Raw genomic sequence first — 106,105 nt, 5'->3', positions numbered from 1 at the left:
ACAGGGGGGACATTGGCTTGGCCGGTTGTGTTGGAGAGCTTCGAAGGAAAAGGGAGTTTTTACCTAACGAAACAAGTTAGGACCGAAAAAAATTAATTTGACCTAACAAAATTCTCCCTGGGAGGCCAAATCAGTGCTCGCAGGTGCCTCTCTCGCCCCAATCTGCCCCCCCCAAGCCCCACACACCAGACACTACTAAGCCCATCCAGCCTCCTCAGCCCCTCAGACAGATCGATCTTCCGACAGCAACAAGATAGCCTATACCTAACCCCATTAGGCAGCCACTGGGCTTGGCCACATCAACAGAGCCCTATCCCTGTCACGAATATGGCTTGGCACAAAAAATATTTTCACTTGATGTATAATTATGAGTCATAGGTATGTTATTGTTTTAAGCATATGACACATTTGAGTTATATGATTTGTTATGTTATGATTTGATATATTTCGTACATGACTCGAATATGAGTCATGGGATGGGTGCCTGGCGAGTATGCCTTGCAGGTATGTCTTGCAGGTATGCCTTGTGGGTATGATTTATATTTAGCACATGACCTCGTTATGAGGTCATGGGTTTTGCGCATGTGACTCATTGGTGTCAGATGACTTGTTTATTGTGTTATGATTGGTTTATGAGTTTTTGCACATGACTTTGCTACAAGGTCATGGGTTTTGAACATGTGACCACTTTGGTCATGTAATTAGTTTATTATGATTAAGTTTCGCACATGTGACCACTTTGGGTCACATGAGTATGAGCAAGAAGAACACTATATAAGGAGGCAGGTAGGGCCTAGGAGGATAGGTTCTTCATACTTTGTTCTAAGTACTTTTCCTTGCCCTTGCCATCGCTTCGCCCCAAGCATTGCTTTTGCATCCATGCTGGGCCTTAATGCCTTGAGTTCTGGGGGAGATATCTGAGTTCACTCAGTAGTTCCTGGGGTTCTTGGTGTTGAGGCCTGTTAGCATTGTGTGGCAGATTACCTGTTTGCTTCTCGTTTTGTTGCCTGCTGGTTATCTCACAATGCTTGCACTTTGAGCTATTCATCACTGTCACTTACAAGCCCCTTTCAGTAAAATGTCTTCAGCTTCCTGTCTATCATCTACTCGCAGGTTTCGTGTTCAATTAGGTGGAATTGAACTTTGCATTTGGGGGGATCACCCCTATTGTTCACTGGACCAGTGTATATTTCTTGTTAGGTTTTAACAGAGTCCTTAGTTCTCACAATACAAAACACCCTCAGGTTTGGTTGATGACTATCTCGCATCCTCAACTCGTCGTACCAGCTGCATCACTTGACAGGTAATAGGGCAGTACCTGCCCAGTCCAGCCTCATTACCTGATATTTCTTCTGTCAGAATCCTTCAATGTTGTTTATCGCTGTTCCTTTAGAGTTTTGTCCTGGCGGGATTTACTGTGGTTCAGTCAGGTGTCTCCTCCTTGCCTCAGTAGGGATAGCTTTAACCCTGAAAAATCTTACCCACAGGTGTGGTTTTTCATTACTGCCTGGAATGGTGTGGAACAATTAGCCGCCAGACACTCGCAATGTCTGTACGTTTAAGTGGTTCGGTTGTAGATTGTAGTTGGAGGCTTCACATATTGCAAGTAGTGCCTGCTTTCTGTTTATCTGCTTCTGTTCGCTCACCCACCCCGTTTAAGTCGGTTTAGTTAGGGGTACCTGTTGCCTGTAGTATGGTCTATGCCTGTTGCCTGACCTGCGGGGCTGGCTGTAGCTGGCTCTACCTACTCTTTCCCGACTTAGTTGGACTAGGTTGGACTAGGTCGGACAGTATAACTGATGCTGGTACCTTTGGGTATTGGGGCTACCTCCTTTGTAGCTCCTAGCTGTTGCTGGTGGGCTCCCCTCAGCTTCAAGATGCTGGGGATTGGGGCTCTGTTAGTGTGGCCAAGACCAGTGGCTTCCTGATGTGACTAGGTATGAGCTGTCCTGTGGCTATCAGATCGTTAATCTGTCTGAGGGGCTGGGGGACTAGATGGGTTCTGTAGCGTCTGGTATGTGGAGCTTGGAAGAAGCTGTAACAAGACTCCACAGAGTACTATTACAGTTAACCAAACCTATACCCATACTGGTATCAAGAGACTACCATGGTAGGAATGGTGGTAGACTGGAGTCTACCAGCTAGAGGTACTGTTGGTTAGGTACCTCGGTTGGGCATACTATATCATACTAAGAAGTATATGGGTACTAGGAAGGAGCAGTAGTTACCCTACTCAGTAGGGTAACCTAAGTAGTCAATTTGGGAGTTACCCTGAATTACTCAACGGTGAGTCCGGGTAGAGTTACCCTACTCTGTAGAGTAACTCAGCATGCTCTTACCCTACCTTTAGACTAAAGTTACCCTACCTTAGGCTATGGGTTACCCTATTATGGAGCCAAGTTACCCTACCTTCAAAGTAACTTGTTACGCAGGACTTCGGGGGAAGTTACTAGATTGTTTGTCACGTGAAACTAGATAGGGTATTCAAATCTCAGGCTATGTAGACCACTTCCTTCCCACAACCAGTTGAGCTCTGAACAAGCTGTAACTTGGATGTAACCAGTACGGGTACTCAGTGATTAGTTTTGTTTTGTATTATGTTTTAAGTATCACTTTGATACTTGGTTTGTTTTAAGTATCATTTGATACTTAGTTTTGTTTTGTGTTATGTTTTAAGTATTGCTTTGATACTTAGTTTTGTTTTATGTTTTGTTTTAAGTATTGCTTTGATACTTTATTAGTTTTACCAAAGTGTATCAATTGATACCTTTGATTAGTTTCATTCATGCCAGACATGAACAGATATGTGTATTTAAAGGCCGCCTGTTTCTACGATAGAAAAGGCAGACTTCAACAGACAGTATTTCAATATACTTGGTTTAATGGTTACTTCTTTGTTCCTCAGTACACCCTCGAAGCCTCTATTAGTTCTCAGCTCTCACCTCCTCTCTGGAAGAGCAGGCCACCTACCAACTATTGCATCTATTACCGATAACGTGATTAGCACCATGCGAACACGTTACATTAGGGGTGTGGTAGCTAGCACCCCCCTTTGGCCCCGCTGTATGTCCCTGGCATCCTAGGCTACAGCCTGGCGAGTTGCTGTAAGCCTAGTACATATCTCCAGGTAGAGATGCTCTTGTAACACTGTATACATTCCCGCCATCCATCTGACTGGAGGCTGTCAGTAGGATATATAAGGAGGTAGAGGTGAACCTGGAGAATGGTCTCCAGGTGGTTTCATGTAAAACAAACCAGAACTGACAGAGTAATACTACTTTGAAGTCTAAGGTAGTATGTGAAGTTACCAAAGGCTAGTAGGAGAGGTAACCGAAGTCAGTTGCCCTGAAAGTGTAATAGTACTGTAACGTGTTCGCAAGGTGCTAATCACGTTAACAGTAATAGGTACGATAGTTGGCAGGTGGCCTGCTCTTCCAGAGAGGAGGCGAGAGCTGAGAACTAAAGGAGGCTTCGAGGGTGTACTGAGGAACAAAGAAGTAACCGTTCAACCAAGTATATTGATATACTGTCTGTCGAAGTCTGCCCTTTCTATCGTCAAAACAGGCGGTCTTTAAATACACAAATCTGTTCATGTCTTAACATGAACGAAACTAATCAAAGGTATCAAAGCGATACTTAAAACAAAACATAAAACAAAACCAAGTATCAAACGATACTTAAAACTAACCAAGTATCAAAGCGATACTTAAAACAAAACATAAAACAAAACCAAGTATCAAACGATACTTAAAACTAACCAAGTATCAAAGCGATACTTAAAACAAAACATAAAACAAAACCAAGTATCAAACGATACTTAAAACTAACCAAGTATCAAAGCGATACTTAAAACAAAACATAAAACAAAACCAAGTATCAAACGATACTTAAAACTAACCAAGTATCAAAGTGATACTTAAAACAAAACATAAAACAAAACCAAGTATCAAACGATAGTTAAAACTAACCAAGTATCAAAGCGATACTTAAAACAAAACATAAAACAAAACCAATAACCAAGTACCCGTACCGGTTACAAGTACTGGAAAATCATTAGGGACTCTGAGACACTAGTGTAAGGTCACGATAAGACCTAGTTCTAGGAGGGTGGACTGTGGGTAGCGCCTATTGGTAGTCAACATCTAAAGGGGTCTATCGGGAGAGCTACGTGGCCATCATCCAGAATAATATAAAATAGAGTAGAATCGGATAGATATTCAGGGGCTGCAGATGCTTGTAGAAGACTAAGTATATATGGGTAGAGAGTTCTATAGTTGGTATCGCATCTACTCGGACATGACAGCTCACCACTGACATGTCTGCAATATGAAGAGTTATTACTCCTGTGATTTCATTGTAGATGCAGCAGCTAAAATACTTCTATTGGGTAGATGTTAGAAAACCACAAGAGTAGTCTAATTTCTCTATGGGGGATCTTTGGCCCGACCCGTGGAGGTTAGCTAGACAGCCCAAGGAAGATGGATGCTCGCGAATACAGAGTAGTGATGGGGAGCAACTGGCAGTATATGAAATCTACTTAAGTATATGCGAGTTCTCCTCTACTCTGGCAATCAACTGCCTCTCGAGATCAGGACTTAATTGAGTAAAAGCCGTGGCTTAACGATATTAAGTTTTACCGTTTTGTTTCTTCAAACTCTACTGTTGAGACTTTTGACATTTATTATATTTGTTCACTTTGCAGAAGAATTCATTTCAGTGCAGTCGCAACCTTGGGATCTATCTTCCCAGAGGGAGCCCCCATTACAGGAGATGATTGGGGGAGGAGAAGCACCTGCGAGTACCGGTTAGGCCTGCATCAGGTTGGACGAAGTATAATTAAGTATTTCCAGTCCAGCTTGGGCTGTTAGACAAAGCTGCTAAGTACTGCAAAGCTCAATGATAGACCGGCTGGTTGATGGCCACTTGTGCAGACATTGAGTTGCGACCACCTGATTGGACTTGTTTAGGTCTTATGCACTGGGTTTTGTGGTGTTTGTATTGTTTTTGTAGTTTGGCTACTGGTTTGGCAGGTGGAGGCATGGCACTACAGGTCGGAGATAGGCCCCACTGACTTTCCTAGTCTGTTACTACCTCTGTGTATTTCCTTTGTTGATATGATTTTATTTGGGGACAGGCAGCAGGTACAGGTTCTCCTCACTGGTACACTTTTCGGAGGAAACCAGCAAAGTGGGTTCATAGGGTCAATGGCTTGGCATGCGGGTATGAGAGGTTGACATGTTGGTTGCCTCCTCCCTGCTATTATGTTACCTGTAGATCAAGTTTGTGTTTATTGGTTTTTTACTGTAGTGTAGGTTTTGCGGGACAGTTTTCAGACCGGGGGATAGTGATTTTGTGTTTGTTGGACAAGGAACCTGGTTGGATTGGCCTTTTACTCGGCTTTAGCTACATTTAGTGCTGGTTGGCTCTGTACTAGAGGGGCTATAGACTTGGACCAGGCCGGGTGCTGGGTTGTTTGATGGTCTCGTAATTAGTTCTCGTGGGGGCATGACTCGGGGATCGTAGGTGCGGGGCCATAGACCTAGTTAGCTTAGAATTAGTGGTATACCGGTTAGCGGTATTTCTATGCTGGTGGGGACTCATCGTATGCCAGTATTGGCCGTACCAGTTTAAATAAAATTAGATTGAATTCTACGTTCTTTTCCTACTTATTACTATAAAGAATACCTTTACGTTTTTTATCATTATTACAACCTTTATTATTATTACACCAAGAATAATTCTTCACGAAAGGAGAGTTAGAGAAAGCTTATGATAGTCATTCCCAATAGAAGACAAAGGTCTTGTACTATCAGTAATGTAGGCATAGGCATAGAGCTATGGTAAGACTAAAAAGAAGATGAAAGAGAAATATCATTCCTCTTTGCCAAGAACTAAATATCCGAAGGAGGAGTGTTACAATCTCCTAATATTTCTTAGCCAAAAGGAATCCATCAGTCACAGCTGGGAGCAGCGAAGGAGGCAGCACCAATACCCGAAGGTACTGGTACCCGCTACTCTGTTCAACCTCGCTGAACTGAAATCCAACTAGGTCATGAAATAGTAAGTAGAACCAGTCAAAGCCAGCCCCACAGGTCCGGCAACAGGCACAGACCAAATGACAGGCAAGTGGCGTACCCAACTGGCATGATAGAAAGGGGGAGGGCGAGCAAACAGAAGCAGAAAATAGAAGGTAGGCCCCACCTGCAATTGATGAAGCCGCCAACCACAATCCACAACTGTACCACTCAAATGCACAGACAATGCTAGTGTCTGGCTGTTAATTGTCCCACACCACTCCAGGCAATAACAATAGCCGCCCAGAGTGTAAGACATTTCTGGGTCAAAGCCATCTCCACCGAAGCGAGGAGGTAACACTTAACTAAACTATGTAAATGCCACAACGACAAAAGCTCCAAGGGAATTGTACTAAACAACATCGTAGGATTCCGACTGTAAAAAGGAAAAGTAATGAGGAGGGACTGGGCAGGTACTGCCCTGTCATCTGAGGAATAATGCGGCTAGTACAACAAGATGAAACTTGGGAAGATCATCAGTCTAACCCAAGTGTGTTTTGTATCGTGAGAACTAAGGACTCAATTAACCTAACAAATATCAGCTGGTCCTAAGAACAACATGAGTGATCCCTCCAAATACAATGTTCCATCCCCCCAATCGAACTTGAAACCTGCGAGTAGACAATAGACAGGAAGCCATAGATATTTTACTAAAAGGGGCTTGTTAGCGACTGTGATGAAGAGCTCAAAGTGCCAGCATCATGAAATATTCAGCAAGCAACAAAACAGTGCAAACAAGTAATCCGCTACGCAATATAAATAGACCTCAACTCCAAGAACCCCAGCAACTACTGAGCGAACTCAGATATCTCTCCTGGAATCTCCAGTATTATAGCCAATCGTGGGTGCGAAAGAAACACTCTGTGGTGAAGTGACTGCAAGAATGAGGAAAAGTACTTAGAACAAAGCATGAAGAACCTATCCTCCTTGGCCATACCAGCCTCCTTATATATTGTTCTTCCCGTCCCAAGCCATGTGACCCAAAGTGGTTACATGTGTAAAGCCTAATCATAACAAATAAATCATATGACCAAAGTAGTCATATGCTCAAAACCCATGACCTCATAGTAAGATTATGTGTGAAAACTCATAAGCCAATCATAATGCAATAAACAAGTCATATGACTCCAAGTAGTCACATGTGCAAACATATGAGCTCATAACAAGGTCATGTACTAAACATAAATCATATGCGCAAGGTATTCCTACAAGGCACACTTGCAAGACACACTCGTTAGGCACATGTCCAGTGACTCATACTCAAGTCATGTGCAAAACATAACAAATGATAACATAACAAGTCATATGACCCGAATGAGTCATACATGCGAAACAATAACATACCTATGTTTCATAACCATGCATCACATGAAAACATTTTCCTTACCAAGCCACATTCATGCTATAGACAGGAATCTTTATTGACAATGTAAATTTCATATGGTCAAATTCTCAAAGTAAAGATTAAAAACATCCACTTAGAACAAGTGATAATCCACCTAATGCAAAGACAGGTCTGCTAGAGCGCCAATTGCAAACTTGAACCAACATGTTAGTAGACTTCCAGACAAGAATTACCAGGTGGATCAAGAGCATGTTTGAGAACAGAATTGTAAGAGATCAACCAATATGTGGTGAGAGCACTGTTAGATATGCAGACAATCTCAATCTGGTAAGCTGAGAGTTTAGAATTAATCAGTAGCTGGCTTGAACAATACCAACTAGTACCTACTACACACTTAACCGTAGAGAATGTAGTTGGAAAGAGTTACAACGAGTGGAGGCACAAGATTTGCTTGCACATATAAACGGCTCAGATCAGGTTAGCATGCCAGTTGATCCCCCTCCACAGGTAGATGAATGTAACATTGAGGAAGAGGACGAAGTTGAATTTCTTAGTAGTAGTATATAATCACGCATCTATAGCATATACTACAATGTACTAGTATCATGCTGATCAAAATAGTCTATAACAAGGTAAAACAAGTCTTGATCAGAGCAGGCATGTGAAATTCAGTACCAGTTGAGTGCTGTGGTAGTCTGGACCCTGACTGAAGCCAGAAACCAAGGTAATTCAAGAGCGCTAGCAGATACAATCCAGCGGACAATAGTAAGCTGCTAAGGAAGTTGAGGGTCTTCTAATGACAAACCATATTTGGAAACAGCCAATAAGCGATACGAAGAATCCCAGTGAACTATGAAAAGACATGTGGCAGATGCAAAAAAAGCTGAAGCGGCATCAGAGAATCATAGATGTCAGACGCCAGTTACTATCACCTCGGGAATGTATGAAAGGCATTCAGACAACAAGTCACAATGCTGGTACATTGCCAACTATATCGGACACTCTTCCATACACCTCCAATGTCATGGTAACCAGTACCTGACATCTACTCTCTTTTGATCCACCTTCAGCTTTTTTTACATCTGCGAGAAGTTATTGAAACATTGCATAGACAAAACTGATAGTCGCAAGTTGGCAATGGCAGTAGCGAGAAACCTTAAGAGGTCGTCCTAAGAAAGTGATAACAATTAAAATATATTAGGTGAGGGGTACCAGGGGTCTAGACGGATCTGGAGTAGTGCAGTGCAGGTAGTCCATACTCAACGGGAAGGTGGCTAATGGGGCATGTTAGAATATATCCCATCCATCTAGAAATATGGACCATGTCCGGACACAATAGGTCCACGCAGATTCATCTGGATTGGAAGTTTACATTAAAAATGTTTGGAGTATCTGAAGCACAGGATGCACCGGATACAGGTATTTATTTTTGCTGATGTGGTTCTCCTATTGATTAGGGTAACCCAAGTTGTCAATTTGGAAGATACCCTGAATTGCTCAATGGTGAGTCTGCATAGGGTTACCCTACCTTCAAACCAGAGTTATCCTGCCTTAGGCCCTGGGTTGCCCTACTATAAAGCCAAGTTACCATACCTTGAAAGTAACTTGTTCTGCAGGGCTTTGGGGGAAGTTACTAGATTGTTTGTCATGTGAAACTAGATTGGATATTAGAATCTCAGATTGTGCAGATTACTCTTGCACAACCAGTTGAACTCTGAGCAATCTGTAACTTGAAGGTATGGTGGCTAACACCCCCTCTGGCCCTGTTATACATCTCTAGCATCATGGGCCACAGCCCAGAGAGTTGCTGTCAGTCTAGTAAAAGTCTACTGGTGGAGATGCTCCTGTCACACCCTTGATCAAATGTTTATGCACAGTTACCCTACCGAGAGGTCTGTGCACTTCCATATGCATAATATATATAAAAACAGCTATTCTAGCATATTCATACAATAAAACAACACACACTATATAAATTAATATCATCACGTTCTACAAGATCGCTATAAACACAAGAGATTACTCTCGAGGATCGAGGGGGGGGGGGGAGGCGGACCCTAGTCTCCTATACGATCGTACCAGTCTCCGATCCCTTTCATTCATCCTACGAAATCCTTACCCTCTGAGAGATTTTCTGCTCTCTAGCAATCCTGACCGTCATTTTATCCCAAAGCCCCCTCTCACTAAGGGCACCAATCGAGCCAAAATCTTGTGTTACCCCGAATGAGTATCTATCTCGAAACTAGGCGAGGGGAGAGAATATCTACTACCATCATCATAGGTCCAGCCACCACTGAGGTCTTCCAACAGTGAGATTATTATAATAAATAAAGCTGGGTAGGTCCTTAATCCAGAAAGTAATGATGGTGGAGGCACTAAACATTCAATCCTCTGCCGCAAAGACACTGGCCAATTTACTGGTTGTTCACAAAAGCACCTATTCCCACATCGTACTGCAACTACAACAGGAACTAGGGACTTTTGCAGGGGTATAACATAGACAGAGTGAGAATGAGACCCAAGTTCCTATCCTCCATTTAACTAAGCCTAGCACCTATATATCTCCCCCAGTATGTTCCGATACAGACGCAACGGGTTCATTTAGTTTGAACGGGTCATGGATCGTTAAGTTGAGTTGGGTCGGACCCGCTCACTTTCGATCCTCACTAACCCCTTGGAAGGTTTGAACTGAACCAAGAGGCCCACAACTATCTATCTAGGTAGTTCCGACTCAATATTTGGTGCTCTGGGAAAGGGGCGCTTAAGGCCAGTCTGACATCGAATATCTTGGCCCATTTCCAACAGATATGGAGTTCGTGGCTGGAAGATAATGTTGACTCCTCTTTAGTGCTTGTGCCCTTCAATCAGTAGGCGAGCAAGCCCAGGTTGGTGAGACGGTTCACTACGACGAAATGGGAGGCTCGCCTGATCTGGGTCATAAGCGTACAGTACTCGGGCTTCAGGGTAGGCACACACGGTCACTTGTACACTGGACGCCGTGTACCTAAGGCTATGTCTTATACCTACGGCACCTCCCTCAAAAACTTCCAGGATCGTGTTCTCTACAGTGATTATGTGACTGGCCTTAGCTATTAAGTGGATTATAGACCGGGCAGAAAGCGAACCAGCACTTGCGCAAATGAATTTTAGACACTATCAGATGACAACGATATATAAATTCTTGCCTACTGGTAAAAAAACATAGGTTGTAGCCACAAAATTCTGGATCGCCCTGGTTCCAACTCCTCTAGCTAAGGTTTACGAGAGACCCAATAGCCTGAGAGTCCTGAGGGGCCCCTAAAGGTGAGTCACAGCTGCCTAGCGTTGATGCCGAAGGAGAGCCCCAACCAGTCACGGGAGCTAGGTGTGGCGAGAGAATTTATGCTTTGCGTTTTGGGTCTCAGAACGGGCCCCCATGCGTGGGAATAACAGGGCGGAAAGGCAAGTAATTGAAGACTGAATCAGCATTATCCAGACTCTAAAAAGGAATCTAGTCCTGGCCACAGGGCGTCAAGGAAGGGTGAAAACGGTGCACGGCCACAGAAGGAGGAACCAATACTTGAATAAAGCAGGCTTATCGTTTCTTTTCACTCACCGTTTGGATATTGTGGGCAGCTCATAGTATTAGGTGCCAGATACCGGCACCAGAAACCTACCTGGTTTATTCGAGGCGCCGATAACCCTCAAGGGCGTGAAACAGCAAAGAAGCATAAAACTAGACTGTCTTCTCTTTCTTAAACCTCGCCATATCTATAGACTGTAGTGTACAACCCTCCTCCAAACCTGAACACCGCTAAACAAAGACAAACTCTCGGGTGAAGACATAGTCAGGCGCGTCTATGAGATCTCCAAGACAGAAAAGAAATAAAGGATAACGACGAACCGGAAGGAATAAAAGTACAACGAACGCCCCAGCCGAAGAATTATTAGTACACAAGGGCCAGCTGGGCTGGCAGAAGAGAAGTAGCCAGAGGATGATTCTTCAAATTCCGTGCCAGGAGTTGAGGTAATATTAGAAATCGTGATAAGAAAACGAGTCTTTGCGGTCTATGGCGAGCCTGCTATTATATGAATAAGTTCCTTAGCTAGTATTTTGACGAAGGGTTGGTGAGCAAACCGGGTACCCATAAGCAGTACCTACAGGATCGAAATCAGCTGCCGCTCTGGACTTCTTGACAAATTTTACACCGCCAACCCTCTTGCATTCGTTCTGCATCGACGCAGGATCTATGGAACCATCGCGTGTCGCATTTCTAGGGAGCGTTAGCCTGTGGCAAGACTTGGCGGAGTTCAGAATGGTTAAATCTGCGGGTAGACAAGCAGAGATGAATATGGAGTGGTAGGAATATTAGGAAATACTCACGTTTCCATTGCAAAGCACCATCTCAGGCTTGTCGAACGGCTTCCCGCATGTGCAAAACCCCGAGATTATCTCTGGCGCCTGCAGGCAGTCTATAACGTCCGTATCCTCAACTTTAGTTGGGGCGGCTTCCTGGGTATCAAGTACAAGCGGCCCTGACAGTCCAATTCCCCACTTTGTCTGTCCAGCAGAGGACCATTGGCCTTCGCCTTTGATGACCCTCATACAGAAGGCTACACATTCGGTGTCTATTATTCCGTATTGGACAAGATTCAAACAATGTTTCCAAAATTCAACTAGAAGCTGAGAAGTTCTCATGTTTTCAGCTTGCTCACGGGCAAAGCGAATCAGAACTTGTGGGATGTGTGAATATCCAATCGGCCTACGCAAGATTAGCTGTGAGAGTAAAAGTTGAGGTGAATATGACCTACCGTTCTAAAAACAGATGTCTGTCCCAGAGCTGCATGAAGGTCATTTCATTCCGAGCCACATCAGTGAAGTCTTCGATGATCTACGGAAAATTGAATATCAGTTATCAGTACTGATACTGAAGCCTACAAGATCCCTACTTACTTCTTTGTGTTCCATCTGCAGCCAGCCCTCGTCGACATCATCGTCACTCTCACTCAGTTCCTCATCCGGGTATACAAATCTTTTCGATCTACTTCTTATAAACACCAGCCCTTGCAGCCCATTCATGGGTACGGGCACGCGGTATTTCCGTCTTTTGTTTACCGGCAAATCCCCAACCTCATTCAGATTGATTCTCTTCTTAGAAAATGGGACAAGTGTCCCTCCAGCCGTCGTATCCCTCCGATTCTGTAGGGATATGCCTCTCCTTTCGTTCAGCCAACTCCAGTCGCCATCAAGTATTCTATCGACATCAAGTATTTCTGAAGGTTTGACCCAGCGAAAAGTCCTGTGATCCGGAACATGGTCACTCGCTCTTCCAACCATAGCATCTCTTGCTAGGTCTACAAAGACCTCCACATAATTCTCATGCCTCTCGTTACCCCTCAGACCACTTTTTGCTTTGTTTGGCCTTACTTTGAACTGGAACAAATCGTGAGAGGTGATAAGGTGGAAATGTAAACTAGTTAGATTTGTGAGTTCTCTTCCATCACAAAAAGGGCATATATATCTGGGGACAGTGAACGCGTGCTGATGTTTGATAGTTGGTTGCTCAATACACGGATGAAAACGCTCCTCATCTACGGGGGAGCTGAAAACGTAACAGGTTAGTACAGAGTCTACGGGTGAGAAATCACGCCCTCTCTCAGACACCGGAGTTGGTAGTCTTGGAGACACGAGCTGGTAAGCTTCTCCACCGCGTGTGATGGTTCCTTGCTTATCCCATTTGCAGTCCAGCTCAAGTTCGATATCCGCCCGCTCGCCTGTTTCACCTAGTATACCTGTTCGGAATTCGAGTTCATGGGAAGCAGATGCGGGAGCCATAGGGAGAGAATGGAAAACTCCAACGAGTTGGACATTGGTCGGGTCGTCCCATCTCCCTGAGCTATTTGAATCTAGGGGAGGCCAAGGTTGGTCGGTACTGATTGGTTGTAAAGCGAATTCCGCTGTATAACTCTCTGCTAGGCCAAAACTCTGGATTGGTCCCCGATTGGTAAATACAAACAGCTCGCCAGCCCTGATATAAAACGGATCCTGCATTTCGATGGTCGCAAACTCTTCAGAATCATATGCGATTGTGCAAAATTGCCTGTATCGAACAAGTGGATTTGTGCTTGATTCCTCCCTGGACCTAGATCTGGTTCGCCGTACATTGGAGAGTTTTGCAGCCCTCAAGGGATCGAGCTTCTCGTAGATCGTGAGCTCACACCGGCAACGGATATTTATGGGTTTATCAAAGGAACGACGATCGCGACTAGTGCGAGAATTCCGGGTGCCTATGACAAGAAAAATTAGTTCCAACACAGCTCTATCTCCTCCTTGAACCCCGCTAAGCTTACCTGAACTTGGAGGATGAACCCGAGGTTTGGGTGCCCATTTGCGCCTCAAAGACTTCGCCTCAATTTTCAAAACAGGTTCCATCTTTCCACCGGTAGGAATAGGAGGCCTTAGTCTGTTAATAATTTGGTTCAACGATTCCTTGCGACGCGTGGGGAATCTTGCACTCGCTGAGGACCTCGACCATCGATCACTAAGAAGAGTCGAAGTCCCCGAAACAGGCGTGGATACCTCACTGTCTTCTTCTTCCAGCCTCTCTAGCTCGCATCGCCTTAGAACCGCTTCGATGTTGCGCTTGAGGAAGATGGGTGGCCGGTAACGCGTCATGAAGACATAAAAGGATGCGTTTCCTGTGAACTTAGTTGGCGCGCTCTCGCTTGTAGTCATTGCAGCTTAAATAAGGCAGCAAGCGCCTAGAAGCGAAGTTATCCGTTCAATACGGCAGTAATTCCTGTGATGAGGTTAGTGTGCGAGCAGACACTGTGAATATCCATACAGAGAGTGATCACGGTAAATGCCGATGAGTAACAATTGAGGCGAAGAAAGGGGCTTGTTTACATACGCGACTAGGCCGCAAGTGCGCAGAGGTGGCTTTTGGTCAAGAAATTGTCCGAATTGTTGACATAAAGAAGGATATGCGGTATTCGGAAGAAAAAGAGAGAAAGGGAGAAAAATATGGAGGGGAAAGAAGGTGTGGGGTGAGGGATGGGGTTGGGCTTGTGATGGTTTGGGTTCGTGCTCGTAGCTGAAGGTAAGGGTTCCAGTTAAGGCTTTTTCAAGGGCTGGGAAGACCGTTGCCAGAGATTAAACCGCATCATAAACTCCGAGTGCCACAGACACACACTCCCCCTCACTCAATCCATCAACAGCTCTCTTTCAATGAACCACTCCAACATATTCCCTACGATAGCTAACCCCGTCCACCAGCCTCGCCCCCTCCCCAACCTTTGACCTCCATTGAACCTGCAGGTATGATACTCACATCGGCGTCTCATCAGGAGCTAATATCCTGGCCGCACCCCGAGAGTTCAATGCTGCTAGAGATGCTACACTCTAGCCAGTGACGATGCTCAATCTACTTCTACGAGGGCCCTGTTAACTCAAAACTGTCCTGGTACCCAGAGCAATTGCATTGGCCCTTAACTCAGCTTCTCACAACCTATGAGCACACTGGCCCTCAGTGTATTTTTTGGCCAGTCAAGGACTTTTGGCCAGGAAAAACCTTTCGGGAGGCCAATCAAGCGTCTAGATTACCAGTACGAGTACATGTGTAAGGTGATAAGATGGGGAGACCCTCTCCGGGTCTCGCACATGTGATTGTCGAGAATCGCAGACTTGGAATCAAGGGGAGAGCAGCGGTAGGCTGTCAGGTAGCCTCAATTGGAACCTCCCCGGCGTGCCGAGCTGGGCTGGAATGTGCAAGTGTGTCTCTCAAGGTTCTACTTCCCTTGTCCCCTCAGGGAGCTTGATGTCTCATGCCACGTACCCAGCTACGTCCATTCCATCAGAGGTTAAAGTGAGCAGACCATCAAATGTGTGTATAAAGAATGGGGTCCTCACAGGATCTCTTCCCACAGCAAACCCCAGATCCACTGGAGGTGATCAAAGCATTATTTCAGGGCCCCTTCAGACTCAGGGCAGCCTGCTCCAATCACAATAATATACTCAGGCTATTATATGGGCCGTAGTGCACCAATGCCCTCAGCAAAGAAGCTTCGTATGGTAGCCATAGCTTTCCTACTGGTCAAGGTGTCTGCTGAAGGGAAACTGGTCAGGACTTCTGAGCGATCAATATAAACTGCATAGGTGCTACTCCACGGAGGTCAGACAGGGCATGCTACACCAAGCTTTAGTGCACTAAAGCTTACAATAGGGGATCTTGACTACCTCTATAGCCGGACGGCGCTGTGTTATGGCTGTATCATGCGCGAATCGCCCTCTACCACTCTATATATGATTGGGGCCGTGCCCCCAAGAGAAACCGGTAACTGGGACGGTTTTTCATCCGACCTAGGCCAAAGGTCCACTTGGTAAGATCCAACTACTTGAGGCCTGCTTCCGCAGCGGGGTAGCCAATATCATGGGGAGACCGTCTGGTACTGTACGAAACAGGTAAAAAGATAGAATGAGGGATTACGTATTCTCGACGTAGAGAGCGCCCGTGAAAGCCAGCGATATACAGGTTTGAGCAATACAATTGTTGAACTTCGGTCAAAATTGTAATAGTGGCTAGTATTTGGGCAGATGGATCGCTGTGGCGGGGCTGGTTATGCAGTGGATTACGTTTGCCCCGGGCTGCTCTCCACTATTGCAAACACAATGAGATGAGGTCGGATTTGGGCTAGAAATCATGCTCTATTTTGTGATGATCTCTCGTCAACTCTCCGCACCGCCTATTATCACGCGTGGCTCTACTCGAGTACGTGAGAAAGGATAGGTTACGAGTACATTTGGGAGCGAGAGCTCTGAGACAAGGATACGGTAGGGGAGCTTTGGAGCGATTGTTCCTATCTAGCATGGTACAGTACCCACCCGAGTCCGCACTCTTGCGGGGTACCAGGGCTCTACGCTTTCTGATCGTCCGGGTCTGAGGTGCCCCTTGTGTCAGGCAAGGATCTTTCTCAAATTGCACAAGCCCCCCCAGGCAGCTAGTGAAGTCAAAATTGTAGCGTGGGATACGAGCTGTATCGGAGATCAGGAGGGTGGAAGCACAAGTTGGCCGACTGAACAGATAGATGTCTTCCTCTCCTGTACTTAATATTCCAAATGAGAACGAGGCCCAACTGCTTTTATCGGCCAATATAGCGGTATAAAAGGCAGGTTTGTTTGTTTAATGAATAGTCCTCCATTACAGGAGCGGGTACAAGTTTCTGACCAAACGCCAAGTTGAAAGCTAGAAGGCGGAGGAGGACTAATGAAACATCTGAACGATCGGGTGACGATCCGTGAAGTTGGTCCTAGGATGGTTGGAGGTAACCTAAGGTTGCGCCCGGTTGGCGCCTCAAGGCCTGGTTTTCTGCCCGCCATAAAAGTGGCACTCGTTGCAAATAGGATATTGTAACGTTGCAATTTTGTTATCCTTGCTGAACTCGCAGACCTCCTACCGGAGTTTTGCTTTCATCGCTATTATCAGCGAAGTACTGTAAAGTCCACGTATGATAGAGCAGCTCAAAAATATATTTTTGATCAATCAACGACCTCCAGTAGCTCCTTTTATGTGTGAAAAACTCAAAAGTTGCGAAATCCACTTTTCACCATCTAAAATAATTTCAGCTCATTGCACATACCTTTAGGATAAACAATGATTTGGTGAATCATATATACCTTGCCTCCCCTTTGGAACCGCTTTTGTTATTCAGGTCGTGAGGCTAGGATTAGACTATTCTTGTAATAGTGAAAGGTTAAATAAAAAAAGAATTTGAAATCCACTGACATCGACTATCACTCACATTACCTCTGGATCTGACCACCCTCCCTGTTCCAGTCAGGTCCTGTGGGCCATAAAGTATTTTCCCACCCTTAACAAAAATTTCCAATTGTTATGATAGGTTTACTAACTAGTACAGCATCATAATATTATAATGGCAAAGGTAATATCTTGAAAATGAAATACTATAATACTATAATGAATAGGAATCTCATATTATGATATAAATCATATAGAGAAAAGAGAAAGAAAAAAAGTATAATTAAGAGTATTTTATCTAACTCTCGAATAATATTATATAATATTCTCCAATAGTCCTTTTCTTAACGCCGCCCGATTTTTTTACAACTTTCTTCTACGTTTCTATAAGACACTTAAGGTTTTATCCTATACGATACCTGTTACCTACATATGACACTATCACTGGTATCAGTACCAGTAATGCACAGGTCTAAAACTGAAAGTACAATATATGCCATATGATACTCAAAGAGAGAATGGAAAAAAAGAAAAAAAGCCAAGAAACAAATCAGGAAGCTTTTGGCTCTGTTTGGATGCGATGGCTCTGTTCCGTTGCCCCATACAAGTGGAAACAGTCGTTGTATCATATCCAAACAGGGCCTTTAATTGTGGGCCCACCCTCCTGGATGCACAGAGTTAGGTAAACCATCAATTTTAGTTGATAAATTCTATAGATCAGTTTTGCTTTAGGGCATCTAGTTATACCGCAAACTCTGAGCTCAATTGACAGTTATCGGTAATAGCTTTGAATAAAGTACCCATACCTTAGAGTGACTCAGGCGGAACACGGTTATGATACTGTGCCACCACTTCATGGCTGCAAAATCCGGGTAACCACCTCCAACCCGAAACGTGTACTGTACAGTACATAAACTTCCTCATAACACCAACCGCCCCCCCACCCCGCCTAACTCTAGCCAGCATGTTCTCCTCCCGCCCAAAACCCAAACGCCCATTAGCCATCAGCGACGCCGTACGCTCGGGTGCCGGCCTCCCAGACAGTAAACGTCCTAAATTTGACGTCCGAAACCCGAACGAACTTGCCCCCGACGCCCCAGACGAGGAAGACGTCTTCCTAGAAATCGACGAAGGCGCCATCGGCAAGCGCAAATCAAACCGTAACAAGGTTGACATTGAAGGCTACGAGAGTGATTCGTCAGAAGAAGGCTTCGATGCCACGCACAAGACATGGCGGAAAGACGAGCCAAAAACGGACAAGATGGCGGACGAAGGCGACGACATGTTTGCTGATTTCAAGAGCGATGAGGAAGACTACGATAATAAAGAGGGTGATTCGGGGAAAGGCCGGAAGAAGGATGTTAAGTTTATGGATCTGGGGCAAATTGAGGGGCAGGATTTCGAGAGTAAGAGGGAGTTTGTCGACATTATCGATGAGGATAAGGGCCGGGGTGAGGGTGAGGAGGACAGTGATGACCAGGACGAGCAGGAGATCGATCCCGAAATTGGGGCCGGCGGGAAGAAAAAGGGTGCTCCCAAAATTGATGCGTTCAATATGCAGAACGAAATGGACGAAGGACGATTCGACGAAGCGGGGAACTTTATCCGAAAGGCTGCAGAGAAGGATGCGGCGCATGATAGCTGGTTGGAGGGCGTGAGCAGAAAGGATATGCGGAGGGCGAAAGAAGCAATGGAAAAGCGCGAGGCCGAGAAACGGGTGAAGATGAAGGAAGACGATGCAGTGCCCACAAGCCAGGTCCTTGCAGACCTAATCCCCTGTTTGGAAAAAGGCGAGACGATCCTCGAAGCACTTGCGCGCCTCGGTACAGCGCGCAAAAGGAAAAAGAACCAAATCAACAAGAACTCATGGCGTCAAAAGAAGAAGGCCGCCGCAAACTCGGAAGAAATGGAGGTCGACAAAGGAAAAGATCCCATTGACCCAATTGAAGCCCGCCGGAAAGAAAGGGTCGAACAGATCACTGGCGCAGCCGATCGATTATTAACACGCGGACAACCCGAGATCTATGACGAGTCCCGTGAGTCACTAATGCGACAATACCGTCAAGAAACGGGAGAAGACTGGGCCGAGTCGAGAGCACCGGTTACAGAGGACACTACGGAGAAGCAATGGGAGTTTAGATGGACAGATGGGCGGGACGGTGGGGACACTCATGGGCCCTATGATAAGTCTGCTATGGCCAGTTGGAATCAGCATGGCTTCTTTGATCAAGGGGCGGAGTTTAGGGAAGTTGGTGGGAATTGGACACTTGTTTCCGACTTTGATTAACAGGAGTTGTATTAGTTTGTAGGATAGTAGCACAGAGTTGCCGGTAATTCTTTGTATTGACAACCTCCTGAATTAATTGGATTGGCGCTCTATTTTGGGAACTCTTTGCATTGTTCAACTTTATAATCAAACACGAAATATCGGGATAGAGACCCTCAAGGCGACAAAAACAACCCAGACGTCACAAGCTCACCGAATCCCTCCCAGGCCAATATCGGCTCCTTTAAAGTAGATTCGCCTTTCTGTCATATCTAGGACACCCCGTTGAAAATGGGTATATCATACCACTGAGGTGCTATCACTGGTCGATTATTCAGGATGTTAGAGATTGATCAGCAAGGATAAGGCCAGAAGACGCCATGGTTAAATACAGCATTAGCACAGGATCAACAGGAGAGCAAAGCAAATACAGCAATACACTTGTGGTTTTCAGAATGAGCCAGCCTCCTCCGTGGATCAAAAGAACTAGTATTCGAGTGACAAGAGATGATAGGTCACTAGTATTGTTCAGCTTTAACCCCGAAGCCCGACTATCTCCCCACACAACGCCTACGAAATTGAACTTACCATAAGCACGATCTCCCAGTACTTCTCCCCTCTAGTAGAACAGCCTTCACCCACAAAGTTAATGAAGAAGGTTCATGTCATGCCGCTTCTGGCCCAGTTGTATCATTAAAAACGAAAGAACCCCAGCTCTAACACCAGTAGACTCGAATGCAAATTTATAATGGATCACTTTCTCATGTACTATTTTTACCTCCTCTCCTCCTGCCTCTCGGTGATACCATCCTTAGCAAACGTCGCCGCAACAATCAGGGGAAATACGATAGTAGCCTCAGCATAAACCTTTTCATATCAGCCTCAAACGACTCAGTGAAGGGCTACGGAGCCTTACCTTCGCACTCTCTCCATCAGCCCTTATCTTTCCCCAACTGACCGCCTCATCCGGCCTTGCCCCGGCATCAGATCCATCGAACTCGCTAGCCGTGTTCACAAAGACAGCCCAATGAGCTCCATTCCTCATTAGGCACGCATTCGCAATGTGATGTTTTACGATACCGCCCCCAAGAATGATTGCCCCGAGCTTCTCAGCTCGCAGGCTCATTGAATTAATTTTCCTGATATCCCCCACGATATCACACACCAGCTGTTTTGGCGAAGACCTGTATGTGTGAAAGAATAGCATGTCACCGATGCTGCCGTCCGTAAGCGCAGGGCAAAATACCGGAATATCGTTTCTGTAAGCCCAATAGCACACTGACTCAGGGTGGTTGATTTCCTTCCCTAGCCTGTGAATGATTTTACTGGGCGTCCAAATTAGCTCGCCGTTCGATGCCTCCTGCTCTTCCAGCATTTTATCAAAAATCGGAATGATCCAGTCTTCAAATAGACAGTAATTGTTGTTCGGAACTAAAAGATTGCCAATCCTATTGAGGCCCTTTGCACGTAAGTCCCCTCCCGGCAGGCTGAATGCGCCGAGATATGTTGGTGCGAGGCACTTGATCAAGTCCTCTTCAATGCCACCGGCCGTGGTAACGATTGCTGAGACATGCTTGTGCTCCACAAGGTAGCGGAGGGTAGACCTAAGACCGGAGGAAATTAAGTTTGAAGTGTAACCGAGAAAAATGGTTGCTCTGCGGCCTTCCGAGGAGACATAAGTGCGCATACCATCGATTACCTCCACCGCTCGAGCGAGTTCGCTGCCCTGGAAGCCTATGTTTGCCATGCTATCAATTAAGGAGGAGACTGTGATCGGGGCATGATGCAGGGCATTGAATTCTGGCCCCGAGACAACGCGGGAGTTCCAGGTCGAAGGTATTGGGTCCGAAGGTTTGAGAACAGCATCGTTGGCTAGAATTGGTCTGTCGTCCTCCGTTGGATTCGTAAGTGAGGGTGGAGGAGAAGTGGTGGAGGGAGAGGGAGAAGGAATAGGTGGAAATGCGGTAAAAGTCTCAGTAGAAGTGCCCCCCGTTAAAGGGGCTGGGGCTGGTGGTGTTGACATGTTGAACAAGGAGATGAGATGTGGTTGGTGGGAGGTAAGAGCAGATGCGCCTCTACAGTATGACACTCGAGTAGAGTCTCCGTCTCGTCACCTCTTTTCTTGTTCTCCCGTTATCGATAAGAAAGCCCTAACCCTAGACCTTTGATAGGACCCAATCCTCCCTATTCTGCAACTTCCGGCGCATTCGGCAGTCCCGGCCGCAGAGATCAACCTCTTGGCGCCGACTGTGATACAAATGTATCATACTCGAGTCCCGGTAAGCTGCTTGCTGCATCAGCTCATCACTTCTTCTCGAGTATGATAATTAATTAATTACCCTACTGTAATTCAGTATCGGTCAGCCTAAACACTCGGGTCTTTGAAGCGCCTTCTTTTGAGTGGCAGGTCATTGGGGAGTGTGCTCCCGAGACACCCACCAGCGGATACACTGGCCCAATCCATCAACGGTGGAAACCACTCGTGCCACCGGGAATCACTCGCGGTTGGTCGGTTTTTTTGCCAAAAGAGCTTACATCCGCCTTTCTCCTAGGACGATAATATCCGAATGCACTATACTCGTACTCGTGCACGCGACCTTCATTCCAATCACTGACCTCCAGGTCCCAAAGAAAAACCACGCATATCGTCTGAAACCCCCACTATTGATCTCTCCCCTCACACTCCACAAATGGATGGCGATGGTTTACAGTCATTCGCCATCCACTGATTCCCTTCAATTGGGGCACCATGTGATGTAATAGGTTTTGTTCCAACTGGAGATGGCCCGCCATTCATTCTAGCAGATGAAACAGAAAAGCAAACCTAACCACTCCAGAGCTCCTATGGTACAGAAAAATACCCACAAACGCCCACCAACCAAAGAAGCGAGATATGATGGCTAAATGAAATACAGGAGAAGAAAATAAAGTTTAAAATCTGTCGCCCATCTTCATACCTTAGTGATCCCGTAATATCATCTAGCCATCGTGATCATCACCGGAACGCTGCCCAACCCCTCTAAACGCCGTGAATCCACAGAAACAAGACAAACGCCGACCCGAGGAAAACAAATGAAAATACACATCTGGCCCGACCAACTACCAGGCCATATTAAACCCTTCAAGCTTTCTCACGCAAAATTCGAGCAGAGTAGCTCCGTGCTCCATCATCCACGGGTTGTAGCAGCCACGGCCATCCCAGGGCCAACCCACATGCAAGTATACGTCGTCATCCTCCGCTTCGTCGGTTTCCCATCGCGATGACTGGAAACCATGGTGATGGTGGGTATACATGTCTTCTCCATCATCGGAATCAGAATCGCGGTATGCATGTCTTGAAACGTCTATCGGATAATTGGTAAATGAATCAATGGCTAATGTGTGTTTGGAAGAATGAAATCTTACTGGCTGGGTTGAACGGCAGCTGCCGTCTCCGCTTGGGATAAAGACCACTGCTCCTCCCTAACATCCACAAACTGGCATCCCTCTCGATTTCGGTTTTGAGCAGAGCCTTCTTCTTCTTACCGAAGCTGCTGAAACTTAGGGGAGATGAGGGGACTAGATCATGTTTGAAGAGTCGGGGTGAGCGAGGTGACTTTGGGGTCTTTGTGATGGAATAGTTGTAACGGAGAGAGGCTGCGCTGCTGGGTGTTTTGAGTGTAGAAACGGCTAGGAAATGTTAGATGGGGATAGTTGATGAGGATCGGCACAAGGCATACCTTCTGCCTCTTCGTGTTGGGAAGAGAGAGTGAGAGCCTTAACTCGCTTTGGCTTCCTGACCTCTTCGTCGGAGGTTTTGGAGTCAGTCTTGATGAGCGTGGATGGTTCCCCATTATCTTCATTGTCTGCCTCGTCTTCTGCATAGGCTGTTAGTCAATTAGGTTCTCATAAGCTAGAACGATAACAAGGTTATGCAAACCTTTCTCTTGTCTCTCCCCCCCGTCCTCTTTTTTCTCATCCGAATTGTCCCTCGAATCGCCCGAGTCGTCGCCATCCTCACTCATGGCCACATCCTCTTCCTCAGTGGTCTCGGTGGGAGCTTCGTCATCAGTGCTCATGTCTGTATCTTCCCCACTGCTCCCGGTACTCTCTGCATCTGCGTCTGCATCTTCTTCCATCTTGTCTGGATGAGTAGTTGCTTCCTCTCCCTCCTCCTCCCGTTTATCGCCGTCCTTCTCGGTATCCGAGGGATTGGAATCTTCGTACTCTGGCTTCGGTTGAGAAATCTCCTTTTCGGGGGCCTCTGGTCCCTTCTCCTTCTCTTCTTTCTCCACCTTCTCCACCTTCTCCACCTTTTCTTCCTTTTCTTCCTTCTCCTCGACCTCACTCTTTCTAACGCTAGATCTCGAGCTTCTTCGTCTGGGCTTCTCCTCTCTATCCTCTCTTTCTGAATCGGACGAATCATCCGCCTCTTCTCTCTTCTTTCGTAGACCAGAAGGCCTCGAATTCCGCTTCTTGGGCGACTCTAACTCTTTTTCTTCCTCATCTTCCTCCTCGAGAGTCGGTGGCAGGACAACCTTGACTTTCTTCTTTATAGGGCTTTTCCTCGCTGCTGTGCTTTCCTCTTCTCCAACTTTCTTTGTCTTAACATTAAGGCAAATCATGCCATCTTCCCCAAGCCGCTCCTTAACTCGGTCGCTTACAAGTTTGTCCATGGTTGATAGGGTTTCGGACGCCTCCTTCACGTCTTCCTTTTTCTCTTCAGCTTCGTCGTCCTTCATCAAAACCTCTTCCTCCGGCTCGGCTTCAGCATCTTTCATTGAGTCCTTCTCTTCCTCTTTTCTCTCCTCCGGCTTGGACCCAGGATCCCGGACCAATTCCTCGTCCGCATCCCCGCTCTTCTTGGTAGCCCCCTCCTCAGGTGCGTCCGTCTCAATCTTCTCTTCGACGAGCGACTCAGGGTCAGAAGCTGACTGAGAAGGACTATCAGAAGTGATGGTGGTAGCACCCGTTGGCTCCTCAATGTCCATATCCAAATCTGCGATCTCTACGCTGAAGCCTATCATACATCAATCAGAGGAGGATCTCGAGTGAGAGTCCGTGAGTCCAATACTTACTTGAGAAGGAAGCGGGACTGCGTGAGGTGAAAAGCTTGATGTTATCTGAGAGGCCTTCGGAGAAGTAATATACATTGTCGGAATCCATACGCTCCATCATACGCTCCAGTTTCTGTTTTCGTAAAAGGATAGCTCTACGTCGTGATAGTCTGGCAATTATAGCGTCCTTGACTGGGCTGCGAGGCTTGACCTTCCTCTGTAGTGCTGGCACTGGTACTGGCAATGACTTGCGTGAAGGTAAGAGGTAGAGGCATTCCCGGTTGTTTAGGATTCGGACTTTACTGCTTAGGCCTTGTTCAACATGTTCTTCGTCCAAGGTACGCTTAGCAGGGCTTGCTGAGGAAGGTTGGTATCTTGAAGCTCGGGGAATGGATCGACTGGCACCGGTAGGAGCCTTCACTCGCGGAGTGAAGAGGCCATCTGTTCGCAGTCGTTTGGAGGGAGTATGTGGGGCCCGCGGGTTGGACTTTCGTTTGAGGGATGGTGACATCTTTTCTTATTGAAAGCGTGTGAGAACGTTTGAGTGCGAGTGAATACGTATAATGAATTGAAAGGATAGGTACAGGAAGAAGAGTGGTAGGTACAAGTAATAAGTAATAAGTGTGAGAATGAGTAGGAAACAGAGCCTAGTCCGTCTCTCTCGCCGAGATGAATATGCAATGTGATATGGAGCGTTGCAGAAGAGGGGGACTGGAGAGAGGGGGGGGGGGTGAGGGCATGCACGGGTATTTGAGCTGTCCCCAGAGGAGCAAGACTGCTGTCCTGTTCCACTCAAAGGGCAGGGGAAAGACTCGGAACTCTCAATCGAGAGATTACCGAACCAGCTGCGACCACACGGGACAATGGGAAAGCAGTAAATGGTATTCGAATGGATAAGCGGCAATTGAGCCAAAGGGAAGCCAGGTTCTACAAGTACAAGCAGTGGAACAAGAAGGGTCATTTTCTTGTGTAAGGACGGTTTCCTGACCTGCCAAGTACCGTAGCACCAGGATAAGGTAAGTCTAAACCCGGCATGGGGTGTAAGGTAATGCGGGTAAGTATGGAACTTTGCAACAAGCTCAAGTGCAGTATTCAACATTCCCATGCGACAATTACTTGCAGTAACATACTCAAGTAATAAGGGCATGATACCCTTTACGAGTATAGAATCAGAAGGTAATGACGATGACGATTGAGGTGAAACCAGAGTTACAGTTTTCTTCGATATTTCCTCACACCCCAATTCCTCTCTCAATCGGAGCCCTATGAGTAGGTCAAAATTGTTGAGGGGACTCCCGAAGGCGGCGGCGGGGGGGGGACAGGCGTCAGGTTAGTTGGGAAAGTATCTCCTTCCAAACCCGACCCAAGCCTCGACGTGTCACCGAGTCCAGGGAAAAAAAAGGAAAGAAGAAAGAAAAAAAAAAAAGAAAAAAAAAGTAGGGATAACCCCCCCACCGAAACAAGTGACGTGGAGACTTGCCAGTTGTTGCTCTTTCCGCCCGCCTTTAAAAATCGATGGAGTGCAGGCTTGCAGCTGCCAGCACATGAATCCCCTCCAGAAATGGAAGAGAAGACCTTGGCGTACTTAATGGGTTTTTATTAATTTTTGTATATAGCAACTTAGTCAGCAATCCATAGCAATGTTGAATTTTGATTACTAAGCCTCTCTCTGTCACGTTGAATTGATACGGGGGCGAACCTCACGGGCTCCCCCGTCACGTCCTCACGTTTTTGTTTAGCTTGATCTCACCCCTAAACCAACCTTTGCACTCGTAGCTGGTCTCGCAACGAACAAACATGGCTACACAGTACAATCTTGAGCCCCAAACAGAGTAATAATCTTTCCCACCCCCCTTCGTCTCCGCAGTTGTACCCCACAAGGGCTGCACACAATGCTAATTGCGATTCGTCCAGCGCAAAAGTCATCCTAAAAACAAGCCACGGCGATCTCTCCCTGGAACTCTGGTCAAAGCAGACTCCACTAACCGTCCGCAATTTCTTGCAATTATGTATGGACGGTTACTACAACGATACAATCTTCCACCGTCTCGTACCCGGTTTCATTCTACAGGGCGGTGACCCCACCTCCTCGGGCCATGGAGGCGAGGCAATCTACCCCGGTGGTCTATTCGCGGACGAGTTCCACCCCCGCCTCAAATTCAATCGTAGGGGACTGGTTGGGATGGCGAATTCCGGGAGGAAGAATGATAACGGGAGTCAGTTTTTCTTTACGCTTGGAGAGTGCCGGGAGTTGACGGGTAGGAATACCATGTTTGGGAAGGTGGTTGGGGAGACGTTGTATAACCTTGTGAGGATTGGAGAGATGGAGGTTGTGCAGGGGAGCGAAAAGCCGGTTTACGATGTTAAGATAACCTCAGTGGAGGTTTTGGTCAATCCTTTTGAGGATATGGTCGCTAGGATTAAAGAGGAGAAGAGGCTCGAGGAAGAGCCCAAAAAGAAGAGTGGTGGAAAGAAAAAGAAGGCCAAGGCATTGCTGAGCTTCGGTGGGGATGAGGAAGGGGAGGAAGGGCTGGCGGTTGTCAGGAAGCCAAAATTCAATACCAAGCTAGTAGTCGAGGCGCCATTGGCGGGCGAGGATGATAGGGTCGTTCAGAAGGAAAAGGTCGCATCGGAGATATCAGAGACAGGCGATGAACAGCCTATAGGAGCTGTAGAAACAATCACTAAAACCGATTACAAAGACAAAGGAATATCAGACCCGACACTCTCCCCATCGCCATCACCCCCACCTCAAGCAATCCGAAGGGCTCCCTCACCAAAACTAACAAAACTACAGAAGACTAATGCCGAAATCGCAGCCGTCAAAGAAAGCCTAAAACGCCGAGCCAGCCCTCCCCCGGCGGAACCAAAAGCAAAGAAGAAGAGTCTTCTAAGCATCCAAAAGTCACTCTTACCTTCAACATCCGTCCAGGGGCGAAAACGGAGACGTGGAAAAGCCACAGCAGATGATGATGACGCCTACGCCGCCCTCCGACGCTTCAAATCAAAACTTGACTCTGCCCCTTCTCCCGCCACTGCTACTACCACTGCTACTACCACTGGCACTAGCGCAACCACAGAAGCAAAAGCGGCCACGGGTAGCGAGCCCACCGAGGTGCTTGACCACGACGACGAATCCAACCTTTGTGATCTCCACTTCATACCAAATTGTCTCTCCTGCAACGCACATGTCGAAGAGGAGGACGATGTTGACGGTGGTGCGGCAGGGCTGTGGACCCATGCACTAAGCTTTGAAAAGGACCGAATGGGCAAGGATCTAACTTGGAAGAAGAAGAATGAGGAGATGGTGGTTATTGATCCGAGGGAGAAGGGGAAGGAGATTCTGAGTAAGAGGAAGGGCAAGGGAAGTGAGTGGGGAAGGAGGAGGGATGGAGAGGGGCTGGGCACAGGTAGTAAAAGCGGTAACGGAGGGAGAGGTGGGGGCTGGATCGACCGAGGGGGGCCGAGTGGGAGCGGCAGTGTGGGGAAGTAGTGGTCATGTATTGTCACTCGATTAGAATGTACACTAGCTTTTTCCTTTTTTTAGTTCTCTTCTTTCAAGAAAATGGGATCGATAATTTGTGGGTTATTTCCGGCTCGGTGGCTACTGATGTGTCACTGCCACTCATAACTGACAAGGCCTCGCACAGTACTGATACCACAGTCACCCCATGAGCGCAATGCCCCTGCAAACCACAAAAGAATTTCATCCAATTTATACCCCATATCAGCCAACTCAGATCACGAATGCGTTGTCCCTGTCAAAACCCACGACCCTACAAAAACCTTCACTTGACCAGCGGGTCAATAGGGCACGCACTCCCATGTCCAGGCTGTCCAGTCCACCACGATCAACCCAATGTGATATCTATAAATAGTCGTCATCAGCCGCGACGCGTCCGATGGAATATCCCGTGTGTATATAGAAGCACTGTACTCGTACTGTGCCGTACCTGCGTTATCGCCTTCGTATGGTATCATAGGGTACACATTCCTGCGCCGCCGCCCGGATATCATACAATATATAAATACAACCTCCCGAAAAGTTTTATGGAACTGTTGTTCTCGGGGACCTCGCTGTGCCCGGTCCGATGTTACCCGACTGGTACAATATACGTTGGCTGGCTAGTGGTGTGGGATTGCATGGATTGGCTATGGGCGCTCGGGGAAGTACCGGTAAGTTACTGTACTTGGTTGGTCGGTCGGCTGGTTCATAGGGCGCGATTGACAGTTCCGAATGGGGAGAGGGTGATTCACCGCACCATGCTTGTCGTAAATCTATGGATGTGGGAGTACCGTTATGTATGTACGAGTACTTGTATGTATTAGGAATGTTCAGTCTTATCATGGCCATTGCGGAAGTGAATCCTTTATTTTTATTTTATTAAATTTTATTAAATTTTATTCATTGATGACTAACTAACCAAGTGGTAGGTGGATATGAGTTATCATGCTCGAGTATCATACTGCACTCGTACAGCAGTTGGCGGGAAGTCAGGGGTTGATATTGACATGTGTTTTGAGCTCAGGGAGCGGTATCATACCGTGGAAGGTTAGAGCTTTATCATATCTGATCACCCAACGGCTTCTTGGAGTTTACAGTTGTCGGTTCTCCCTTTTGTATTCTGGAAAGGGCATGTATAGTTCCCACTCTCGCCGTTTCAGGAGCACAGTACAGTACCTTTCATCGGTCAAGGTTTTACCGAGAAGGATTCCGTATAGTCAGTCCTCTTAAGAGTGTTGTGTAGGGGGGAAGGGGTGCCGGCGTACCGTATTGAAACCCACGACACGGCCACGGTAGAGATTCATATCCTCCATTCATTCATTCATATTATCATAGAATGCTACCACAGAAGCCACCAGATAGCTAAACCTACCCGTATGATACTCGGCCGGTTGATCATAACTCGAACGAATTACAGTATGATATCATATTCCCCACATAAAATCCAAAATTCCAACAAGTCCCCCACCCCTCCCCCTATAATGCCCGTATTTATGCAACTCGTAAGTCTCAAATTTAATGGTATGATAGACTCTCCCGAGTCTTTGAGATCTCCCTTTTTTTCATGACTCAACTAGGAAATAGGGCTCCTCCCACAAGACATTGTTTTCATATTATGATACGATACTTTGAGTATGATGATACCGTACCGGTATATATTTTGCTCTGAAGAATCGCCAAAAAGCGATTTCACTGCACAACATAGACTACCGAGACGTCAGATCACAGAACATCCGAGCCGGAACTTGATGGGGGCATCATCACAAAAGGTCACTCGAGTAGTATATCCTATCCCTCCCGATATATATGTCTGAGCGAAAGCGAGGCCACTCTACTGTAAAGCTACTGAGTATCCTTGAAAAGTACATCCCGTAGGGGAATTTGTCCACTACGGCGGCCACCGGCGATCTGCCCCCCCCCCCTCCCCCCATGGGGGAAAGGGGACGACGATAAGGATGAAAATAATCTTACCCCCTACCCATTCTCCAGGAATCACGCTTCGGTATGCACTATATATATCATAGAACCCGGCCAACAACCTACCCCCTGCGGATAAATGACGTCACTCGAATCCCTACCTCACCCTGTATTGCCAGAACTCGGTCATACCTCCCATTACTTCCACGAGGCAAGGTATGGTGCTACAACTTCTATATAGAGTGGTACTCCTCACCCGGAATACCTAACTATGAAACACGGTTCGTCGAGCATTGGGTGCCACAATTACGGACCATACTGCTTCTTCATTCCTTCTATTTCTTGATCCAACGGCCGGCTCATACTGTACATATCCCTCCATCTAGGGTACTGTGATTCCGGGGGTTTAGGGTGTGTGGCGGGTGTTAGTGATTGTCAAAAAAAGGGATATATATCATATATATATAACTTATATAAGGGTGTCACAGTTAGGTTATCCATGTTCGGGCATGTTTTATGGACTAGCGTGGACCGCAGCACCGACAGTTGTCTTTCTGAGAGAGAGTAGCGTGAATGGGCCAACAGTGTGCTGTGTCCGTGATCAAGATTGTTCTCCCTTGCACACCAGACTAGGTCCGTCGGGAATGCGTGAGGGGAATTTTTTTTTGTGAGATACTGTGCTGTTTCAATGTGCTGGTACTCGAGTATCGGAAGGGCTGTTTGATTGTGTATGACACAAGCACCACATACCGTACAGTACCCATTGCTCTCATTGGGTAGAGAGAAATAATCTGTAATCATGGAGCGATAACCACATCATGAATCACAACACAAGGGAAAGAGATAGATCATAGCTCTTAAGAAGATTCTGCAAGACTTAGCTACCATACATATCGTGGTCTACTGTGTATATGTATACATCCCACAAATGGCCCCCTTCCCTCAGTCACACAAGCAACTACATCGACCCCACTCCTACACCGCAAAAAAAAAAAAAAAAATGAAAGATGGAAAAGAAAAGAAAAAACCAGGCCACACCCAAAACCCGAAACCCAAACATTGTAAAGAGAGCTTATTCTAGACCACCGCCCACTGCGAAATACATCAGTATCAAAAGGAACGCCACACTACCACACGCCCGTCCTATCCTATCCCTAGTAGCAATGATTATGGGGATGACGATGAATCCCCCTCCCGAACAATTGTGCAAACATGAATAGCTCCATAAAACTCCTACCATCTAGCAAATAATACATTCACGCCTTCCCGAGGACTCACTCCCAGTGGCTGCAGCGCCTACACTACTCCTGCGGGCGGGTGGTGGACCCCCACTGCGGCCGCTGATCTCTTGTAGCATTCCACGTGCTTGCTCACCGCGTCGGACAACAGGGATAGAGCTTGAGCCGACGATGGGAGGGGCTGAAGGACCAGAATTCTGGGCTTGCTGTCGGTAGGGGAAGAGTTGTGGTGTGGGAATCGTTGCAGCAGCGGGCGTACTCGGAACACGTTCATATGGGGGTGGTGCTTCTTCGGAGCTTGATGCTGGTCTGTGTGTTTGGAAGGGGGCTGGTTGGGCCCGTAGAGGAGGGGCAGGGGCAGACATTCTTTGAGGAACAGCAGGTTGTGAGGGCGACACTGCAGGAATAGCGGAAGTAGAGTTCCTAGTACGGCTCTGGTGACGTCTGTGTCTCTCATCCTCCTCTTCTTGCAGTTGCATTGCGAGGGCTAGATCAGTGTCATAATCATAGTCTTGGTTACCCGAAGAACTAGATCTGGGTGGCGGTGGTGGGGGAGGCGCTCGCTCGATAGTGGTGGCTAGGCTTTGGCTATTATTTTGACTTCTCCTAGAACCAACGGTCTGCCATCCTTCGTCATCGTCAAGTAAGCTTCTAACCTCCTGTCGTGGCGCTGCTTGGTGCCTCGAACTACCGCCACTGTTATGAGTATCGGAACCTCCACCGCCGACAGGTCTAAAGTCTCCGCTGAGGAATTCATTTTGGCATCCTTGAACATCCGCTAATCTCTCGAAAACCACCTCTTCGTGGCTCGCGAACCCCATATCTGTAACTAGCCCAACCAAATCACCCCCAGTCCGTCCCCCACCGAGAATAGTCATGAAATGATCGTTTCTAAATAAGATAGCAACATGTCCTGCCTTTAAATCTCTCCTTAATACGTCCAACCCATGAATGGTTAACTGTGTCTTACTCTTTTCCATGAATTCTCTAATGATGCGGGCATCTTCACAAATTCTTTCTTCCTCGCTTGTTAATTCGAGTTGGGTTCCAGAGGTAACCTTCGTGATGATCTCCTCTTCAATCAGGAGCAATGTCTGTGCCTCTTCGTAACTCCCAGCGCCGCGCCGCCGCATTGCATCGAGGACAGGGTCCACAGGCTCGGGCAGCCACCCGTGCACAAGAGGTACTTTAAACGCCCCATAAAGTGCCATTTCCCTTGTATTCTCAAATCCGCCCGACGGACCTGAAGCCCGGCACTCGTCATCCAAGGGCAAGAAGCGAGGGTTAACGTTCATGCCAGTATGCAAGGTTAGCAAAAAAGAGAATAAGTCACCGACGTCCGGCAAGCCACCGGAGCCCCTGGACATCAGTTCCTCAAATACGGCGTCTAGAAGTAGCTCAAGCGAAACTTGCTCTCGAAGTCGGAGAACATCGCCAAGTGATGTCTTGACCCCATCAGGAGTAGAAAGCACTAGGGCATTAACCAGGGCAAGTAAAGGACATGGCCCGTTCGCATTTTGTAGTAATATAGGGGAACGCCTAAGCGCCGACCCGGGTTGAGAGGGATCGATCCAGTTAATGTGTTTGATCTGGTATATAGCAGTTGTGGTATTTGCTGAAGGTTGAGGAGGTGAGACCCTCGGGGCTGTAGGTGGTGGCGGGACTGGCCTGGAATTTGAGCTCGAACTCGGCCTCGGAGTTGTCTCTGGGGGCTTCTCCGCAGAAACTGGTTTCGGTGACTTGGGTGGTTTGGGTGGCCCTGGAATGTCGGAACGGGCACTAAGCACCCTCTCCTGCTCCTTCCTTTCCTCTTCCCAGAATTCAGCCTGCAAGCGCTCTTCTCTCTCACGTTTTACGGCCTCCTCAGTGCGTCGTTGAAGCTCAGCACCAGCCTTAGCCCTCTGCTCCAATTCCTCTTCCCAAGTTTTGGTCACAGGTTCCTCTGCAATGCTCTCGGCCCAACCACCCATACCGACAGTTGGCTGGCCTTGTTGACTAGGGTAAGCGCGGGTAGTCGACGCGTCAAAAGAAGATAAATCTGCTCCAGGGTCGAAGGAAGAAGAGGCAGTGGATTCAGCAATTGAGGGGTGTCTCTGTTTAATTTCGGAGCTTGAAGATGTGGTGGTAATTATTGTTGGCCGTTGGGGCGGTTGTTGGGAAGGGATTAGCGAATTTTGTGGGACATCTGGGAGTGGTGAATCCAGGGGGCTGTCGAATAGACCAAATTCAGTGAATGGCCTATCGGCCGAAGAGAGTGTAGCTGACATTTGCGGGGCCAGTGAGGCTGCAGGGGAGGAAGGATATTAGCCCGTGCTCCTTTGGCGCAACACACTTGGAAATTTCAAACTTGGCAAGGAGAGATGACTAGGGATTGACATAAAAAGCGGAGGAAACCGCAACTGATGATAAATGGGCACAAAAAGAACTCACAGGCAACAGATTTCGGTGTTTGTTCACCGACGACCTGTTTTCCCTCCAGAACCTCCGACTTTTTCTTCCTCAAATCTCTCTCCTGATCAGAAGCAACGGGGATGGCAGCACCAGTGTCCTCTCTTCTGTTGAGAGCTCCGTGCATAAATGTTTCGTCCTTCCTCTCAGCTTCGGAGCTTCTTCTTACAGCTCCCACCGCGACCCCCGCTCCGGGCCGTAAAATACCAGGGACGTTGCTGCTGTCGAAGCTCTTTCGCACCTCTAGGCTCGACTGCCTCCCCTGCTCACCGCTGCTTTGTCCGACCTTGAGAGATTCCGGCATGGGAATAGCCGTACTGCCGGATTCTCCACATGGCATTCTCTGGACCTGATCGAGATCCTGCGAGTCAAAGGCTGGCGACTGGAGCAGAGAAGGAGAATAGGGTTCACTAAGGTTGGCTTGGGAATTGGAGGGAGCAGAAGGAGGAGGATTGCCCCCCTCGAGAATAGAGTAAGGTGGGCGAGTGGAAGGATTGAGACTGGAGATTTTCTGTTTCTTGAGAACCATTGAAAAATCGTTTGGGGTAAGAAAACAGAAGGTAAGGTTGATGAAAGGGAGAGGAATAAGTCAACCGCTGAGAAATGCGAGAGGGAGGGTGGTGGCGCGGCTGGTTACGTTAGCGCTGTCGTAGGCAGTGACGCGGCTCAAAATGTCTGCCCTTTGGAATCGGGGTCTTGTTAATATTATGTTTTTATTTTGCAAACACGACAAATTGGCTCTCCTATTACTCTCGTATACGACCTGAGGTGTTAGTGGCAAGATAAAGATAAGATAAGGATGGGAGGGGGAGGAGAAGAAAGGGAAGAGATGAGATGAGGAGAAGAGAGGTGAAATTCTATAAGAAGAAAATCAGTTCTCTGTGAAGATAACAATGATACAGCAGTGATATGGAGACGATGGTGATTGTGCCATGTGAGAATTTGCTATTCTGCTGTATTTAGGTATAAAGGGAGAGTATTACGCTAGTGCGGGAAATCTTAAAAGTGAGTTTTCGTGGATATATTGTATTAACATGCCGGTAACCTTTGGACCCAGCGAGAGAGCCGGTTAATCTGTTTGCACGAGATACCAGTAAGTGACAGTGATGGAGATCATTCTCAATAAACAGGTTACCGTATCGAGCTTCCCACAGCCCAGTGGCCAAACCGGCGCAGTGGCGATAGGGTAACCAAAATTACCGGTACCGGTATTGTTGCCTGCCGGTATTCCACCTCCGAGACATACGACATCAGCGGCTCCTCTATCACACCACTATCATGCGGTACTAGTAGGTTACCCGTGTGTGAAGAGACCGCTTATCCAAACCTGAACACGCCAACAATCAAGATTAGATAAGATCCCTTGGTAAGATAACTCTATCTGAACATGGTCAAACCTCCATCGATGAACCTCAAAAAAAAAATTTCCCCCTAACACTCTTCAAATGTCGGAAGAACGAATACATCCCTACACCCATCTACTACTCCGCCTTCCATCAGGTGCTCCTCGAGTGGTACGACTTGTACCCGACGTCACTATCTCGCTTGGGAAATTTGGCTCTTTCCCTTCGAATGCCTTACTCTACAGACCTTACAATCTTACTTTTGACATTCTCGACCCCCCGGCTGCGGGATTACGACTAGTTTCAGCAGAGGAGGTAACACGAGATATACTCGGAGGTGGTGAAGATGCCGAAGCTGAAGGGACGGGCCACTATGATTTAGAAATCGTAGGTGCTGACTCGGAGGAGGATGGAGGTGAAATGATGAGAACAAATAAGGAGACCATTGATGATCCGCTCAGTCAGAAATTAAGTTGGGTGGAGATTGAGCAGCTTAAGAAGCAAGGAACTGGTTCTGGAAGGGTACCATCTCCCTTCTTACACCTGATTGGGTTTCCTAGCTGATAGGAGGGCCGGGTAGGACTTGATACAGAGACTGTTAGAATCGCATACCGCCATCCACCAGAAGACTCCTTTCGCATTACAGAAATATACACTCCGCAAGACCAGAAAGTTTCTTCGCCGATTCACTGTTCTCCCCTTAACCGTTGCGTCATTGGCAAGCTACCTTCTCGACACCAAGGAGCCCATAAAAATCCTCGAAATGCGCAACGAAACTATTGCCGTGATGCTCTCTCTCGCCAATGTCCATTACGGTGGCCGCTACTTGGTAATTGACGAATCTGGTGGACTATTAGTTTCCGCTATAGCTGAAAGGCTCGGCCTACTGGAACACATGCCCTCGGAATCCGAACTGTTCAAAGAAGAAGACAACGCCCGAAAACCCTGTCCAGATACCCCTCTCCCTAGTGCAAACACCATAACTCTCATTCACCCAAACGAGCAGCCGAACCTCTCATTGCTAAAATACTTTTCCTACGACACCAACAACCCCACTACATCCCACCCGTTACACACACACCTTAGAACCCTAAACTGGCTACAACTGGTCGAACCAAATGATGACAGCTCCCTTGAAAAACCCAATGAAATTCCAGCAGAAACTCTCGTTACACTCAAGGGAGGAAAACGTGCGGCATATTGGCGCAAACACCGTCGCTGGGAAAAGACATCACGCATTGTGGCAGAGGCTCAAAAAGGCGGTTTTGACGGCCTACTAATAGCTGCGTTCATGGACCTAAAAGGTATCCTTCGACACACTGTTCCGCTCCTCAAAGGCTCTGCACAAATTGTGGCATATAGTCAGAGCCGCGAATCCGTAATAGAACTCGCGGATTGCTATTCTGCAACTAGAAAGGCTGAGTGGATAAACGAAGGCAAAGAGGTGGCGGATGACGAATATGGAGTTGGGGATCCAACCATTGTACTTGCACCTACCATACATGAGACGAGAGTTCGCAAGTGGCAGGTGTTACCCGGGAGAACACATCCTGTGATGACCGCGCGTGGAGGAGCGGAGGGGGTGGTGTTTACTGGTACTCGGGTGTTGCCGGTTGAAGGGAAGGTGGAGGCTAGAGGGAGATTTAGGGGGCAGAAAAGAAGAAGGGATGACGGCGGTGATAGTGACGATGAAGAGGCGGGTGCGGGGGGGAGGGGCGGGGCCATGCCGACATCCCCCTGTAAGAGGGTTAAAATGGAAGTTTGAGTGTATAATTAATGTACTAAAGGTATCATACGCTTTGTGTTTGTGTTTGCATGTGTTAGTGGGTCAAAAGTCAATGGCACCTAACTTGAGGCCTAACTTCAAAGTCCGGGGGATGATCCACTGACACCGCTGGGTTAGCAAATTCCTGCTTAGGCTGTACAATAAAAGTAGACTGGCCAAACAGCTTTATACGCATCTGTCAGTGTCAAAAGCTTCCCTTGCCGTTACTCGCGCGCAACGGAATTACACGTTTGATGCCCCCACAGCCCCCAATACAACTGAAAACCCAAACTCTGAATCTCGCTGTATCACTGAGAATAACAGAAGCGCATCTCCTTGCTATCACATAAACAATTCAGGCCCAAGGCACTTATCTCTATATCCCTCGAATAACAAAACGAACTTATAATTATCACAAATACCGTACCCCATCCCAAGTTATTCATTTATGTGGACGATCACCAGGCACAATCCACCCCTCAACACTCCGGGGGAAGCACACCGGGGTTGGGCACCACCAGCCACAAAAAGCTGTGGAAAACCCCTTCTAGAGTGGTGACAGAGGAGTGACAAACCATCAGCATTAAGCTATTCTACGGTGGGCGTTGCTTGGAATCGCCAGATACAGCTTCTCGGCTTGAGAGAACTCAATAGCATTAAGTTAACTGGGGGAGAGTTGCTCATTTCATTTACGTTGTTTGCAAAAGTGAGTCTGGTCGGCTACTCGGACATACACCTACGGCAGAGCTGCACAATCGCTACGGGATCGGGGGCGGGCGTGAGGTTGTTTGGAATGATGAAATGGCAAGGGGCAATGGGAAATGGGCTTCCTCTGACGTCCGATATTGTGGCGGTAGAGCAAGTATGGTATTGGATATTTGTCTAATTGGTTCCAATCCGATAATAACATTGTCAAAAAAAAGTAAATAGATAACATTTGCTATGTTAAAGAATTTTAGTGCGATTGATCCTCGGGACGGGAATAGATCTGTGGGAAGGGATCAGAATCTCGCACCCGGGTCCTCTCTCATACTGGGAATTTACTATAATATTATATAGGTCATTTAGAGTGGTACTGTATGGCTTAGTCTATATACTACAGGGAAGCTCTTGAACGGGTTCCTTGCCCGGTATCTGACTCAAACAAAACTGCGAGGCCATGTCCGAACGATTACGGTACAGTGGCTGGGAGGGTCAATGGTATAGCTACATAGAAAAATCACAGTGTTTTCTAAGTTATTAGAATACATTAGCTCCGACAATCACCGTATCCTAAAGAAATTAGACTTATTACTACAATAGGAGCCGGGGTTGAAAGCTCTTTAGCTGCTTCTGGTGTATCACTTGGAATATTTCTTGGCGGACTTGATCCATGAAGTCAACAAGCTCTACATTTAGCTTGCGCCCTTGAGGTTTGTAATGGTGCAAAGTATTGTGCTTGGGCAGATATGTTTCTCTGTGATAGGAGTAGTTCTTTTATAGAAAAATGAGTAATTTAAGGAAGGAGGGGGAGGTGGTCTTCTATTTATATATCATGCCTTCAGATCAGATACCGTTATTACTCCTTCGATACCCTTTTTTAGAGGAGGTAGTGTTCACCGATACCAATGCCTCCGGGGCTAAAACCAACACACTCTGAAGTTAATAAGTTACGCAGATCGAGTCCCCAATTCAAGTCACACCAAGAATCACATCAAGTTATCCATGGCCAGCAATCCAAGCAGGGTTCCACGAGAAACCGGAAGTTCACGGTTTCGTACAGTTGCTGCACGGAACAGCGCTCCAACCCAATCCCCCCGATTTAACCCCCCATTCCTCCAGGCACAAACCCAATAGTCGACGGACAGACAGACGGCCCTTCTCAACCATGTTTCGCTGATCATACTTGTATGCCTACCGATTACCATTGCTAGCCTAGCAGTCCAGTGGCTCAATCATTCCATCGATCTTGAGGGAAGCTCTGCTCGAGTACACACGGGTACACACTGCGTACATCTACCGTAGGATCTCGCCCGATTCACACATTCTAGGAACAAGTCTAGAAAATACGATTTCGGAATTTCTGATGCTAAACGTCCCAATTGCCTATTGTCGCGCATTCGGGCGACTTGTAAGCCATTCATCTGGGTTAAGATATTGGCATTCCCGGCAGGGGATCCTTAGGACTCGAGCCACATCAAGCTCCGAGAGGGGTTCATTCCTTCAGCCTCTGGATACACAATAGTATCATATCTACCGATCCACGGGGTATTCATAGCGCCAATTTTTCGAGAAAGAGGTACAAACTAACACTGATATTTTGAGATCCTACCCAAGAATAACAAAGCCACCGAATCAACCTGACCGTTAGTGAGATACCGGTAGTCAGGCACTGAAACTTTGAGTAATCTCCGTGATAATAGTAAAAGCGATGATTCACGGTGCCACTAAGAGAACATGTACCGGTATCTCATCCTAGATGTCCACCTTGACACAGAACCGGTACTGTGCTGTACTGTACAGTACCTACACAGCTCCCACCTTTGCTCTTTCCCCTACCGGTGTGATGGTACAGTACTCGTATAGTACCGGCACTCTACGGATACTATCCGCGCTAAGGCAGGGCCACATACTGAGTAATCTCCCCCCCAGAATCTCGCTTTACCCCCCCCTCCCCCTTCAACATTCCATCCCTTGAGCAACCCATTTTTCCTTTTTCAACAACCCACCACCAAGACCATTCCTCGAACCCCATAGGTTTCAGCAATTCGCAGCGCTCTGCACTACGGCACTCCCACAACGAGCAAATGATCATCCAACAATTATACAACCACGCTTCTCTTAGAAAAAGAAAAAGAAAACAAAAATACACAACAAACGAACTCGCACTAACTAGTTAGAAATTCTACCGTGAAGTTTCGAATAAAGCTCGGACATGCACTGTACGATTGGATACGCCATGTCAATCACGAGACAAGCGATGTCTGCTACCATGCCATACCATATCTCCAAAGCAACGAGTAGAAGAGTGGGGAAACTTCACAGTATCAGGAGGGTGTAGAGAGTCAATGATATACTCGAGCATATTATAGCGCAATTACCATGAGCTATATCTTCTCACTTCCACTATCCTCTCCTGCGAAAATCATCCATCCAACCAACTGGCCAACCCGCGCTTATACGACCACAACTACGAGTGACGATTCTAGCAATACTCGTATATGCGTTGTCAGATTCTCAATTATACCCCATTTTCCTCCCTCCAGTTAGAGGGAAGGATGACCCAATTCGTTTGCACACTAGACTTCTGGCTATAGCTTTGGGTGCATCGGAGCAGTGCGGGCTGATGATTCGGTCACGGGAGTTTGTGTTCTCTTTCGTGGGTGCAGTATGGAAATTGGCCTATGGGGAGCCCTTTTTTTTTTTTTTTCGTGATCACGAGTGACATGTGGAGTGAATGGGAACAGACTGGAGTGGGCTGCAGTGGAGGGCGAATGAAAGAAGGTTGCAATTCTGGATTTTGCACTTTGGCCACTGCCATTCTCACGCCGTGGTTCGCGTGTGGAGACTCCTGCACTTCTCTTTCGTGTTGGAATGGAAACGTTATGCAGTCCCTCACAATGCAGTTATTAACTTTCTCCGCATGGTCTGTGTTCTTGGAGACCACTCTTGATAAGACATCTGCACCCCGTTAATAATGGCATCGTGTTACCATCCCCCGGAATTAACTCTATAGTTGCACAGAGACTCACTCGCAGTGGTAGTACCGGTATGAGAATATTAACAATCCAGCTCATGTAGGGTCATTGACGGTCTCAAGAGCGATCATTTCTCCGGAAACGTTGCTACTCAATCTCAATCTCAACCATCGTCCGCCACCATCACACACCATCACAACAGATATCCCCTACTGGTCCCACCGAGGCTCAAAACATCAGGTGAAAATAGAGCGCCTTTCGATATTATGGCAATGACTCTATACAACAGCACGCGACTTAAATCACAGACTGCGAGAGTCAGATATTATGGGGCATAATACCTTATCATGTCCATGCCTTATCTATGCTAGCCCTTTTCTATTGGCTCAAAATTTTACCTGCGTACGCCATCCCAATATCATAATACCATCATATATCAGGCCATGATCCCGGATTCCCACGTTGGGGAGAGACTTCTTAGGGTAGAGATTCCAGCCCAAACCGGGAAGGGCTAATAGGGTAAAAAAGAGGATGCCTCTACTTCCTGACTCTGGGTCAAATATTTCGAGAGTTTCTGCATGATCAATCACCTCACCGAGAGTCCTGAAACTGGATTTGTGAGTGCGGGGCCTTGCCCGTTATTAGTATAATAATAATATTGTTATGGTGAAGAGATTGGGCATAATAGATTCTGATGCTTTATCGAAATTCTTTGCCCTTTACATCTGCTGATTTTGGGTGATGGCGTATTGAAAATCTACGATGTTCCTGGATGGATGAGAAGAAACGATACAATTCGAAGCTAATCAGCTCCGACTTGTCCAGGGGAGTAAAAAAGTCGCTTTACTATTCTCCCCCATTCCATCTGGAGAAATCAGAGTCACTTGTGAAAGGATTTTTGGCAAGATTCCAACCATATAACTAAGCACGTAATAATATTTACGCCAGCTGCGTGCTGCTCCCCATTGAGCAGCACTGTACTGTACCCGACCACTGGAGCCTTTTTTTTTCACATCTGCACACTGTTATAGCTCCCCAGACAATCCACCGGATACCACAGGTCGGCGACGTGAATATCAGTGTAAATTCGGACTTCCCGATTGGCGAAGAATCTTTCTCGAATCTTTATGAATTGTATGACACTCTGGTGCTGCGGGGCCTCGACTTTCGGGGACCATGATAATCGGCATTGCTCCGATTTAGCTATTCCCCAATGTGACCGTAATTTCAACCATCGTACTGCTTATTTATGATATTATTCCTCTACTCACCGACTCACCTACTCAAGACAGCGGGAGCGCTAAAACTGCCAACCACTGCTCGCAGCCAGCTGCTCAGATGTACTAGTACAGTATCATAATCGAGTACTAGTACAGTACATGCACTAGTACTGTACATACACCCTTCCATGGGCAGTCTTTTCCGAGGTGCTGGGTATAAAGACTTTGTGAATTACTGGTAGCTTACACCTAAAATCCTGGCCTGACCTGATCAATGTCCTGCGCAGTTCAGCCTTTTCCTCACCTAACACGCTGGCAAGGCCGATGACACGCATTCGATCTTGTATCAACCCTATCCCGCCGCCAGCGCGGGCGGATCTTGTTAGGCTAGATCGAGGTACTGTGGTCCCCTTCGCAAATATGATACAATTTAGACTTGACGGTAATTCTATGCGACAGCCCTACTCGAGTATGATACTTGTACCTGGAAGGAATGTCGTGTTGGTTTTATCATTACTGGAATCTAATCTCTTGGCATCCCGCACTGATCCGGCCCAGGAACGCTTTGGTTGCATGGTCGGGAACACGGGTGCGCACAAGCGTCCCTCAAAATACATGTAAATTTAACATGGTCTCATTTGAGCAGATCTGTCGATGGTAATTGGCAATAAGTTACTGTACTCCTACAAGTACTCGAGTACTCGAGTAAGCCCTAGGAAGACTCCACGCATTTTCGCGGTCCGAGCTGCATATCTGACTCCACGACATTCCTACAGAAACGGCACATCTCCTGACGCGATTCTATTCCTGATGTTCGCCGCAGCACTTTAGGCCAACGTTTGATAACTGTTTCAATTGATGTAGTGGATTAGAAATTTGGCAAAGGGATTGACCAATTCCTCGCTAGCCCAACATGAATTGCGTCAGAGCGAAGGGAGCGGGCAGAAATGTCACAATAAAGTCAGCGGATGTGAGGCCAGTCCGATGGTCGGTTTGTAAACAGGTTAACGTTTTCTTAACATTGGACGAAGAGGTTTCCGACAGCGGATTCGACAGGGAACCCGCGTGTTACCCACGCATAATCGGCCCTTCGTGGAAAAAAGCGGACCTGTATCAACCTTTTAGTTCATCTAAAGTTTACCTTCCTCACCCAAGGACGAACCAACCCGGGCTTTCTTAGACATGTTGGGCCAACTAGCCATAAGTCAAGACACAGCAGCTAACGACCACATCGCCCGCCTGCCAGCGCTCTTTGGCGCTTGCTGGTTTTCTCGAGATCCTACAGCCCCACACTCCCTTACCGGTACGTACCTGTGCGAGTGCCGGGAGGGGACTACACGATTCGTGTTTGCCGCCCACGCCTCTCGCTTAACCGATTCTGCGGCTCACGGTTTCCCGCAGGAAATTGGTCAAGGGAAAGAAACAGGGAAAGAAAAAGGAAACAGGGGAGAGGAGAACAGGAGAACGGCCGGTACCAGAGGGAGAGGTGAGGAAGGGTGGAGAGAGCGGTTTTCTCGTTACTCGACTGGGGAATTCCTCATACAGATACCGTAGGGAACCGGTTCGAGTACCATACTTGACAGGACTTTTATGGAGAGAAAAATTTCCGCCTACCATTCTCTTACCGTCGGCGACTTGCGTGGTCTCTATTTCTTGGTGGTTGAAAGGTGTCTATGGGCGGGTCTGCAGGTGATTTGCCAATCCGGGAGCCCGCATGGGTTCAGATACTTGTACGTTTTCAACTGCATGCAGGCCTGCTTTCCATGCTCAATCGCCATCGATCCGAATGGGGCTTTGCTGTGAGTGCGGTATCGGTATGAGAGCAACGCTCTCATGCCCTATTCAACCCACAACTTTGCCATGTTGTCAAATGGACCAGATCCTTAGTGGTGAAAATCCGATTCTTCTACTTTTTCTTGAGCCTTTATTTTTCCTCCTATGAGTGCTATTCCTCCTACTGCCGCTTACGCTAACAGGTGAGGATGTAGGTTGAGGAGGTGGGCTCGACTGACGTGGAACAAGTTATTGGGGTGGGGTTACCTTTGATCGGTGATGGAGTGCCTGCCGTCTACCTTCTTCTGCGCACTCGAGTATGCCTCTGGGTGCTGCCAGGCTGCTCCTCGTTTATCCCCCAATCGTCTGAAACGTACTTGAGGCCTGGTATATATATATACTCGCCACGAGAGAATGGGGGAAAGCCCCTGAGCTGGCTGTTGGGTTTTTTGTTCGACGTGGGCGATAGGGTGAAAAATTCATTATTATTTTTTAACAACATCATCTTGATTACCGGGCGGTGCCTGTTATTCCCGATTATTTCGTTGTGGAACTGTTCAATTCTCTTTTTGTTAATTTCTTATAGTTTATTTCCGCCTTTAGCTGGAGAGTATAGTTTTTTGTCCAAAGTCCCTTTAGTGCTTTCATTTCAGATCACACCCTATCACGCGGAAAATGTCGACTGTACGAGGAAACTCTGTGCGAGCAAATTCAGTACGACAAAGGCCAAGAAGGAATACCAAAGCAGAGCCTCTCGAAATTGTCGACCCAAATACATTTGTGTGGCCGGAGAGGAGTCGGAAGAACTTTGTTCAGCTTGTTGCGTTGCAATGCCTGCTTAATCCGACACCCCAGAGACAGATAGTCCAACCGGTCGATCAGAATGCCGATTCGAGAGAGAAGAGAGGTGGATACCGGAGCATGCTGCCACAAAAGGTCGAACGGGATTTGACAGAACATTTCGCCTTCTTGGTTGCCGCGGGAGCTGGTGATACCGCCTGCTGTGTAGAGGAGGAATATGTCATTGATGTCGGCAGCACGCTCAGGTTTAGGGTTGCTATGAAAGAGGGGGTCTCTCAATGGATATTGGATGGGCTTCGAGGCGTTTGTAGTGAAATTAGCAAGCTTGCGAGGGGTGGTAAGAGCACTGCCCGAACCTAGCGACATATTGGAAGTTTCTACTGACCTTCCTACCCTAGAATCGCTCGAAGCCGATGTTAAGGCGGAGACATGGCGAAGGGTCCTCGAACTTGAGCGGCCGAGAATCCATGCGGACTTAGAAGAGAGGTTTTCTAAGGCTAGTAGATCATTGCCCGAGCTTTTCGAGGAATCGTTGGGCACGAAAGATGCAAACATTACCGAATCGCTCGTCGACGAAGAGGCGAGACTTGTGCTCCAGAAAATCTACGACTTGTGTACGAGGGTTGTCACTATGGATAGGGAGAAAACTGGGAAAGACTTGGAGAGATTACTAGACACCTGCTATCGGTTCCGCGTGTCCAGAAATTTCCGAGCGTTCTTGAAATCGGTTCACAGCCCGAGGCCACTGACGAAAATGATCGAGAAACTGGGGAGATACAAGTCCGCCAGCGTGGCTCTAGTAACAGGAGCCAAGAGGTACCCCGAGATGTTCACCAACCTCGAGGTCGAAGCGGTCCCCCAACTTGCCTCAGAAGCCGCAGCATCTATGGGTTTTCGCGGCATCTACGTTGGCGATGTTGCCCAAGAATTGACCGCAAATAGCGAGCAACAATGCCTCAAGCGCCTTCAATCAGTTACCGACCTGAAGGGCGAAAGGCTTGCGAGCCGATATCAAGAGCTTTGCCAGGAGAAGCTCGCGGTACATGCTGAAATCCAGATGGTGAAGTTCTACGAAGAGAACCCACATATCGGGCGTCCCACATTTATCGGGTGCAGCAAGAAATCGTGCTATCTCTGCACGCTCTTTATTCAATTAGAAGGGAAGTTTGATGTAGCTACGAAAGCCCAGAGTCACTACCAACCCATCCTTTACAACAGCTGGACTGTGCCCACAATGAAGTGCTCTAGTCCCGAGAATGCGGTTATGTACACCTTTGTCGTCGACAAAATGTCCAGGATTTTGGAGGACTCGTGCAGAACAATACTCTGGGAGAATAGCAGCAGGGAGGCCAAATTTAACAATCACTTCACTTCAAACTTCCCTCTTACCTCACAAGTGCTTGGATTCGAGGCTCCTAGCGGCCCCTTGCCGTCGCCCGCACCGGTTTCCCGTATGGTGTCCACACTACGTGCGGCGATACCGGCATTGCCCCGCATGGCATCGTCCTACAATCTATCCTCCGGGGCAACTACACCTACCAATATCCCTTTGAGTCCACTTTCGCCGACGTTTTTTGGAAATCTTCCATCGCTAGGCCTTTTATCCACTCCTAGCTCGCGGGTACAGTCGCCAGGTCTGATTCCGATGGCACTCTCGAAGCTACCTAGCAAGCAAACACCAGTGCTTGATATTCCGACCACTCCTGTAAAACTTCCGAACCAAGCTCCGGAAATTCCAGAGGCTATCACTGCACCAACCACTACAGCTCTTCCGGCTCCCGTTTCTGCACCTTCCCCAAGGCCGCGGAAGCATACCCCGCCACCTCCAATCACACCTCCAGCTATTGAGTCAGGATTTCCCCGAACCCTTTCTGAGCCCGAAATATTTACTCCAGACCGAGAGCCAACACCTGTGATTGCTCCCGCGAAAAGGGAACCTGCACCAATCCAATCCCAAGTACCCAAAAGTGAGCGTACCCCACCGACACCAAACTCACCAGGGGCGGAATCAGCCGAGGGCTCAGAAGACCCCTTCGACTTATTAGTCCTGCCAATTCAGAGACATTCACCTCTTGTGAACTCAGTTGAATCCCCTTCTCCAACCCCAAGCCCCCCCCCGAAGCCCATGAAAAAGCAAACACTACACGCAAAGCCAACAACACCTCCACCAGCTCCCCGGCCTGCGTCTGGCCCTGCGCCATTACCGTCTCCGCCCTCCTCTACTGGATCCCTATCAAAGCCTTGGCCTTCCCGTGTTCAGACTAGAGAAACTGGCCTTCCCCCCACTCCCGCGGACAGCCCAACTCCAACCTCGGGGTCCTATTTCCCCAAGTCCGAGCCAATCCGTATCAAACCTATGGCCAACTTTTCCCGTCCCACATGTGAATTCCCGCCAACACCTCCTACCTCCTACAAGGCTACTTCATCGATTCCCTGGCCTGCCCGAGCGGAAACCGTGATGGCGACCGGCCTCCCAGCCCCAACGATTGCACCGTCAACCTCACCTAAGTCGCTTGCCGCCATGACCTCTCGCCCATCGACACCGGCTAATCCTCCAACCCGCGTGAGCTCGTTCCGAAGGCAAGCTGCAAGCCCCCCGACACAAACGCACATCCCCAGACCCTCTTCCAAAGCTTCAACAAGGCCTCCGCCACCGCCCTCTACAGAATATTCTTCTCCGGTTTCCTCTCTCAGGCTTGTTCGAAAACAAACTCCCCCGCAAACCGCGGCAATAGCAGTCTCGATGGCAGCTTCCATCCCAAGACTTTCCAAGTCGCCGCCGCTAAGATCTTCGCGGAGAGCACTTATCTCGGAAGCTCGGACCGAGAAGGTCACCTCTGCAATCGCCCTCGAAGCTTCCAAAATTCGCCCAGCAGCCGCCGGAACAACGCCGGACAACAGAGTATCCTCCGATAGTGGGCAAACCTCTGCCGGGGGTGTTGTGCTCGCTCATTCACCAGGAACCCACGCTTCCACTTCTCCAGCCACTGCGCTTCACTCCGAGGCTCCTGCCAGCGAATCCATCTTAGCACAAGTCATCCGAAAGAAAAGCGAAGTCAAACCACCTTCCGATACCAAACTCCCTTTCACGGCTCCGGAAACACTAAGCGTACCCGAAGACCCGGGGAACAACAGAGGAGATTCCATGGAGGTCCACGTTGTAGCACGCAACGAGGATGGTGAATCACTTAGCGGATCGCGAAGAGGAAGCCGTGGCGAAAGCACCATCATCGAAGATAGTGTTGAAAGCGGCCTAAAGTCTCCCTCTAAGCTTATAAAATTTAAGCCTAGTGCGGAGAAGGAGTTGGATCCATCATTCGTCAGGAGACGATACGTCGAAGGCGAAAACCGAGGCCTGAAGGCAGTGGGAGTAAGGTCTGCAATTAGCACAGAAAACAGCGGACACCCGAGACCCCAAGGGTTGGGCGGTGTGCAGAGGACTGGCAGCAGCAGAAGAAAGGCCTCACCCTCGTCGCCGTCAAAGCTTCCAACACCATCACCACCAAAGGGTACCGGTAGCTCTTCATTCTTGAACATCAACGGAACTCATAGAAGCACCCGCAATAAATCCGGTGGCGTTGAAACCGAGTACACCCTGTACCTAGCAAACCAGACTTCGCAGCCAGGACAGCCGCCACTCGGGGAAAAGCTTTTCACAGGAAAATTGAGCGATAGGAAGGGACCGGGAGAGATCAAGCAGCGAGTAGGCTGCAGGTTGCGGACAGAATTGAGGCCAAGGGAAGGAGGTGTGCAGAGTGATAAGATGAGAGTCAGGGAGATAGCCAAGAGCCTCGAGCAAATGGTGTTGGATATCTTCTTCCCAGATGCAGTATTGAGACTGGAAGTATTCTGGGATGTATAAGGCATGAGGGCAAAAACAAAAAAGATAGCCATTTCATGATTTTCTTTTCTTTTCTTTTCCTTTCGGATAAACCTCCTCGTTAGGCGTCTCACTTTCCTGCACATCTTTTCCTCCTTTTTCCCTTTTAAGTTTCTCGGGAAGAGGTGTTTCTTTCTAATCAGGCGTTGTTCAGTATTTTTTATTTTTATTTTTATTTATTTTTATCCTGTCACTTTTTTCATTCTTTTCACTTTTTATTTTTATTTTTTCACCATTCTCGTCTCCCATCAGTAGTACTACTGGCAAGGCGGCGAGTATTTCGTAGGAATTAACAAAGTTAGTGATCATCCTGTGTGTATGATGTGTTTGTGTGTGCAGAATTATACAAGTACGAGTACAATTAGAATTGGCAGGAGTGGAGAGAGAATAAGCGATCAGACTAAACAAAGGAAAGAAAAAAAAGGAAAAACGGGGGAAAATGAAGCAACATTGTGAACACGAGGCATTCCTCTAGCTTTATACTATAATTGTTTCCTTTTCTGCAAACTCACGATTTATGTGTTTCATTTCGTTTCGTCCGGGAAGTTTATTCCCCGAATATTACAATAAATGGGTTTTTGCCTGTGACAAGCAAGCACTATTATTTTAGATTATCGTGGTATCGGAAACGTACTGTGCCCCGAACAAAAGAGGGCCTAGAAGGAAAGGGAATGAAAGAAGGAAGGAAAAATGTGAAGGAGGAAGAAACCCCCCCCCCGACCGAAAGGCACAATAATTTGAGCTGCCATATGGTGCTGGTACAGTATTCCTTACCCGTTTGTAGAACTTCCTGCAGTACTGCGATCATAATTCGGGCCTGATCCTACACCCTACTGTACTTGTACTTACTATACGCAGAACAAGCATGGGGATGAGGTGAGCAGGGAAACCTTCGGGAAGGAAAGCAAAGGAAAATATCATTTTTTTTCCCCCTCCCATCCACTCTCAATTTTACTTCCTTCCTCAGCCTTATGAGCTATCATAGGAAAGAAAAGAAAAAAAGTCTCGAGCTAGCACCGAGATCTGCAAGGCTGCTACAGCGGCAATGGCTAGAGGTGTAGCTGTTTTTCGGTTTCTGCTGAGTGCGGATCATTCGTTGTTGATCTTGATCCTGATGCTACTGTACGGGCACGGCATCTACTGTACGTATGTGAGTTTTGACTTTTTTTCTATTCGCCTTCTCACTACCATACCGGTATCTCGTTTCTTCCTTCTTTTCCTTCCTTCCTTCCTTCCTTCCTTTCCCCTTTTTCAGCCCCACCCCCCACTCTCTCTCTTCCTTTTGGTTGCACAGGTCTGGAACCTATTGAAAGCTACATTATCATATGGGGCAGTTTCTTCCTGAGCACAGTACTATACTAGTACAGTACAGCGCCGCATGGTAGGAATACGGTACTATATTGTGCTCGTACTGTACTGTACTTGTACCAGTTAAGCTATCACTTCGAGTGAGACAGGGAGAAAATGGAAGGAAAAAAATACCGGTAGCTAAATGAAACGCTGTAGACGAGAAAAGAAAAAAGGCCCTCCCAGTGTGGTTTCAAATCCGAGCAATTAAGTTGGGGAGGGGGGGCTATTTCGTTCCTTGTGAGGAGGAGAGAAAAAAAGAGCTTTTTTACTTTTCTTTACTTTGCCAACAAACGAGACAGCTAGTGATTGAGGTGGTTACCTCGTGCCGTATAATATCGCAATACCCTTACCCTCGCCCTACTATGAGTTGAGTGAGGTTACTTGGGAGAGGAGGAAGAGGAAGAGGGGGGAGAAGGAGGGGGGGGCAGAGGGGGAGAGCCGGGGGGGATTTTTATGAAATTGATCTTCTGCATGGTAAACCCTGTTGATTGTGGGGATAGAGGGAAGAGATTATTTTGGTTAGCCCAACTGTACGCTTCCACGTTTTTGGCGGTGGTAGATTTAGATGATTGGGGGGGGGTCTTTTTTTTCTTTTTTTTTTTTTTCTTTCTTCCTTTTCTTCTTGAGGGGGCCCTTTTTCCCTTGTATGATAAACATGGGGGAGGAGAGATCTGGATGAATTTGGATCCCTTCATTGCTTTTAGAGGGGGTTGTTGGTGGGCCGTACCAGCACAGTACTGTACAATTGGATTTCCATTTCATCGTTAGAGAATGAGGGGAAGGGGGGAGGGGGATTGGGTACCGGTAGGTGGATTAGTGAGGTGAGGCAAGTGCTGTGTATTGCTAGGAAGGGTGAAGCCCGTAACTTCACTATGCGCAGTTTGGCTACAGTAGGTAGGGTGTCTGGATTTGTTGTATCATAGCTATCATACTATACTCGAGTACAGTGCCGATACAGCAACGGTATTAACGCTTTGTTGAATCGGGTCGAGACTCTCTAACCCTCTCACCCTCCTCCATTCCTCTTCATCCCTCCATTACCCTTTCTGTCCCTTCCTGTTTCTCCAACGTTTAACTCCAGATCTCGCCTCTGCTCCTCCTTCCTTCCCACCTGCTTCTGCATAACACGGTACAGCACTGTACAGTACCTCGATTGACGCTCTGACACTCGTCCATTTTCACTCGCTCAATCACAATGCCTCTCTACATAATGGCTCCCCACTTCCCCTTCCCCCTCCCTCCCTTCAACTCTGCCTTCTGCCTTCCTGCCGCGCTTGCTACCTAACCGTGATTCGGACACTGCGGTCCCCATGTAATTGTCCAACGTATGATGATATAACTATAACTCATAGGATAGACTTCCTTACTCTCTCACGAGGAGCAACAGCATCAAGGAGGAAGGAAGGAGGCGAAGAGTTCTGGAAGAGGAGGAACAATAAGGAAGGAAGGAAAAATAAAATAAAACAAGAATATACAAATATCTGATGACGAGGTCAACTTCAACTGAGGAATAAGTTAAAAGAGTCTCGGCCCCACCAAGCGATAAGCGATAAACAAAGCCTAATACTTTTTCATTAAATTTTGCTATTTATTGTTTTTTTTTTTTCTTTCTTTTTTTTTCTTTTCCCTTTCCCTTTCCCTTTCCTTAGAGCCAACCTAACCTGGCTTGACCTCCCTGCGTTGTCTAGCTTGTCCCTTTCTCTCCCTCTCTCCCTCTCTCTTTCTCATTCTCCCCTCTCCGCCTCCCTCTCTCCTCCCCTCCCCCTCTCCCCCCTCTCCCTCTCGGTCTGTCTGTCCGGCCGTCTGCCCCTTTGCCCGCCTACCGGTATTCTAGTTAGGAAAGTGGTCCGTAAAGTGAGTGGGAGGAAGAGGAAGAGGAAGAAGTAAAATACACTGGACCCCGCACTTCTTTCTTTCCCACTTTCTTACACACTTTACTCACTTGCTCACCCAAAACACATTCACCTCAAACTTCCCATACTTACCACTTCTATTCCTCCCTCCCTCCTCCCCCCTCAATCTCCTAGTATTCCGTGTGCTCTTGCTGCCCACTCCTATCCATAACATTCCCGTTTTCTAGCGAGGCTTCTTTCCTTTTCTATTTGTCGTCGTCAGCTTAGCTTCATCCGCCATCCTAACCATTCTTGCCTAATTTACGTCCCCGTTTACATCACCAAAACTCAATCCTATTCCTGATAACCCCTACTCTTACACCTACTTCCCTTAGTTTTCATTCTCTACTCTCTCTCTCTTTTCCTTCTCCTCTTCTCCTCTCCTCTCCTCCACTCGTCTACGACTTTCTCGCCTCAAATATTCAGCCCTTTTCGGTCTTTCTCAGCACCGGAGGCGTTCAGTAGCATTGACACCCTCCTCGCATCTGCCCCCCCACTCCGCTTGTATCCTCTAGAGTTGCACAGCTTAGCTAGCTGTGGGGCTTTCGAGGACAAACTCCAGTCCCCTTTCTCGTAAGATTCTTACTCTAGCTTTCCCATTCTTGGCTTTCGTTTTTCGCAACAATGGAGGACTTTTGGACATGGCAGGACTTGGTGTTTGACTTTTCCGACAGTCAGTCAAGCATGGATTCCACGCCTCCTTCTCCCGAGATACCTCCTACACTATCACCGGAGCCAGAGCAAGCCCCCAAACGCCGCAAGGTGGGCAACGGGTTGAGCGGTTTTCAGATTATCCCTAGCGACCGGAGACCTATTCAGTGTGCCAGGCCGAGAAAATCGAGCGGTCCTCTTACCTTGCGCCGGGCCAAACCGATCAAGTCGCATATTCCCTACGAGATCTGGTTAAACATATTCTCGTTCTGCACCCCACAAACGCTAGCCAAACTCCGTCGTGTCAACTCCACTTTCAAGTCCTTCATAGACGATGAGAGGGTTTGGGCTACTAGCAGAAAGAGTAATTTTCCTCATTTTCCGGAACCCATTTACGGCTATCCGGAGAATTACATGTGGAATTTGTGGAGGGGCATGGGGTGCATGATTTGTGGGGCTGCTCGTGTTAAAAAAGTTTACTGGACTTGGGGGGTTAGAATGTGCTTTGAGTGCTTCAAAGAAGGGAGAATGAAGGTAAGACCTATTCTTTCGTTTCGCCTCTTTTTCCGCTTTAGAAAACTTTATTATTTGCCAAATATTCCTCCCCCACCCTCTCTCTTCTCCATCCCCTTCCTGCCCGCCCCAGAAGGTTACAGCATCCAAACGTACACAGTTCATGCTTACCACTTTCCCAATTGACCCCTTCCCCCATTTGGGAAGGAATGAAGAAAGTTATTTATTAACTATAGAAATTAGGCTGATGAAATTTACGGACCCGGGGATTTCTGCCAAAATGCCAAAAAGTGTTTGAGGCATTGCTACATATCCGGTAAGCATTCTCACCTCTAGTCTCGATATATAGCTGTAGACCATTTACGATCTAGTTCCCCCCTTCCTTTTGGAATTTATAGCAATCTTTTCTCCCCAGCATATGCTGATTTTTTGTTGGGATTAGGGAGATCTGTCACTACCGAGCGTGACATATATTACGGCGGTGAACCAGCTTATTGGCGGGACGAAGTTCAAACCTTCAAGAACGAGTACTTTGAACGCAAAAAGAAAGAAGACCCTGAAGTATTGAAAGTTTTCTTGGAGTTTGAGAGGAATAGGACTGTTGAATTGATGAAGACCGCTAGTGAGCTTCAAAAGTTCGAGAGGAAAGGTATTTTTTTATTATTATTTTTTACACTACCTAACTATACCAACTTCCAGGCTGAAATTCTCTTTTCTTCCTTTCCCCCTTCTAGAAACCGTAGCTCGTCGAGAGGAAATTGCGGCTATTCGTAAGCAGCGCAATGTTTCTATTCCAGAAAAATGCAAGACGGACTTTGACCCTCCGATCTCTGAGGAAGTCTTAGTGCTTATGCCGTCATATCTATCGGCCCTTAAATCCGGGTCTGTCTTTACGGAGCGATCCTGGAAGACGCTCGCAAAGAAACTCCAAGCAGAGAGGGAAAGTGCCGAAGCCAAGTACAATTCTAGACAAGCGCACAAGCGCCAGCTTCTTCAGGAAGCCGTTGACCGAAAGCGCAAGGAGAGACAGAAAGAGTGTCAGGATAACAAAGCCCTCCAGATCATTAATCTTGCGATGGGTGATCTGTTCAATGATGCCAAGGAATGTGTTCTGACGGAAGCTGGCGTCCTGCTAACGAATCCCACGCAATCGGCCTCATTTCTAATGGAAACTTTAGGCTATGTTTGGAGAAGCTGGCATCGATCCAACCCGGAATTGCAACTTTCGATGAGGGGGATCTTTTACCTCTGGGAAACGCTGTTCGTGGATCTGGCCATCCCCCTGGGTACGGAATTCCAATGCAAATTTTGCGAACAACGGGCTGGCTTTAAAGCAATGCTCAGCCACATAGCCGAAGAACACGTAAAATCTTGGCACCGTGCTAGGGGTATACTTGATTGGGACGGGGCCATATGGCCAGAGGTTTTGCCCTTCTTACCTGCTGGCTCCAAATTCACACCCCGCCTGTCCCATGATGAACGTTGGTGTTTGTCCGAGCCGTACAAGGTTGTCGAGCAGAGCAAGGGATGGAAACCAGGCGTTTTCACGGAGACGACCAGTTTACGTTCCAGTATCGTCCGATGTCTGAGACCTGTTAACGAATTAGAAGTGCCTCCAACGTTCAAGTTGGCGACGTTCCTTGCGAATCTGTCCAAAGAGGAAACCTTCCCCGGGTCACATGATATCAACTCTGTTTACTACGAAATTCTCAGGATTCTCAGGGCCCCGGATCACGATACCGAGTTTTTTTGCAATGCAAAGATTTTCTGCAAAATTTGTGTGGAAAATAAGACTCTCCTGCCCAGAAATAACCGTCCCGGAGGCTTTTTGCAACTCATCGAGCATTTTTGCGAGGAACACTACGCCATCATCGAGTTGGAGAACCCCGAAGGTCTAAACTGGAGGAAAGATATGATCCTACTTCCCGGGCCGAAAGATATCAAGACTATGTATCACAAGCTCCCCGACGAAATGCGTAAAAAGTGGGACAGAGCCAACGAGGCTACCGGACTCAATCTCGAAAGCTGCAAGGCAAAGATCGAAGAAGAGTTCGTGGGGAATCGCACCCCATCTTTACCTATGAGCATGTGGAAATACAGCGAACAGCTCTTGATCCCCTACCCCCCACCCACACCTATATCACCGGTCTGTGATCCCCTCGACACCGCATTCTGGGAGATGGATATACAAATGGATCTCTCAGAATCTCTTCAGGCATAGACAAAATATTTTACGACGATTACGAATCTCCCTTCTCCCTGTTTCTTTCTTAGGATTTTCTGGTGAACTTGAGGCTTAGGCGTAAATGTGTTGCTTTCCATTTTCTTTTCGTTTTCTTTTCCTCTCTTAATGCCCCCTTTCCTTTCCCGGGCCGGTTTTTTTGGCTGGAAAAAATTCCTTCTCGTTTTGCGTCATCTGGGGTCCTTTAGAGGTTTTCCGTTTTACGTGGCTTCCTTCGAATAATATCCTTCTACTCATGGGTTTCCCTTCTCTACCCCCTATCTTTCTTGTTATTTCTTCACGATAACCTTTTTATCCCATTGCTCTAGTGTATCCGGTGCCGCGTCGGGTCGTTGTAATATCATCTGTATTTTAATCATGGGATGTCACTCGAGTTGCTTTGTTTGTGAAAGATTGTGAGGCTTGAGGACTAGGAGGTTGTCGGGATGGAGATGAACATTGCAGCGGCTGAGGGGTTTTCCTGATAAACAAAATAAACAGAATTAGCTGCAGCTTCTTACTCCCTTTCTCTTTCTTTCTTTGCCGTCTTCCTTTACCTTTTACACCGGCTGAGGTATCTAGAAATATTCCTTGTTGACCTGGATGGGGTCGATGTTTCCTTGGCTGGGCTGGGTTGGCATCATATCATACTAAGTGTTTTACGGACCCGGTGGTTTTATAGCTCGACAGTTTTACGAACCGGTTTGGAGATCGCTGATTTTGTATTATAAGATTTATGAACATACTATTCTTGATGATCAACTCCTTGCAGCGCTTGCGGAGGAGTGGGTGAATTGTAGCAAGGGGGTTACCTCAGGGCATGCGCGTTCCTCTAGCACCAAAACGTGCTCTTCGGCACGGTCTAGAGTCTAGAGTAATCCCAGAGGAACCATCCAACAATCCTGCAAAAACAATGACTGCCCCGGTTTGACCATTAGCTAAAGCGAGATAAACACAGACTATTGAGCGGCACCCTTATCTTTGCCAACCGGGCCGCGATCGAAACCGGGACCAGTTTGCCAGGCCCACAACTGACCACTCCTCATGATATAACGATGTGTAATTAAATGCACATAATATCACTCGGCCGCCAACTGCCGGTTTGGGGTTTTTTTTTTTTTGCGCTGAGGTGAAGCTATTGTATGATACCTAGCTTAGAGGAAGCGACGGTGCCAAACCTAATGTGATGACAGAGTAGTATTATATGTCGGTTCCCTAGGTTTTGTATCATAATTTCCCTAGCAGCTGTAGTAGTAGTAGTAGTAGTAGTAGTAGTAGTAGTAGTAGTAGTAGTAGTATTAGTAGTAGTAGCGGTAAGGAACCAGCCATAACGTAAAGTATTAGGGGGCTCGGGGGGGTTACGAGCATTGTTTTTTTTTTTTTTTTGTGTGGAATGAATATGGATAGTTCTAGAGTTCGTCCTTAATCCTGTGCAATTTTTTTGGGTGTCTAAGCTATCACGCGTAGATCATATTTCTGAAAACTAAGGTTTAGTCAATTGAGGCCCCTTTTTAGCGTGCCAGTATATCTATATAACATCATATAAAAAAAAAGAACTCGGTATTCCCCGAAAAACAGAGTATTCCTTACATCACAAACCTCATACACACCCCGCCACAACAATCACAACGGCACATATATATAGTCTGGACCCGGACGAGTCGGGACCTCCCAGTCCTGGCAAAGTAATGTTTCCCTCCCCCTCCCCCTCCCCCAGGAGATGCAGCAAGTGTGTGTATCTTCTTGTGCAGAAGGGTATGCGCAGGAGAGCGTAGACGGCTATTACGCCCAGTCTTGTGCCGCGCATTGCGCTCACACTTCCTCTCCCCCCCCCCTCCTCTCACCTACTGGGGGAGAAGGCGGGGAATGCACACAGTATGGCGAGGTGGTGCAGGAGCGAGGAGGTCTAGGATATATGCTCAGGGTAATGACGGCGCGGTAGGTGGGAATGTCAGAATGGGCGTTGGGAGGGTGATTCGGAGGTGGTGAATGAATTTTGGTTCCGTGTGGGGAGGGAGGATGAAGTGGAGGACGGCGAGGGGTGGAAGAGGTGCGATCGTACATGTACTAGCCCTATGAGGTTGGAGAGGATCGCTTGTGTTTGGAATGCTGGTATTACCTATTGTCCATTCTTCAATTGTTAGCTATCTGGCTACTTCTATGGCTACAGATAGCCAAGGAAGATGGTAGGAGCGTACCCCCATACTGCTAATATCCGGATTCGAAGGTGTGTTGGGGGTGCGCACCCAACCATCACCACTGGCCATACTGACTCAATTAATCAATGAATCCTTTCTTAAACCCTTCCCCCCTTGTAGGAAACCGCACCCACAGTCATAGGTGTGATGGCCAGCTACCTACATACTCGTTCCTGCCCCCGCTGACCTCTCAACCTCCCGGAATAACTTCCTCAACCATCGCACGCATACTCTCTTTTGTCGTATTCCCCTCCCACACCCCTGATAGAGCAATTAGATTGTGATATCCACAATAAGACCACCTCGACGCGACCCAAGCACCAGCATTCAGAGGCTAACAGTAAGCAGCAATGTCCGTCCCTTCGTCGTTGCATCGACCATTCGCTCACAAAACACCAAAACTAAGCTCCAGAATTCCTGGTCCTTTGCCTCCCGGGAATTGAAACTAACAGATCCATCAGGCCGGCGTGAACCTAATTTAGAAGACGCAAAAAAAAACAGCCCGAGTGATTATTTGTGAAGCTATTACTATCTCGAGCCAAAACTTACAATAATGACAGAGCTATGATATGAAAGAAGACGAACAAAAAAATAGCAAAAATACACCAGCTCGCGTTTAACCATTCTTGACTACTGTAAAACAATCCCGTCCTGTCCACTCCCTCCCATTAAAACCCCTTGTGAAAACTTGTTACTTTCAAAAACATGCAGTTGGGAAATTTTTGCAATTTTTTGGATTGCTCATCTCCTCTAGCCTCCTCCCCTCCTCCACATCCACAGTCCAAAACAACTAAAAGACAACACCACATGCAATAGAAATCAATGACTCATACCCAACGTTATGGAATTGTCCTTTGGGTAAATCAAGGGAGAGAGAAGGGGTAGAATTTTAATGAGGGAATTGAATAAATAATAATAATTCCAGTAATTTCAAAGAGTTATTGGAGTCAAAGATAAAAAAGGAAACAAAATGAAATAGGATAAAAATCAAGGGAAAAATAAATAAATAAAAATACTCTATTCAACAACAATCTCAACGCCAGACTGAACATCAAGTTCCCCACCAGACGCACGATGATGCTGACCCCTCCTTGACGCAAAACCAGGCGCCCTCTCAGAATCCGGTCCCCGTGGCTGTCTAGTAGGCACAACTTGACCCCTGCCATCACTTCTAGTGGTAGAAGCCGACAAAGGCTCCTGGTCGTATGTACCTGCGCTGCTGCTGCCCATGCTAAAGTTCCTCGATCCGCTGTGATGCAAACCATTACTTCCTCCGCCCGTAGTAGAAATGCTCATGTTCTCTCGTTCATTACTCTCCCTTTCCCGTTCTCGCTGCTGACGCTCTCTCTCGGCAAGGACACCCCTAGGATCCCGGGGATCTCGAAGGCTCGCACCACCGACACCAAGATTACCACCCAGGGAGGACGTAAGCGACACTCCAGCAAGTCCATTCACGAGTAACGACTCACTAGCAATTGAAGCAGACACGGTAGTACCAGTTGCGGTTGGTGTCAGACTAGGAGTAGTCGAGGTGACGCTCCCATAATTATCAGTGTATCGAGAAATATTTCCCCCCAGAGCTGCAGGGTAGCTCGCAGATGACGGTACAGGGGATGGTGTGTACGACCTCAAGTCAGCAAACGATTTTGCAGCGCGCAAATTCTGGCGACTGTGCAGGGCGTCGGCTCGGCCAGATGGTGAGTTCGGGATGTCAAGCAGAGCATGCGCCTGTCTTCCCATTGTCGAGTAAATGCCGGCACCCTCTGAACGGGCATCACTAAAGTCCATCGTCGTGGCCCTTGTTAGAACTCGCCGTTGAGACTCAACTGGATGCACAGTCGTCGGAATGGAAGGAGGGCTGATGCTAGGGGTTGTAGAAATCGGAGCCCTAAACACGTGAACTTGACGCTGATCTCCATTCCCTCGAGACACATGTGCCAAGGCCATGTGGTGCGCAAGAGTATGGACAATGCGACGTTGTTGGGGTGAAAGTGTAGCAGGGAATATGAGGGCCTCGCGAGACACGTCATCACGGAACAGTAAAAGTTGTGAGTAAAACTGTAGAGTCTGGGGGTCGTTCAAATCGACGTCTGAGCGTGACTATTAGTCAATGCAAATACTGCACAATACAATGCGGCTGGCTATATGTATACAACCCCAAAATGCAGAAAGACCTGAGAAACACTATTGAATTTGGATGGGAGAAGCACTAACCTGGCTTTGATCGAGTAGCACTTGGAGATGGAGAAGTCGAAAGAGGAATATTGGGCTGAGAAAGAGGCATTTGCACAGGGCGATGTTGCTCTTCCAACTGACCTCTTCTTTCTCTCTTTTCCCTCTCGATACGCTCCCTCTCAGCCAAGGGCAACATCTTCTTATACTCTACTCGCAATTTCCGGCCCTGGAGCTCGTAGTGGTTCAATGTATCGATAACCGCTGCAGTCTCCTCAGCAGTAGTGAAATTGGCAAAAGCGAGTCCCCTGAAAACACCATTGTCAAAATGATAGTTGAACGCATATGGTAGTGGCAAGCCGAGTTCCGTCATTAACTGGACCAACTGCTCCTTCTTGATAGCGAAGGGAATGTTTTTGATCACTATAGCAGTAGGTATCAGTTCCTCTTCAGGGTCCGAACCAACTGTCTCGGTACGCATGGGGGAAGGTCCCAATAAAACATTTCCCATAGCAGAGAGTGGCGAAACCGTAGGTAGAGAAGGAGCTGGTTCGGTCCACATCTGTGACGGCGATGTCAGCAAACCCACGATTACATTAAACCATTGTGACCAAGCTTGAGCTTACCGCCGGTAAAGCACTCCTTTGTCTGGAAGGGGTCTTAATTCTTCCGGAAGCGCCTCCCATTGCAGCCAAAGCGCCAGGTCCTCCGAAGCTACTCGGATTCCATGTTTGTGCGCCCGAGGCTTCATATCCGTATCCCCCGGACATGCTAGTATCTAAACGAGCACTGCCATAGCGATTGGTATCGAACCTCGCAGCATGGTCCTCCGCGGTGTAAAGACCGCTCTGAGATGCAAATGTTTCAAAGTGCCGGGACGAGACCCGGTGTAAGGTCTGGTGTTGTTGCTGAGGTTGATGTTGGCCACTGGGCGAACGCGAGGAACCTATGGTGTCGTAATAATCGTGGTGGGTAGACATGATATTCTGAAAACACTGAGTATTTGCCAAGTCTAATGGATTCAAGAACGAGTTGCAGAATGCACCAGTATGAGGTTGTTCGAATGAAGACCGGAATACCTGTTCGTAGCCGTAAGGTAGAAAGAATCCAATAATCACAAGCCGTGCTTTCGAGATGCTGAAAGGCCTTGAATCCTGCCGTTTTGATTATACTTTTCCTTAGCAAGTAGGGTGAACCTCCTTGTCTGACGAATAAGCGTATTAAGAGTGTAAAATCTTGCTGGGTATCGTAGTCGTTGAACTGCCGTTACAAGTCTTTTTTTATCGTTTCGAGTACAAGAAAAAATTCGTGAACCAAAAAAAAAAAAACTCGAATATAAAAATATAAACGGAATATGCTGATATAAAAACAAAATAATAACGGGCCAAACGATAATGGATGCCTTTTCTTTTTCGTAAGAAAACAATATTTCGTGACCTTTTCAAGATAATGTCACAGTCGTTCTTGGATGCGTGGCTCGTGGCTGATCGTTAAAAGGCGTGGGTCTCGTTACCGAAAAAAGGGGCGGGGAAGATGTATGATGAGGGGTTTTCAACTCTCGTGACAACCGGCAGAGCAGAAGATATCGGACGGCCAGTGAGAATGAGAGAAGAAGGAGAAGGGTATGGTCGAAGGGGGAGAGACTTCTCGGATTTCAGAGGTGGTGAGTGGTGGTGGGATGAGATGAATAAGGGACGAGAGGGAGGTTGAAGGGGGGGTGGGTGGGTGAGCGGTGGAGGGGGGCGGAAGTTTGGGTGTGACGGTCAGTAAAATCGTAGTTCGGGAAAAGGAGGTGGAAGCAACGAGGTCGGGGGGTTGACCTTTTCTTCTTTTTTTCTCTCCTCCCTTCAACTGGCTTGGCCTTGGATACAGCAGCATGTCGGAGCAGCCAGCAAGACCGCAGTACTAACTTAGTACAATACTCGAGTACAGCAGCTGGGCCTACTCCTTTCTGCCTCGCCACTCGTAAAAAGTTATGGCGTCAAGCCAGTCAGAGAGAAAGAAAAGAAAAAAACGCCTAAATCAGTAACCAAACGGAGCAAAAAGGATGGGGTGGCCAGCACATGGTAGGAAATAAGTTAATTATCAATTATAGAATTTAACACCAAGACATTAAGTACTCGAGTATAGAAGGTTGTTGTTACAGATTCAGTGGGTTGTGCCCAACCCTCCACCCAAGCCTTCCACTTTATTCTCTGCCATATGATACGTATGTTAAAATAACATTATGGATCATTTACTTGAGCACATAGAAGACGGGCGAAGAGAGCACGACATTGGGAAGCTGTTGGCTGGGGCCTTGTCATCATTAATACCGTACTTGTTAAGAGCCCCCCAATGTTCTGCTGGTGAATCCTCGGCAGGCGGGCGAACGCGAATGAGTGACATGTGCACGGGGGTGTCAGTGAGAATTGGAAGACTATTTCTGCCAATCCCATATAAATCTCTATAGAGACAAGGGTTATGCTCTCCAATTTTCATGGGCACACCCAAACACAGTACTAATCAGTCCCTCCAGAGATACCCGAGTACTAAATAGCGGCCTCGAGTAAGTGCCATAGCGACCAATGGAGTGAGAGATCCCCCATGGTCGGCTGCGGTGTGATGCACCTTGAATAGGTGGATACCTACGGCTCCCAACTGGCACTATGTCCACAAACACGGACGCGGATAGGGGAAATGCAGCCAAGTACGTCGGATCATAGATGTGCAAATACTAAATCCCTACACCTGGTATTCTTTCCCTCGCAAATGAATATAAAAAGGATGGCAGCTGGTTGAGAAGGATAGAGCCAGAATCATGGCAAGTTGCAGAAGAATACCGTAAGTTTGCTTCCACTCTTGGGCACTCCCTCGGTCCCTCGTTTGCTGGAATTGATGCACCATCGCTCTTTAACCTTGTCCAAATATACAGCAGCAACTGCTGCCCCTTGGTTCATGTGGCGGATGGCCGAGCGGAAGTACTGTACTCGAGTATCTGGCATGAATGGTTGGGTGTGCGGATGTGCAACATTCTGGTATGGAAGGGAGAACATTTCTCGGTGTCACCATTTTGTTTGTTTGCCACGAAGAGGAGGCACCACCAGGGAGCATTAGCCCTAATATGTCCAGAAAATTACAACTGAGATGCGATCCCTTGCACCAAGACAATTGGATATGGTACAATACTCGCATAAATTCTCGCACGTGTATCAGTATTGAATTGGAATGGGTGAATTCTGTGAACACTTAGTGTCCGCATCAGGTTAATAGCATCGTGTTAGATAAGGTTCGCAAACCAACCTCAAGATATGGGGTTCATCCAAGTGAACGTATATGAGAATGGGGAACCTCTGGCAAAGATACAACGGATACTGTATACAGTATCGCAGCTCAACATCTGCGTAGTTCTTGATCTTACCAGCCTTTACCGTTTTGGGGTTTACAGGGCAGTCAGAGCCTGATAAGTTATCGCGGCAAGCGGGAGGCGTCAGTCAGCAAGCAAATCTCATCTCTCTCCCCAAGGTTCATCCTGCCAGTTTTCGCTTCATCTTGTGCGATATGCCACTCATAGCCATAGCCGACTACCGTCGTACTGTACAAGTAGCGAAGAAGAAGAAGAAGAAGAAGAAAGGTTCCATACTGACGATACGATGAATCCAGAACTGTGAAGAGCTGTGGAGATTCGAAAAACGTTTCAATCTGATACTAACTGCAAGAGACTATTGAGGGAGGTTCTACCAGTGGCGTGAGCACTGCCCAAAAAAAGTGAGAGGGACCTTTTGCTCAGTGGGCCAAGGTTCCCCCCCCTTTTTTTAACGACTGAACTGAATTCTGGAGTGATAACCTGCCCTAGTCCATCCATGTCTGTCTCATCCCCCCGCGAGTGGTGGTGATTGACCACCACAACGGAAGATTCCCCTCTTCCGAAACCCCCTATCATAGCCCGTCGTAGCATTGCCTCAACAAAGGTGTTTTTATGTCAGACGGTACCAGAGCGTGTCGCACACCGCCCGCTGCGCTAACGTTTGCCTTCCCGCTCGGGCCACATCTCATCCCTTCACAATCTTCCTTGCCAGCCCTTATTGCCGACCTCCCGCAATATATCTGCGGCATTGAAACAAACTTCCCCTCATTCGTCCGGGCGACTCGTCACGAACTCTCCTCCTCTTCTCCTCCCCATCTTTCCCGCCAATGAATGGCCTTGTGGGCCCAAGACCATGAACCCTACACCTTGTGACAAACCGTGCAGAAGGGAAGGTCCACATTGAAATAAATGAACAGACTACCGCTTTCTCACCCTTCCTCATCCTTCTTTCTTACCGCCTCTTAAACTCCCGTTGATGTGTTTTGACAAAATAAATAAATAGAAATCATGAGGGTGGTGAGTGAAAGAATGGGGACATCAAACGAATGTACCGTCATCTCTCCTTCTGGATCCAGACCCCCGATCTTGCATGTTGTCCCATGCATGTTTCGGTTCTGCCCTGATCACGTGGCCCCCGTTTTACGAGGGTGTGTGTGCGAGTTTTTTCGCGCTCACTTTTGTGTGTCCACAAACGGAAAAACATTTTTGTCTGGCTTTCTTTCCTAATCAGGGGGCAATTGCGAATCCATCAGAGGCCTTTGGTTCCAAGAACAAAGCTCTGCCACCAGGCCTTTTAAGTTACCGTACGGGTCTTTCTGTTCTTTTTTTACCGCTCTTGCGAATTTGAAGAGGTCCCACATACCCAAATTTTGGGAACGCCCAAAAAAAAGGCATGTCTTTCAGGATTCCAGGACATCTCTGGACAAAAAGGGGTATCCATTTTAGGTGAAGTGCACTGCAAGGATCCTGCCGATCGCGAAAGCTTGGAGGGGACAAATGGATTTGCCTAGCTTCCTTCATCTACCTAAAAAGGGTTGAGGGAGGCTCAACAGGCTCTAGCTTTTTTATTTGGGGTTAGGACACTCCTTGCCGACTACTCGAGTACTTCTGTGCCAGCGCGGCGAGAGGTGATACAAGCATTTTGGATTGTCTAGGATCCTCCAGTCGGATATGCCCTATTGGTTGAATGCAATAGTAATCGCAAAGATGCGATCAAATCAGTTGATCTCGATGTTTTGATGGGTTAATGAGTGTCATGGGCCCTGACCACGTTGCTAACGACCGCTCGTAAGTTGCACTGGGTGACAAATAAACGCCCAGGCCTAAGGAAACTGACCTCCCGTGAGAACCATTATAGTGACCTCAATTTTTCTCAAAGGGGTTATGCTAGAAAACTCACCTAACTCCTGAGTGTGCAAGTGGGGTATGACAAGACTGAAGTTGTTTCTCGTACTGGATGCTTATTTCAGGCTTAATCTCTGGGTTGTGACTAGCGCCAATGACGAGTGACTTTCCATGAACAAGCGCGGTCTATTGAAGGGTAGATTCTGGAGCTCTTATGTGCCAAATGTTAGGCGACTAAGATTGAGGGATGGAAGATCTGTTTGACATCGGCTTGCTCACCTACCGTACTAGCTGGTGTGATAATTGGATACGGTGGCCGTTATCGAGCCTTGGCACAATGGTCTCAGCGTTATATGCGCGGTGGAGGGGGATTTGCAGGGCTGCTGAATAATGCTAAATGACTTGTGCAGTTAATGGGGAGGGTCGCTCCTAGTATCCTATATAGGGGATAGTAATCTCTCCTTATCAATGGTTCGCAAATTTTTATATCTGTGGTCTTGAAATAAGAGGGCAAAGCCTTGGTTAACACTTTGAGAGGGCTCGTGCCATATCGGGTCGAGGTGGAGAATAGCGGAAGGTGCGTCTATAGACCCGATTAATGAGTGCGGGTCGGAAAACGAAGGGGAAAGCTTTAAAGAAATCTAGGGACTCCAAATGGCATACCACCGGAGACCCTGCAGCTTTCATACTTAACGCAATAAACCCAGCAGCATGCGGCACATCGAAATGGGCTCGAGTGCTTCATTGTTGAAATCACGATACCGTGGAAACTCGAACAATTGAACCAAGTGCTATGTAGTTGGAGTTGCCTGGGCAGCTCCCCTTTTGCTGTGCTTTTCGCTCATTCCTAGAATAGGGAGTTTTGAGTTTCTGCTGTATGTGATTTATATAGTTCAACCTACAGCTAAGCGATCCATCGAGACAGTGTTTGCCAAATACTCATGAACTTTCATGTAAGGCATCTTCCCTACACCCAGCCATGCACCGTGTCCGATGGTCCGATGGTCCGATGACTCTGATTGTGTTAACCTGACTCTACAACAAGTTAGAAATTTATTTATGCCTGAAAATTCGGGATTTGCAGGGGTGTTTACTTGGTAGAGAGGCGATCGTCAGCCATTATTTGTGCTATATGTCAGCGTGCATGGGTGACCGGGAGTGAGTGAGTGAGTGAAGCTACCGGGAGAGTGAGCGGACTTTTTATGATGCTGGCCAATTGGCAATTGGTGCTTGTGTTCGGTACTAGGAGATAAGCATGATCCTGCGAACCCTACGGTAAGCGAAGCGATCAGCGGAGCCGGACACCGCAGGAGCAATTATAGACGCCGAGTTTTCTTTTTCTGAGAGAGTATGAGGTGTCAGCTAGGTAAACGTTGAGGATTTTCGATGGCCCCGGTGGCATATCGGGGAAAGGAACATTGATGGAACTGCAATAAGCAACTGGGCGAGATGTTGAAAAGCCTCCCACAGAATACAGGTACTTGTATGGTGGAATTAGCAGTGTGCTGTGTTGTGCAGTGCTCGTATCATATTACGATACCGGTTGGTTGGGCTTGGAGGCTACGGAGGACATGGTGTGTGGCGACATGGGGATTCCGAACTTGCCGAACACCGGGGGAGAGACTTGAGCCTCACACCCTCCCCCCCCCCACCCCCAACCTTGTTTTTTTTTATGACTTGAGTTTTGATAACTCTAACTCTCTCCCCAATCCATTATGATACATGTTGCTTTTTTTTTTTCCTTCTTTTTTTCTCGTATCCGGTGTGATACTGCGTTTTGTGGGCTTGTGATACTCGGGCAGGCTCCGTGAGACCTTACCAGAAGTTGAGAAGCTAGCCCGTCCTCCTGCGAGACGCAAATTAACTCTGAGGAATCCCAATCGCGTTTATGTCGGGTTCTGGTGGACTAGCGAGTGTAAGATATATCATATCTGCTCTGTCTTCCCTTACATATATGGTTGTGGTACTGAGCAGTGGAATGACCCAGCTCTAGGTATTCTGCTTGACTTTTCCGGCCTTTCAAAAAAAGCGACCAGCGGTCAATCCCTAATTGACCTGGGGTATGTTTTTGTCCTTATTCACGAAAGCCATATTGAGGTTGGACTGGTGGTGCATCCGCCGAAGCCTGAGCATGATGACCGAGATTGTTCAACCTTAGTGCACGGGCGGTCAGGTCGGGCGGGCTCCCTAATACTCGAGTATAGCGGTGAGAAAAATCTAATATCTCTCCAATAATGTGTTCCTTGTACCACCAGATTCCATCGTGTTAAAGCGGACTACCAGTACTACAAAATCTAAGACATAGATGTTTCTAAGCAGAGCTTGTTGAATAATACCAACCCCCCCCCCCCCGCAATCTCTTCTCGCTGAATTAACATCACCATCTTAAGAGTCCACCTCTCCGCAATCTACCCACTCACCTACGTATACCCAGTCATCGAACTTGGCTAGCATCTCTACACCTTTGTCTATATCCTCGCACAAAGGCTCCAGAGCCTTCTCCAACTCACTAGTGAGTGCGGTGATATTATCTAATGCTAGCTCAGACTTTGCGAGGGCTTCCTCATGGGCATTGAGAAGAGTGTCAATCTGGTTTTGGCTGTTTTTGGTTATGGGCCCCTGAGCTGTTGGATTGATAGGCTTTCCATTTGGCTGGTGGTGGTATTATTGCTGCTGGCGAGTGTGGTTGTGTCGTTCCGGGGTTTTTATTTTTGCTTTTTTCTCAGCGTGATGTGAGGGCTATGAGAGCGTTTTGTGAGGGTGTTTGGGAGTTGTAGATATAGCGAGGATTAGTTGTCCATGGGTTCAATCATATCCTTCTTATTGCCTTGCGCATCTTGGTCTTGCTTTCACGGAATATATCTAGCAGTCGGTGCACCTGCGGAACCCAAATAAATAAATAAAATTAAAAATTATAGTATATCAACCAAGGAAATGCTCCAAAACCTCCCGTAAATCCCTCAAACTGCTACCCGCTTGTAATGCCCCCCCTCCTCCCTGGCCGTCTCCCTGCTCTCATCCTAGCTCGTCTCTCTATCTCATCCTAGCCCGTTCGTCTCTCTCATCCCGGCCCATCTTCAATCCAAGCGCTAGTAACTTAGACCTTAACCCCCCTCAACTCCAAATCCTCCGCGATCCCATGCATCTCATCGTACATCGGCTCCAGTATCCGATCCATCTCAGCGCTGAGTGCAGAAATGACATTCGGGGTCAGTCTAGGGTCGGCTACAGTGTTCCCGTGAGCTTCTAGGAGATCGCTGATATTCTTTTTGAGTTGGCTGTGGGCAGTTTTGAGTTGTTGGATTCGGGGATCTTGCATTTTGTTGGTTAGAATTGATTAATAGGTTGGAGGTGTGATTATGGAGGCGATGATGATAATGATGGTGATAGCTATGGTAGTGGTGGTCGATGTTAGGTTGGGGGTTGGGAGATGTAGAAGGAGGATGAGGAGGAGGAAGGGGAGTGATGGCTGTGTTAGTAATGAAGGTTTATATACTACTCCTTGCATGCTGGGCTAGTATCCAAAAAAAATTGAATTTGTAAGATGCAATGTTGTACGATTGAGGTGTAAGACAGTAAAACATTCAAGATCGCTGCCCTGCAATATATTGCTCTTTATAATGTCTTACACGCGTGGGTCCTTCTGCGGTTTTGGAATATTCAGTTTATTGCTTCGTTGGTGAGGTGTGATACTAGCTCGTGGCTTAAGCGTGACGTATCATACACTAACGAAACCAATATCCCGTTCCCACAAGTGACAAGGTTAAGCACGACTACCTGCCTGAGACTCAGAATACTTGAGGTGCGTGTATTCTTCTAACTCGCGGGGTTGGTATATACATACAACCTGTGGGCGCGGTCAGGATCACGACTAGGTGCCACTGCCATAGCGCACAGTTAGCTACGGTTGTGCTGGCATATCATAACAACGCACCTGCTTTCCACTCTCCTCCTCCTCCTTACCATCTTAGGGGAAACACGGTTCGAGGTTTCAAGTTCGAACTTCCCGCTTACTCATGCGTCATCACTCGGTATAAAATCACCGATATTTGAATAAACCCGGCATCCGGGCTCTGTCTACTCAGAAGCGCGCATAGACAAAGGTAGCACAGAGATGTAGTCCGCGGGAGGCTATCGTACAAAAACTCACCATCGTCCTAGCTAGAAAGTCTGTTTGAGGGCAGTCCATAGCTGGTAGGGGTGCTATCTCTATAGTTTTGCCTACTGTGGTTAAGTAAAGAAGGAAGGGGAAGAGAACTCCGGCTCCGATGATGTACCCGCGAAATGCCCATGAGGGTATACCATCAGTCTATGCGTCATCCCCTGGATGCCTGGGGTGTGTACATGGTGAGTTAATACGCAAGTTTTACTACAGATTCCTTCCTGAGATATAGGAAAGACCCAAAAACTTATTGTTCTATCATGGAAACCCACTATAAATATCTTTTTTACACATGAGATCGATGGATCGGACTCTGCTTATCTTGGAAAGTAATGAGTTTTATTGAGAAACAACTCCCGGTCCGACCTGTCCTGATCATGTGATCTCGAAAACCTGGCATTCTACGAACATCTACACGCCGTCATGCTGTTAGACACAACTCCACCTGACATACCGATTGTCTGTGCATGCCCAGTAGTAGTGTCTACGGTGCTTCGGTTGCCTAGAAAACTATTGTACAATGCAGCCACTGCTATGGCTTTTCTTCCTTTTCTCCGGTACCGTGTATGTGGCCAAGGCATGTGGATTCCTGTGGGCACTGAGGTTGCCGTTATTACTGATCCCCTCCTTTACCAAGCGCGCGCGCGCGGGGGGGGGCTTGGCGATGTTGTCTCATATATGCTCTGGGCTTAGAACAAATCGTGCCAATTGTGAAATACAGGTAAAGGTGTGAGTTTGCCATTGTAATAAGACTAACCGTAGACCTTCCTGCCGGAGCGAGGCAGTGTAGTTGACTGAGTTAGCCCGCAACCAGCAATAACAGACACTATGTGTAAGGAACCCCAGTAAAGTACATGCTCACATCATCAAATATTCCACATTATCCCACCAAACCCTCGATATAGTGAATTATTCGGTTGCACCGAGAGAGCCCAAGCCCTGAACGGAACTTTGCCTTGGAAGCCCAGTGAGAGTACGATATCATGAAAAGGATAGCGCATGGAATCAAAGGCCCAGTTGCGGAATGAGGGGGATCAGAGATCTCAGCACTCTAATTGAGAACAGGTGGTTGAAAGCGGGGGGTGACTAACTTACAAAGGATGTGTAGGTTAAATTTTGAGATAACAAATATCATAGAAGAATTGATAACCTTCATAATATTATGATACCTGATCCTTAGTGCAACAAAGTGGAGTAGTGGGGGTAATTTGTGAGTGATAACTCATGCTCTAGATCACTATGGTTGATGCTCTCTATTAGATTAAATGTTTATGCAATCGGGTTAATGGGAGTTTCTCAAAGGCTTCTTGGAGAGAAGAGGTTGTGTGAGGAGTATCATGCTATGGTGGGCAGTTGGAGGAACAATCCAATCTGTTGATGGCGTGATTTGGTTCCATCTGAGTGCGGATCGGGAGGGAGGAGGCCGGTATGATAGATATTCACGGCGGTTAAATTTTCACCTCCAAGATCCAATTGTGATAGAAGAGATTCCGGCGGCTATCATAACCTTTCGGTACTCGAGTACAGGTGCTACCGGTACATCCGTCGCACCATTAACCTTCCCTCATCTCTCTTGTCTTGCTTCCTATCAAGTAATCGTTCGTACTGTAAGTAATCTAACGCCTCGCCCTGTAGTGGCTGTGGGCTGTGGTGTACTCGAGTAGTAACGCGCCAAAACCATTGCACCAAATGCGCTCAGGACTAACCCAGCTACGTACCTAGATATGATGTAACAAGTTGCAAATACGGGTATCGGCTACCCCTCTCACGCAATCTCCTTTGCACTCATGTCCAACTCAACATTTCCAACAGCTGCACATACCTGGCCAGACCAGACTCCACTTATCAGGAGTAAAAACATCGAATTCGACTATTCTACAACTCCACCATCCATCCATCAATTCCAATTCCAAGACCTCATCTCACCCCCAACACCTATTACAGCCAGCAAAAGGTGCTAGAAAAGATGGAAGAAAAGACAAACAGGGGAATCCATAAATCATGACGCTCACAGCTTACACTAATCGTAGGTGGGAGGGAAAGAGAGCAAAAGAAAAGAATAGAGAAAAAAACGAGAAATGTGCGGACAAATTCATTAGAAAAGTAACACCCTTGCCAACCCCAAGTTAAAAAAGAAAAACCCCCCCAGAGGAAAAGAGGAGACGAAGAAATGTTTTGTTTATGAAAAGAAAAAGGCCGCCTGCTTGATGAATCCATCCAACGTGAAAAAAGGAAAAGGGAAAAGTTTTTATTAAATATTTAATATGGCCTCCCACGATCAAGCCCATCATAATAACGTCTCTGAGTATACTGCCCTCGAGGTGGTGGAGTGTGGCGGTTCCCCGGCTGCGGTTGTGGAGGCGGCTGCTGTCCATAGTGCGGATACTGCTGCGAATGATGCGAGGGCTGTGAAGGTGGTATACTAGATGGAGGCACATAAGGGCCACTTTGTGGTCCACCAGGACGATAAGGCGAGCAAGTCTGCGGCCGTGGGGGGTAATGGCTATGCTGCCCTTGAGCATAGTTGGAGGGCTGCAAGGTGGAGTGTGAAGTCGGTGTATGAGATCCCGATAAGCCCTGCTGTGATTGCGAATGAGGAGGAGGAGTAGAGTATGGTGTTTCTCGAAGGGCAGGAGTGTACAAAGACTCTCTGGGTTGGAGATAAGGCTCGCGGGGAGGCGTGGAGTAACTACTCGGCTCACGCGAAAGTTGAACAGAGTCATATGGCGGTGGACCGCCTCTACTCAGTGGACTCTTCGCCATCGAGGGCCGCTGTTGGTGGCTCTCATGTTGTAGGTCGTACGTTACATCCCTTCTTGATGATTCTCCTGGTATAGGGGCATGTGTACTTGATGATTGAGAGTGCTGATGATGATGATGCATGGGGTGCGGATGATGAGAGTGCGGCGCATGCTGCAGATGTTGAAGGCTACCATGGTGGGAATGGTGGGGGGGTTGCGATCGATGTTGCGGGGGATGCTGGGTAACATGCTGAGCAGCAGCAAGTTGGGAAGAGGCGTGCTGGAGAGGCGTGTGTTGCGGGGGTGGCTGTTGCTGAGGAGTTTGGGGCCTTGTCTGAGGAGGTATATGGTGTGGAGTGGACCTACTCTGAGGCCGGGAAGGGATTTCCTCTTTGGCAGGATTAAGCAGTGAGTTAATGCTCGTTGGCTTGGATTTTGAGGAATCTGGGGCCGCAGTCGACTGCGACTGCACTGGAGGAGGTACGTGAACTGCAGCAGCTTGAGGAGGCAAGGATGGCTGACGTGGTATCTGTGGCGTAGAACCCAGATGAGATGGCGGAGGAGGGTTATATGGCGTGTTCATTGGCTGCCCTGAAGATGGTGCGGACATGGGACGTGAAGACGGAGGAGCCAATGGCTCCGGAGCTCGAGAAGGCTGAGGCTTCTCAACCGGTGGAGCTCTAGGTTGCTGGCCGAATGGTTGTTGCTGTTGTGGGTATTGGGCATCAAACATTGGTATCGCTGAAGGGCTAGACAAATTGCGATGGTGGAGGGGCTGGTTGGTTTGATGCTGTTGGTTGTAGGAACCTCGTCCCTGCTGTTGCTGCAATTGCTGCTGCTGCTGCTGCTGACTCGGATGATGAATCTGTTGGGCGTGTGTCTGCTGTTTCGGAATGGTGATCTGCGTTGATATAATTTTGCCTTGAGGAGCCGACGTACTCGAAACTGGTGTATGGGGAGATGGGGATGGCCCCTGGAGAGAGGGAACCGATGGGGCCTCACGGCCCATACGCCGTTCATGAGGCGTGCGAAGTCCTTCATGAGATCTCTCTAGGCTTCTATCCTGCAATGATTTCTCTGATCTCTCTTGCATCCTCTCTTGCCTTACCCTGTGAGGCCTCTCAATCAATGGCCCGCCGGACGGTTGTCCCCCGACTGCCTGTCTCTCGGGCATTCTCACATCACGTGGTCTGTCTAAGGGGACGTCGCGCTGCCTTTCTAGTGTTCCATCGCGTGCCCCCCCGTAAGCTCTTTCAAATTGCTTGGCGAACTCACGAGATCCTACCTGCGGCCCACCCCCGTGAGGCCTTTCCAAATGTTTCACTGGTCCCTCAATTTGCCTCTCGCTGTGTCTACTGTCCATCGGCCTCTCCACTGGTGCCTCCACCTGCCTCCCCACCTGCCCACTCACCTGCCGCTCCAGCTGCGCACTATGAGTTCTGTCATGACTGCTCTCCAGCTGCCTCTCAGGCCGTCTTTCAGGCCGTTCACTGTGTGTCTCCTCAGTCCGCTGAATAAAACTCCTATGCACTGGTACGGGAATAGGTGCTTGCACAAGCGGCGGCTGGGCCTGGACCTGCTGTGGAGGTTGCTGCGAAGATGGTGGTACGCGAGGATGTGAATGAGAGGGGACAACCACCGGTGCAGGCGGTGGTTGTGGCTGTTGCGGATGATGTGGTTGCAGCAGTGGTCGTGGATGCTCCTGCTGCAGATGCTGTTGCGGATGCTGATGTTGCGGATGCTGTTGTGGATGCTGCTGTTGTAGATGCGGTTGTGGATGCTGCTGATGGGGGTGCTGCTGTTGCAGATGCTGCGGCTGTTGATGTTCTTGTTCTCGTTGCTCTCGCTGCTGTTGTTCCCGCTGCTGCTGCTCCCGCTGCTGCTGCTCTCGCTGCTGTTGCTCCCGCTGCTGTTGCTCCCGCTGTTGCTGCTCCCGCTGCTGCTGCTCCCGCTGCTGTTGCTCCCGCTGCTGCTGCTCCCGCTGCTGCTGCTCCCGCTGCAATTGCTCTCGCTGCTGCTGCTCCCGCTGCTGTTGCTCTCGCTGCTGCTGCTCCCGCTGTTGTTGCTCCCGTTGTTGTTGCTCCCGCTGCTGCTGCCGCTGCAGTGGCGGCATATGTTTATGGACCACGGGCACTTGGCGTAATGGCTGTTGCCGAATGTCCTGGAACTGGGGTTGTGGGGGTGGCACCGGCACAGGGGGTGGGCTGTAGGCAGGCTGTTGCTTAATTGGAGCAACATCATCCTCCAAGTTGATAACTGGGCGAACTGGTTGCGCCGACTGCAAAAGCATAGCTTGGGACGGCAAAGGAAGCTGACTTGGAGGCAAAGTTTGTGGTGGATCCTGTGGAACAAGCATACGCTGAGGTCCCCCATTCTGGTTTTCGTACCTCTTCTTTGGTAGAGTAGCAGGCTTGGGTGGTTCGGGCGTGGGCTCACCAGCTCGGATCTTGCGCTCCGCATCTTCCGCAATTTGCTTGAATTCCAATTTGCCATTGTCGACCTGGCGCTGATAGAAATTCCTCACCTATATATATATATATATATATATATGTTAATTGCCGTCAACACGAGCTAGAACAAGAAAAGAGAACGTACCATGACTGTGGTTTTGGAGGCAAGCCTTCCTGCGATCGCTGCCCAGTTTGTTCCATAGGCTGCGAGAAGATGAGGAAAGTCATTTTGTTCAGGCACACTCCAGTAACTTGAGGTCTGTGCGACTGGTTTTTCCACCACGCCTCCTCCTCTGTCAGTTTTCTCTTTCTTGATGATTGCATGTATTGGAGGGGGTTCGACTGAGGAAGCCGGTGGCTGCGGGAAGGGCGGGATAGGGATTCCAACCGGCGCAAGTGGGAGAACTGTGGATGGGGCAATTGGAGGGGTAGGGATTGTGATGGGCTTCTTGTCCTCAGTCGCGGCGGACGGTGTCAATATTGGCTGAACCGGTTGTGGCGCTGCCAATGGGGGAGTTGGTAATTGTTCCGCAATACCGGACAATCCTGTTAATACGTGCACAGCATCTGTCTCTCGATCGCCTAGATCCTCCTTCTCTTCCTTTTCCTTCCCGTCCACCTTATCCGGGACAGGCACCAACACGGGTTGAGCAACCGGTACGTTAGGCGGAGGCGTCGGTTGAACAGCAGGTGTAGCTGGAGCTCTGGCTCTCTTCTGACCCCTCTCCCGTCCAACGTTGTTATTCCCTCTTGTCCTCTTAGTTCCTCCAGTTCGACTCTCATCATCATCCCCCTTGCTGCCCCGTTTTCCAGAGGCCTCAGAGTCCTGATTATTGTTTGATTCGCCCCCAAAAACGGGAGCAGCAGCCCGTTTGGGTCGCCCACTATCTGTCATGGCAGTCGGCATCACATCTTCAGAATCTGCATCTTCCTCTTCTCCGCCCCTCCTTCCCAGATCGGCAATTAACGCGCTCTGCCTCGACTTTTGGGGGTTCGCCGCCTTTCTCCTTTTCCCCCTCCCCCTCTTTCCACCACCTCTCTGAAGCTCTTTGTAACCTTGCGCCTTCTTAGTCATATAGTAGTGTAGGATACAAGCTTTGAAATCTCTCCCTTGGATCCCTTGAGCAATCTTCCCCCATTGCTTGGGGAACTGCATGTAGCGATCACAGAACAACTTTTGCTCCGGCTCCGTCCAATCATCTGGGGGAACATCGTAAAGGAATGCGCTCTTGATTTCGTCGTCTGATCGCAGGAGTCGGTTTGTGTCCCGGAAGATGAGGCGGTCACCGGGGTCGAGTATCATCGCCGGCACGTACGCTTCTTTAACCCCCGGCGGCTTGCTTCCCGAATCGGCTTTCTGCTCATCCTGTTCAGCGAGGTTCTTTATTACTTGCTCCAACTCTGCCTCGCTTCTCACCACATCACTTGCTCTAACCGCCCTTCTTCCAACTGCTGTTGGTGTCTCAGCGGCCGTGGATGCTGTTACAGCTGGAGATGCCCCATTTGTATCGGCAGGCTCCGAATTGCTCTTTTTCTTGCGGCTAGATTCCTTCTCAAGTTCAAGGCACCGCTCATGCCAAGGCTCAAAGTACTCGCGGTATTTCCGTTTCAAGTTCGTCTCTCTCTCAAACGTGGCTTGCCTTTGAGCAGATATCTGAGCAACCACCAACTCTCTGATACCCTCGTGATGTTCAATGTTGCTATGGAAGAAGTCGTAATCTGTTGGCTTCAATGGCGGCCCCGGGCGGTAGAAAGGTAGGCCTGGATGCGCTGAGATCATCAAGTGCTTGATTGATTCATCGGACTCCGTTTCTATTGAGCCATCGTCCGATGGTGTACGTGATCTTATTGGCGAAGAGGTGGGTGATGGCGAGGTGGTAGGAGTCCGGGGCCTGTCGGGGAGGTCTAAAATGTCTTCTTCCACTGGTTTCGGTTCTGAATTTAACTGTTCAGCAGGCTGCTCACCATGATCAGCTCTCTCCTGCCGCTCCTGCTGCTCCTTTTGTGCTTGGCTCTGAAGTTGTTCCACCTCATTCGTCGCCTCGGGGAGGTCAAGATCCATTTTTTCGGGTTCGGGGAACTGTGCCACCACAGAAACTTCTTCTACCAGGGGTGTTGCATTCCTTGCTCTTAATTCCTCCTCTTCAATCCTCTCTAACTCCCCTTTATGTTGCATCCTCGCGCGATCTAGCTTCTCCAACCTTTGTTCCAAACTTTGGATGTCACCATCGATATCTGCAATCTTTGAAATAACGTCTGCCTGCGTGAGGGATACATCGTCCTCATCCTCTTCTTCGATCTTGACAACGGGTGGGGGTTGAGACACTGTTGGGATCGGAGCCGGAAGCGGAGGTGAAGACTGAATCGTTTTTCCAGCATGGGACTCAATGTTCTCCTGGACTCGTAAAGGTTGTTCAAGGGTGGTGACTATGTCTTCCTTTTTCTCATCCTTGGGTCTAGTATCCAGCATGTCCACATCACTTAAACCTTCTTTTGTAGCCAGTCTATCGGGCTCAGGACCGCTCCTACTCCCTCGCCTTCCTCTATCCATACTACCTCTTCCCATCCCCCCATCTACTCCACCCATGATAGCCCGACCAGCGCTCCGGTGACCCACATCGCTCCCCCCCTCGAGGGTCCCAAAATTGTTTCGAGAACGATATACACCACCACCGCCGCCGCTGCCGCCACCGCCCCGATTCCTGAACCGACTTCTAGTCTGCAGAGCCCTTGGTGCAGTTGGCGGCTGAGCTTTTGTGGGACTTCCACTCGGACCGGCAGGGGCTGTCGGAGCAAGTGGTCCCGCGCCAGACAATCCGGATGTAGGAGCATTAGGCGAGTTCTGGGAGCCCCTGAACCCTTGACCCGACGAACCGGACCGGGAAGGAGCCAAAGGGGTAGCATTAGTGGTAGCACCAGATGTTCTTGTGGAAGGGATAGCGGAAGTGGAGCCGTGCTCCATACCAGCAGACTCAGCCGTTCCAGATGACTCTGCACTTTCTTGGGAGGTAGGGAACTCAGATGAAATACTCGCTTGTGAAATGTGATGTTTGTTGTCGCGGTCATCAACCTTTTCAATCCCTCTCATTCTGTCAGGATGGACACTTCCAATTTCCAACCATGTCTGGTGACTTTGAGCTGGTGTTTGAGTGTTCCAATACTCGGCTGACCCACCACGATCCTTCGAGACACGTTTCCTTTCGGTGTCTTTCCGATCCGCTCCGTGTCTAGGTCCAGTAGGTGGTGGCCCCCCTCTAGGCCCGGTCGGTGGATTAACACCAGTTCCCGACCTAGGTCCAGAAGGAACCTGAGCCGGAGGTGGTGAGTAAGGCCTGGATGAAGTCGCAGAGATCGGCGTCGCTCCTGTACTGGGAGGCGGAAGTGCTGACGATGGCGTGTTTGTAGATGCAGATTTAGAGTCTTGTGTTAGTGGAGAAATATCATCTGTAGGCTCCTTCTTCAGCATCAGTGGGGCTCTATCGCTGCTGCGAGTATCCAGACGATAGTCCATTTTCTGTGAGACATCCCTGTGAGGGACCTTGTCCCTATCATGATACGTAATTTGAGGCAGGGCGCCAGCGGCACCCCCACCCATGGTTCTTCTGGCAGCTGGAGTGGACCGTTGGCTAGGACCAACCAGTGGTTGCTGAGAGGGCGGGCGGCCGGGCGGTTGGGTAGCAGATCCAAACGTACTTGCACTGCCGGAAACACTGGCAGGTTGATAGTTACCATGATAGGATGGGACAGGAGGTGGGCTCGTCGATGTCGGATCTTGATGAGGTTGGGCCGCACTAGAAAATCTAGCTCGTTCAGCTTCACGGCTGCGATTATATCTAACCGGGAGCAAAGAGGGTAAAACAGGGATTAGCCATTCCGCTCCAGAGAAAAAAAACAGGAGGGTTCATGCAACAAAACTTGGAGCGGAGAGAAACATACAAAACAGAAAGAAGATCCAGAAAACGTGATAAATAAATGAAAAAAAAAAATTTCACGAAAATACCAACAAACTAGCGAGGATTTCATGTCACACGGGATCACACTTACTCTGCAGCGTCTCTTTCTCTTTCTCTCCTTTCACGTTCCCTATCACCCCGACTGGGCTCATAACCTCCCTCCCTTGCATCTACTCTTGGTCTCTCTGCAGCTCTATCTCGCTCTCTTTCGATAGACATTGATATCCGTCTATCACCGCCGCCGCCAAACCGCTCTCTATCGCCCATTGACCGCCCACGTCCCCCCTCCCCTTCCCTCTCCCTTTCCCGCTCACGCTGTAATCTTTCCCGATCTCTTTCCCGCTCCGTCTCTCGCTCTCTCTCTCTCCTTTCGCGCTCAACCCTCAACCTCTGTCTTTCACGTTCTCGTTCGGGCTCCCTCTCCCTCTCATCCCGTTCAAAAACAGATCTTCGATCACCTGAAAAATTCATACCACGTTCTAGCCTATCCCTCTCACCTCTCCCGCTAGGATACGAAGGAATCCTCTCGCGCTCTCTTTCGCGTGATGTGGATCTTGTCCTATGCGGAAACACCTCTCTATCCCTCGATCTACCCCTATATCCTCCTCTCGGTTCCCTAAACTCCCTGCTCCTTTCAAGGTCCCTATCTCTAAAACTGCCCCCACGCGGCCCATAGTCATACTCCCTTTCCCTACTTCGCCCACTTCCTCGACCAGACTCCCACTCGCCTGATCTTCTCCTCCCGGATGCGCGGTATGGGTTCATATCGCCTGCAATCGGATAACTCGATGCAAACATCTGGCCGCCAGAAGGTGATATACCAGCTCCACCTGGAGTGGATACCGGAGATCTGATGGGATTTGCAGAGGGTAACAGTGGAGCACCGCGCCCTACACTCCCCCTTGGACCCGGAGGAGGTTGGGAGCCCCGCGAAGCAGCATTAGCTCCGGATTGCGGGTAATGATGGCCGTGACCATGCCCGCCATGATGGGAAGATCCGACAGGAGCTGAAAACGATAATTTATGGGGCGAGTGAGCAGCCGAACCGCCACCACCAGCAGGCCCTGATGCTGAGGGCGGTTGACTATATAAAGCTTTAGGTCCCTTGGGGGCGTCGCGTGGGAATTCACGTGGAAATTCGCGCTCTGCTACACGCGGTTGGTCAGTTGAGCGGGCGAGAGGGGGGTTGTAAGGTAAATGAGGATCGCGACCGAATTGAGGTGTTGACGGGGGGGGCTGATGGGTCGACACAGATGGTCGACGAGGGAATGGTGAGGGAGGCCTTGATTGTGATGGTCCCGCCGGAAGTTCCCGGCGAGAGTTCATTGCCAGCGGCTGTGTTTAGACTAGAGTAGAAACAAAAAAAAGCGTCGAAAGGCAGCCGAAGAAACAAGGGCGTTGAAAAGCGATGTCGTAGCAATAGGAAACGAGACGAATAGGGAAGGCCCAGAAATTCCAAAAGCAAATTATTTCCTCAAGATTACGTGCTTTAGCGGAGGAAAAGTGCGCTATTTCGTTCGCCCTGGCTGATGAAGGTGTAAAAAAAAAAAAAAAAAAAAGAGATAAAGAAATAAATGGATGAATTAGATCAATGAAGTAGAGAGAAAGAAAGGAGGGAAAAAAAAAGAAAGAAGAAAGAAAGTAGGACCCGAAGGGGCGAAGAATATAGACCACCTTACTTTGACCTATACCGTGGGTTAGATACTGTAGAGTAAAGAAAGGCGGAGATTTCGATCGGTTCAACCAACAATTGGGGGTTGAGGAGGGAAAGAAGAGGTGTGAGGCTGATCAGCAGCACATGGCGCGCCAAACCAATTCGATTAATCCCTGCCTCTTGTCTGGGGGGATGTGTCTGGACCTGAGCAGCAGCAGGCGGGAAAGAGAAACTGCAAATTGGTGAGCAGGCCAGCAACGAAAAGAAAAGAAAAGAAAGAGAAACCCCGGGGAATGGAGCAGCCAATTGAAACGGCGAAAAAACGAAACACGCACGAGGCAAAGAAAAAGAAAAGAAAACACCACAGCAATCGCTTAAAATAAAATAAAATTGAGAAGGTAAAAAAAAAAAAAAAAAAGAGGTACGGGGGGAGGCAAAGTACCGTACCGGTGTCCTGCAAGGCAGAGAAGAAAAAGGACGGGCAGAGCTCAAACAACCGGAGCACGCTGACAACGCGCCAAACACCCACCCGGTGAAAGAAAGTTAGAGATGGGGAAGGTAATTACTGTATGTATAGGATGCTCGAAATGGGAGAAGATAAAAGAAGGGGATGGGATGTTGCAATCAAAAAGGGATCTAAAACCTTTAGGGATGCCGGCAACTGGTAGCAGTAGTAGGGGGCGGTAGTGAAAAATGTAAAACTTGATATGAATAGGGTATTCCCTCTCGTCGGATGAAATGGGCGGTGATAATGGCCTACCAGTGTTGGCGAGAAGAAAGGGTAGATGGAGGGAGTTATTTAGATCGTTAATTCGACAGGAGTTGCGGGTGAGGAAAGAAGCGAAGCAGAGAGAGAGGGAAACGGGGATAGTTTAAGTGAGGGAAATGCTGGTATTGGTGACGGTGGGTGGGGATGGGTAAGAGGAATAAGAGCACACGACAACCGACAAAACACCAATACTGTACGAGTACTGTACACGAATGCGGGAGGGGTGATTATGGGAGGAGAGGACTGGGGCAGGCAGGAGGAAGGGGGTGAGTGAGAGAGCACAGTACGAGTACTCGAGTATATTGCACGATGTGATACTTTTCTCTTTGAGTTGTGTGATACACAGAGAGTCTACCCAAGATGGAGGGAGAGTGGCGATGGATTTGATGGAGGAGGGAACACACACACACACACTCTCTCTCTCGTGGTAAAGAAGGAGAAGGTCTTGTCCAAGTTGTCCTTCCTACTTGTGTTATGTCTTGGTGGTGCTTCTAAAGTGCTTCAATCTCCAATTTCCAGACTGCAATCTGCACTGGATCAAATCTGGCCTGTGCAGTTTTTTATCCCACCTCTTTCCTGCTGGAAGGTGAGTCCCCCCCACCAGCAGCAGCCAGCAGCATAAGGTAAAGGATTCCCACAAATCTTTGGAACAGAAAAGAATTCCACCCACACTTTTGACGCTTCAAAAAACAATTTTCAACCTTCTTCGGTTACACTCGAATGTCTCAGTCCCCACACTCAAGCTTCCAGACCCCTTTCCGCCGAGATTCAAACCCTCCCCTCCCTGCCGATACAGTGCTAGCACTGTACCGGTACTACGAGTAGCATTGAGTGGGCTCCTGGGCTGGACTCCTGGGCTCCTGGGCGGTCATTGTCCAACTTGACGAACCAAACATTAATTGAACCTTCTGATGGGAAATTACATCACCGCAATAGGCACACTGTGAAAGGGAAAGAAATCAATAAGTTACTCGAGTACGAGTACTAGTACATAGCATCCACTCCCTCACTTTTACAGTACGAGTACTCGAGTACTGTACCGGTACTTGTACTGTGAAAGGCCGACCTTTCCTTCTCTTCCCCAAATGCACGGGTATGATACCGTGCCAGTGCTCCAACATGCCACGAGTAAAGCCGCTTCCCTACCACAAAAAAAAAAAAAAAAAAAACAACCGCTGCTTGTCCAACCAAGACCGTGCCCGTCCAATAAACGCACATCAACAGGAAGCACCAAGAGCCCAAAACTCTGCCAAAAGCTCCCCTCCCTCGCCAGAGTCCCACCAATCAAAACACCACCCCCATCTGCAATAACAAGCCAACACCCGGCACTCCCTCCTCACTCGCTCATAAATTTACAACATCTTTTTCCCTGCAGTCGAGCATTATAAAACCGAAGGGTTAAAAAATAAAATAAAAACGGCGTAGTCCACAATTTCGCATCCGATATCGATAAGCCTGGGAGGGCAAGGTGATGAACGGTTCAAAACACGTGTTCCTTTGCCCCGAACCTTGATGGGTGGGTGGATGAATGAATGAGAATGCCAGTTATGAAATTTTGTTTATATGATACCTGTAACCTGAGAATACAGTAGGATAAGCTGTGCTGTTTGTATGCATGAGTTGTGGTGATGGTTCTCCCCAATAGCAAAAGGTGGAGAGATTCATGCACCCGACCATTCGGGCTGCTGTACGAGTACGGTACAGTACTCACACTCACTCGTACGGTACCTTGTTGTCAGCTGCGGTACACCCGCCGATACCGGCCGACACAAGTCAGCACCCATCCACCCCAACTGCTGTAGAGGAAAATGAATAAAAGTTAGACCATCACCATCCGTCCACCAGTGCTGGACTGGCCGGCCCGCGAAGGAAGGAATGTATGACATACGGTACGGTACCCCCTATCCGACCACAAGGACCGTACCTACCCTTGTGTGCTCCCCGCAGCGCAGAAGAGGGGTCCTCGCATGCATCGACTGGCGACTCGGCGCAGTCTATGTGGTGCGATCCGAGCTCATCTATCATACCCGCACCATACCGGTACTGTAGAATCGCTTGAAGTACAAGTAACCCAGTAATCTCCCGGCTCAGAGACAAAAGGCTGCTGAGCGCGAGATCAGACCTCAGGAATGTATTGGATCTCATTAGCTGGCACCAGTATCGATAGACTGCTCGGGTACGAGTACTGTACCAGTATTCGCAGTTCTGTTGACTTATCAAGCTAATCCTATCCTGGCCTGGCCGGTTGATTTCCGCCGATAATCTGACAGTGGATATCAAGGGGTCTCCCTCATCTCGCTTTGTCATCAGTCAGGGCGCCACCGTAACTCGGCAAGGTACGAGTACGGTAGTCTGTAAGGGTTAGGCAAAAAAAAATACCGGTCGCACCCCGCTATAAAGTAACTCTTTACACGGGAAGCCTCTCTATCACGAACGAACCAACCCCCTGGGAATTTACACCCTCGTCCCCATACAGTTGGTCCTCGTTATAAGGATTTCTTTCAAAACCTCGCTATAACGAACGAAAAATCCGGAACCCCCGGCGTCTCTCATAACGGGCAGCGGGTGCGCCTGAACCGCACGGTACTCGAGTACGGTAGTGGTATCGAATAGGGGTGCTGATATCGATTTTGGTCAAAATTAGAGGTATCAGAACGCCACGTGAGCTCGTCAGAAAAATGCGGGCCTTCCATTGCTCCACGGGACACTGGAGAGAGCTATTTTAAGATTGATGAATTATGAATTGCATGAACGGCCAAGACCCGATCGGTCAATTGTATTTGCTCAAAATTGATCGAGGTGAGATGGAATAGGGATTCCCTCAGAGCCATGTTTCTCGGGTATACCACTGCTGCTGGAGCTTTAGTCGTGCGCCGTACTAGTACGGCATTTTGTGCCTGACGCTTGTACCACATGAACTGGCTACAATTGCCTGCCTGCCGCTAGTTCTCGAAGTAAGTGCGCTTCTCGTGATCTATCGCAAGTTCGCAACGAACAGTCTTCATTTACCGCCTACGGGTCAAGCGCCCGAGCGATCCTGCTAGGTCCCGTGGACTGCTTCTCAGACGGTTTCAGCTAGTTTTTCTTCATGAAATATCACTCGCGCCCACCGAAGACGCTGCGAGTGTGTGAACTATTCTTGGACGGACCAGAGCCCGGTTGAATCTCATGACCTTGAGAACGTAGGGAGGCTTCGGATGCATGACGCGGGCGGCGCTTTCGCATACTTGATGACAGGAGGGATGAAAATTCTTGATCGGGGAAACGCAATTTTGGATTTACAGTAGGTATTCAGGACGAAAGAGATAGTGTTGTCTATGCTGACACTCGTGCCAAGGTTGTGGCACTCCTCCAGAGTGCCCGCCAACTGAACGCAGTTTTTTGTGGCTCGACGCGGTTTTGTGGCTCGACGCGGCTCAATGTGGCTCTGTGGCTCGATGCGGCTCGATGCGGCTCTGTGGCTCGACGCGGCTCAATGTGGCTCGATGCGGCTCTGTGGCTCAATGCGGCTCTGTGGCTCGATGCGGCTTTGTGGCTCGACGCAGCTCAATGTGGCTCTGTGGCTCGATGCGGCTCGATGCGGCTCTGTGGCTCAATGCGGCTCTGTGGCTCGACGCGGCTCAATGTGGCTCTGTGGCTCGATGCGGCTTTGTGGCTCGACGCAGCTCAATGTGGCTCTGTGGCTCAATGCGCTCTGTGGCTCGATGCGGCTTTGTGGCTCGACGCAGCTCAATGTGGCTCTGTCGCTCGATGTGGCTCTGTGGCTCGACGCAGCTCAATGTGGCTCTGTCGCTCGATGTGGCTCTGTGGCTCGATGCGGCTCTGTGGCTCAATGCGGCTCTGTGGCTCAATGCGGCTCTGTGGCTCGACGCGGCTTTGTGGCTCAACACAACTTTCGTGGTTCACCATAGTAACAGTGTAGCTCAACGGTACTGCACAGCTTTACGGCTTAGCAGTGATCCCAAGCGGCCAGTCCGTCCAGCTTTGTCCAGGGTCGGAATGTGAGAAAGCGGCCTTTCCAAACCAAAGCCGCGCCCGGCCAGGGTCACCCGCAGGCTGATGTTTCAAGGGATCACATGTATTTCATTATCAAGAAATATTTTATTATTCAACAGGACTAATTGTTTATGGGATCAGGTTAATACGTATCCGCCTGTGTTGGCCAGAGATTTGTGCGAAAAATAGTATACAGTGTCTTAAGATAGGACAGTATACTCGCGCGGCCGAGTTGAAGCCGGACACTTTGTAACAGCCTCCCAAGCGACTCGGACACCCCCCTCACCCAGACAGCTAAACTCAAATAAGAAACTTCAAGTGGTTTACTCAGATGAACTGGGATTATTGTGCTGATCACGCTCATCTCTTCATACAAACTCCACCAATCAGCGTCTTTCCGGGTGGCCTGGGAGGTCGTTATGGGAATTGTCACCTAAGGTGTCCGGCTTCAACTCGGCCGCGCGAGTGTTTGGGTACCACAGTGGTCCATCAGTGGACGAGAAAGACTTGCCTTAAGTGAGATCAATAGTATCAGGTGTATGTTGCTCCTATTATCCCATTCTGAATGATTAAAAGTGGAAAGCCTGCAGGCCGTCCATAGATATCTTTGGATTACTTGGGCACCTGGTAGACCCGACCTCGGTTGCGCCAAGACTTGATCGGGCGGTTGCCTGGGCGCCGCCGGGTTTTAGCGGCGGCTGAGAGTTTCGACCGGACGCACGCCCAGGCTTTTCAATACCAAGGCCGGACTGGCCGGACTGCCGACCTGTGATCCGGACCATGGCCTGGACTGGCCACTCGGGATCACTGCGGCTTAGTGCCGTTTTAGATACAGAGATTCCAATCTGTTGCCATATAGGCTACTTGATAGGGCGTTGAGAATGATACAGTGACGAGAATCACCTGCTCTCTCCGACGAGTCAGCCCTCTCAATCAAGTCAAGCACCATATCACTCTCCTCCGAGAGAAGTGTTGGTTCTCGCTACCCTATCGTTCGGCACCTTATCAAACTGTCTACAAAGTGGCCATATTTCCTTTTGTCCAACGATCATTTTTAGAGTAGGAACGTTTGTAAATACCCAATGGAGGAAAACAGACCCCGAGCCACAAAGTGGTGTTGAGCCACACTGTTACCATGATGGGCCACAGTTACGTCGAGCCACAAAGTTGAGTTTGGGTTGTCGGGCTCTCTGTGCCCACTGGTGCGAGCCACAACCTTGGCACCAGTACAATCGTGATAGTATCATACTATGGTGCATCAGGTATTGTGTGCCCTGCCCGGAGGGGTAGTAGGTTAGGATATATGGAGCCCTCCCACTCCAAAGAAGGCTATATAAGAAGCCGCCATTCCCCATTCGTGTTCCTTTCTTTCCTCGAGTTCTTCTTCTGCTCCACACCCTCCACACCGCACTGCTTCTTAGAAATCCACCTTGACCATTGACCGTCATTGACCATCATCTACAGCCATTGCGCTACCTTCGGCAAAGGCACTCCAGGTGGAATAGATTGTCCCTATTTTCTTAATAAAACGAATGTTTTATTGCTATAAAGGTAAATACCATTGCCTCTACTCCCTCTCATATGTCATATCCTTTGATCTTGTTTGAATGGAATACCCAATTGATGATAGCCTATCGCTATTGACCTTCATTCAACTAATAATTCTTCACAATTGAGGCAATTCAACCTCTTCTTTTTCTTTTATCTTCTTTTCTTTACCTATTGTCTCTCAATACTAGTATTGATACTGATTGTTTTATTTTTCAGGATTCACTATTTAAGGCTACTCTTCTTTGTGTTTATCATAAGATGAACTCTTCTAGTACTAGTAGTGAGTCCTTTAGAGTCCAACAGGACAATACTGAAGATCCTCCATACGACCTTTCCTCGAATACTCCCCTTGAAGCCTTTCAAGTTCCTTTGACCATACTTGAGGATCAAGAAGATAATATGAATAACTCGACTCTGAGTCCCCTTGAAGAGATGTCTGACCAGTCAGAGTCTCCTATACAGCAAACTAGTTTGGATCTTGAGTCAACATCTAAGTCTCCTGATACTTTTTATCAATTTACCAAGTTTCCTCAAGAGATTCAAGAGAAGGTTATTGAAGAGTATATACAGTTACTCTCACCTAATCTTTCGATCATCAAGGATCAGGCACAGATACCTATTACACAAGACTTGAACCAACAGGCGGAGTCATCCCAGTTGTTGAATCATACAATTGCTTACGAGCTAGAAAATTCTCTTCATAATATACTTCTTGTGTCTAAGGCCATGTATAAGATGGTTGCGGGATACATGACAAGAAATGCAGTTTACATCGATGGTCCTTTCAATTTGCAACGTCTACTCCTTTTTGAGAAGCGTCAAAGAAAAGATTGGAGCAATGAAATCCCTACACAAAAGCCAATCATCAACAGACCTACAAAGATTTACCCCTTTGGAGTTACATACTCCTTTACTAATGAGAATTGTGGGGACGTGACTGGTTTGGCTCCCGGTAAGATAGCTGAATCACCATACCACTTTGATTCTTATGGTGCAGGACCATGGTGGAAACGTCCAGACTCTCATGATTCTAATGAATTGATGGCACAAATTTATGAGAATGATGAAGAACATGGGGACTGGAATTGGCTTAATATACCAGGTTGGGTTAGGGGGGGTAGTTACAACATTGGTGGGCATTTGAATCTTAGTGATGGGTCAATTGATGTGAGTTTTACAAACAGTTCTATCATTGACTATGAATTTAGTACTAACAATATATCTATTAAGGATAACAAATCAATTAAGGATTATGGATCTGTTGAGGACAGTGGTGATTCTGATGACCGGAGCCAGATGGAGGTAGATTGTGGTGATGGGTTGAATAAGGGTAAGTTTTCTTTTTATACCAGATATTTTCAGTATATATTTAATATTCAATTTGTGAAACTAACTAAATAGATGAAGGGGATTATGAACCGGGATCCTTTCTTACTCATGCGAAGACTTTGATCTTGGGGCCGGGAGCTTCTGAGATGCACGAGTCCGATATTCCCCACTATGTTTCTAGCCTTAGTCGTGGACAAGATACAGAGATGGTCGCAGTATACTATCGCATCCCGGCAACTCATCTTCTAAGTAAGATGTTCGGCAGATTAGATAATCTAGCCAGTCTTAAAAAATTGGTAATTTCTGGACACATCTGGTGTAAGTGCCCTAAGATAGCCTAATATTGACGGACAAGTCTTAGCTAACATACTGAGTAGCAAACCCCTGGCTTTTTGTTCCACGACCTGTCGACTCAGATCTTAGGTTTCCGAATCTTACCCATCTTACTCTTTCCCTCCCCTTTGCAGCCCATAAGGAGGCCTCACCTCTACGGAGTCTTCGTTACTTCCGTGAACGCTCTGCCGATCGACATCTGTGTATGCTTCTCACGGGAAGATACAGAATTCCCGGCGGAGTTGTGATTGAGAATGGTTCAACTTTCCTCAATACCCTCGAGTACCTCCATGTTAGAGGTCCGGGAGCACACTGTTGCTCCCAACTCTGGAAGGGTTGCTGGAAAAAACTAAACTCAATTATCATTGAACTCCCAACTACGGCTGCTATATGCGAACCCGGGACAGAGAACCTCATTTCGGCGATTAAAGATAATTTTTTGAACCGTCTTCCCAAAGCTGAAGTCCAAGTCAACCTCCGCACCATTCTGCCTTGGTTTGATTCCCACTTTGGCCACTACTTCTGGAGACGAATGAAAGACCGGATTATAAGTACGGAGTCGTATCCCGGCGAGGCTCTCCCCTTGGCTCACTCCCCTTCGGGTATTAACGTCGTCCTCTTCAGCAAGTCCAATGAAGAACATACCATTATCCAAGCCCACCCAGATTGGTTGGCTGCGATTAATAACATCCAGCATGAGGAAAAACTTCATGCAAATGGTACCATTGAGTATTTCAAAAACCGTGATGGAGTTGACGCTATGGAAATGGTTTGGGAACAGGACCATATTTGGATTACGGCCGAAAATCATATCAACACCCCCGCCCCCGCCGAAGAGAATCCCGGGGCCTCCGAAGATACCGCCACCGTCGCACCCTATCAATCTGGGAGTCCATACCTCGCCAATGTTCTAAAAAAGGAAAAGGGGGAACCCGACTATTCGACCCTCATCCATGCTGCCGACGATGAATTTCTCCGCCAGGAACACGAGTACCTGGAGCACATCGCCAACGCATTGAAAAAGGGCCATACTCCCGGGTTGCCCTAAACTTTCACTTAAAATGGTCTTGAAAATTGGTTTGGTTTAGTATGAACGGCAAGTGTGAGTTATAATGGGTATTGGGATGAAAATAGATTTAGGTACTGGTCAATTTTCTCGATCTCTTTTGATTCTTATACTCATGTATTACTCTTTGCTTTTTTTTTTTTCTTTTCCTTGCCTCGCAATACTGGCTGCCACCTTGTTTCCTTCATTTTCATTTTCATTTTTTCATGTCTTCATGATCTCCACTCTGTACGCGACTCTTCAATAAAAGCTTTATGCACAAAATATTTGTCCAGGCTACTCTAGGGTAGTTATGGAAACCACATGTGTCGATGGCTAGTGGACCGGAGCGGCCGGTCCGTCGGGCTTTGGGTATGACCGGACTGACCCAGGCTATTTCAGGAGAGGCCTGGCCAGACTGCGGGAAAGCGGTTTTCAAAACTGAAGCCAGGCCTGGCCTGGGCATCTGGCCTCTTTATCTGGGTGCCATGCGGCTTTGACTGGGATTCTGATGGATTTGCTTGGGTATCTTGTGGCTTTACCTGAGCATCTGGCGGTTTTTATATGGGAATCTGGCGGCTTTGCCTAGTTATCTTGCTGCTTTGCCTGGGTACCATGCGGCTTTATCTCGACATCTCGCAGTTTTACCTGATCATCTGGCGGTTTTATCTGGGAATCTTGCGGCTTTACCTGGTTATCTTGCGGCTTTACCTCGGCACCTGACAACTTTTTACCTGGGCATCTGGCAGCTTTGACTTGGGTTGCTACAAAATTCGACCAGGCTTTGGCCATTGTGAATGATTTCGCCCGGACAGACCCAGCCTTGTCAAAGCTATGGCCGGACCATGAACCGGACTGGCATCTTAGGATTTCTGAATGATAATCCAATCGCAACCTACAAATAACTTTCCTGGAGCTCCTCTCCTTCAATTGATCATGAGACTGCATGTCCCTCACCAGTATTCCCAAAAGTCCGGGGGCTCTGTGGAACCCAGCGGGGGAATTACCAAGAGCCCTGGACGGGACGGGACGGCTATCTGGAGTCAGTCTACGGTGGTAAAAGTGCAGGCAGCCGTCTTTGGACCCACCCACCCGGACAGTGGGCCCTACAGGCTGAGACGTGCTAGTTCAGGGGAGGGGAGTGGACGGCGGGAGGCGACAGGTGACTGCAGGGGATGACTGAGAATGGTGAGGGATTGCCAGGGACGGTTGGGGGATGGTGGAGGACTACAGGGGATTATTGGAGACGGCCGGGTACTGCATGAGTGATATCTCATGATGTGATAAGAATCCGTTTGAAGGTGTATGGTTTCAATTTGGCTAGTACCTGAGGTCCAAGCGCTAGGACTATAGTCCCCTACAGTCCGTCCGGTCTTCCCCTCCCCGGGCATATTCCATCCTAGTACCCCCAAAAAGACGGACCATGAGCCGTAGCCCATCCCGCCTTGCACCGAAGACGGACAGATCGGCTGGGAACACTGAAAACAAGAAGGAATATAGTTATTCTGCTTACTCACAAGAGCGTACAGGACCGTGGGCAATCATACGCATTCTTTAACACGGTCACTTATGGCGTTTTATTGCATCAGTATGATGCGGGGTGCTACATATTATAAGGTAGCGCTGGATAGCTGGGTACCAAGTGCTTCGCTATCTATCGATCTACCCATACTACCATACCAGAGAGTAACTAATCTCTAAACTATCAACCCTTTGAGGTCTCCCCCGCTAACCCAGAATATTCTCACCATGGATGTTAGGTGGGCATGTGCGCTGCAATGGCAATGGTGTTTGAATTGTCATCGAACTTGAAGTGGGGAGGTCAAGTAAGTGAGCGACTCGTTCATAAGTATGATAGCTTGGTTGGAAGGTTTGGTCACTGCATTTTTCATTTATTCACATATGGTTGAGTTACTAGGGGATTGAACTTGGGTTGGTGTTATGGTTGTCAAACTGGATCTAAAAATTCCTCATTGCCTTTTTTTCCCCTTTCTCTTGATATAAATGCTGACCCCAAGTCTTCAATCATGTTGTTTTCAGTTCTCCTGCACCCAAACAGGCTCCGTAATAGACTAATACCAAGGATCAAAACCGCCAGAGTAACGGGGACGAGTATGAGAAAGACAAGGGTGGTGCTGGAACTGGATCATAATGGACAAAGATTTTAACACCTGCCGGTGTTCCCAACCGTCCTGTCTGTCCGTCTTTCGGTCCGGACAGGACGGGCTATGGTACATGGGAGGATGCCCAGGACGGACGGGCATCGTGGAGTCCGTCCACGCCAGTACCTGGGACTGACGAGTGGGCCCTGCAGATGACGGCAGAAAGACCCGATTTGGACCAAGACTGCAGCGCTTGGGAGTCAACCTCTAGGACCGCCGACTGAAATAGCATTCCTTGTTACCTATCTCCTACCAATTTTCCTCAGTTAGACTCTAGGCTTGGTAGCAGTTCTCTTGTTGAATCCAAGCTAGATTTTTTTTTTTTCCTTTTGATTTAACTTATCACTCTCCACTTCTCCATTTTTCCACTTCACCTTCTTTCTTTTTCTCTCCTTTCCTGTATTTCTTAGGCAATGTTCTCCCATCTATAGATAGGGTTCTATACAATTGAAGAATTGACAATATCGAATTCTTGTTTGGCTGATGAAATCTGATGGCTTGATCATTTACTTTCTACTGCTTTTTATGACATTTCTTTGGGTTGTGGATTATTGCATATTACTTTCACCAGATATTTGAATTATGTATTAACCCTTAAACTCTTCTAATTGTAGAAAAGAATTTAAAGCTACCAGGACCAGAACACGTAATTATTGGGAGAAAGTAAAGGGTACTAATAAAAGGAGAGATAATGTTAGGTGGAGACAACCTGATAAACTTCAGAGATGTTTAGGTCAAGCAAAATTCGTTTCTGTAGATGGAGATTATCTAGGAAGGCTTGGAATTCGCTCATTTCGTTTATGACTACTGAGAGTGAAGTAATATAAGTAAAGTAGAATTGAATCATAAAGACATCACTATATTGTTAAGGTCTCCTCTCTGTTGTTTGATGATGTTTAAAGCTTAGGAGGTACTTCGATATTTATATTCTGCGTCTGAGTGTTCGCAGACTACATCTATTAATTATACAACTATGTACCTCTCTGATTATAACTAGCAATGTCAGGTGTTCTTAAAAGGTGCAAATACCCGGAGACCCTGAAAATCACCACATCCTCTTTGGCAATTACAATATAACTAACTAGGAACTATACTGTTCCCAATAGTAGTTATTCGATTATTAGAGTCTTTAGACTTATGGCCTAGTTTTCAAGTCGAACTGAGTCGGTCCCAATTGTCTCCGTCATTGATGAAATGATCTGTTTCATCTGTGAGTTGCATCTACGAAGATAGTTGTAATCGCAACCTTTCTAGGTCGCCTGACTTCAAACCGTTATAACTCCTTACCCAACTGATAGGTATCTTCCAAGAGGCTTCCTACTAATTCGCAGAAAGCTATTCCACTGGATTGATAAATATTCACTCAGTCGGCAACCCTTGGTTACTCTGGGTAACAGGATTTCAATTGCTGTTGTAGTATTAGAAGTCATCTCTACAGCTACATCGTATTCCAAAACCTAGTTGTAATACTCCGTAAAGTCTATTGGTGTTTATGGTAGTGTCCCTTGGAATTCTAAACTTGTCTGGTTATTGTAAGGTGGATGTGAATGTATTGGTCTCTCACTGAGATCCTTTACTATTCGATTCCATCTCTTTGTATAAAAATATCCTGTTACTTATGGCTTATGCTAAAGATATCACATCCTTAAAGCCTAGTAACCTTGTGAGTAGTTGACAGATTTACTCCATTCCACTTCTCAGACCTAGATGAAGGTACCCTCCCATATATCCTGCGAACAAGATCTGGTCGGAGAGATGGTGGTGACGTATATGGTATTATTCTGACACCTTTAATTTACTGGTATTATAGTCACAGGACGCAACTGAGATTGATATGTATAATAATGTTCGGGCCCTCTAAGGGGGCTGGAGGGGGTGTTAGAGACCAGGGATTCCAATTCCGAGTGCAGTTATCCTACTTAGGGTAATTCCTAGTTATCAGATTCTCGTATTCCCAACAGATAAGTTGTGTTTATTCTATGAACTTATAATATGAGTTTACACTGTATTTAATAGTCAATAACCACAGGTTTTACATAATTAAGGCAATTACCATATTTTTGAAAATCCACTCGCCCTTTTTAGGCACTTAATTAGTGAAATATAATGTATTTAGAGGTGCTATTAATCGGTACCTGGTAGTGAGTCTGAACCTTTGGTCGGGGAATTTGGACAGAGAGTTAGATAGTTCGAAAATACTTCAAGTTTCTCTTTTTATTCTTTTCTTTTACCTAGAGTAAATATTAAAAACTGGTATTCTGTAAGTGCAATAATGTTTAAAATATATTGAGGTTTGATTTTATTATCAATCTTTTTGAATATTTTAGTCAATTTAATTAATTTTACAAATAATTGTTAAGCAATAATTTTAATTCCATTTTTATTAATATAGTCATATAATACTTGAATGTCTATAAGGACTCTTGAGATTATTGGCCAGAGATTTGTAGTATACAAGTCAAGCTATTCCATTTACTATAACTACTTTTTTGACTACTATATTTGAAACTATCTAATAATTGATAAAAACTAGGGTAGAATCTGATCCTGTATTGTGTAATGATCCTACTCCATCTATGTTAGCTCTTCAACAGGTAATGACCTTACCTTGCTGATACCTCAATAGTCCTAAGACCTCTTTGTCCTCATTATTACCTTTGATAATACCTATCGGTAACTTTGTAGTCTCGTCTTATTTGATAAGTGAGACCTGTTTCTCACGTAGTATCACAGGCGATATTTGTATATGGATGAGAGCATAGATTCAACTTGTAGTACAGGAAAGAACTTAAGTGGTTGCGTGAGTAGTTTGCACAGGAGGTGTTAGGAGTACCAGGATCCGATAACTAAGAACCACTCTAAGTAGGGGAACTCCACTCAGAATAGGAATCTCTGGTCTCCAACACCCCCCTCTGGCCCCCTTATGGGGCCCACATGTCATCCTATATATCTATTTTAGTTGTGTCCTGTGACTATAATGCCACCGAATTTAAGGTGTTAGAATAACATTGTATATATCACTGCCATCTATGTGACCAGATTCTGTTTGCAGGATATATGAGAGGGGAACTTCGGCTAAGTCTGGAAAGTAGAATAGAGTAGGTCCGTCAACTACTTAGAGAGTTACTATGCCCTAAAAATATTACATCATTGATTAGTGTCTTAAGTGACAGGATGCTTTTGTACAAAGATATGGTATCGAATGTTAAAGGATCTCTACAAGAAACGAATATATTTGTACCTACCCTATGATAGTTAGAAGAGTCTAGAACCCTGAAAAACACTACTATAGAAGCCAATGGACTTCATGGAGTGTTACAACTAAGCCCAGGAGAGCGTTGTAGTTATAGGAATAATTCCTAATACTAAAATAGCGACTGAAACCCTGTTTCCTAGAGTAACAAAGGCATTATCTACTGATCAGGTAGGATTGCTACCTATGCATTAATAAGAAGTTATCTGGAAGATATCTGTTAGTTAGATCTGCAGCTATGGAGGTTTAAAGTCAGTAACTTAGGAAAATTGAATTTACAACTACCTCTGCAGATACAAACCTGCAGATGAAACTGATCATTTTATTGATAAGGGAGACTACTGGGGCCAACTTAGTTTGACTTGAGAACTAGACTATAAGTCTAAAGACTCTGCAGATTGGATAATTACAATTGGTAACTAAATAGTTCCTAATTAGTAAAATAGTAATTGTCGAAGAGAGTGTGTAGTGTTTTCAGGGTTTCCAAGTGTTCACACCTTTGAAGAATACCCGACATTGCAAGTTATAACTGGAGAGGTACATAGTTTGTATATTAGATAGATGTAGTTTGTGAATACTCAGACTCAGAATATCAATATTGAAGTGTCTCTTAAGTCTTTAGACATCATCAAGTAATGTAGAAGAAACCTTAACAATATAATATTGTTCTTACAATTCTATTCTACTTTACCTACTTCACATTACTCTTAGTAGTTATAAATGAAAAGAGTATATTTCGAGCCTTTCTAGACAATCTTTATCTACAGAAATGAATCTTGGTTGACCTGGACAACTCTGAGTCTATACAGGTTGTCTCCACCTAACAGAAGGTTACTGGACCTGCCTATTTATGCAATTACTTCACTCAACCCAAACAACCAAGGATATTAAAATTGTAACGTGTTTGTAAAGTACTAATCATATTATTGGTAATAGGTACGATAGTTAACAGGTGGCCTGCTCTATCAGAGAGAAGGCGACAGCTAAGAATGAAAGAAGGCTTCGAAGGTGTACTGGGAAAACAAAGTAGTAACCATTCAACCAAGTATATTGAAATACTGTCTGTTGAAGTCTGCCTTTTTCATGGTGGAATCAGGCAGTCTTTAAATATACAAATCTGTCTATATCCAGCATGAACAAAACCAATCAAAGGTATCAAGCGATACACTTTTGGTAAAACAACTTAAGTATCCAAATGATACTTAAAACGAAACATAAAACAAAACCAAGTATCAAATGATCCTTAAAACAAACCAAGTATCAAAGCAATACTTAAAACAAAATATAAAACAAAACCAATAACCGAGTACCTGTACCAGTTACAAAAATACTATTAGTTGAAGTCTGCCTTTTCCATTGTAGAATCAGGTGGTCTTTAAATACACAAATATGTTTATGTCTAGCATGAATAAAACTAATCAAGGGTATCAACTGATATACATTGGTAAAACTCCTTAAGTATCAAAGTGATACTTAAAACACAAAATAAAATCAAATATTAAATAATACTTAAAACAAAATATAAAATAAAACCAAGTATCAAACTATACATAAAACAAACCAAGTACCAAACAATACTTAAAACAAACCAAGTATGATATCAAACAATACTTAAAACAAAACATAAAAAAAACCCTTAATCTAGTAGCTGTACTGGTTACAGAGTGGTAGTCCTTGAGCAATCTCCCCATCCTTCGTTAGGTACCATAAATGATACTTCTTGCTAGTCATTACTGACTGGCTTGAGTTTGATATATACTTAGGTTTGGCTTCTCTGAGTAGTATTCATGGAACTTAGTCCTAGTGTGCGTAGCATTGTCAACATTTTCTGCTGGGTGTCACAATCTAGATTTTGACAAGGCAGATTGACGAGGTGGAATAAAGGTTTTCACATGACTTGTGCTTGCGAGTCATAGGTATTTATTGTTAAGTGATGACTCACAGTTGTGAGTCACATGATGTTATGACTTTTATACATGACTCATACTTATGAGTCACGAGTCTCACATATGTGATGCACTTAGCACACATGACTTATTATAAAGTTTATGATTGATTTAGGTATGTTACACAGTTGACTCATACGAGTCAGCTGAGGATCTCACGTGACTTGTGATTATGAGTCATAGGATAAAGTAATGCGAAGGAATAAGTCATAGAGAGTTAGAGTTGGGTGTGTTGTCTGTATAAATTGTGAAGTCCAGGAACCTCAGTATACATGCTCTATCGCTCTTATTGTCCTCCCACATAGTTTGGCAATACCACGTCAACTATTATGGGCCACCTTCCACTCCCCTCTGCCCTCTTGATGGTTCCTGCCTAGGGGTACAGTTAACTCCTCTATCCTCTCCTACCTTTACCTTGCTTGTTTCTTGTCTGCTTGATGGGAGAGTTATCTGGGCTCACACAGTAGTCCTGTCTTGCTAATAGAGGCTCGCTTAGCTTTGACATGGTTGGCTTCCTCGCTTCGCTTCCAGTTAGCATTGGTAGTGGTGGACGTCTTTCTTCCCACTTGCATGATCCCCATTGGGGAACGCCTCAGCTAGTAACTTCTGGGTCTGTGTCGAGGTAAGATTTGACCATACCTGTCTAGTCACCTAGTTCTACCTACGGTCACCTTCCTCTCCTTGCTCTTCTGCCTCTCTACCACCGGTGGGATCCCCTCTACTAAGTGACGCTATCTCTCAGAGAACAAGGGTCTATATGAGAGATGCGGTAATATGGTAATAGTTCAGTTTCAGTTGGGTTTGCACTGGAGCTTTAGGCCCTGTCTCTCTTTTCTCTTCAGTCACATTGGCTTGTACCCTACTATGGTCAGCTGGTATTCTACTACCACTTGTTCTTTTTCTATCTCGGGTAGCTCTACTGGCCCTCCCAGACAGTCAGCTTGGGACTTTTGTTTCACCAATACAGTAGGTGTATTTTCCATACAGTTTCTCCTGCTTACCTCCTTGGGCCATATGTTCAAGATATATGTTTATGTTACCTATACGGTGTGCCAATTTGTTATTTCAACTTTACAGGTATGGTCTATCCCATAGTTCAGGCCGGGTATCTTGTTGTCGTAGGCAAGAGGTTGGCTTCGGCTGGCAGTTTGCAGTTTCCTTAGTTTGGACTTTCTTATGATCGGTAGGGGGTATACTGTTGGGATGGGGGCTTTTCTTACTTTAAACAATGGGTTGCTGGGCTTTCCATCTTTACTATTTATAGATAGCCATGTGGGAGACTGGCTGAGGAGCTTTTTAGACTGGGGACTAGTGGGGTATTGGTGGCTCTAGGCAAGAACCCTCTGTATTCAAGTTGTAGGATCTGAGAATCAGGCACCTGGCTGCTAGTGTTTGCCTTTCTAGGGCTCCGGGTTTTCTTTTGGCTATTGCAGAATAAGATGGGATAGAGGTTTGGGTCTGCTTAGTCTAAGCTTGTAGGACCCCTGTACCTAATCTTTGTCTTAGAACAGAAAATAAAAAGATAAAAAAAAAACAAAAAAACAAAAAAAAAAAGAACCTCTATTACAGCATACTTCTTCACTCCTATTTTCCTTCTACATAGTTTGGCAATACTACGTCAACTATTGTGGGCCTCCTCCACTCCCCTCTGCCCTCTTGATGGTTTCTGCCTAGGAACATGGTTAACTCCTTCATCTTCTCCCACCTTTGCCTCGCTGGTTTCTTGTCTGCTTGATGGGGGAGCTATCTGGGCTCACCTAGTAGTCCTGTCTCGCTAATAGGGGCTCACTTAGCTTTGGCACTGTGAGCTGCTTCTCTTCGTTTCTAGATAGTGCTAGCAGTAGTGGACGCCCTTCTTCCCACTTGCACGATCCCTAATGGGGTACACCTTGGCTAGTAACTTCAGGATCTGTCTCACAGTGTGATTTGACAATTCCCTCCTAGTCGCTCAGTTCAAGTTACAGTCACCTTCCTCTCCTTGTGCTTCTGCCCCTCTACTATCGGTGGGATCTCTTCTACTAGGTGATGCTGTCTCTTGGAGAACAAGGGACTATATGAGAGATGTAGTAAAATGGTAACAGTTCAGTTTCTCTGGTCAGGTTTGCACTGGGGCATTTGGTCATCCCTCTATCTTTCATGTCGTTTGTATCTGCTTGCACCCTACTTTCTTCCCTCCTTGGCTAGTACTCTACTACCTCCTCTCTCTGCTGCATGGTGTTTTAGGGTTTTGGCCTGCTGCCTGCCCATGGTCAATCTTTGGCTGGTACACTACTGCTGAGTGGCATCTTCTCTATTAAAATATCCTCTCCTTAGACCTCACACCCAGGCTCCTGTTCTCGATTGGCGGGTCATGGTATTGTACTACATCTGCATCTCAGCTGGTTGGGAGTGTCTGGCCCCAGGGCACTTTACTAGCCATCCACGTTGGGGATAGTTCTTTATAAACAGCAATCTGGCAGTTCGGTGGGTAGTTGTTATTTTTTGTTTGTAGCCGTTACAGATCTAGTAGTTTACAGGATAGAGTTTTTCCTTATGCTTTCCTGTCTAGCTTGTTGGGCTTTCTTTCTGTTAGCTACATATAGTTAGTGGGAGGGGTAGTCTTTTGGGCGAGGAATCTTCTTGGTCATATAGTTGGCTTCTAGGTGAGACCCTTTTGCATTCAAGTCTTGAGGTCTATGGACCAGGTACCTGAATTGATTGCCTTTGGGATATATGCGGTTGGGCCTGTACTAGAGGGTCTTTAGTGTTGAAAATTGAGGATGATGTGGTACCTTTCTATATTAGGCTCACTAGTCATTATTGCAATCTCTTCTCTTACTGTCAGAATTGCATCACTCTAGTTACTCTTGTCACTCATTCCCGAAGTACAGCTGTCTTTTACTGGTAATACGTGTCATAGTTGTCTTCATGTTTTTACCTCTTTCGTTTGTGACACTCTGTTATCTTCTATGTATTTAAAAGCTGGGATATCGCCCATAGTGAAGGAGAGAATAGGAAATAAGCCTTGTCCTATCACAATAGATCTATCATTGTCACTGGTATTCCTCAAGTGATTATTCTGTTTCAGAGTCTTACAACTCCTACCGTGCTTCCCAAAATAAACATTTAGGATACAGGTTTTCTCTTGGTCTGGGGTAGAGGAGTTTTCTTAACACCATAGCTAGTGCTGCATGTGATGTTCTTGTACGTTAAACAAGTAATTAAATGATTAGAAGAAAAAAAAAGAAAGAAAAAAAAGGACTTCCAGTACAGACTCCTCATGCAACCACTTAAGTTCTTTCCTATACTATAAGTAAAATCAATACTTTATACACATCTTCGATAACAATACGTGAGAAAGAAGTTTCGCTTACAAGAGGTAATACGAGTACAAGACAATCATCGTTATCTGAAGTAACAATAAAGGTAAGAAGCTTTCTGAGCTATCAAGATATTGAGGAGACAGAAGAGGTAAGGTTGTTACCTGTTAAAGAACTAAGCAGGAAGGAGTAGAATTGTTATACCAGGTCCTAAGTTTTATTTTGTTTAGGGGAATATCCAGTCCACTTAGCTCAGTACTGAAGTTTCTCGTAGTATTGGTGAGAGTTGATGATCTCATCTAGTTTATATTTATTTTCACTGATTTTTTCAATTAGCAGTAGGATTTATTTGATTTGAGAGGGAAATTTGTTCTCTTGATAAGGTTTAAGGAGTGAGATGTGAAATTTTGAATGTATCTTTATCTCCAACAGGAGGGCCAGCTTATAATCACTTGTCCTGACCTTTACTAAGATTTTGAATAGTCATACATTCCTGTAGTTGAGTTTCTTCGATAATCTCATCGTCTTGATGTGACGGGGTAATAACTACACTATATCTCCTGATTATATGTTCAGATTTAGTTTTCTCTTGTGATCATAGTATTTCTTCAATGATAGTTGTGCATTCGTTATCACTGTCCTCCACTTTTTCTGTAATCATACATGTTCTGCTATTTTGATATGACCTGTTCTATGCTAATGGTTAACGTTTAGGTACTTCTAATGTTGTCCTCCATTGGAAAATAATATTGTCATGCCGGTATTTTCTTGCTGCTTATTGTTGTATGAGAATTCAGCAAGTGGCAATAGATCGTGCCAATTGTCCTGTTGATAATTAATATATGCTTGCAGGTATTGTTGCAGTATTGCATTCATTTGTTCAGTTTGTCTATCTGTTTAGGAGTGGAAAGCCCTGCTCTCTTTTCTTTTGATTCCAGATTCTCCCATTTTCTCTTTCTATGTGGTAGAGGTGAATAGTGTTTCTCTGTCTGTGATGATATCTCGTGATATTCTGTGAAGTCTTATGACTTTATTGATGAATAAATCAAATAACTGTTGTATATTCATCTCTCTCTTATATGGGATAAGATAGCTTATTTCGATCATACTGTCAATGACTACAAATATACAGTCATATCCATTTGATGTCAGTAAATCTGTAATGAAGTCTGTCGCTATTGATGCCTATAGTTCTTCTAGTATTTTATTTGGTTGTAGTAGTCAGTAAGGTAGATGTCATACTGTTTTTGTCCACTGGCACTTGTTGCAGTTCTTGATGTATCGTCTAACAATTTCTCTTATCTTTGACTAGTAATATATTTGGCTTATCAGTTTGGTAGTTTTAGCTATCCCTCTGTATCCTGCTAAGGGGGTGTTGTGATTTTGTGAAATCAGGTGACTTCTTAGTTCCTCTTAGTTGGTGATTCAAGCTTTTCCTTCATACTAAAGGTAATCTTTCTTCCACTCGCATAACTCTAAGGCCACTTCCTTTATCTCCTTTCTTTCTTCTTTCAATACATTTCCTATTGTCTTGTTAGGTGGAGACAACCTTGATAGACTCAGTATTGTCAAGGCCAATTAAGATTCTTTTATATGGACAGAGATCTGTCTAAGAAGGGTTAAAGAAATACTTCTTTCATTTATAACTACTAAGAGTGAAATAAGTTAAAGTAATAAAGAATTGTAAGAACAATATTATATTGTTAAGATCTCTTCTCCATTGTTTGATGATGTCTAACAGGTTGGAAGATACTTCAATATTTATATTCCAGGTCTGAGTGTTTACGGACTACATCTTTCTCTCATACAAATTATGTACCTCTTTAAATATAACTTACTGTAACGATTCCTCCTTGGATGGTTAGGTCTTGACGATGGGGAATGATACTTCCCTTTTTCTTCTTCTCCTCTTCTTTGTCTTACGATAGCACTAGGCCTCTGCCTACGTTACCGATAGTACAAGACCTTTGTCATTTATCAGGAACGCCTATGGTAAGCTTTGTTTAACTCGTCTTTGTAACGAACTTTCCTTGGCGTAACGATAACGTTGCAATAAAGATAAAGATTGTAAAGGTGTTTTATATTCGTTAAAGTAATAAGTAGGAAAAGTACTTACAATAAAGCATGAAGAACCTATCCTCCTCGGCCACATCGGTCTCCTTATATAGTGTTCTTCCCACCAGTAGTTATGTGACCCAAAGTGGTCACATGTGCGAAATCAAATCATAACAAACTAATCATGTGACCAAGGTTGTCACATGCTCAAAACCCATGACCTCATAATGAGGTCATGTGCAAAACTCAGAAACTAATCATAACGCAATAAACAAGTCATATAACACGACTGAGTCATATGTGTGAAATCCATGACCTCATAATGAGGTCATGTGCAAAACATAAATCATATGCACCAGGCCTACGCGCAAGGCATACTCACAAGGCATACTCACCAGGTGCATTCCCATGACTCATATTTGAGCCATGTGCGAAAGCATTACAAATCCTACACATAACAAATCATTTGACTTGAATGAGTCATATGTGTGAAACAATAACATACCTGTGACTCATAACCATGTGTCACGTGAAAACCTTTTCCTCGCCAAGCCATATTCGTGATATTAGCTCCTCTCCCCCTAAGCCTGAGTCCCATCAGGCTTTTTCTCCCAGTTTTAATAGTTCCCATCCCACCGCACGCATGGTCCTTCTCAGCTTGTAGAACTTTTCATCTGCTGTCCTCTATCTGACCCTTACTGATTCTAGGGTCAGATTTGCCATTTCGATTGTGTACCGCTGATTATCATTCAGCTGTCTTAGCTCCGTGATCATTTTGTCGTTTGCCGAAATTGTGGCTTCGCCCTGGCCAAGTTGTTCTTGGAGTCCCGGTATTTGCCTGTGTGTGTTGGCTCCTGACATCTAGTTCTGTGTCTGCTGAGGAATTTTGGGCCCCTCCCTCCCTGGACTGTATCCTCGCAGCCCATGCCTTCCTGGCATCTTCTCCTTCCAACTCTTTCCTGCTTTCATCCTTCTGCGGGTAGTATCCTGCAGAGACTTTCTGTGTCCTGTGCATCCTGCACCCATTTCTGAAGCATTGTTGCCAATGATTCAGGACGTGGTCCGGGCGTGGACCACACTTTCGACATTCCCTTGGGAACCATCCTGAGCCTTCTTTGTCGCCAAAATGTGTTTGGCAACTGTCATCATAGCTTACCGTCCATGACATGGCGTTATGCTGTACTTGTTTTTCCCTCTCTCTGAGTTCTTTGTCAATTGGCCCCATCAATGAGTATTCGGAGCTGGTCGGTGTGGTTTGGCGGGGGCTATCGCCCTAGCCCTCATGTTGTTGCAATGGCACAGGAGCCTTTCCCTCGCCTTTGTCTTGGTTGAACATGATCGTCACCTGGGTTGGGCTTGCCTGGATATCGCTGGTGGAAGATTGAGATGGCATCTTGTATGTATTCAAAGTTGTGTGTGAAGTACCAAGTTTTATCGTGTTTGGGCGAATATCCCATCCACTTGGGTTGGTATTGGAGGTGACCGTAGAAGAAGCGAGAATTGTCTATTTCATCGAGCTCGTATTCTGGTTCTCGGTCGAGTTCAATCGGAGGAGGAGGCATAATTGTTTATGAGGGAAACTTGTTGTCGTTGTGTAATTCAAGGAGTGAGATGTGGAATATATTATCTATTCGCATCAAGAGTGGAAGGTCGAGTTTATGAGCTTGGCTGCCCACTCTTTCCATTATCCTGAGTGGTCCGATTTTCTTGTAGTCCAATTTCTTTGATGGTCGCATCGTATGGATATTGCGTGGTATTAGCCATACCATATCTCCCAGTTGTATGTTCGGATCTGGTCTTCGGTGCTTATCATATTGTTCTTTTGGTTGTTGTTATGCTTGACTCATTTCATATTGTAATGTTTCATGTAGTTTTTCCATATCTGTTTTGTCCGGTATTATAACATTAATCGTATAATATGTAGTCTGACTTTGTGGATGTTGTCTGTAATTCACAAAGAAGGGTGTTGTGCCGATTGTTTCTTGCTTTCCATTGTTGTATGCGAATTCGGCCATTGATAACAGTTTTTACCAATCATCTTGTTGATAATTGACATAGGCCCTTAAATATTGTTCGAGTATCACATTTACCTGTTCCGTTTGTCTATCCGTTTGGGAGTGGAACGCTGTGCTCATCCTGTTTTGTATCCCCATTTCTCCAGTTACTTTCTTCCATAGTCCTGATGTGAATAGTGTTCCTTGATTGGTAATGATATTCTTTGGAAGGCTGTGAAGTCGGCAGACTTCTCGGAAGAATGTTTGTATAAAATTCTGCATGTCGATATCTTTTCTGACTGGAATGAAGTGACTCATTTTGGTCAGATGATCCACTACGACCAGGATGCTATCGTAATTTTCCGATGTTGGTAGGTCCATAATGAAATCCATAGTAATTGTTTCCCATGGTCGCTCGGGAACTTCGTTCGATTTCAGTAATCTATATGGTGTGTGTTTAACTGTTTTCGTCCTTTGGTATATGTCGCAGTTTTTGACATATTGTTGGACATCTTCAGGCAGTCCTGGCCAATAGAATGACCTTGTGATGAATTCTGTGGTTTTAGCCGTTCCTCTGTGTCCTGCTGTTCGGATAATATGGTGTTGTCGTATAATATCTGTCCTTATCTCTTCTTTTTCCGGAATCCATTGTTTTCCATTGTACCACATATTTCCATCCTTCCATTGGCATAAACTCAGAGCAATTTCTTTCATCTCCTTTTTTCCTTCCTTTAATGCTTCACTTATTGCCTGAACTGTTTTGTCTCTTTCGTTTGCCTTCTCAATTTCCTTTTCCTCAGTGGATGTGAATTGGATAACCTCCATTGCCTCAAAGTAAGTTTTTGGTAAAAGTGTTTGTGTTTTTTGTTTGATTCTTTCGTCTTTTTTCGTTTGTGGTTTGTCACTTATAATTCTTGTAAGAGCGTCTAGCTTTCCACTCTCTTTGCCTGGTCGGTATTCGATTTTGAAGTTGTATTTGCTAAGGTGTTCCATCCACCTTATCTGGCGGTCGTTCAGTTCTTTCATAGTCATGAATGGGACCAGATTCTTATGGTCAGTTAGAACTTGGACTGGATGGTCGTTGTTCAAAACATATCTTCTCCATTCCCTTAATGCTTGAACTATCGCTAATAGTTCTTTGTTTGCAACATTGTAGTTGCACTCTGTGGGGGTTATTGTCTTGGATTGGTAAGACACTGGCCACCATTTTCCGTCTTTACATTGTTGCGATAGTATGCCTGAGCACACATATTTCGAGGCGTCCATTTCGATCATTGTCCTTCGGTTTGGGTCAAAATGAACCAGTATGGGTACCGATGTTAGATGCGTTCATATTACATCATATGCTTTCTGTTCCGTTTCTCCCTATTCCTATTTCTTGCCTTTCTTTGTTAGGTTATAGAGTGGTTTTGCAAGCCTGCTAAACCCCTCTATGAACCTTCGATAAAAGTTGCAGAATCCCATAAAGCATTAAACATCTGTTTTGTTGTTTAGTTTGGCCCAATCCCATATTGCTGCCATTTTGACTGGGTCAACCTTGACCTCACTTTGATTGATGATAAATCCAAGGTATTCCGTTTCCTCCTTATGGAATTCGCATTTTATTAGTTTGATCTTCATTCCTGATCCTTGTATTGTGGCCATGATATTGCTGATATCCTTCTGGTATTGTTACATGTTTTCCGAGTAGATGAGTACGTCGTCCAAATATACGATGCAATATATGTCGAGGTACTTATTGAGTACCTTGTTGATCTATTTCTGGAATGAAGCAGGTACATTGATTAGCCCAAAAGGCATAACCAAGTATTTGAACATTCCGTATCTTGAGGTGAATGTAGTCTTCCATTCGTCTCCTGCCTTGATGCGTATATTATGGTATGCGTCCTTGATGTCGAGTTTGGTGAAGTATTTTGCTGACAGTAGTCTATCCAGTGCCTCTCCAATCAAGGGTAGTAGATATCGATCTTTCTTGGTAACCAAATTGAGGTCTCTGTAGTCTATACAGAGTCTCATTTTTCCATCTTTCTTTTTAACGAATAGTATTGGGGACCGGCCTGATGCGAAGGAGTCACTGATCCATCCTCGCTTTAGGTTTTGCTTGATGTACTTCCTAAGTTCTTTGAGCTCCGCTTCTCCGATTGGGTATAACTTCTTGTACGGAATCTCTTTTGTTTTTCCTGTTTTCTTTTCTTTGTCCAGCTGAATTTCATGATTGATTCCTAGTCTTCGAAGTGGTAGCTCAGTAGCTTCCTCTTCTTGGAAGAAGTTTTTGAATTGATGATATTTGATTGGAATCAATTCTTTCCATCCCATTTTGCTTTGGTATTTCTTGTCTCAGATTGCTAGTTCTGTGCTGATGTTGATTTTTGCTAGGACTGCTTTTTCGTCTTTGTATATCCATTTGAGAATTCCTGTTGTATCTCCTATTCGATAGTACCATCTAAAGGCTTGTGCTGTGATCTCTTTGATCTAGATTCTCTTTGTTGTACCGGGCTGGTTTTGGTCCGTGCTTCTAAATTCCTTGTCTTCTGTTGTGGTTTCTTCCAGTTGATCTACTTCGTGCAGATCCACTTTGTTGATTTTTTCGATGATCAACTGTGCGATTTGATCGCCTTTTTGGACTTCGTAGTCCTCTTGAGCTAGGTTGGCCAGGACCACTTTGATTTCACCTGTATAGTTGACGTTGATCACTCCTGCCATGGTCATGAGTCGATATCTGACTGCTAGACTACTGCGGGGTGCTATTCTTCCATAGGTGCTTTCTGGTAGTTGGATGGCTATTCCTGTTGCTATTATTGCCTGCCCATTGGCAGGTATCTCGATTCCTTCGTTGGCATACAGGTCGTGTCCTGCTGCCCCTTTAGAACCCTTGGTAGGCACTTTTGCCTCTTGGTCCAGTTTTTGTATTTGGACTCTCTTATCTTACTGCATTTCGGCGAACTTTGCATGCAAAGTTTCTTCTTTCACTTCTCTTATTAGTGTCAAGTAGACCACAGTCGAACTGTTGAGACATCGTATTGCACATAGTTCGCTTGTAAAGGTCATCTTGTTCTTGTTCCAATCGATTGTCAGATTATGTTTTCGCAACCATGGCATCCTGAGGACTATCTCATGGTTCTTGAGATTTGCTACCTGAATGGTTGCCATTTCCCTATGGCTATTAACAGTCGGCTTGCGGTTTACACTGAATTGCTGCTTCT

The 106,105-nt window shown here is 46.8% G+C and overlaps 13 protein-coding genes; 6 read left to right on the top strand and 7 right to left on the bottom strand.

Moving 5' to 3' along the window:
* Positions 1-11,127: 11,127 nt before the first annotated feature.
* On the bottom strand, positions 11,128-14,467 carry GSTUM_00005314001 (uncharacterized protein). XM_002837404.2 has 8 exons: positions 14,310-14,467; positions 13,915-14,198; positions 13,750-13,856; positions 12,353-13,686; positions 12,211-12,290; positions 11,783-12,161; positions 11,561-11,672; positions 11,128-11,480 (listed from the first exon to the last, which is right to left on the bottom strand). The coding sequence occupies exons 2-7, from the start codon at positions 13,932-13,934 to the stop codon at positions 11,571-11,573; spliced, it is 2,022 nt and encodes a 673-aa protein (XP_002837450.1). The 5' UTR covers positions 13,935-14,198; positions 14,310-14,467; the 3' UTR covers positions 11,128-11,480; positions 11,561-11,570.
* A 3,650-nt stretch (positions 14,468-18,117) lies between these two features.
* GSTUM_00005313001 (uncharacterized protein) lies at positions 18,118-19,489 on the top strand (the record flags this gene model as incomplete). XM_002837403.2 has 1 exon in its annotated part: positions 18,118-19,489. The coding sequence occupies one exon, from the start codon at positions 18,118-18,120 to the stop codon at positions 19,438-19,440; it is 1,323 nt and encodes a 440-aa protein (XP_002837449.1). The 3' UTR covers positions 19,441-19,489.
* A 667-nt stretch (positions 19,490-20,156) lies between these two features.
* GSTUM_00005312001 (uncharacterized protein) lies at positions 20,157-21,612 on the bottom strand. XM_002837402.2 has 2 exons: positions 20,336-21,612; positions 20,157-20,286 (listed from the first exon to the last, which is right to left on the bottom strand). The coding sequence occupies exons 1-2, from the start codon at positions 21,440-21,442 to the stop codon at positions 20,194-20,196; spliced, it is 1,200 nt and encodes a 399-aa protein (XP_002837448.1). The 5' UTR covers positions 21,443-21,612; the 3' UTR covers positions 20,157-20,193.
* An 808-nt stretch (positions 21,613-22,420) lies between these two features.
* On the bottom strand, positions 22,421-25,150 carry GSTUM_00005311001 (uncharacterized protein). XM_002837401.2 has 6 exons: positions 24,477-25,150; positions 23,747-24,418; positions 23,339-23,626; positions 23,139-23,276; positions 22,825-23,088; positions 22,421-22,763 (listed from the first exon to the last, which is right to left on the bottom strand). Exons 1-6 carry the CDS (start codon positions 24,964-24,966, stop codon positions 22,519-22,521), a joined length of 2,097 nt encoding a protein of 698 aa, XP_002837447.1. The 5' UTR covers positions 24,967-25,150; the 3' UTR covers positions 22,421-22,518.
* Positions 25,151-26,016: 866 nt separating this feature from the next.
* Positions 26,017-27,992, top strand: GSTUM_00005310001 (uncharacterized protein; the record flags this gene model as incomplete). XM_002837400.2 has 3 exons in its annotated part: positions 26,017-26,047; positions 26,118-26,188; positions 26,287-27,992. The coding sequence occupies 3 exons, from the start codon at positions 26,017-26,019 to the stop codon at positions 27,946-27,948; spliced, it is 1,764 nt and encodes a 587-aa protein (XP_002837446.1). The 3' UTR covers positions 27,949-27,992.
* A 3,125-nt stretch (positions 27,993-31,117) lies between these two features.
* GSTUM_00005309001 (uncharacterized protein) lies at positions 31,118-33,382 on the bottom strand (the record flags this gene model as incomplete). Its single annotated transcript, XM_002837399.1, has 1 exon — positions 31,118-33,382. The coding sequence occupies one exon, from the start codon at positions 33,380-33,382 to the stop codon at positions 31,118-31,120; it is 2,265 nt and encodes a 754-aa protein (XP_002837445.1).
* Positions 33,383-35,008: 1,626 nt separating this feature from the next.
* On the top strand, positions 35,009-36,856 carry GSTUM_00005308001 (uncharacterized protein; the record flags this gene model as incomplete). XM_002837398.2 has 2 exons in its annotated part: positions 35,009-35,428; positions 35,487-36,856. 2 exons carry the CDS (start codon positions 35,009-35,011, stop codon positions 36,669-36,671), a joined length of 1,605 nt encoding a protein of 534 aa, XP_002837444.1. The 3' UTR covers positions 36,672-36,856.
* Positions 36,857-44,016: 7,160 nt separating this feature from the next.
* GSTUM_00005307001 (uncharacterized protein) lies at positions 44,017-48,004 on the top strand (the record flags this gene model as incomplete). The annotated part of the gene is made up of 2 exons (XM_002837397.1): positions 44,017-44,479; positions 44,541-48,004. The coding sequence occupies 2 exons, from the start codon at positions 44,017-44,019 to the stop codon at positions 48,002-48,004; spliced, it is 3,927 nt and encodes a 1,308-aa protein (XP_002837443.1).
* Positions 48,005-51,156: 3,152 nt separating this feature from the next.
* Positions 51,157-55,399, top strand: GSTUM_00005306001 (uncharacterized protein). XM_002837396.2 has 4 exons: positions 51,157-52,587; positions 52,672-52,744; positions 52,871-53,050; positions 53,163-55,399. The coding sequence occupies exons 1-4, from the start codon at positions 51,889-51,891 to the stop codon at positions 54,647-54,649; spliced, it is 2,439 nt and encodes an 812-aa protein (XP_002837442.1). The 5' UTR covers positions 51,157-51,888; the 3' UTR covers positions 54,650-55,399.
* Positions 55,400-56,122: 723 nt separating this feature from the next.
* GSTUM_00005305001 (uncharacterized protein) lies at positions 56,123-56,713 on the bottom strand (the record flags this gene model as incomplete). XM_002837395.2 has 1 exon in its annotated part: positions 56,123-56,713. One exon carries the CDS (start codon positions 56,711-56,713, stop codon positions 56,462-56,464), a length of 252 nt encoding a protein of 83 aa, XP_002837441.1. The 3' UTR covers positions 56,123-56,461.
* A 576-nt stretch (positions 56,714-57,289) lies between these two features.
* Positions 57,290-60,799, bottom strand: GSTUM_00005304001 (uncharacterized protein). XM_002837394.2 has 5 exons: positions 59,646-60,799; positions 59,062-59,581; positions 58,334-58,937; positions 58,110-58,192; positions 57,290-57,998 (listed from the first exon to the last, which is right to left on the bottom strand). Exons 1-5 carry the CDS (start codon positions 59,997-59,999, stop codon positions 57,865-57,867), a joined length of 1,695 nt encoding a protein of 564 aa, XP_002837440.1. The 5' UTR covers positions 60,000-60,799; the 3' UTR covers positions 57,290-57,864.
* Positions 60,800-70,214: 9,415 nt separating this feature from the next.
* On the bottom strand, positions 70,215-73,583 carry GSTUM_00005301001 (uncharacterized protein). XM_002837393.2 has 1 exon: positions 70,215-73,583. Exon 1 carries the CDS (start codon positions 73,467-73,469, stop codon positions 70,632-70,634), a length of 2,838 nt encoding a protein of 945 aa, XP_002837439.1. The 5' UTR covers positions 73,470-73,583; the 3' UTR covers positions 70,215-70,631.
* Positions 73,584-85,339: 11,756 nt separating this feature from the next.
* GSTUM_00005300001 (uncharacterized protein) lies at positions 85,340-88,478 on the top strand. XM_002837392.2 has 5 exons: positions 85,340-85,486; positions 85,703-86,653; positions 86,717-86,816; positions 86,894-87,133; positions 87,193-88,478. The coding sequence occupies exons 2-5, from the start codon at positions 85,745-85,747 to the stop codon at positions 88,194-88,196; spliced, it is 2,253 nt and encodes a 750-aa protein (XP_002837438.1). The 5' UTR covers positions 85,340-85,486; positions 85,703-85,744; the 3' UTR covers positions 88,197-88,478.
* Positions 88,479-106,105: the final 17,627 nt, after the last annotated feature.

Source organism: Tuber melanosporum (assembly GCF_000151645.1).
Source record: "Tuber melanosporum whole genome shotgun sequence assembly, scaffold_19, strain Mel28".
Lineage (NCBI taxonomy): Eukaryota > Fungi > Ascomycota > Pezizomycetes > Pezizales > Tuberaceae > Tuber > Tuber melanosporum.
This window is presented reverse-complemented; position numbering and strand designations above follow the sequence as displayed.

Bases quoted from the DNA above. Each gene is read 5' to 3' on its own strand.
- GSTUM_00005306001 (XM_002837396.2), top strand. From the start codon at position 51,889: ATGGAGGACTTTTGGACATGGCAGGACTTGGTGTTTGACTTTTCCGAC. The intron at 52,588-52,671 runs GTTCATGCTTAC...TATAGAAATTAG, and splicing joins ACAGCATCCAAACGTACACA to GCTGATGAAATTTACGGACC. The intron at 53,051-53,162 runs GTGAGCTTCAAA...TCCCCCTTCTAG, and splicing joins TGAATTGATGAAGACCGCTA to AAACCGTAGCTCGTCGAGAG.
- GSTUM_00005304001 (XM_002837394.2), bottom strand. From the start codon at position 59,999: ATGTCTACCCACCACGATTATTACGACACCATAGGTTCCTCGCGTTCG. The intron at 58,938-59,061 runs GTTAGTGCTTCT...AGTCACGCTCAG, and splicing joins TGCTACTCGATCAAAGCCAG to ACGTCGATTTGAACGACCCC. The intron at 57,999-58,109 runs GTTTGCATCACA...GCAGGGGTCAAG, and splicing joins TACGGGCGGAGGAAGTAATG to TTGTGCCTACTAGACAGCCA.
- GSTUM_00005314001 (XM_002837404.2), bottom strand. From the start codon at position 13,934: ATGGTCGAGGTCCTCAGCGA. The intron at 13,687-13,749 runs GTAAGCTTAGCG...TTCTTGTCATAG, and splicing joins GGTTCATCCTCCAAGTTCAG to GCACCCGGAATTCTCGCACT. The intron at 12,291-12,352 runs GTAAGTAGGGAT...AATTTTCCGTAG, and splicing joins TGCAGATGGAACACAAAGAA to ATCATCGAAGACTTCACTGA.
- GSTUM_00005301001 (XM_002837393.2), bottom strand. From the start codon at position 73,469: ATGCTTGTTCCACAGGATCCACCACAAACTTTGCCTCCAAGTCAGCTT.
- GSTUM_00005300001 (XM_002837392.2), top strand. From the start codon at position 85,745: ATGAACTCTTCTAGTACTAGTAGTGAGTCCTTTAGAGTCCAACAGGAC. The intron at 86,817-86,893 runs GTAAGTTTTCTT...AAATAGATGAAG, and splicing joins TGGTGATGGGTTGAATAAGG to GGGATTATGAACCGGGATCC. The intron at 87,134-87,192 runs GTAAGTGCCCTA...CATACTGAGTAG, and splicing joins AATTTCTGGACACATCTGGT to CAAACCCCTGGCTTTTTGTT.
- GSTUM_00005312001 (XM_002837402.2), bottom strand. From the start codon at position 21,442: ATGTCAACACCACCAGCCCCAGCCCCTTTAACGGGGGGCACTTCTACT. The intron at 20,287-20,335 runs GTAAGGCTCCGT...TGATATGAAAAG, and splicing joins CTGATGGAGAGAGTGCGAAG to GTTTATGCTGAGGCTACTAT.
- GSTUM_00005311001 (XM_002837401.2), bottom strand. From the start codon at position 24,966: ATGTCACCATCCCTCAAACGAAAGTCCAACCCGCGGGCCCCACATACT. The intron at 24,419-24,476 runs GTAAGTATTGGA...GATGTATGATAG, and splicing joins CAGTCCCGCTTCCTTCTCAA to GCTTCAGCGTAGAGATCGCA. The intron at 23,277-23,338 runs GTTTGCATAACC...CAGCCTATGCAG, and splicing joins GGGGGAGAGACAAGAGAAAG to AAGACGAGGCAGACAATGAA.